General features: G+C 45.6%; 4 protein-coding genes across 8 annotated transcripts in view; 2 read left to right on the top strand and 2 right to left on the bottom strand.

Annotated features, from left to right (window-relative positions):
* Positions 1 to 29,661, bottom strand: part of LOC144612400 (G protein-coupled receptor kinase 6-like) — a 151,413-nt gene extending 121,752 nt beyond the window's left edge. For all 3 annotated transcript variants that reach the window (XM_078432014.1, XM_078432021.1, XM_078432004.1), the window contains exons 1-2: positions 29,514 to 29,661; positions 1,698 to 1,793 (exon numbers count right to left, since the gene is read on the bottom strand). In XM_078432014.1, coding sequence (XP_078288140.1) covers positions 1,698 to 1,793; positions 29,514 to 29,565 — 148 coding nt within the window. In that variant the 5' untranslated portion in view covers positions 29,566 to 29,661. The remainder of the gene's footprint in view (positions 1 to 1,697; positions 1,794 to 29,513) is intronic.
* A 14,278-nt stretch (positions 29,662 to 43,939) lies between these two features.
* On the top strand, positions 43,940 to 53,547 carry vimr1 (vimentin-related 1). Of its 2 annotated transcripts, none has more exons than XM_078396855.1 (3): positions 43,940 to 44,558; positions 50,070 to 50,738; positions 53,187 to 53,547. In XM_078396855.1, the coding sequence occupies exons 1-3, from the start codon at positions 44,108 to 44,110 to the stop codon at positions 53,270 to 53,272; spliced, it is 1,206 nt and encodes a 401-aa protein (XP_078252981.1). In that variant the 5' UTR covers positions 43,940 to 44,107; the 3' UTR covers positions 53,273 to 53,547. The 2 variants fall into 2 exon arrangements, with proteins under 2 accessions (XP_078252981.1, XP_078252980.1); XM_078396854.1 differs by having other exon boundaries at positions 53,184 to 53,547.
* Positions 53,548 to 57,654: 4,107 nt separating this feature from the next.
* nop14 (NOP14 nucleolar protein homolog (yeast)) lies at positions 57,655 to 111,534 on the bottom strand. Of its 2 annotated transcripts, none has more exons than XM_078431985.1 (19): positions 111,426 to 111,534; positions 108,545 to 108,735; positions 105,457 to 105,591; positions 100,959 to 101,100; positions 99,993 to 100,138; positions 95,380 to 95,508; positions 93,203 to 93,325; positions 91,771 to 91,902; positions 89,784 to 90,105; positions 85,384 to 85,514; positions 78,267 to 78,352; positions 76,526 to 76,661; positions 72,605 to 72,706; positions 69,573 to 69,726; positions 66,672 to 66,831; positions 64,201 to 64,348; positions 63,050 to 63,168; positions 61,665 to 61,820; positions 57,655 to 59,382 (listed from the first exon to the last, which is right to left on the bottom strand). In XM_078431985.1, the coding sequence occupies exons 2-19, from the start codon at positions 108,722 to 108,724 to the stop codon at positions 59,283 to 59,285; spliced, it is 2,601 nt and encodes an 866-aa protein (XP_078288111.1). In that variant the 5' UTR covers positions 108,725 to 108,735; positions 111,426 to 111,534; the 3' UTR covers positions 57,655 to 59,282. The 2 variants fall into 2 exon arrangements, with proteins under 2 accessions (XP_078288111.1, XP_078288119.1); XM_078431993.1 differs by lacking the exon at positions 111,426 to 111,534 and adding an exon at positions 111,213 to 111,332.
* Positions 111,535 to 115,572: 4,038 nt separating this feature from the next.
* slc75a1 (solute carrier family 75 member 1) lies at positions 115,573 to 143,974 on the top strand. The gene is made up of 13 exons (XM_078396853.1): positions 115,573 to 115,869; positions 118,063 to 118,270; positions 122,242 to 122,338; positions 123,872 to 123,975; positions 127,237 to 127,395; positions 129,151 to 129,339; positions 133,259 to 133,367; positions 134,898 to 135,009; positions 136,362 to 136,470; positions 137,423 to 137,513; positions 139,498 to 139,545; positions 140,773 to 140,862; positions 141,941 to 143,974. Exons 2-13 carry the CDS (start codon positions 118,079 to 118,081, stop codon positions 142,042 to 142,044), a joined length of 1,404 nt encoding a protein of 467 aa, XP_078252979.1. The 5' UTR covers positions 115,573 to 115,869; positions 118,063 to 118,078; the 3' UTR covers positions 142,045 to 143,974.
* The last annotated feature ends 205 nt before the right edge of the window (positions 143,975 to 144,179 follow it).

Raw genomic sequence — 144,179 nt, 5'->3', positions numbered from 1 at the left:
ATGGCCTTTATTAAAATCTGACAATGTGCACTTTAACCACATGTGATTTTTTTCTATTACAAATCTCAAATTGTGGAGTACAGAGGCAAATAAATAAATGATGGGTCTTTGCCCCAAACATTATGGAGGGCACTGATCAACTCTCTTCAACAGCTTCTGAAAATAACCTCTCACACCCAACCTGAAATGTCACCTATTCCTTTTCCCCATTGATGCTGCCTAACCCACTGAGTTACTCCAGCATTTTGTGTCTATCTTCACCCAAAAACATAGCTGCCCTCCAACCTGCTCATTGCCCATCCTACCCCTGGAAAGCCAACCGCCCCACTGTTGGCAGCCCAAGTTCATCCAAACATCGTGCTTCACAACTGGCAGCTATTATTAGCAATGGGACTTACTGTAACTGCCCCCCCTTCCCACCCACCCACACAATTCTCATAGCGAAAGCAAGAAAACGTGAAGACACCACAAAAATAGGAAGGAAATGTAACTAGTTGGAAGGCGAGAGTCAAATTGTACAAAGGGAACTGAAACAGGTCTTCCACCACTGGCAGGCACAAGGGTTAGACATCGAGAAACTGCGCAAAGGTTCGAAATCAAAGGTCCTTCATGTCTAGATAGGCACAAAATGCTGGAGTAACTCAGCGGTTCAGGCAGCATGTCTGGATAGAAGGAATGGGTGACGCTTCGGGTCGAGACCCTTCTTCAGTCAATCATTGTTTCTTTGTTGGGTTTTAAATGCCTTGAAATTAGCATCTTATGTTAGCAATCTTTTGCTGAAGTTATGAGTTATGGACTCTGTCGGCAAAGGAAGTGAAATATCAGCATTTAATCCATCTTTACGTTTAATCCTTTCCTTACCTAAAGATTTTCACTCCTTCCCCGGTATAAAGTTGTCTGAAGAAGGGTCCTGACCCAAAACACCACCTACGATCTCCTGAGATGCTGCCTGACCCACTGAGCTGCTCTCTCACTTGGGAGTCTTTTGAGGGCAAATGGGGCTGGACCAGGTGGGTAACATGGTCAGCATGGACAGGTTAGGCTGTCGGGCCTGTTTCAGTGCTCTGTCTCTATCGTGCCCCGTTGCAAAAAGGGGAGCACAAACCTGACCTGTCTATCCACCAATTGTAGAATATATGTCAAAGGGGAAGGAACGAAAATCTTTTGCCAGTGCATGAGCCGCTGTGAAAGTCCAGCACTGTTATCGTTTTTGTAAATCAGCACCTGCAGTTCCTTGTTTCTGCACATTTGCCTGCATTTGGCCATCTTCTATATACTAAAACTCTCGTTTGTTTGTTTGTTCCTGAACTACAGCCAAAACGGAACACGATAGCGCGAGTTGTGTAAAATTATTTAATTTCTAGAACTAAGTAGGAACATAAGGTATTGAATATAGTCATATGACTTTTAAGGAGGGTTCGTATTGCATCCTGACAATCTCAAACCAAATTAAATTTCATCTCATTTCTGAACTTCTTAAACTTAATTTATAGAATCCAATTATATGGAAAATTGCAATAAAATTCCTCTCAGCAAACAGAAGGAAGGCTTTTATTTCACCATGTCGAAAGAGAGATAGAGAGAGAGAAAGAGAGAGAGAGAGAGAGAGAGGATGCAAGGGTTACTGGAAGTTAAAGAAATCCATATTCCATGACTGATGCTGGGCATTACATGTTCCAAAGACGATAACTGCTTACCAACGGTGCGTCGCAGTTCCTCACACTGACTGATGTGGGGCAATCGTAACATTTCCTTCCATTTTTTACTCCGGCCCTTCCTCTTTCCTCCGCCACCTGTAAAGAAACAAAAAGTATTTGGAGCGATCACTTCCAGTCTTACACCCTTTTGTCTCCTTTCATCCGTAACCTTCGCCCACCCATCTGCCAGTCAAACCTCCCCTCACCTGTATCCACCCATCACTTGCCAGCTTTTGACCACCTCCTTTCCAGCTTTCTACCTCTGTCTAAGGAGGGTCCCGACCCGAATCGTCACCTCTCTATGTCTTGAGCAGATGAAGACAAAAAACGTGCTGGAGTAACACAGCAGTTCAGGCAGCATCTCTGGAGAACCTGGCTAGGTGAATTTTCGGATAGGGACCCTTCAGAATTTGTAGAAGTTCGTCTCTCTCCAACAGGTTATGTGAGACTTCATTGTTCCTCTTCCACAGAAGCTGTCTAACTCACTGAATTCCTCCAGCACTTAGTGCGTGCTTTTTAATGTAAACCAGCAAAACTAGTACGTCGACTAGGGAGGAGGAGGGATAGAGAGAGAGAGGGAATGCAAAGGTTACTTGAAGTTAGAGCCGGTTCCTTGCTTCTCCATTTTAAAGAGATCGTCAATTCACTTCAAAGCAACAGAACTGCAAAATCTCTTCAAAGAATGGTTACTTTGTTCTTCTCTCTCCATTAGTTTTTCTGCAACCCTATCTCACTGCTTTGTGATCCCTGCTGCCCTTTGACCATATTATCCCCCTATCACTCGCCAGGCTTTGTCATGCGCCCACCTCCATTCCAGCTTGCTCACTGTCTGCACCACAAGCATCAGTGGGCAGCACGGTGGCACAGCGGTAGAGTTGCTGCCTTACAGCGCCAGAGACCCGGGTACAATCCTGATTACAAGGGCCGTCTGTAAGGAGTTGCACGTTCTCCCCATGACCTGCATGAGTATTCGCCGGGCGCTCCGGTTCCCTCTCACACTCCAAAGATGCACAGGTTTGCAGGTTAATTGGCCAGTGAAATTGTAAATTGTGCTCAGTGTGTATCGGATAGTGTTCGTGTGCGGGGATCGCAGGTCGGCGCAGACTGGGTGGGCCAGTGGGCCTGTTTCTGCGCTATATCTCTAAGTCATTAGTCTGAAGAAGGGTCCAGACTCGAAACGTCATCTGACAATTCTCTCCATGAATGCTGCCTGACCGCAAGAGTTCCTCCAGCATTGTGCTTTGCACAACATGGCAGCTTTGAGGTTAAACGATTGAACTTGTATTCGGAATGCTGCTTCATAAGTTCAAGTTTCATGCCGGCATTTGAGTCAATGAAATTCTAGAAACTGGATAAAATCTGGAATAAAAGTCACGCAATCAGTATTGTTAATCTAAACTTGTTTCATGATCGTTGCTACAGGGCCATCTGCTTAAGTAATGTTCTTCGAGGAAGGAAATCAACCGTGCTAACAGGGTCTGGCCTTACATGCGAGCTAAGACGCGCCAACAAGGCCAATTCTTAACAGCCCTCTGAAGTGGAAAGATGATCAATTAGGGTGGGGCAGTCAAACCTGCCCTCGGCAACAACATCTGTACCCAATTAATGTATGTTTAAATTTAAAAAAAGATTCACAATGCTTTTAAATTACCAAACATTTGTTTTTAATTTGAAATATTTCATGCACAGTCTTAGGAGCAATTGGAAACCCAAAAATCTGGAAGGAGGACAAAATTAACTGGTCCAGCACTGCTTGAATTAAAATTTATATTTTCCATGGTTCAATGGTACTTTATTGTCATGTGTTTCCAGGTGTAGTGAAATTAATTTGCTGCATACAGTTCACTTACAATCCTACTATACATTAGGCACAATCATGCTAAGCCTCTTCTCCAGAAACATCACAGCATCGTTTGGGAACAGCTCCATCCAAGGCTGCAAGAAGTTGCAGGGAATTGTGGACACAGCCCAGACCATCACTGCATTCAAGAGAGAGCTAAATAGAGCTCTTAAGGATAGCGGAGTCAGTTCTCCCTTAAAGCAGCACCTTGAATATTGCAGACCGTGTTATTTCTTAGTTTTGGTTTTACAAGAGACTGTACCAGTGAAACAAGACGATAAAAAGTTTACTGTCGACTGAAATTTCATAAAGTTCAATGGCCCACAAGTCAATTGGTAAACGCTGGAAGGAGCGGAGTTTTATTAAGGAAGGAAGTGGAGTGTGGAGATCTCCAGTGTGGCTCTATCAGCTGATCTCAGGCACCAGCAACAGTCGGAGAGTTTCCATTCTAATTCTACACCGTTCAAAGAGGTTCACACTACGTTCCACACACTCCTCACCACCCAACTGCACCCCATCCCCTCCCATCTCCTGAAGCTAGAAAGATGCATTACAGGAGACTTTGGTCTCCAATAACTGAGCAAAAAGTAAGAAGCATATCAGCAGAGCGTCACACGGTCTGATACTTCCAGGAGAGCTCGGTAACACACAACACCAGACTCAGGAACAACTTCTTCCCTTCCATTATCTGACTGGATAGACCTTCCATATGTCTGATGTCTGATTCAACTGTAGATTTTATTTGTACTTTTGTATAACTAACATTTACAAGACATTTGGACAGCAAGGGAAAGGTTTAGAGGGATATGGCCAAAATGTGGGCAAATGGGACCAGCTTAGATGGGGTATCTTAGTCGGCATGGACAATTGGGCTGAAGGGCCACTTTCTATGATGAATGACTCTATGAACTCCACCCCATTGTGGACATTGGACTTTGTCTCCAGAACTGATGCGCTACAATTCTGAGAACTCTATCCTACACTCAGAATCTTCCTCTTTGCTCTATCTATAGTACTTGAGTTTAACTTGATTTGTGTATGGTATATCGGATCTGTTTGGACACTTTGGAAAATAAAGCTTGTCACTGTACTTGGGCACGTAACAGCAATAAATCTAAACCTAAAGAGAAGTCAGCAAGTCACGGCAGATGTGGAGAATGACCAATCCTCGGAATGCCAGCCATCGATGCCCCAGGATATGAGGGTGCCTTTGCTTTCAAAGTGCACCTGGGTGCACCATTTCATGCAAATGGCCGAACTGATAAGGTCGGCGATGTGGGTGGCAGAGAAGAGAGAGGATCGATAGCAATCTCTCAGATTCTTGCACATCTACTGATAAACACCTTTCCCGTAACACGCCTCCTTCACACTCAATTGGAACCTGATTGATAACAACTTTCACAGGAGAAATGAATAAGCATCAAGAATGGACAAAAAATGCTAGGCTAGAAAGAAAGTCCAGAAAGTGGGACAAATTGGAAACCTCCCCCCTGAATGTTTAGGTTTATTATTGCCATGTGTACAGAGAAACAGTCAAAAATGTTTGTTTGTGTACTATCAAATCAATTGTAGTTCAGTTGTACTAGTTTAGTCTATGTTTACTTTAGAGATAGTGTGGAAAGAGGCCCTTCGGCCCATCAAGTCCAAACTGACCAACAACACTAGTTCTGTCTACACTCTATTTACTAGTTACAGAAGATAATTAGCCCCACAAAACTGCACATCTTTGGAATGTGGGAGGAAATCGGAGCAATCAAAGAAAAAAACCACGCAGTCACACGGAGAATGTATAAACTCCATACAGACGGCACCCATAATCAAGATTGGACCCGGGTCTCTGGCACTCAGAGTAGGGGGTAGGCAATTGATGCTCACCCCGCGAGCAATGCCCATATCCTGAAAGAAAGGCATGCAAGTGGCATCCCCTCAGGGAAATAATGTGCGATCTACATCAAACAAACAGAATCACTTTCCACCTGGTTTTCTCTTGCTTGGCTCAGAGGCTCAAGTACATTACCGTCCAGGAAGGGAGGCCAATTCTAATGGGTTTTCGGAAGCCTCTCCCTGTGGACTTATAACATTACAGAAGTGATCACGCTGCCTCGTCATTTCATTGGCTGCAAAACACTTTAGGACATCCTGAGGCACCACTAAAATGCTAGTTTTTTAATATATATCTGAATTACATCTGCACTAAAAGCAATTACCCTTTCACTAATCTTCCAGTTTCAGTCCTCCTGCAAGGATTTATAGAGGTTTCACACGCCCAACGTCAGTTATGTGCTTCCTACTCCGCTCCCTGCAAATCATGACCTAAACGGGACAACGTTTTACAGTATTCTTTTTAATAGAATATAGCAATTAAACCAACAGCTGAAATTGATCATTAAGTTAATAAGGTTACAAGGATAACTCTGTAGATTGCAGCTTTGAAAAGCGGGAAAGCTGCAATGAACTTGATCAAACCGCACTTTGAATACTATGCTCAAATTGTCTACATATTATCAATTTCAGATTTAACATTAACAATTGACCAAAAGACAACTTTATCCCAGAAATATGTTCTCCAAACTTGCCCGGCAATTTTTACGCGAAGAACGAATCCCGAAAACAACTTTCCAGGTTTATGGCACCGTTGACAGCAAGGTAAAATTTTTGTAAGGATGACAAACAGTTATAGGGTAATTTATTTATTCACAAAATGCTGGAGTAACTCAGCAGGTCAGGCAGCATCTCGGGAGAGAAGGAATGGGTGACGTTTCGGGTCGAGACCCTTCTTCAGAAGAAGGGTCTCGACCCGAAACGTCACCCATTCCTTCTCTCCCGAGATGCTGCCTGACCTGCTGAGTTACTCCAGCATTTTGTGAATAAATCGATTTGTACCAGCATCTGCAGTTATTTTCTTATACTAATAGTTATAGGGTAATCGTTGGTCGGCATGGACGATGGGCCATAGGGCCTGCTTCCTCACTGACTGTATCTCTAAACTCTTAAAGTCTAATAGCTAATGAATATTTGGACTTATCTGGCTAAATCAAGCTTGCTAATTGTGCAGACTCCCTTGCCTTCACTTTTGCACTGGTTGTATAAGTTCAACTTAATGCCCCCATGATTGCTTTTAATCTGTGGAGGCATGTGGGGGAAGGCTCTGTCTCGCAAGAAAGATGAAGGTCAGAGAAAGGTGAAGAAACATGTCTGGATATCAAGGAATGATAATGTCTCAGGAATGTCATAGTTCTTTAGTAACCCTCCCTTGTTCATTCTTACAGCTCTGTTGGTTAGATTGCCCTCGGTTTGAAATAATATTAAGTTAATATTTACTGACTGAGCCAGTTTGTGTTATTAACACACAGCGTGTGGAGCGTGCACAGGGCTGCAAATCATGAGAAAAGCCCGTCCTAGATATTGCTTTACATGCTCATTGCCATTTAGTACAGAATTTGCATTTGCAGCCAACATGTGAAAAACCTATAGTATAAGAAAATAACTGCAAATCGATTTATTCACAAAATGCTGGAGTAACTCAGCAGGTCAGGCAGCATCTCGGGAGAGAAGGAATGGGTGACGTTTCGGGTCGAGACCCTTCTACAGAAGGGTCTTCAGAAGGGTCTCGACCCGAAACGTCACCCATTCCTTCTCTCCCGAGATGCTGCCTGACCTGCTGAGTTACTCCAGCATTTTGTGAATAAAGTAATGTGAAAAACCTATTCCCTGAATCCATTTGGTGCTGCCGTATTTTCTGACACTGACTGAAACATCTGACCTTGAGGGTCTTGTTATACAGTCTGTTTTATTTTTCACTCGACCTCTACAGTTGCAGTGGTCGTCACTAGGAGTTCGGGGGCAGCAAGATCCCTGCCTGACGATTCGTCTAACCAAAGATAGATACGAAAAGCTGAAGAAACTCAGCGGGACAGGTGTGACGTTTCGATATTCACAGGCGAGACCCTTCTTCAGACATTTAACCCCTCATCTTTCTCTTCCCATCTATTGTGCAAAGGTTTGTTACAATGCTATCACTGCGTTGGGCCAGTGGCTAATTTGGTACAATTAACGATGAAACTTTGAACCTTTGCAGTCGATATGGTATCATGCCTTTCTTTGGAGTGTTGGGCGATTTCATAAGGTTTCTTTTCACTTGACAATCTTGAGCAAGAATACTCTATGCATTTATATAGAACATAGAACAGTACATAAGACAGGCGCATTTGATCTCTCAGGTGGCACAGCTGTCGAGTTGCTGCCTTACAGCGCCAGATTCTCAGGTTAGACCCTGATAATGTACTGAGTTTGTATGTTGTCCCTGTGACCGTGTGAATTTTCCCTGGGTGCATCAGTTTCCTCCCATACTCGAAAGACATACAGATACATAGGTCCATTGGCTTTCGTAAAAATTGCAAATTGTCCTTGTGATAGTGCGAGTGGATCGCTGGTCGGCCTGGACTCAGTGGGACAAAGGGCCTACTCCGCACAGTATCTCTAAACTAAACAAAATGTTTCACCTCACACTTGCCCAAACTAAACTCCATGTGCCATTTCTCTGCCCATACATCCTGCGGTATCCCTTGACAGCCTTTCTTGCTGTTCCTAACACCACAATTCTTGTGTCATCTGCTCCATGGCCAAGCTAATTTTGGATGCATTTTACCGATGCTCAGTAGAACCCAAGTGACCTAATCTTCTGGACTTGCCTAAAATCAGTTCTCTTGGCAAATGGTTTACTGACGCCTATGTAGAAAATACCTACTGCCCCACCATCATCTTTATTACTCTTCAAAAAGCTTCATCAAATTTGAGAGAGTCACAGGATCTCCCACTGCCTCAGCGCCAGAGATGTGGGTTCAATCCTGACCTCGGGTATTGTCCGTGCGGAGTTTGTGTGGTATTCCTGTGACCTGTGGGTTTTCTCTGCGTGCTCCAGTTTCCTCCCACACTCCAAAGATGTGCAGGTCTGTAGGTTGTCCTGAGTGCGTAGGATAGAATGTGTGTGTATAGGCGGTAGCTGGACAGCACGGACTTGCTTCGATGCTGTCTGTATCTCTATACTAAACTAAGATTGTGAATACACTTGAATTGCATGGCATTCAGAGCTATGTTGGTAAAATGAGTACAATTGCAGCAATTAAAATACGGTTAAATAGATATATGGAGAGGACAGGAATTGGTTAGTAGTTATTACAGTAGAAGGGCCCCACCCAAAATGTCACCCATCCAAGTTCTCCAGAGATGCTGCTTGAGTGGCTGAGTTACTCCAGCATTTTGTCTCTGTTTTTGAATAGTATTTGCTTATTGTTGACGTGTTTACTGAGATACAGTGAAAAGCTTGTTTCTGCGCTTTCCAGTCAAATCAGATAATACTACACATGAATACAATCAAGCCACACACCACTACAACAGGGAGAGTGAAGCGAAAAATACCAAAGGGCAGAATATAGTTTTCCAGCATTGTCGTGCAAGAGTTCCAGAGAAAAGAAAGTCCATGAATAACGGCGAGCCAAAGGCAGATGGGACCAGCTCGGTTGGGCAACTTGATCGGCGTAAACGAGTTGGCCTACGTCTTGCTTCTGTGCTGTTTAACTCTATTGCTCTAAATGGGATTAGTGTGGGCGGATACAAATGGTGGTAGGGAGTTGGTGGGCGGAAGGGTCCGTTTCCGGGTTGAACAACACTGAAATAGTCTGAAGAAAGGTTCCAACCTGAAACGTCACCATATTCTTTTTCTCCAGAGATGTTGCCTGCCCCACTGAGTTACACCAGCATTTTGTGTCCATCTTTGACACTGAAACAAAGTTGTGTTTGCCCACACAGATGGAAATGAAATTTGCAGAAGGGCAGCTGGGGAGTTCTCTGTGGTGTCCTGTGTAATATTTATTCCTCAGCCAACATCATTTAAAAGGATTAATAGGTCATAATCATGTGGCTGTCAAATTGGCTGCTGATACAAAAACATGTGGCCAGGTTGTGCAGGGTCAATCTTCTGGCCTGTGTCACAATTAAACACACCCTTCATCTTCAATTTGCCAGTTGTTACAAATAAAAGTGATCTTTAGCATGGATTTTTTTTTTGCCCACACACCTTTCCCGTGAGGCATTACACAGCAGCTTCATTTGCCCCCACAGTTGGTTTTCAACCTGCTCTGGCTGATATTTATCCTCTGAAGAACCTTGCATAACTGGTTGTTTAGTTATGTTTCTGTTTGTGGCCACATATTGGTCGTGTTTCTCTCATTAACAAATGAACTTAATTTAACATAAAGCCCGCAGGACAGCCTGAGGTTGTACAGATATCTTACTCAACCTGTTGGCCACGGACATCAGTCGTTGGAGATAATTGAGGCTGGCAAACTGGCATTCACACCTCCGTAGTTGCCTGGCCCTTGCAGTGAAAGAGGTGCCAATGTACAAACCAGAAAAACCACACGCACATTTGTCTTGCATAAAAGCCATTGTGTGCAGCTTTTCATGATCTTGTGTTGGCCGGAGGTCCTTTACCCAAATCAAGTGTTATATGGGAGATGCTGTGTAATTTCATCATGAATTTTATAAGATACGGTGTAATTTTATCAGGGCAGCATGCTGTGCAATTTTATCTAAACTAGTCCCATTTGCCCACGTTTGGCCCAGTTTCTCTTAAACCCTTTCCTATCCATGTACCTGTCCAAGTGTCTTTTAACTGCTGTTATAGTACCCGCCTCAACAACCTGACACATCTCCACCACTCTGAGTGAAAAAGTTACCTCTCGGGTTCCTATTAAATCTTTCCCCTCTCACCGTTTAAACCTACGACCTCTGATTCTTGATTTCCTTGCCCAGGGCAAAAGACTCCGTGCATTCGCCCCATCTATCCCCGTCATAATTTTATACACCTCTCTCAAATCACCCCTCAGCCTCCTGCAATCCAAGGAATAAAGTCCTCGCCTGCCCAACCTCTCCCTGCTACTCAGGCCCTCAAGTCTTGCAGAATTCAGGAAGAACGTTAACTGATGTGTGCTCAGAATGTTGCCATAACTATCACAGGGTTGAAGCAAAGAGAAATGATGCATTCAATAATTGAGAGTTTGAATTCAAAGATTATTATTTTTGTGCGATTAGAAGTATTAAAGTGGGAGGAGATTCATGTTGGAGTTTACCCTGTCATGGACTGGTTGGGCCAAGTGCCTTGTATCTGTACTTCAAATGCTTTGTGGGTAGTTCAATTAAATTCTCAGCTTAGCAAGTTAATGGTTGCTAGTGAGTAGTGAGATAAATTAAAGATTTGGATATGAATATAGTAGGTATGATTGGAAAGTTTGCAAATGTCAATATTGGTGTTGATTTTGAGGAGGATAGTTGTAGGCTGTATAATGTTGATCAATTGGGCAGAGTCACGGCGGTGATTCACTTTGGTGTGACTAATAAGGGTACAACGTACACAATGAATGGCAAGTCACTGGAGAATATTGAAGAACAAGTTCATGGTGGCTGTGCAAGGTGGTGTAGATATATGGGATAGTTGTCTTCATGAGCCGGGCATAGAATATATGAGCACAGAGAGGTTTTGATACATTTAGACAGGTACATGGATAGGACAGGCTTAGAGGGATATTGGCCAAACGCAGACAGGATTAGGACTAGTGTAGATGGGGCATGTTGGTCAGTTTGTGCAAGTTGGGCCAAAGGGCCTGTTTCCACACTATGACTCTATGACTAAGCTAGAGCCATTTGGCCATGTTTGCCCACATCCCTTGAAACCTTGCAGATATAAGGAACTCTCGTAGTTCGGATTCCGAGCACAACACAAATGGACTAGATCTACTATGGACTTTGTTTTGGTTGCACTACCAACTTCGGTCTTGCACTATTACGGTCTGGTTTGCTTACATTACTCTTTATTACTGATTACTGTACATTTGTCTGTGTGTTGTTGCAGTAAGGGGCCTGCAAAGCTGCAGGAAGCAAGAATTTCATTGTTCGGTTGCCGGTACGCAAGGCAATTAAACACTCTACTCTCTTGACTGCCAAAGACACAAATATACGAGAGGGCAGAACTGTGGATCCTCCCTGTTCCTTTACATTGTGAAGGCACAAGTTTCTCAAGTTTCCATGACATCTCTCAATAAACCAGAAAAAAGAGGAAGTGGCCTACAAAGACAATTTTTTGCAGTGGCAGCAGGTGGTATAAGGACGCTAACCCGAATTACTCATCTGGATAAACAAATTACATTTTTCAAGCAAGTCAGTTTCCTCCAACGAACCAGGACTGGTTAACAATGTTGGAGGGGAAGAAAAATCTTGTCCGTCCCACCCTAGACCACGCAGTGTGCAGCTCACAAGTCTCCAGGATAAGCCTGAACAGTGCTGGAGAATGGGTGGCAGCTCGCCAATCCGCCCTACACAAAACCTAAACAAACTGAAAGTTTGAGGAACTACTGTTCTCCAAGATGAGGAAGTGGAAACGTGCCAAAGTAAAATAAAAACCTTCTGTTCCACTGCACAGAGACGCACACCCAACCCTGACTACGAAATGAAATCCTAATGGTTTCCAGTTCACAATTCAATAATCACACCAGAAGAGGTTTTACAAAGGACACCAAACCTTTTAGTAACCGCAACAAGGAGGAAAGCAATTTCCCCAAAGGCACAATACATATAATACGAACAATCGCAACCTATGCTGAATTCTTGATTGCACATTCTTCTGTGCAAGTTGTAGAGTACAGAATCGGGGCATTTAGCCCAGCTGTTACAAGAATTTCAACAGAAATGAAGAATTCTAGTTATGCAGATAACTAGAAAGAAAGAAACTTTCGTTGTTCTTTCTTGTATAGAGGCACTTGACATCTGTTCTGATAGAAGTCTTTTAAGATTACGTAGCTTCCTGATAGAATTGACAGAGAGAAACTCTGTCATATTAATATAGTCACGTTTATTGTACAACTGTCCAAGGATCAATGGTCTGTGGGCTGAAGGGCCTGTTTCCATGTTGCATGGAACATGGCGCAGCGGTAGAGTTGCTGCCTTACAGCGAATGCAGCGCCGGAGACTCGGGTTCGATCCTGACTACGGCGCCGTCTGTACGGAATTTGTATGTTCTCCCCGTGACCTGCATGGGTTTTCTCCGAGATCTTCGGTTTCCTCCCACACTCCAAAGACGTACAGGTATGTAGGTTAATTGGCTGGGCAAATGTAAAAATTGTCCCTAGTGGGTGTAGGATAGTGTTAGTGTGCGGGGATCGTTGGCGGCGCGGACCCGGTGGGCCGAAGGGCCTGTTTCTGCGCTGTATCTCTAAATCTAAAAAAAAATCTTTGCAACCTCTTGCACTCCTGTACATTGAAATTGCCACTCCAAGCCACATTGCAATTAGCTACGATACTTTCTACAATGTTTCTCGCTATTTGGTTTTGAGCCAAAGGATCAAGAACCCAAGGATACGGAATGAAGGCAATGAACAAACGTGACATACTGTAAGTGGTTTGGAACAGGAATGTTCCGCCAACATAAATAATGGATGGAGATTCAATCATGGAATTCACAAGGAAATTGGTTAAACACGTAATATATGCGCACGGCTGTGGAGAGGGATCATTCTAGCACACAGCAAATAACGACTCAATGGGCCAAATGGCTTCCTTTCAGCGATTCTCCTTTATGCTGGTGTTTATAGCTCCACGTGAGCCAGTCCCACCTCTTCCTCGAACCCTATCAGCACTTTGTTCATTCCTTTCAACTTTGAGTATGTCGCTAGTTTCCCCTTGAATGCATCAATCCAAGCTCATCTTTATGCTGGTCATCTGTATAAAGGACAAGACCAAGTGGACCCGTTGGGCCCATTCCTCGTAGAGGGGTGTCAGGGAAGGGGAGAGGGTGGCACTCACCTCAGTCCCGCGGCACCAGCGCTGCAGCCAGAGCGAGCCATGGACCCAAAGCCTCTCCTGTATTGGTCCAGCACCCTCCCCCCCCCCCCACCTCACCCACTCCATCCCCCCTACCTCTCACCCACTCCATCCCCCCTCCCCCACCCTCCCCTCCCCCCACCCTCCCCTCCCCCCACCCTCCCCCCCACCCCAACCACCTCCCCTCACCTCCCCTCACCTCCCCCCAGCCCTACTTCCCCCTCCCCCGCTGCCAGAGACCCGGGTTCGATCCTGACTACGGGACATGTCTGTACAGGATTTGTACGTTCTCCCGTGACTGCGTGGGTTTTCTCCCAGTGATCTAGTTTCCTCCCACTCCAAAGACGAACAGGTTTGAAAGTTAGTTGGCTTCTGCAAAATGTCCCTAGTGTATAGGATAGTGCTAGTGAATGGGGTGATCTCTGTTCGGCATGGACTTGGTAGGCCGAAGGTTCTGTTTCCACGCTGCATCTCTAATCTATACTAAAAGATCTTAAGTTTCTTATTATATTTTGAGCCACCTTTCCCTTAATTCATTGAAAACGCATCAATGAATGCATTTTCAAAGAATTAGCAAGATTCATTGAAAATCTTGAAACCTAGTCCCACATTCTTGCTATTTCAGAATTTCCGTGTAGCAAATGCTGATTTGCATCCTGAGATGACGGACTCCACTCACACATAAGTGACAACACTACCCTTACCCAATCAAAACAAAAAAAATAATTTAAAGACTTTGATTAGGGTCATCCTTAACCTTGTCTTTCAAGAGAGGAGAAACAGAATGTTCACTCTTCCCCAACAAAGAATTTCACAGTTGTGGATCAAATTCCTTTGTGCACTCCACATCCTTAACAAAATGTCAACCAGAACTGTATACACATTCCATTGTAATTGAGTTAAGCTAGTTTAGTTTAGTTTGTCACGTGTACTGAGGTAGAGTGAAAAGCTTTTATTGCACGCTAACCAATCAGTGGAAAGACAATAGAGGTGCCTACCAGAGAAGGGGCAGTGTTGGACCTCCTGTTAGGAAATGAGATGGGTCAGGTGACGGAGGTATGTGTTGAGGAGCACTTTGGGTCTAGTGATCATAATGCCATTAGTTTCAATATCATTATGGAGAAGGTCAAATCTGGACCAAGGGTTGAGATTTTGGATTGGAGAAAGGCTAATTTTGAGGAGATGAGAAAGGATTTAAAAGGAGTGAAATGGAAATTGTTGTTTTATGAAAAGGATATAATAGAGAAATGGAGGATATTTAAAGGTGAAATTTTGAGAGTACAGAGTCTTTATGTCCCTGTTCGGTGGAAAGGAAAGAATAATAATTTGAAAGAGCCGTGGTTTTCCAGGGAAATTGGACACTTGGTTCGGAAAAAGAGGGAGATATACAATAAATATAAGCGGCAGGGAGTAAATGAGGTTCTTGAGGAATATAAAGAATGTAAAAGGAATCTTAAAAAGGAAATTAGAAAAGCGAAAAAAAGATATGAGGCTGCTTTGGCAAGTAATGTAAAAGTAAACCCCAAGGGGTTCTACAGATATGTCAATAGCAAAAGGATAGTGAGGGATAAAATTGGTCCATTAGAGAGTCAGAGTGGACAGCTATGTGTTGAGCCGGAAGAAATGGGGGAGATATTAAACAATTTCTTTTCTTCGGTATTTACCGAGGAGAAGGATATTGAATTATGTGAGGTAAGCGAAACAAGTAGAGTAGTGATGGAAATGAGGAGGATTAAAGAAGAGGAGGTACGGACACTTTTGAAGAATATAAAAGTGGATAAGTCTCCAGGTCCTGATAGGATATTCCCTAGGACATTGAGGGAAGTTAGTGCAGAAATAGTAGGGGCTATGACGGAAATATTTCAAACGTCATTAGAAACAGGGATGGTGCTGGAAGATTGGCGCATTGCGCATGTTGTGCCTTTGTTTAAAAAAGGTTCTAAAAGTAAACCTAGCAATTATAGACCTATTAGTTTGACGTCTGTGGTGGGAAAATTAATGGAAAAGATACTTAGGGACAATATATATAATTATTTGGATAATCAAGGCCTGATTAGAAACAGTCAACATGGATTTGTGCCTGGAAGGTCATGTTTGACTAATCTTCTTGAATTTTTTGAAGAGGTTACCAGGGAAATTGATAAGGGCAAGGCTGTGGATGTTGTCTATATGGACTTCAGTAAGGCATTTGACAAGGTTCCACATGGAAGGTTGATTAAGAAGGTTAAATCGTTGGGTATTAATAGTGAGGTTGCAAGATGGATTCAACAATGGCTGAATGGGAGATACCAGAGGGTAACGGTTGACAATTGTATGTCAGGTTGGAGGCCAGTGTCTAGTGGAGTGCCCCAAGGATCTGTGTTGGGTCCACTGTTGTTTGTCATTTACATTAATGATCTGGATGATGGTGTGGCAAATTGGATTAGTAAATATGCAGATGATACTAAGATAGGTGGAGTAGTTGATAGTGAGGTAGATTTTCAAAGTCTACAGAGAGACTTGGGCCTTTTGGAAGGGTGGGCTGAAAGATGGCAGATGGAGTTTAATGCTGATAAGTGTGAGGTGCTGCATTTTGGTAGGACAAATCAAAATAGGACGTACAGGGTAAATGGTAGGGAATTGAGGAATGCAGTGGAACAGAGGGATCTGGGAATAACTGTGCATTGTTCCCTGAAGGTGGAATCTCATGTGGATAGGGTGGTGAAGAAGGCGTTTGGTATGCTTGCCTTTATAAATCAGAGCATCGAGTATAGAAGTTGGGATGTAATGTTGAAATTGTACAGGGCATTGGTGAGGCCGAATCTGGAGTATGGTGTGCAGTTCTGGTCGCCAAATTATAGGAAGGATGTCGACAAAATGGAGAGGGTACAGAGGAGATTTACTAGAATGTTGCCTGGGTTTCAGCACTTAGGCTACAGAGAGAGGTTGAACAGGTTGGGTCTTTATTCTTTGGAGCGTAGAAGGTTGAGGGGGGACTTGATAGAGGTTTTTAAAATTTTGAGAGGGACGGACAGAGTTGACGTGGGTAGGCTTTTCCCTTTGAGAGTGGGGAAGATTCCAACAAGGGGACATAGCTTCAGAATTGAGGGACAAAGGTTTAGGGGTAACATGAGGGGGAACTTCTTTACTCAGAGGGTTGTGGCTGTATGGAATGGGCTTCCGGTGGAAGTGGTGGAGGCTGGCTCGATTTTATTATTTAAGAGTAAATTGGATAGGTATATGGATAGGAGGGGATTGGAGGGTTATGGTCTGAGTGCAGGTAGATGAGACTAGGTCAGGGAGAATGGTCGGCGTGGACTGGTAGGGCCGGACAGGCCTGTTTCCATGCTGTAGTTGTTATATGTTATATGTTATAATACATGATTCCTATCGAGTCGTCCAGTGTGCTGAAAGGGAATAAGTTTAGTGTAAAATAAAGTCCAGTAAAATCCGATTAAAGATAATCCGAGGGTCTCAAATGAGGTAGTTAGTAGCTCAGGACTGCTCTCTAGTTGTCGGTAGGATGGTTCATTTGCCATATAACAGCTGGGAAGAAACTGGCCCTCAATCTGGAGGTGTGCGTTTTCACACATCTCTCCCATCAGGCAAGAGATGTAGGGGAGAAGAGGGAGTGACCGGGGGTGAGACTTATCCTTGATTATGCTGGTGGCCTTGCCGAGGCAACGTGAAGTGTAAATGGAGTCAATGGAAGAGTGGTTCAGCAATATCAAGGACAAGCAAAGTGGAACTGAAACTGAATGGAGGTTGGTTTGTGTGATGGTCTGGGCTGTGTCTGCAATTTCTTGTGGTCTTGGATGGAGCCATTTGTCCACAGTTCCACAACTTTTTAAACATGATTTCACCTTTGCATTTCTCTTCATACAAAACCCAGTGATTAATTTCATTTATTTAAACAATTTGGTCCACGAGTTGAAGCTGCCACATTGGCTAAAAATGCAGAGTCAAGAGATGCTACATGGAACACTAATCTGGCACCTTCGAGCTGTGCAGCATGGAAATAGGCCCTTTGACCCATCTCATCCATGTTGACCAAGTTCCCTAACCGAGCCAGTCCCATTTGCCTGGCCCGTACCCCGGCAAACCTTTCCTAACCACATAACCATCCACATATCTTTTAAATGTGAAAGACAGACATATCGTATGTTGAAAGACTCGAGCGGCTAGGGTTGTATACACTGGAATTTAGACGGATGAGAGGGGATCTTATTGAAACATATAAGATTATTAAGGGGTTGGACATGTTAGAGGCAGGAAACATGTTCCCAATGTTGGGGGAGTCCAGAACCAGGGGCCACAGTTTAAGAATAAGAGGTAGGCCATTTAGAACGGAGATGAGGAAAAACTTTTTCAGTCAGAGAGTTGTAAATCTGTGGAATTCACTGCCTCAGAAGGCAGTGGAGGCCAAGTCTCTGAATGCATTTAAGAGAGAGCTAGATAAGAGCTCTTAAGGATAGCGGAGTCAGGGGGTATGGGGAGAAGGCAGGAGCGGGGCACTGATTGAGAATAATCACCCATGATCACATTGAATGGTGGTGCTGGCTCGAAGGGCCGAATGGCCTCCTCCTGCACCTATTGTCTATAAATGTGGTAATTGTACCCGCCTCTACCGTTTCCTCTTGCAGTTTGTTCCATGTACGGACAGCCCTCTGTGTGGAAAAACTTGCCCCTCAGATTCAATTTAAATCTTTCCCCTCTCACCTTAAACCTGTACCCTTTAGTTTTAGATTGCCCTACCCAGAGTAAAAGATTGTAGCTATTCACCTTATCTATTCCTCTCATGATTTTATCCACCTTGATAAGGTCACCTCACAGCGTCCTATGCTCCAAGGAAAATAGACCCAGCCCATCCAGGTATCCCTCTTGGGATCACATCGTCCCGAGCCAAGAGAAAGACACAAAATGCTGGAGTAACTCAGCAGGACAGGCAGCATCTCTGGATAGAAGGAATGGGTGATGTTTCGGGACAAGCCCCTTCCTACACAGTCCCTGGCCAAAAATTAGCCTCTCAGAAAACCACGCTGCCTGAGGATATCTGTTGCCGGCCCTGATTTGTCTTGACCTTTTCCCGTTCTCCCCTCCCTACCCTCAGTCTGAAGAAGGGTCCAGAACCAAAACGTCACCGATCCATTTTCTCCGGAGATGTTGCCTGACCTGCTGAGTTACTCTAGCACTTCGTGTCTATCTTTGGTATAAACCCGACAAAGAAGTTGGTTACTTTTCTGCAGTGCCTTGTTATTACCCAGCCTCTCCTTGTAACTCAAACCCTCCAGATCTGGTAACATCCTCGTAAATCCTTTACCTTGATTTCCAAGTGGAAAGGCTTCATGACCAATGGTGCTTCAAACCATTGGACCCAATACACAAGACATTATTCCAGAGTTCATTTCGGTTTTCAGTCATGCAAGCCACAGATGTCACAACTGCAAGTATGGAAGTACGTCAAAGTCTAATGAGCTTCAATCCTCTTGGGGACACCACTGCCCCAACTTCGACCCTCAAGTGCCACCTCCCGAGACCCAGAGCAATACCGGTAGCCCAGTCTGAAATACGACTGCTTAAGACAAGCAGGGAGAAAAAGAGCACAGGCCCATTAATAGTCTGAAGCTTTAAAAACACCAATGCACAGGGGAGGGGAGGAGGCATCAGAGTAGTCAAGTCAAGTCAATTTTATTTGTATAGCACATTTAAAAACAACCCACGTTGACCAAAGTGCTGTACATCTGATTAGGTACTAAGGGAAAAAATGAAACATACAGTAGCACGCAAACAGTTCACAGCGCCTCCTCAATGAGCCTCAAACGCTAGGGAGTAGAAATAGGTTTTGAGCCTGGACTTAAAGGAGTCGATGGAGGGGGCAGTTCTGATGGGGAGAGGGATGCTGTTCCACAGTCTAGGAGCTGCAACCGCAAAAGCGCGGTCACCCCTGAGCTTAAGCCTAGACCGCGGGATAGTGAGTAGCCCCAAGTCGGCCGACCTGAGGGACCTGGAGTTAGAGAGGGGGGTTAGAAGATTTTTGATGTAGGGGGGGGAAATGTCCATTTAGGGCTTTATACGTGAATAGGAGGAGCTTGAAGTTGATTCTGTACCGTACAGGGAGCCAGTGGAGAGAGGCCAGAATCGGGGTGATGTGGTCCCTTTTACGGGTACCCGTAGATTACATATGGTGAGCAGAACACTGACTATAGATAGAATTATCTGTCCATCGCCATGGTGTACTCTGGGGTCAATCTACGGTCACTGCAAGCACAGATAGAGTGGACTCGCTCCAACCTCTGACCACTATTAATCCCACAAATCAACGTCACCCAAGACGTGTCCTGAACAAAAGATAGCACAGGTCCCCAGAGTGCTTCCCAGCAGGTTGGTTGCAGTCACATTATGCACTGCAAGGTCCCATAGGGGACAACGCAAGATCATCGGCATTTTAAGATCGAGTGCTGGCTGAAAGCCAAATACAATGACCCTTGCATTTGCCTTCAGGTCCGAAGAAGGGTTCCGACCCGAAACGTCACCCATCTTTTTTCTCCAGAGAAGCTGCCTGACCCGCTGACTTACTCCAGCACTTTGATTCCACGTTTGATATAAACCAGCATCTGCAGTTCCTTTCTATGCAATGACAACGAAGGTTGACAATGGGCCAGGCAAGGAGAGTGACGACAGTTCCCAGGATGAACGGATGGAGATGCCGGCTGTGACAAGCCTTGATGGCCAGCTGAAGCTGGGACTGTGAAATGCCGCCAAAATCTGGCACCCATTGCATTAGACCGAGTGGGCCGTTTCTATGCATTATGCTAACCGGGTATTGTACTTAAGCATGCATGGCAATAATCTCACTAATCTACATGCAAAAAAATAAATAATTTCAATGTAACTTGGTACAAGTGATAATAAAGAAACCATTGAAATCGTCAAGAACACATCCAACTAGCATTGGCAACCACTTTAAATAGTGCGAGATGGCATACGAGTGTTAGGGTGGCAGAATTCTCCTCTGAACATAGAACAGTACAGTACATGAACAGCCCCTTCAGCCCACAATGTTTATGCTGAACACAAGACCAAGTCGATCTAATCACGTCTGCCTGCAGATGAGCCGTATCTCTCCATATACATGTGCCTATCTAAAAGCCTCTTCAATGCCACAATTATACCTGCCTCCACTACCATCCCTGGCAGCCCGTTCCAGACACTCTCCACGCACTGGAACTATTAGGGTTTAGTATTAGGCTAGCATTTTAAGTGTGTAGGAAGGAACTACAGATGCTGGTTTACACCAAAGGTAGACTCACAATGCTGGAGTAACTCAGTGGGTAAGGCAACTTCTCTGCCGAAAAGGAGTAGGTGATGTTTCAGTTCCAAGACGTCACATTCCTTTTCTCCACAGATGCTGTCTGACCTGCTCAGTTACTCCAACATTTTAAGTGGCCAAGACTAACGACGTGAATCAAAATTGAAATTCCATACAGCCAGACGATTTGAATATGCCCGGACAAAAGTTTAGTATGTGTAGGACGGAACTGCAGTCGCTGGGTTAAATGGTGGAGTCTGAAGAAGGAACCCGAAACATCACCCATTCCTTCTCTCCTGAGATGTTGCCTCTCCCGCTGAGTTACTCCAGCATTTTGTGTCCATCTCTGACAAAGGTTCACCCGCCCGACAAAGAAGTCGGTTACTTTAAAAATAAAAAAAATACTGTGTCAAAATGCTGTGTGTCAGCATAATCACACAGAACAGGGTCAATGCTGATGGAAACAATCCCTGCAGCCTGGCAGCAAGCAGCACAAGGCCATGCTAACAGCGATCGGGCAAGAGGTCAAAGCTGAAGAGCCAGCAAGTCCTCAGAGAGGTTGCAGTACAAGGTGGGGTCAACTCTACAGAGATTTGGCACTGTCAATGAAAAGCCACATAATTTGTTAATAAAATGTTTGATCGCTGGACTCGATTGTCAGATCTCGGGGGCAGCAATTGGAGGAACATTGCCTCCAGTGTGACACGGCCAGTTTAATTTATTACTAGTGTGCGTTGGGTAGTGTTAGCGTGTGGGGATCGCTGGTCAGTACAGACTCAGTGGGCCGAAGGGCCCGTTTCCACGCTGCATCTCTAAACTAAACTAGTTCTATGTTTCGCATCCACTTTCTGCACCTCAGGGGCAATCAACTGCCAAATCTGCATGACATTGGGATGTGGGAGGAAACCAGAGCACCTGGAGGAAACCCACAGTCACACGAGGAGGACATTTTGATTTTCATTATTCTCCCCACCTACTGTGTCCCCCCCCCCCAGAGTTTAGTTTAGAGATACAGCATGGAACTGCTGTAAAAGAGTATCTTGGTCAGAATGGACAAATTGGGCCGAACAGCCTGTTTCTGCACTGTACGACTCCATAAAACATTTCTTTTTCCACAGATGCTGCCTGACCGGTTGAGATTTCCAAGCATTTATGGGGAGAGTGAGTGTGTCAAGACAGCACAATGAAAACATTACCGATTAAATGAAGATAGAAAACCGATTGACCGAAATCAGCAGGTCAGGCAGCATCTCTGGTGAAAAGGAATAGGTGATGTTTCGGGTCGAGACCTTTCTTCAGTCTGAAGAGTCCTCCTTCACACTGTCTGAAGAAGGGTCTCGACCCAAAACGTCACCTATTCCCTTTCCTCCAGAGATGCTGCCTGTCCCACTGAGTTACTCCAGCATTTTGAGTCTATTGTCAGTGTAAACCAGCATCTGCAGTTCTTTTATACACATTGTAAACTGACAAACAGACTAATGGCCAGTAGATTTTTTTCTTTTTTACTGCTACTGTGAACGCCGTTGGAACTTACAACACTAGAAATCGGATTCCAGTTATCAAAGAGTGGGTAGAGGGTTTGGTAATAAGTCGAACGCCCAATAAGTAATTTGAAGCTTTAGAAAGGAGCTGGGGAGCTTGCCAAGTTGGAGTCAGTCCTTGTCTGTAAACTTTTATTGCTATGTAATCAAGAGCAGACCACCCTTGAGGTATCATATTTCCAAAGCCGACAGGAAGAGAATCTCCAAGAACATCCAATGTGGGAGGGTGAAGAGAGTTAGAGAAAAGGATAAGAAATCAAACAAAAAAAGATTACAATTGCGACGAAAATTTCAAAAGTACTTCATTCGATGCAAGGCATATTCCGAAGAATATTTGGCATTGCTGTGGCTTTTGCTGCAAACTCAGGAAGTACTTTTGAAATGCAATAGCTACCGGTCAAAAAGAAATACTGCAGCCAGTTCCACAAACACTGATAATGACCATAAACCCTGTTACTGCATTGTTACAATGAACATATTTATTGGTCGGAATATTTTTGAATTCCACGTAAGAGTTAAAATATGAATGAACGCCTTTTTTAAATCTGTTCCTGGGCCTGTACTCAGTGGAATTTAGAAGAATGAGGAAAGATCTCATTGAAGCCAAATAATTAAAGGCCTCTAATAGAGTGGATATGCAAAGGATGGTTCCAGTAATGGGAGGCTCGAAACAGGGGGCACAGCTTCAGAATAAAAGGGTGTTCATTCGAAATGGAGATGAGGAGGAATCTGTGGAATTAATTGGCACAGACGGCTATGGAAGCCAACTCATTGAGTATTTTTGAAGCGGAAATTGATAACTCGATTGGTAAGAGCATCAAAGGCTACGGAGAGAAGGCAGGAGAATGGGGAAAAACTAGATCAGCCGTGATTGAATGGAGTAGATTTGATGGGCTGAATGGCCTAATTCTGCTCCTTTGCCTTTTGGTCATATGTTTATATAAAAACCACAAGCCAACAATAGTGCTTTAAATTACATAACGAGAATGGATCATTATTCAAAAGAGGTGGCACAGTGGTGCAGCAGTAGAGTTGCTGCATTACAGCGCTAGAAACCCGGGTTGGCCCTGACTACGGGTGCTGTCTGCACAGTTTGTACGTTCTCCCTGTGACCACGTGGGTTGTCTACGGATTCCTCCCACATTCTAAAGGATTGTAGGTTAATTGGCTTCTGTAAATTGGCCCTGGTGTGTGGGATATGGCTAGTGTACGGATGATGTAGCCTGGGCTCAGCACACTGATGCAATCACAACGAAAGCTCATCAGGTCTCAAGGAAGTTGGCATTTCACCGAATACTCTCCCAAATGACTCTCCAGGTGCACAGTGGAGAGCACACTGACTGGTTGCATCATAGCTGCAGAAAGTGGCGGACATTTCCCGGTCCATCATGGATACCAACCTCCCAAGCAGCCGAGTAATTTACAGCTTCAAAGGACCCACACCAGCCTGGCCATGCTCATCCCACGGCAACCAACAGAAACGTCAACTGGTTCATTTATATCTTTTGCTGATTGGAAGATACAGCATGAAAACAGACCTTCAGTCCATCGAGTCCACAAGTACCATATCATCATATCATATGTATACAGCCGGAAACAGGCCTTTTCGGCCCACCAAGTCCGTGCCGCCCAGCGATCCCCGTACATTAACACTATCCTACACCCACTAGGGACAATTTTTACATTTACCCAGCCAATTAACCTACATACCTGTACGTCTTTGGAGTGTGGGAGGAAACCGAAGATCTCGGAGAAAACCCACGCAGATCACGGGGAGAACGTACAAACTCCTTACAGTGCAGCACCCGTAGTCAGGATCGAACCTGAGTCTCCGGCGCTGCATTCGCTGTAAAGCAGCAACTCTACCGCTGCGCTACCGTACCATCAATCACCATTCACACGGATTCTATGTTGTCCCACTTTCGCATCCATTTCCCGCACACGAGGGACAATTTACAGAGAGCAATTAACCAACAGACGCGCACGTCTTCGGGATGGGGCGGAAACCAGAGCACCAAGAGGAAACCCACACGATCATCGGAAGAACACGCAAACTCCGCACAGACCAGAGGTCAGGATCAAACCAGGGCCCCTGCCGCTGAGAGGCAGCAGCTCTATCAGTTGCACAACTGAGCCTCTCTGGCAGTAAATTGGCTGCCATTCTCCACTTTGCAAATATATGTTGGACTTATTAAGAGATTTGCCCACAGAAACAAGATTGCCTTGTGATAATTATACAAGACCTTGGTGTGACCACATTTGGACCAGTGCATGCAGTTTTGAACTCTTTATCCCAAAAAAGAAATAAAGTTGCCACAGAGAGAATGCGACAAAGGTTCACTTGACTGAACCCTGGAGGTCTGACCATTATACAAACAGTGATTAAGCAACAAAAAAAAAAGAGACAAAGTACTGGAGTAACCCAGTGGGTGAGGCAGCATCTCCGGAGAACATGGATAGGTGACGTTTCGGGTCGGGATCCTTCTTCAGATTCATTGTAAATAGGGGGGTGAGGGGGGGGGGAAGAACACTGGGAGAGTTTAAAGTGAACTAGCTTTTAATTCACTAGAATGTGGAATGAGCTGCCAAAGTGGCAAAGTGGGTAAATAACAATGGTTAAGAGACATTGGAACTGGTGCATGCTCAGAAAAGGTTTAATCGCATATAGGTCAAGTGCAGTAACGTGAGACTAGCTCAGGAAGCAACTGGGTTAGCAGTGGCACATTGGGCCGAAGGGCCTGCTAACCAGCAGAAAAACTCACTGAATGCTTCTAGCATTTTCTTTTTTATCTCAAACAATACAAGTTACATTTTGTTTGAATTAATTGCTTGCATCTTCAATTTTCTTTAAAGTTTATAAAAATTAACCTTTCCATTAACCTAATGCGTCTTCAATGTATTTGACAGCAAACAGCATCAGCAAGAAAGCACAAAGGAAGTGCAACCGCACAGGCAGCAAACAAACAACTAGAAAATGTAGTCGGCGTGTCTCCTGATGCACATGATTAAAATTATTCATGCTTTCTGATTGTGTCGGAAGGAACTGCAGATGCTGGTTTACACCAAAGATAGACACAAAAAGCTGGAGAAACTCAGCGGGCCAGGCAGCATCTCTGGTAAAAAGGAATAGGCAGTGTTTTGGGATGAAACCCTTCTTCAGACAAAGACGGGAGAGGGAAACTAGAGATATGAAAAGGTACATAGAACAAATGAATGAATGATATGCAAAAGGACACATCAAAGCCGGCAAGGATGATCAAGGAAATGTGGAGGGCGACAGTGAAACTAGTACGATGACTAGGTTGGGGGAGGGACGGAGAGAGAGGGGATGCAAGGGTTTCCTTGAAGTTAGAAATACCAATACTACTGGGTTGTCAGCTGGCCAAGTGAAATACGAGGTGCTGTTCCTCCAATTTACGTTTGGCGTCACTCTGACAATGGAGAAGGCCCAGGACAGAAATATTTCTATTTGTCTGGCGCACTCAGTTGTGCTAGAACTCCGAGCAATGGTTCAGTTAGAGCCACTGGAAATACTACCGACCTGGCAGTGGGAGTGAGCAACAGGTCAGCCCATCTCGAGCCACCCATGACCCTGACAATGGACATCTCATTAGATAACCAGTATAGGAAGGATGACACAAAAAGCTGGAGTAACTCAGCGGGGCAGGCAGCATCTCTGGAGAGAAGGTATGGGTGAAGTTTCGGGTCCTAATTCTAGTCTGAAGAAGGGTCTCGACCCGAAACGTCACCCATTTCTTGTCAGTTTGTCATCCCGAATGTCCATGGGAAGACGACGGATGGAGGCCCACAGCAGCCTGGGGGTCGCCTGGAGCGTGGACTGGACTCCGAAAATGGCACCAAAACATGGCGTCTCTTGCACGCGGGATCAGTAGACTGTTTCTGTACAATTTGATAATCGGGGATGTGCTTAGGTATGACAATACTCTACAGGACTGTCTGTGAGAAAAGAATGTCACACTGCGTTTGCACTTCGCACAAGTAACAATAAAAACACCATTAACCCTTCTCTGCACCCTCTCAAGCTTCATCACAACCGTCCTACCACGCTGTCACCAGCACAACACTCCAAGTGCGGCCACACCAACACGGTGTACAATTGTAACACGATGTCGCAACTCCTGCACTCAATGCCTCGGCCAATGAAGGCAAGCGAGCCAAACGCCTTCTTCACACACTTGCAGGAATCTATGTACTTGCACCATCAGGTCTCTCTGCTCTACAACACTCCCCGGGCTTCCCAAATTCACTGTGATATTCGGCCTGGCCTAACTGCCCAAAAAGCATTGCTCCACATTTGTGCCAGTTAGATTCTGTCAGCCCTTCCTTGGCTCACTTTCCCAGTTGATCAAGATCCCATTAGAACCTATGCACCCCCCTGCACTGCTGTAAGTTCATGAGACAAAAGAACAGTATTAGATCATCAGTCTGCTCCGCCATTCGATTATGGCTGATCTATTGTTCCCTCTCAACCCCATTCTCCCACTTTCTACCTGTAAGCTTTGACACCCATACTAATCAAGAACCTAACAATCTCCGCTTTAAAAATACCCAGTGACTTGGCCTCCACAGCTGTCTGTGGCAATGAATTCCAGATTCCCCACCCCTGGCTAAAGAAATTCCCCCTCAGGTCCATTCTAAAGGTACTTCCTTTTATTCGGAGGTTGTGTTCTCTGGGCCGAGACACCATCAAGGACGGACATTATTCTGTCCACTGCACCACCACCTTCGTGTCATCGGCAAACTCACTAATCACACCACATTCTCATCCAAATCATTAATATATATGACAAGCTAGAGTCAGTAAGGAACAGGCCCCTTGGTCCAACTTGCCCACATCGACCAACATGCCCCATCTGCACGAGTCCCACCTGCCTGCATTTGGTCCATATCTCTCCAAACCGGTCCCATCCATGTACCCGTCCAAATGTTTCTTCAACATTGCAACTGCCTCCTCCAGCAGTTCGTTCCACACACCCACCACCCTTTGTGTAAAAAGGTTACCCCTCAGGTTCCTACTAAATCTTTCACCCCTCACTTTAATCCTACACCCTCTCGTTCTTGATTCCCCTCGTCTAGACAAGAGTCTGCGTTTACGCGATCTATTTCCCCCATATCCACAACCACAGGGGATAAAACACCGATCCCCGAGGTAAACCACTGGTCACAGACCTCCAGACTGAAAAACAACTCTACACTCCCAAACCTTGATTAAAATGTACTGATCTTCAATGGTCTGTTTCCGTGCAAGCACAAAATGCTGGAGTAACTCAGTGGGTCAGGCAGCATCTCTGGAGAACATGGATGGGGCCCTCCAGACTGATTACAGTGGGGAGGGGGAAAGAGAGAAAGCTGGAAGAGAAAAGGGGAAGGACAGAGCATGGCCTGTAATATACAAACGCAGGAGAGGGGGTTTGATAGGCAGATTGTTGGTCAAAGGTCAGGGGGCGATTGGACAGGTGTAAGCCCAAAGAGGATAGAGTTGCAAATTAAGCTTGGTGATAGTAAAATTGTGAGGTTATTGGAAACAGTGCAAGTGGTGGGGAAGAGCGCAAGTGGGGAAGAGCAGTGCAAAGTCAGCAAGAGTTCAAGGGGGTGAGAAAGAGTGGGGATGGGGGGGGGGGGCTCCTGGAAGAGGAAGGACAGGAGGGTGTTTGTGGGTTAGTTACCTAAAATCAGATATTTTCTTTATCTCCAAATTTGTGTCTTTCTTTGTTATTCAGCATCTGCAGTGTCTTGTTATTCATGTTTCTGTACAGTGTGGCTATGACTTTCACATGCTTCAGTGAAGGTGTCAAAAACATCTTGGCGCTCAAATTCTCAGTACACCCTTCATTGGTGCGCACCAATATGTGTACTGTATAGAACTTGCAAAAGCGTAACCGTTTCCTCTTTGTCATTGGGTCTAAATGCTGGAAAAGCAAACAGCAAAGTGGAAATACCATTACGACGTAGCAACACAAAGCAGCAACCGGTCGCCATCCGAAGAACAGGCCACAACATCCGCACCCCAGAAGCAATCAACAACAAAAGTTCAACACACCAGCTATTCCTTGTGCCAACCCCTGTCACAACTTCAGGGCAGAGAACCCTCTCCTGAAATATATATATTTTTTAATGGGATTTTTAAAAAATTGACTCCTCCACATTTGCAAATACTGTCTTTACGCCTGCCTCTTGTCGCTTTGAGCCTCCACTGTACACACAAATACTAGACTGTCCTCTCGCCAGAGTCGCTGACTGCCATATTTATTATCATCACTGAATGTTGAAATTACAGTGCATTTGCCCTATGGCTGATCCTATGTACACAAATATAATCACTAAGATAAGCAAATAGATCACACTGCAAGTAAAATCCACAGCATTTCACAAACTGTAGCACAGGACGAGAGTCCCAGCCACATCAGGATAAGTAGGGTGGGAAAGGGAAGGGAATATGGAGGATGCAGGACGCAGGTTTAAAGTATTATAAACCAGGCATAGTTGGAGAGGGGAGTGAAGTGGGGGGGAGGAAATGACAAAAAAAAGAGATGGGAGCTTTGGAGGGCAAAAGAGATGGAGGGAGCTGGGGAGAGGAAGAGGGAGCCGGGGTGGGGCAAGGATACTGGTGGGCTGGGGGGGGAGAGGAGAGGGCTGGGGGGGGGGGGGGAGAGGGCTGAGAGGGCTGGGGGGGGGGGAGGAGAGAGGGCTGGGGGGGGGGGGAGAGAGGGCTGGGGGGGGGAGAGGGCTGGGGGGGGGGGAGAGGGCTGGGGGGGGGAGAGGGCTGGGGGGGGGGGAGAGGGCTGGGGGGGGGGGAGAGGGCTGGGGGGGGGGGGAGAGGGCGGGGGGGGCGGGGAGAGGGCGGGGGGGGGGGGGAGAGGGCGGGGGGGGGGGGAGAGGGCGGGGGGGGGGGAGAGGGCGGGGGGGGGGGGGAGAGGGCGGGGGGGGGGGGAGAGAGGGCGGGGGGGGGGGGGGGGAGGGAGTAGGGCGGGGGGGGGGGAGAGAGAGGGCGGGGGGGGGAGAGAGGGCGGGGGGGAGGGAGAGAGGGCGGGGGGGGGGGGGAGAGAGGGCGGGGGGTGGGGGGGGGGAGAGAGGGCGGGGGGGGGGGTTGACCTCGGTGCGGCCAGGCCATGGACCCGAGTGCAGCGGGGGAGGGGAGACTCGGAATCCGTTTTAGTTCAGCCGGCGCGGGCCTCGACTTGCCGGCGGCCGCAGTCCCCGCGACCCGCACACCCGGCAGGCAGCAGCGGCGGCGGGCACGAGGCGTCGGCTACCTTCTCTGGCCTTGAGCAGCACCGTATTGGCCACGATGTTTTCCAGCTCCATCGGCTCCCGCTGTGGCTACACCGCTGGCTCTGCCTCGCCCGCTTCCGCTTGGGCTTCGGCTATAGGCTGGGCCCGGCCCGCCCAGCGTCATCGCCCTCTCCACCGCCCCTCGCGTCACCGCCCTCCACCCGCTTCATTGCCCGACCCCGCCCTCTGCACCGCCCCCGCCCCGCCCCCCCCGCGTCATCGCCAGGGCACCGCCCTCACTCCCCCACCCCCACCGCGTCATGAACTTGGCCCCGCCTCGCCGTACAATTGCCCCGGGTCCGTCCCATCGCGTCATCGCTCCAACCCTGACCCCCGACCCCGCTCCACGGCGCGGCCTCACCCCGTGGCCCTTCCTCCCCTCCCACATGCCCCGCCCCTTCCCTCCCATCGCTGTCATCGCGGCCCCCACCCCGTGGCCCCTCCTCCCCCCACATGCCCCGCCCCTCCCATCCCATCGCTGTCATCGCGGCCGCCCACCTGTTGCCGGGGCAACGCCCCTCCAACTCCAACCCCTACATCCCAAGGCCTGACCCATTTGCTGACCCCGTGTCCCATCTGAACCTTTCCTACCCATGCATCTGTTCAAATGTCTTTTAGCTGTTGTTATTGTGTCTGCCTTCTGACGGCTCGTCCTATGGACAGATATCCTGTGGCAGACATGGAGGATGTTGCAGGCGGCGGCACTTGTATCTCTCCAGTATTTTGAAGGTAGACCATGACTTAGAAGCAAGGTTCACTGCTGCCACAACATCCACATCCATGCACACACGGACTTCAAGTAAATAATTACTTTATTATAATGAATATATATATACATGTTTGTCAATAATCTACAAAAATAGGTTGAAATATTTGAAACTAGATAGCATTGGGGAACAGATATATTTGAATCTGCTCTACTGATCTCAGCGGTTTGTTGTTTGGCTCTGCAGTCCCTTGTGTCTCTTTGACCTTTGTCCAGCTTTACAATGTGGCTTTGCACAGCCAAGATAACCTTTAACTGATGTTTTATATTAACATTGTGCTTTTTATGTAAATATATATCGCATAACACATTTCAAAAGCATTTAGTTATTGTATTTACAATAACAAACCTGGCAATGTATATAAAATTGAGGGATTCACAATGAATGGTTCACTATGAATGGTTGGACTGCAGCCCAAGTGTTGGATATCTACTATACCCAAACACACATCAATATTTATATTCATGCATAAAACCCTTGTGCATAAGATGAGATATATCTTTTTCTGCAATTTTGCTGCTATTTATAGTGCATCACTAATTTTTCAGATCTGTGGAGACACTGAAGGAACATCTCGTCGGTTTGGAGTCACGTATTGATAGACTCACCTGACGTGTTTGATTTATGCGTTTTCAGAATAATGCACCTGTTAGTACCAAATCCTAATTTACACGCTCATATTTTTGAAATAACGTGCTCAAATTTACGCCTGACAGTGAAGTCGCGTATATGTTTAATTTACACGTTCTTGAATTGCATGTGTACGAAGGAACTGCAGATGCTGGTTTAAACCGAAGACAGACTCAAAAAGCTGGAGTAACTCAGCGGGACAGGCAGCATCTCTGGAGAGAAGGAATGGTGACGTTTTGGGTCGAGACTGAGACGTTTCAGGTCTGAAGAAAGGTCTCGTTCCGATATGTCAACCATTCCTTCTCTCCAGAGATGATGCCTGTCCCGCTGAGTTACTCCAGCTTTTTGTGTCTGTCTTCTTGAATTATATGCTGCTTTTCAAGAACGTAAACCCCGTGTAAAACGCCTGCATTGGTATGTTTATTTTTCAAAGATGTTCCGAGACACAGGGAAATATCTTTGAGTGGAATCCAGTCAAAGTGTACAGTCAAATCATCCCATACATGAGAACAATCAAGCCGTCCACAAGGACAACAGATAGTACAAAGAGAAAAATAACCAGAGTGCAGAATACAGTGCTACAGCTACAGAGAAAGTGCAAATATAAAAATCATAAAAGGCCACTAGGAGGTAGGTTGGGAGATCAGGGCTAAATTTAATTCGTTTGTTTATTTTATTGTCACATGTACCGAGGTACAGTGAAAAGCTTTTGTTGCATGCTAACCAGTCAATGGAAAGACAATACATGATTACAATCGAGCTATTCAAGTCAAGTCAAGTCAAGTCATGTCAAGTCAAATTTATTTGTCACATACACATACACGATGTGCAGTGAAATGAAAGTGGCAATGCCTGCGGATTGTGCACAAAAAAGAATTACAGTTACAGCATATAAATAAAGTTAATAAGTTACTATAGTGTAGACAAAAATTTAGTCTCTGGGGTTATAAAAGTTGACAGTCCTGATGGCCTGTGGGAAGAAACTCCGTCTCATCCTCTCCGTTTTTACAGCGTGACAGCGGAGGCGTTTGTCTGATCGTAGCATCTGGAACAGTCCGTTACTGGGGTGGTAGGGGTCCCTCATGATCTTGCTTGCTCTGGATCTGCACCTCCTGATGTATAGGTCCTGCAGGGGGACGAGTGTAGTTCCCATGGTGCGTTCTGCCGAACGCACTACTCTCTGCAGGGCCATCCTGTCCTGGGCAGAGCTGTTCCCAAACCAGACTGTAATGTTGCCGGACAGGATGCTCTCTACAGCCCCAGGGTAGAAGCAATGAAGGATCCTCAGAGACACTCTGAATTTCCTCAGTTGTCTAAGGTGGTAAAGGCGCTGCTTTGCCTTACCCACCAGTGCGGCGATGTGCGTTGCCCACGTCAGATCCTCTGTGATGCGGACTCCCAAGTATTTAAAACTGCTCACCCTATCCACAGTAGACCCATTTATCTCCAGTGGCGTGTACGTCCTTGGATGTTTAGCCCTTCTGAAGTCCACAATCAGCTCCTTCGTTTTAGTGACATTCAAGAGGAGGCTATTGTCCTGACACCAGAGTGCCAGATCAGCCACCTCCTCCCGGTAGGCCTTCTCATCGTTGTTGGAGATCCGGCCCACCACCACAGTGTCATCAGCAAACTTGATGATGGAGTTTGAGCTGAACCTGGCCCCACAGTCATGTGTGTACAGGGAGTACAGTAGGGGGCTAAGGACGCAGCCCTGGGGGGATCCTATGTTCAGGGTGAGGGAACTGGATGTGTGTTCCCCCATCCTGACCACTTGGGGCCTGGCGGTGAGAAAGTCCAGGACCCAGGCACACAGAGGGGTGTTAAGCCCCAGTTCCAGCAGCTTCTCAACCAGTCTGCTGGGGACTATTGTGTTGAATGCTGAACTAAAGTCGATGAACAGCATCCTCACATAGCCCCCTGGTTGTCCAGATGAGAGAGACCGCATCATCCGTGGACCTGTTCGGACGGTATGCGAACTGTTGTGGGTCCATGTTGCGAGGAAGGAGGGCACAGATATGCTTCTTGACTAGCCTCTCAAAGCATTTCATGACAACCGAGGTGAGGGCCACCGGTCGGTAGTCATTTAAACACGCTGGAGAGGCATTCTTTGGCACCGGTACAATGATGGATCTTTTGAAGCATGCAGGGACCATAGACTTGGCCAAGGAGAGGTTGAATATTGTGGTGAGCACTGGAGCAAGTTGAGTAGCACAAGACTTTAGCACTCGCCCAGATATACCATCTGGGCCTCCAGCTTTCCTCGTGTTCACACGCGTCAGAGCCCACCTCACCTCATGCTCGGACACCGAGAATGTGTGCACATCCCCGGCGGTGGATCCCCCTCCAGCCTCGCTAGCCAGGCTACATGATACATGATAAAGTGTACAGTGTACAGATACATGATAAAGGGAATAACGTCAATAATAATGCAAAATAAAGCCAGTGAAGACTGATCAAAGATTGTCTCCAATGAGGTCGATATTAGTTCAAGACTAATTGTCACCTACTGTATTCGCTGTTCTAGGTGTGAACTATATATCGGCGAGACCAATCGCAGGCTCGACGATCGTTTTTTGCTGAACACCTCCGCTCAGTCCGCATGAGCCTATGTGATCTCCTGGTTACCAAACACTTTTGTGGTAGGATGTTTCCAGATGTCCTCATTCTTTAGGTGATGTGTTCCATACCAGGACATCCGAGATGTCCTCTTTCTTTATGGAACGGGGGTTCCCCTTCCATTATAGATGAGCCCCTTACATGGGTCTCCTCTGTATCCCACAGCTCCACTCTTGCTCCCCCTCTCCCCAATCGCAACAGGGGCACAGTCCCCCTAGTCCTCACCTTTCACCCCATCAGCCATCGCATACAGCACATAATCCTCTGACATTTTCACCACCTCCAATGGGATCCCACATCTTCCCAGTTCCTTCCTACACATCTCCACCCCGTACTGCCTTCTGCAGAGATCGTTCCATCCACAACTCCCTGGTTAACTCGTCCATTCCCACCCAAACCACCCCCTCGCCAGGTACTTTTCCCTGCAACACCTGTCCCTAAACCTCCTCTCTTGACTCCGTCCAAGGATCCCACAGTCCTTTCAGGTGAGGAAGAGGTTCACTTGCACCTCCTTCAATCTCACCTACTATATTCGCTGTTCCAGGTGTGAACTCCTATATAATCGCAGGCTCGACGATCGTTTTGCTGAACACCTCCTCTCTGTCCGCTTGAGCCTATGTGATCTCCCGGTTGCCAAACACATTAAACCCCACGCCCCCCCTTTCCCATTCCCATACTGGCCTTTCTGTCCTGGGCCTCTTCCGTTGTCAGAATGAGCCCTAATGCAAATTGAAGGAAGTACACCTCATATTTCACTTGGGCAGCTTCCAACCCAGCGGTTCTCTAACTTTAAGTAACCTTTGCTTTCCCTCTCTCTCTGTCCCTCCCCCAGCCTGGTTCTCTAACTAGTTTCACTGTCCTGATTAATTTTGCTGATTGTATCACCTTCCCCTCAGCTAACAATGATCCATTCTCCATTTGCTTGATCATCGTCTGCTTTGATCTGTCATTTTAACACCTTACCCTTCCACATATCTCTAGTCTCCCTCTCCCCTGACTCTGAGTCAGAAGAAGGACAAGATGCTGGTGATATTCACTGCTAGGAACATGAAGCTTTCCACCAGTTTGTAGGGAATGAGATGATGTTGAACTAGTTTGAACTAGTGATGTCACCCATTCCTTCTCTCCAGAGATGCTGTCTTACCCACTGAGTTACTCCAGCATTTTGTGTCTATCTTCGGTGTAAACCAGCATCTGCAGTTCCTTCCTACAATTTAACTGCTATGCTCCCATGCCATGTACATATATTTATAGATAGGTGATTATATATGCACTATGTGGCTATCTCTGTCAATAGGAGGCTGATTGCAAATATTTGCACAAGAGCACTGCATCTTCTGAAGCCTGTACTGGTGTCTTCACGAGTCTTATCCACTCAATTGATTTGTCATAGTGACAAATAGACAAATGATTGAGATTCTGGTGGTGGTCCCTGATCAGGTTCCATCAATGTGAATACCTGTCTTTTATCTCTGTTCTTTGTTTTCTCTGGCCTAATCAATCACCGGAGTTAGTCAATCATCTGTCTTTAGCTTTCCACAAGTTTTTATTCTAGTCGACAGTCGCTGATTTGAAGCCTTGTTGATTGTCTTCTGGAAGTGCAGATAAATGGCAGCTCCGGAAATATTCTGCCCACACCTATAATTATTGCCTCAAAATCAACTGTTAGATATGATCTACCTTTTATTAATACGTGCTAACTTCTTAGTTTAGCTTAGAGATACAGCATGGAAATAGTCCCTTTAGCCCACCGAGTCCACACTGACCATCAATCACTAGTTCAGACTAGTTATACATCATCTCATTCCCTACAAACTGGTGGAAAGCTTCATGTTCCTAGCAGTGAGTATAACCAGCCTAGCCATATCAAAGCAATGACCAAGAAAGCACACCAAAGCCTTGACTTCCTTAGAAGGCTGAGAAAGTTTGCATGTGCCCAACAACCCTCACCAACGTCTACATTCAGGAGCAGCTCCTTTCCAGCTGTTAACAGGCAACTGAACTGCCCTCTCACCAACTAGAGAGCGGTCCTGAAGGTCTACCGCATTGGAGACCTTCAAACTATCCTAAATTGGACTTCACTGGACCTGATTTTGCACTGTATCCTTTATCCTGTATCTGTACACTGTGGACAGCTTGATTGTAATCATGTATAGTCTTTTCTTTGACCAAATAGCATGCAACAAAAAGCTTTTCACTGTACCTCGGTATATGTGACAATAAGAAACTAAACTAAAAAGGCTTTATTATCATTAATTCTGTTATAAGTATTGAAGGTTAATGAAAATAACATCTCATGTTTTAATGACCCATCCCTATAGTTTTATCTCCTCCCGTAGGATTGCCTGTGTGTTGTTTTGGAGATTAGCCTTTAATTCCTAGGGAGCGCAGGAGATTGCTGGAGGATTGACAGCCCTCTGATACATGCATTTCAGCTGCTGTCAAAGGGATCTCACTTGGGGCGCTTTGTTTGCGAGAGCGTGTTTCCAATGAGAAGTGCTGGCTCGCAGGGAGCAGCCATTTGGAAAATCGTGCACGGGACCACGCTCGAGTTGAGAGCTCAGAGTTGGACAATTAGTCCCAGGTGTGATTGGGGGGGATAATAACTGCAGGGTTGAAGAAGGTGCTCAAATATTTATCAACAAGACGAGTGGGTCTCAATGTTTACCTGAATGGAAACAGGTGAATCCAAGCCTTTACCAAGGACAGCAATCGCAAACTTCTGCAGATGCACCAGAGAAGGCATCCTATCAGATGCATCATAGTTTATTTTGTTGAGTTTAGGGATACAGCGCAGAAACAGTCCCTTCGGCCCACCGAGTCCACGCCGACCAGCGATCACCGTACACAGGGCGGCATGGTGATGCAGCGGTAGAGTTGCTGCCTTACAGCACCAGAGACCCGAGTTTGATCATGACTACGGCTACTGTTTGTACGGAGTTTCTACATTCGCCCTATGACCTGTGTGGGTCTTCTCCGGGAGCTCCGGCTTCCTCCCACACTCCAAAGGCATGGAGGTTTATAGGTTAATTGGCTTGGTAAATTGTAAATTGTTCCTAGTCTGTGTAGGATAATGTTAATGTGCAAGGATCACTGGTTGGCGTGGACTCGGTGGGCAAAAGGGCCTGTTTCCGAGTATCTCTGAGCTAAACTAAACTAGCACTATCCCACACACCAGGGACAATTTACAATTCTTACCCAAGCCAATTAACCTACAAACCTCTACATCTTTGGGGTGTGGGAGGAAACTGGAGCTCCCGGAGAAAACCCATGTGGTCATGAAGAAAACATACAAACTCCATCCAGAAAGTACCCATAGTCAGCTTCTAATCCGGGTCTCTGGCGCTGTAAGGCAGCAAATCTACCGCTGTGCCACCTTAAATTTAGTTTTTACAACAGCCCAAGACTGCAAGAAATTGTAGAGGGTGGTTGATGCAGCCCAGTCTATTACACAGGCCAGACTCTCCCCCATCACACTGTCTCAAGAAAGCAGCCAACAAAATCAAGGACCTCATCCCCTCTTCTTCCATCTCCTGTCAGGCAGAAGATACAAAAGCTTGAAAGTTCATACCGCCAGATAAATGAAAAGGTTTCTCCACACTGTTATTAGACTGACAAACGGTCCTCTCATACGTTAAGTGTGTAGTCCCGACCTTTCAACCTACCTCATTGCAGCCATTGCCATTTTTTATTCACCTGCACTTTCTCTTTTGCTGTCACACTACATTCTGCACTCTGGCTATTTTTCACTTTACGTCCTGTTGTACGGTTTGATTGTGCTCATGTCATAGAGTCATAGAGTGATACAGCGTGGATCAGGCCCTTCGGCCCAATTTTCCCACGCCGGCCAACGTGTCCCAGCTACACTAGTCTCACCTGCCCGCATTTGGTCCATGTCCCTCCAAACCTGTCCTATCCATGTATAGTATGATTTAACTGGATGGCATGCAAAACAAAGTTTTTCCATTGCATCTTGGTACACATGACAACAATAAACCAATACCGATGTCTAACAATTGTCTCTATTTTGTAGCTGTTTAAGGGATCTTGCTGTGTACAAATTATCTATGGGATTTTGCTCAATGTAACAGCGACTGCATTTCATTAACTGTCGAGTGCCCTGGAGTGTTCTGACTGTGATATACAGCTTCTTCCTCATGGCAACCACTCCATAGAGGAGTTTGAAGTTGGGCAATACAGTTTTTTTTAAAAAGGGTATTTAAAAAAAAATGGTTTTGGTAAAAACGTTTTATTAACCAGCAGCGTGCATGCTATTAGTAGTTTAGTTTATTGTCACGTGTACCAAGGTGCAGTGAAAAGCTTTTTGTTATGTGCTATCCAGTTAGTGGAAAGACTATACCCAAAACCTGACCTGAAACATCACCTATCCAGGTTCACCAGGGATGCTATCTGCCCTGCTGAGTTACTCCAGCACTTTGTGTCCTTCTCTGCCTATCTAAAATCCTCTTAAACAGCACAATTGTATCGGCCTCCACCACCACTGGCATCACGGTCCAGGCACTCACCACCTTCAATGTAAAGAACTTGCCCCGCAAATCCACTGCAATATAGCTCCTCTTACCTTAAAGGTACAGTATGCCCTCTGGCCTTTTTGACAGTTCCATTCTGGGAAAAAGGTTCTGACTGTCTCCCCTATCTATGCCTCTCATAGATTTCTATACAGTAAACCATTGTTTTAACTGACCTCATTAACAGATTTCAGTTATAGTGGACGGATCTACCGATGGCTGCCCATGCCAGCCTTGGCTCACACCACCGCCCCTGCCATTTACTGCCCCACCTCTCCGTGCCACCCCTGGCTGCCCATGCCTCCCCCGGCTCACACAGTCTCCCCAGCCACTTACAGCCCGGCTGCCATCGCCAACCCTTACCTGTGCTCCGGCTGCCTGCGGGCCGCGACCATTGACTCCGTCGATCCTTGCCTCTCCCCCGGCCCCCAGCAGGCCGGGGCCATCAACTCACCTGGATTCCAGGTCCAGTTCCAGACAGAGAGTCTGAAGAAGGGTCTCAACCCGAAACTTCACCTATACATTTCCTCCAGAGATGCTGCCTGACCTGCTGAGTTACTCCAGCACATAGTGTCCGAATGTGCTTCAGCCATGGTAATTTGTTTTTACTACTCACACAGTGTTAATCCCTTACTCGGATATCGTGGACAATTGGCAATAACGGACACCATCCTCCCCCCTCTACGGTCCATTATAACGAGGGTTTACTGTACTTCTGTCAGGGTCTCCCCTCATCTTTGGAACCTTCAACCCTGAAGGGTGCAGGGAGATAATGCTACACCCAGATCAGCCATGATATTATTGAATGAAGGAACAAACTCAGGAACAAGTAGTCTGTTCCTGCTCACTACATACACATTAAGTTCCATCTGCTCCAGTTTTGCACTCTTAGATAATCCATCGAAGTTGCTTCATAACCTCTGCCAATTCCAATGAGTGGTCAACAGCATGAAAACTTAAATCCATTCCTTTCTCCACCCAGTATTGTTAGGGCCTGTTGTAAAACATTGACTGGGTTAAAGAGTCAAAAGGAGATCTTTCTTTACAAACCTTCACTCCACGTATACACTGTACAATGCCAAGTGAATTAAAAAAAAAATGAGATCCAAATTACCAAATGACTTATCCTGTATGGCGTGTTTTCTGTTTCCTCCAGCTAAGTTCCTGCAGGACTGTTTTTTGCACAAAATTCCAGCATCTGCAGCATCTTGTGCCTCCATATTTTACGAGATGAAATCACAAAAGTGCTGGAGGAACTCAGAGGGTCAGGTAGCATCTCTGTATAGGTGACATTTCACATCGGGATCCTTATTCAGACAGATTGAGATCCTTCAATCATTTATTTCCTATCCATTTCCTTCACAGATGCTACCTGATCCAATGAATTCCTTCAGCACCTTGTATTTTGCTCAAGATTCCACCACTTGCAGATCCTCGAGTCTATCTTTCCTGAGATGCAGGACACATGGGCAAACAAAGTGAACAGCATCGCCACCTGCTGTCACAGAACAGCACTGCCACACCAGGCTGGGAAATTATTGTAGATAGACACAAAAATCTGGAGTAACTCAGCAGGTCAGGCAGTATCTCAAGAAAAAAGGAATAGGTGATGTTTTGGATCGAGACCCTTCTTCAGACAGAGAGTTAGGGGAGAGGGAACCGAGAGATATGAAAAGGATACATGGAACAAATTAATGAAAGATATGCAAAAAGACATCAAAGCCTGCAACAATGATCAAGCAAAGGTGGAGCCCATTGTTGGCTGTGGAGAAGGTGATGACGAGTAATACAAAAATTCAAGGATGTGCTCGAGATCTTCATGGAAAAATACAATATCTGCACTTACGCCTGTGAATCATTGGCCATGACTGCTCAAAATGGAGAAGAAATGTCTGTACGAATGGGCTTAGGTGGAAATAGTCGAGACCTTCAAGTTCCTGGACATAAATATCACCATCAATTTGTCCTAGTCCAAACACGTTGACATTGTGGCCAAGAAAGTTCATAAGTCATGGGAGCAGAATTAGGCAATTCAGCCCATCAAGTCTACTCCGCCATTCAATCTTGGCTGATCAATCTTTCTCTCTCAACTCCATTCTCCTGCCTTCTCCCCATAACCTTTGACACCCTTGCTATTCAAGAATCTGTCAATCTCCGCTTTAAAAGCTCACCTTCGCCTCTACTTCCTCAGAAGACTAAGGAAATTGGGCATGTCTTCAATGACGTTTACTGATTTCTTCAGATACACCGTAGAAAACATCCTATCAGGATGCATCACGGCTTAGTTTGGCAACTGTTCTGCCCAATATTGCAAGAAATAGCAGAGTTGTGAACGCAGCCCAGTCCATCACACAGAGCAGATTCTCCCTCCCCATTGACAGGACAATGGACTTTTATGGCCAAGTTAAGACTCTAACATTTTTAACGACTCTGTACCTGAAGGGTACGAGATGACACCTTGTACGATCATGAAAATGTGGAGCCTCTTGTTTACTGCCTCAGTGTCATCAACCATCTTACACTCTTGAACTTAATATGATAGTGACTATGTATAGTACATTTTTTACTGAACTGTACGCAAAAAATGAATTTCATTGTACCTACATATATGTGAAAATAAAATACCATTGAACCATTGTGTAGGAAGGAACAATACTGGATTACACTGTAGACAGAAAATGTTGGAGTAACTCAGTGGGACAGGCAGCACCTCTGAAGAGAAGGTATGGGTGACTTTTTGGGTCAAGACCCTTCTTCAGAGTCTGAGTTACTCCAGCATTTTGTGGCCACCATTGATTCTCAGCTTGAAAGTAGGTACTATGAGGTTCAAGAACAGCTTCTCCCCTATTATCATCAAACACTTGAATGGACCTCCAATATGCTAGGGACAAATTACTTGATCTTCCAATGTACCCCCCTTGCACTTTTTCCTACCTGCACTTTCTTTGTGGCTGTATCACAATTCTCTGCACTCTGTTTATTTTCTCTTTCGTACTACCTGATGTACTCAGGTATAGTATGCTCTGCCTGGATAGCTTGTTAAATAAAGTCTTTTACTGTATCTCAGTACACGTGACAATGATAAAACAGCACCAATAAATATTTGGGATGGTACTGAGAACCTTGGTTGTAATTCATGGAGAGCTCACACAGAGTTACTGTGTAAGCGATGGACATATGACTGTCTCACGACCGACCCACCTGCCTTCCCCTTCCATGGTAGAGTCTTTGGTTCCCGAATTAGCCATCTTCCCAATCTGGAGGGAAATCACGTTATCCTTTATCCCTATGGTCCGGCTAGCAGAACAGTAGATAAAAGTACATGAGTAATTTAAACAATCGTTACAGCCCCAGCATTTGCAATTATTTCTTGCTCTTCATTACCTTTTTCATCTTTTCCATGGTCAATAATTTTCCGCACCCAACATAGTTAAGAATCAGGGACGCCCTGAGGTAATGAAGATGTAGATTTCCATATTTGTCTTTTCCTTTTAGGTTCGACAAGCAGCTGCATTGACAGCGGTGAGGGAGACAGGAAGGATGAGTTTAGTTTAGTTTATTGTCACGTTTACTGAGGTACAGTGAAAAGCTTTTGGTGCGATCTAACCAGTCAGCGGAAAGGCAATACATAATTGCAATCGAGCCATCCACAGTGTACAGATAAATGGAACCTTTTAGTGCAAGATAATGTCCAGCGAAGTCTGATTAAAGGTTAGATCGCATGGGATCCAAGGAGAGATAGCTGAATGGATAGCAAATTGGCTCCATGGAAGGAAGCAGAGGGTGATGGTGGAAGATTGCTTCTCAGACTGCATGCCAGTGACTCATGGTGTGCCTCAGGGTTCGGTGCTGGGGCCGTTACTGTTTGTCATCTACATCAATGATTTGGATGAGAACATATAGGGCAAGATTAGCAAGTTTGCTGATGATACAAAAGTTAGTGGTTTTGCATAGTGAAGATAGTTGTGAATGATTGCAGCAGGATCTAGATCGATTGGCCAGGTGGGCTGAGGAATGGTTGATGGAATTTAATACAGAGAAGTGTGAGGATGTCGAACAAGGGCAGGACCTACACAGTAAATGGTAGGTCTCTGGGTGGTATTGTAGAGCAGAGGGATCTAGGAGTACAGGTGCATGGCTCCTTGAAGGTCGAGTCAGGTAGAAAAGGCTTTTGGCACTTTGGCCTTCATCAGTCAGAGTATTGAGTATAGAAGTTGGGAGGTCATGTTGCAGTTGTATAAGACGTTGGTGAGACCGCATTTAGAATATTGTTTTCAGTTCTGGGCACCATGTTATAGGAAAGATATTGTCAAGCTTGAAAGGGTTCAGAAAAGATTGACAAGGATGTTGCCAGGACTAGATGGTGTGAGCTATAGGGAGAGGTTGAGCAGGCTGGGTCTCTATTCCATGGAGCGCAGGAGGATACGGGGTGATCTTATAGAGGTGTATAATCTCTCTGAATGCATTCAAGAGAGAGCTAGATAGAGCTCTTAAGGATAGCGGAGTCAGGGGGTATGGGGAGAAGGCAGGAACGGGGTACTGATTGAGAATGATCAGCCATGATCACATTGAATGGCGGTGCTGGCTCGAAGGGCCGAATGGCCTCCTCCTGCACCTATTGTCTATTGTCTATAAGATCGTGAGAGGAATAGATCGGGTAGATGCACAGTCTTTTGCCCAGAGTAGGGAAATCAAGGACCAGAGGACATAGGTTCAAGGTGAAGGGGAAAAGATTTAATAGGAATCCGAGGGGTAACTCTTTCACACAAAGTATGGAACAAGCAGCCAGAAGAGGTAGTTGAGGCCAGGACTATCCCATCCTTTAAGAAACAGTTAGACAGGTACATGGATAGGACAGGTTTGGAGGGATATGGACCAAGTGCAGGCAAGTGGGACTAGTGTAGCTGGGACATTGTTGGCCAGTGTAGGCGAGTTGGGCCGAAGGGCCTGTTTCTACACTGTGACTCTATAAAGATAATCCGAGGGTCTCCAATGTGGTAGGTAGTATTGGGACTGCTCTCTAGTTGTTGGTAGAATGGTTCCATTGCCTGATAACAGCTGGGAAGAAACTCCCTGAATCTGGAGATGTCCGTTTACACACTTCTGCACTTCTTGCCCGATGGGAGAGGGGAGTGGCCAGGGTGCAACTCTTTCTTGATTATGCTGGTGGCCTTGTCGAGGCAGCGTAAGGTGTAAATAGAGTCAACAGAAAGGAGGTTGGTTTGTGTGATGGTCTGGGCTGCATCCACAATTCTCTGCAACTTCTTGCGGTCTTGGCAAGGAATGGTTGATGGAGTTTAATACAGAGAAGTGTGAGGTGTTGCATTTTGGGATGTCGAACAAGGGCAGGACCAACACAGTAAATGGTAGGCCTCTGGGTAGTGTTGTAGAGCAGAGGGATCTAGGAGTACAGGTGCATGGATCCTTGAAGGTCGAGTCAGGTAGAAAAGGCTTTTGGCACTTTGGCCTTCATCAGTCAGAGTATTGAGTAAATAAGCTGTTCCCAAACGATGCTGTGATGCATTCCAATAAAATGCTTTCTACGGCACATCTGTAGAAGTTGGTGAGAGTTGTTGGGGGACATGCCGAACTTCCTAAGCCTTCTAAGGAAGTAGAGGCATTGGCGTGTGTTGGAGTGGAGGGGAATCTCTTACAGGAGGTAAAAGGAATCTTTTGACATGTCCTGGGGAAATTCACAAATAGAGCAAAGGCAAATGTGTCATCAGCTCAGAAGTTCATTTAACAACCTAACACCTTTAAGGCGAGGGGATTAGAAAATGTGGATCTGGGGCGGGGTTGAGAGGGGGAGAGAGGGAGGGTGAAGGACGTGACAGGCCTGAGTAATGTAGCAGTGGGGTGTGACTTTGCCTGTCGGACGGTGAGTGCAGGCATCACAGGCTTCGCGAGCAATCACACAAAAATGTTGTGAGAGTTACAGGGTGGTCGTAACATTCCCACAGATCCCTATAAAACACCGGCCGGAGCAGGGGAGGGGGGAAGCAGTCAAGGAGAAAGCTGGCAGAGGAGGCGAGGATGAGGAGCTCTTCCTACAGCACGAAGACCACCTCCATGAGCAGATGCAACAAGAGCGGGCTGAGGGTCCCGAGCCCTTCCCCGTCCCGCCACCGGTCCCACTCCAACGAGTCCCGGGCGGGGGGACGTGGCCGCTCCAGGGGGCCAGCGGTGGAGAGGAACGAGAAGGAAGAGATGCAGCAACTGAACGGCATCTTCGAGGGTTACATCGACAAGGTGAGGAGCCTGGAGCAGCGCAAAGGGCAGCTGCAGCAGGAGGCGGTGGCGCTGAGGGAGCGCCTCAGAGAGCCCGGGGGGCCGGGGGCAGAGTACCAGCAGCAGCTGAAGGAGCTGAGGGAGCTGGTGGAGGAGCTGGCACACCAGAAGGGGCTGGCTAAGATCGAGACCGGCAACGTCCAGGAACACGTCAACTGCTGGAGGCTGAAGTGTCAGGAGGAGCTGGATCGACAGGGTGAGTCAACACATTGCCCGAGGGGGTGTGGTGGAGTTATTCAGCACTGAAACAGGCACTTCAGCCCAACGCATCCATGCCGACCAATATGCCCCATCTATGCTAGCCCCCTTTAGACTTTAGAGATTCAGAGTGGAAAAAGACCCTTTGGCCCACCGAGCTTGCACCTACCAGCAATCACCCATGTACATTAACACTATCACCCATGTACATTAACACTATCACCCATGTACATTAACACTATCACCCATGTACATTAACACTATCACCCATGTACATTAACACTATCGCCCATGTACATTAACACTATCACCCATGTGCATTAACACCAGGAACAATTTACAATTTTTACCGAAGCCAATTAACCTGCAACCCTGGACGTCGTTGGAAAGTGGGAGGAAACCAGACACCCAGAGAAAACACGGGGAAAACGTGTAAACTCGGTACAGACAGCACCCTAGTCAGGATGTAACCTGGGGCTCTGGCGCTGTCAGAGAAAACAATGGCACAGAAACAATCCCTTCAGCCCAATGCATCCACGCCGACCAAGGTGGCCCATTGCCGCTCCTATCCATTTTCTCCAGAGATGCTGCCTGACCCGCTGAGTTACTCCAGCACTTTGTGACTACCATTTGTCCGCATTTGGCCCTCTACTTCTTTCCTTTCTATGTGCCTGCTCTAGTGGAGGCAGGGGCTCAGCCAGGTCACCAGAGCGACATAAGCAAAAGCCGTAACTCAGTGGGTCAGGGTCTGGAGAATATGGAAAGGTGATGTTTCAGGTCGGGATCCTTCATCAGACTGATTGTAGAAGGGGCAGAAAGCTGGAAGAGAGGAAGGGGAAGGGACAGAGTTTAACAAGCGATAGGTGGATAGATTAGGGTTAGGAGTTGGAGATTTATAAAGGATTTGAAAAATATATACTTTTTACCCAGAGGGTCGTAGAGTCATATAGTGTGGAAACAGGCCCTTTGGCCCAAATTGCCCAACATGTCCCATTTACGCTAGTTCTACCTGCCTGCATTTGGCCCATATCCCTCTAAACCAGTCCTATCCATGTGCCTGTCTAAATGTTTCTTAAACGTTGCGATAATCCCTGCCTCAACTAACTCCTCCGACAGCTCGTTCCATACACCCACCATCCTTTGTGTGAAAAAAAGTTACCCCATAGGTTCCTATTAAATCTTTTCCCCTCACCTTAAACCTATGTCCTCTTGTTTTCAATCCCCCTACTCTGGGCAAAAGACTGTATTACCTGATCAATTCCTCGCATAATCTTGTACACCTCTATAAGATCACCCCTCATCCTCCTGCGCACCAAGGAATAGAGTCCTAGCCTGCTCAACCTCTCCCTGTAGCTCAGGCCCTCGAGTACCGGCAACACCCTCATAAATCTTCTCTGCACCCTTTCCAGCTTGACAACATCTGAATATTAGAATCTGGAATGCACTGCCTGAGGGAGTGGGGAAGTTGGGGACTCTTCTTCCCTCTCCCATCAGGCAAGAGGCACAGAAATGTGAAAACATACAGCTCCAGATTCAGAGACAGTTTCTTCCCAGCTTTTACAAACAGAGAGTGGTGGGGGCCTGGATCGATCTGCCAGGGGTGGTGATGGAGGCAGATACAATAGCGGTGTTTTCGATAGGCACATGGGTATGCAGAGAATGGATCACGTGCAGGCAATGGAGATTAGTTTAACTCGGCATCATGTTCGGCACAGACATTGTGGGCTGAAGGGCCTGTTCCTGTGCTGTACTGTTCTATGTTTTATGAAGAAGTTCAGAACCTGGACTTCAGGAGAAAGAGTCAGACATTTAACAAAGGGATTAGGCAGAATCTGTTTATTCACAGAATTGTGAAGATTTGGAATTCTCTATCCCAGAACGTAATATTGGTCCAAGTATATTCAAGGCTCGGTTTTTTGGAAAGATTTAGCAAGAAAGTGGAATTAGGTCGATTTTAGTGACAACCTGTTGGGGTTGTAGGTGGTTAGTTTGTTAATTCAGTCTGCCATTGGAGACTAAAACTAGGGACCATGAATATATTTTCCCCACCCCCCTAACCCAGGGCCAGATTAAGGTAGTACGGGGCCCATAGCATATGTTATAAAGGGGCCTTAAATACAGGACAAGATGATGTCACCGCCCGCGCCCCACGTTCTCCCGCTCCACCAATGATGGCAGCCCAGCAAATGCTACTTTTGCTACTATGTTAATCCTGCACTGACCCAACCTCACCCCACACATCCCCTCCTCCCAACCCCACTTTCCACATTTCTCCACCTCTTCCCTTTATCTAAACACTTTTGTCTCCTTTTCACCTCAGCCTTCGTCACTTACTCCACCCACCTGCCAATCACCCCCCCCCCCCACCATCAGTATCCCCTATCACTTGCCAGGCTTTGTCCCATCCCACCCCTTTCTCCCCCCTTTACAATCAGTCTGAAGGGTCCTGACCTGAAATGTCACCTATCCATTCCCTCCACAGATGTTGCCTGACCCTCTGAGATCCTCCAGCACTTTGTGTCTTGCTCAAGATTCCAGCAACTGCAGCCTCTTGTGTGGCCATAAATATCAGACAGTCACTGAATCCAGTTAAACAATTATTTCGCTGGCATGTTGATGGCTTGTGACTTGCTTAAACAGGATTGAGTGAGCTAATGAAACTGAGGGGAGGCTGGATTAACACATGAGAGTGGGTATTTTAATGTAGACACAAGGAACTGCAGATGCTGGTTTACCATAAAGGACACAAAGTGCTGGAGTAACTCAACAGGTCAGGCAGCATCTCTGGAGAACATGACCAGGTGACATTGCAGGTCGAGACCCTTCTTCAGTCTCTGAAGGCAGCTCTGAGTCAAAGTCTGAAGAAGGGTCCAGACCCGAAACATCACAGCGCCAAAACCTGGTAACTCTTGTATATGGTCTCAGTGGGCCAATTCTATTTACTGTGTATTTAATCTGCGATTGTGTTTATTTAGTTTAGTTTAGAGATGGAGCGTGGAAACAGGCCCTTTGGCCCACCGAGTCCGCGCCGACCATACTAATTCTATTCTACACATTAGGGACATTTTACAGAAGCCAATTAACTTACAAACCTGTACATCTTTGGAGTGTGGGAGGAAACCGGAGCACCCGGAGAAAACCCATCCGATCACAGGAAGAATGTACAAACTCTGTACAGACAGCACCTGACGTCAGGATCGATCCCGGGTCTCTGGCGCTGTCAGGCAGCAACTCTACCGCTGAGCCACTGTGTCGCCCACGTACAGTAATAAGTTACTGAACTGCATTTAAAAACAAAATAATTTCACTGTACCTCAGTGCATGTGATAATAAAGAACTATTGAACCATCCATGTTCTCCAGAGATGCTGCCTGACCCACTGAGTTATTCCAGCACTTTGTATATTTAGTGAGTGTTTTAAACCTGAATGTTTTCTAGACTGCGTGCCATTGCGGGTTATTGAGAATGGAAATGAAGGAGGAAAAATCTTCAGTGCAAGTTTAGTACCCATGAGCAAACTCGGAACTTAGGACCAAGGCAGCTGAAGACACTGCTGCCAATTAACAACCCAGTCACACAAAGTGCATGAATGTGCAGCTTTGTTGAGTGACTTCACTCGTGAGTCATTAACTGTAATGCAAAACAGATATTGTTCTGCTTTTCATAAAGGGCAGATTAACCATTGGGTGTGGAGATCACCAGAACAATGGCATCACGACTAAATCCCAAATTACAAGCTTTTGATTTTTGCAAAGCAACGAGGGTAAAATTCCTCTTGGAGGTAAATACTTAGCCTGGGCCTCTCCCCACCCCATCATATCCCCCATCGCTGGCTCAGATCAGCAAAACCACAGCACAAGGTCACATCTACGTCTTGCTCGAGAAACAGGGCAATGCACCAAACACTTCCCAAATGTTCACACTAGCCGCTCGGCTTGGCTCTGACCCCACGTAACTAGGTAACAGTGTACATAATCACTCACAGTCAGAGGTTAGTAGCTGTGCTGAAATAGGAAACAATTTAAATATTCCTGGCCCTAGGTTTGAAGACACCAAGAAAAATAAATGTACCTGCCATTTTAAATTTACCTTCTTTTATGTTAGAGTTGTCGAGTCATGCAGCATAGAAATATGCCCTTAAGCATTCCATCTCTGTGCAATAAAAATCATGTGCCTATTGTTTACCAGAATCTGGCCCATGTATTCTATGCCTTCAGCTGCTTGTCCAGATGTTTCTTGAATGTCGTGACAGAACCTTCCTCCGCAGGCAGTGCATTTCAGATTCCAACCAGCCACTGGGTGAATATTTCACAAAATGCTGGAGTAACTCAGCAGGTCAGGCAGCATCTCAGGAGAGAAGGAATGGGTGACGTTTCGGGTCGAGACCCTTCTTCAGACTGATGTCAGGGGAGCGGGACAAAGGAAGGATATAGGTGGAGACAGGAAGATAGAGGGAGATCTGGGAAGGAGGAGGGGACGGGAAGGACAGAGGAACTATCTAAAGTTGGAGAAGTCGATGTTCATACCACTGGGCTGCAAACTGCCCAGGCGAAATATGAGGTGCTGTTCCTCCAATTTCCGGTGGGTGAAAGTATCTTTTCTCCAGATCCCTGCTAAGCCGCTTCTCACCTTAAACCTGTACCACTCGCTCCACTAAGGCCTACTAGATCTCCCAGTCGCTAACCATTCCAATTACCCTTCCCACTCCCACACTGACCTTTCTCTCCTGGGCCTCCTCCATTGCCGGAGTGAGGCCACATGCAAATTGGAGGAACAGCACTTCATGGTCCGTTTGGGTGGCTTACAACCTGACGGTTTGAGCATTGAATTCTCCAGTTTTAGGCAAATAACCTAACCCCCCCACCACTACTTCTCATCCCTGTGCCCTACCTGGCTGAACATCCCTTCCTCCCCTTCCCCCTATATTCCTTTCTTGTACTTCTTCGATCTTTCTCTCACACCTTTTGTCTTTTTCATCTCTGTCCAACCATCTGCCTTTCAACCCCCACCCCCCCACATGTATCAACCCCCACCCCCCACATGTATCAACCCCCACCCCCCACATGTATCAACCCCCACCCCCCACATGTATCAACCCCCACCCCCCACATGTATCAACCCCCACCCCCCACATGTATCAACGACCACTCGCCAGATTTTGTCCTGCACCTCCTCTCTTTCAGCTTTCCCGTCCCCACCAGTCTGAAGAAGGGTATTAACCTAAACTTCGCCTATTCGTGTTCTCCAGAGATGCTGCCTCACCCGCTGAGTTACTCCAGCGCTTTGTGTCTTTTTGTGTAAACCAGCATCTGCAGTTTGTTGTTTCTCCATGTCTGCATCATGCATGTGCCTAAGTGTAAGTGTGTGATGTTGTGAACATTTAGTACATTAGAATGCATGTGTCAGCACATACACGTGTTTTTTTGTGGGTGCCTGCCGGTGTGGAATTTGCACGTGTTTACTGGTCAGAGGCTGCCGTTGATTCATCTGTTTGCTTCCCCCTTCCAAGATGAAGCCGAGAGGGTCCTGCGGGAATTCCAGAAGGACGTGGCTGATGCCACCCTGCGGAAAGCTGAGCTGGAGGGGAAGATGGAGGAGGCGGCGGCCGAGATGGGCTTCCTGAAGATGCTGCATGAGGAAGAGGTGACCGACCTGACCCGTCAGATCGAGGAGTCCAAGGTGTCGGACGAACTCGAGTCGGCCCACCCGGATCTGGGAGCAGCCTTGAGGTCCATCCGGGTGGAGATGGAAGAGATTTCCGCCAGGAATCTGAGAGATACCGAGGCCTGGTACAAGAACAAGCTGAACAGCCTCCATCAGCGCGCCAGCAGGTTCGACGGGCAGATCCAGACCACCAAGGAGGAGATCGGCATCCTGCAGCAGGAGACAGATGAGCTGGAGAGCGAGATCAACTCCCTCCGAAGCATCAACCAGTGTCTGGAGGGCCAGCTGGAAGACATGGAGACCGGGCACCTGGAGAAAGCAGCCAACCTCCAACAAGCCATCTCCCAGTTGGAGTTCCACCTACAGGAGACCCAGTCCCAGATGTCCAAGTACCTGCAGGAGTACCAGGACCTGCTACACGTCAAGGTGAAGCTGGACGCTGAGATTGCGACCTACAGGAAATTATTGGAAGCTGAAGAGGACAGACTGGGGCTGATTCACAACAAGTCTGAAGGTCAGTCAACACGGGACATTTTGGTACGTTTTGTTTTGGTGTCTGTCACATCCCATTCTTTTCACAATCTTGGTGGCACAGTGGTGCAGCAGTAGGGATGCTACCTCACAGCGCCAGAGACCCGGGTTCAATCCTGACAACAGGCGCTATCTGTAAGGAGTTTGTGCGTTCTTCCGGTGACCGCGTGGGTTTTCTCCGGGTGCTCCGGTTTCCTCCCCTACCAAAGACGCACAGGCTTATAGGTTAATTGGCTTCTGTAAATTGTCCCGAGTGTTAATGGGAATTGCTGATTAATGGGAAGCTAACAAGAGATGAGGCCTGGGGCAGATCAGCCATGATCAAATTGAATGGTGGGGCAGGCTTGAGGGGCCGAGTGGCCTGCTCCTGCTCTTATTTTCTTGTGCTGTAAGATTCTTGCAAATAGTTGACACTGCACTTTTCCAGGTGAGTATTCCATCACACTTTTTTCTGGTGTCCAGGAGATGGTCAAAAGGCTTTTGGGGAATTGTGAGAGTGAGATGCGAGATCCCAGGCCACTGACATGTGGTCATGGTAGTTATGCGGCTGGTCCACGTGCGTCTCCGGCCAGCGCTGGCCACCTGTATTCACTCGTATCTTTCTCCGACTCCAGATGCATAGGAATGTGGCGGCTCAAGACTAACGTCCAACATGACCCAACAAGTTGCTTGAAGAACTCCCAGATGTTTCAGAGAATCAAAACGAAATAAAAATATATTTAGTAGGACATGAACAGAGAGTGGCACAGTGGTAGAGAGTTGATGCCTTACAGCACCAGAGACCCTTGTTCGATCCTGAGTGTGTAGGATGGTGCTAGTGTACCGGGTGATCGATGGCGACGGGGACTCGGTGGGCTGAAGGGCCTGTTTCTTGTTGCCTAGAAGCTCTCCAAGACCATCTTGTGATCCAGTACCTGCTCCCAAGGGCCGGATCAAGCCTTCTTACTCGATCTTTCTAAAGTTTCACAGAGTTCTGTGATCATGAGTCATGTGGAAGAGCAGGGTTGAGCAACATCCTTACAGCTGACAGACCCAAAATGCTGGAGTAACTCAGCGGGTCAGGCAGCATCTCTGGAGGAAAGGAATAGGTGACGCTTCGGGTTGAGACCCTTCTTTATACAGTGTGCATTCGGACTATCTTTGATCAGACTTTACTGGACTTTATCTTGCACTAAACGTTATTCACATTATTCCCTTTACCATGTATCTGTACACTGTGGATGGCTCGATTACATAATCATGTTTGTCTTTCCACTGACTGGTTAGCACGCGACAAAAGCTTTTCACTGTATCTTGGTACACGTGATAATAAACTCAACTCAAACTACAGCGGGTACCGGGCTAAATCTAAGGGCAATGTCACCTCCCACAACTGTAGGCAAAGGGTGATCAGAAAGATGTCCACTCACCTCATCACTTGATGCACATTTTACATTGTCCAAGATCATTACCGGTTGAATCAAGCCTGCTCTTTGGCTGGTGAATCACGTTGATTAGATCAGAGCCACACTCAGTAGGTAGACCTTTGATAACATGTGGAAAGGATGCTAGTTTATACCAAAGATGGACACAAAGTGCTGGAGTTACTCAGCGGGTCAGGCAGCATCCCTGGAGAAAAAGGATAGGTGGCATTTTGGGTCGGGACCTTTCTTCAGACTGAAAATAGCGGGGAGAGGAGTGGAGGGAAAGGTTGGCCTTTTCTTACTTCCAGTTCCCTCCCCTCTATCGTCAGTCTGAAGAAGGGTCCCGATCCAATTGAATTGAATTGAATTTATTTGTCATTCAAAAAAGTTTGAACGAAATGTCGTTACCATACGGTCATAACAATAAAAAGCAAACAAAACACACAATCACACTCATACACACTAGTTCTACGTTCTCCCACTTTCTCATCCACTTCCTACACACTGGGGCCACTTTTACAAAGGCCAATTAACCTACAAACCAGTATATCTTTGGGATGTGAGGGTTAACTTTTTCACACAAAGTGGAGAGGAGGTAGTTGAGGTGGGTACTATTGCAATGTTTAAGAAACATTTAGACAGGTACATGGATAGGACAGGTTTAGAGGGATATGGGCCAAACGCAGGCAGGTGGGACTAGTGTAGATGGGGCATGTTGGCCAATGTGGGCAAGTTGGGCCAAAGGGCCTGTTTCCACGTTGAATGACTCTTTGAAATCGGAGCACACAGTGGAAACCCACGGGGTCACAGGGAGAATGTGCAAACTGCGTACAGACAGCACTCAAAGTCAGGATCGAACCCGGGTCTCTGGCACGGTGAGCCAATGGCTCTAGCAGATGTGTGGCATTAGGTTGGACAGTGCTTTCATTTCTCCCTGTGGGACGAGTAAGGGTGAAAGAGGAAAGGTTTGGATCTGTGGGTCTTGCTACTATTGCCTCGTTGACATGCCTCTCATTATTTTGCAGCAGGTGCTTCCTCTGTTATGCGAGAGAAGAGAACAGAATCCATCACTCGTAATGTGGAGAAGCACATGACGTTCAAAGTGACCGCCTAAGGCGAGAAAGAGGACCCACGACTTTACCATCACACATACAATTATGATTGGAATCCACCCAGTATTAATATCTCAGTTCGTCATTACAATTTTAAAATGTCAGGTGTTCACACAATGACATTGAGGTTTATCTGTAACTGTGCTTCACCAAATGAAGTAGACCCGTGATTAATGCGTGGTCATTCCACATTGTGTAGCCTTGAAGTGTGAATCTAGGGTTTCTTGATGTAAAGTGAAGGCGATGGCAGTTAGCAGGTCAGCCAGTAACTGTGTCAATAAAGTACAACTGTTGTGCACTGGCTCTCTCTTCTTCCAAGCCCTGAGAAACAGATAGTTATTATCTCGGGAACCAAGAGGGTTTTTGGGTCAAAACCTTTTCATGCTTTGCGGCAATTCCTTGTGGGATTGGGAAGCTTGAGGGATAGTCATTTGGCCATTGGAATGGGGGGATGGGATTAGCCTGGCAGCTTGCTGAATGAATTGTTGTTGGATCTGTGACTGAACTCCAGGCCACTTTATCACTAAATCTACAACCCAGAGAATTCAGATTTATGGTCTCAGGACTCCACTGCTCAACCTGAAAGGCCAGAGTTTAGTAGGTTGGTAACCTTGGTCTGAAGGAACAGTAGCTTTTTAACTCCTCCGGTCTTGTTATAGAGTCATACGGTATGGAAAGAGGCCCTTTGGCCCAACTTGCCCACACTGACCATGATGCCCCCTCTAGACTAATCCCACCTGCCCGTGTTGGGCCCACATCTCTCTAAACCTTTCCTATCCATGTACCTGTCCAAATGTCTTTTAAATGTTGTTTTCATTTCTGCCTCAACTACCTCCTCCAACAGCTCATTCCATCTTCCCACCACCCAAAACGTTGCCCCTCAGATTTCAATTAAATCTTTCCCTTCTCACTTTAAACATTTCCTCTGGCTCTTGATTCACCTATTCTAGGTAAAACACACTATGCATCTACCCTACCTATCCCCCTCTATAATATACACCTTTATAATATCCCCTCATTCTCCTATGCTCCAAGGAATAACGTCCGAGCCTGCACAACCTCTCCCTGTAGCTCAAGCCCTCAAGTCTTGGCAACATCCTCTTAAATCATCTCTGCACTCTTTCCAGCTGAGCAATATATTTCCTAAAGCAGGGTGACCAAAACCGAACGCAATACAACTGTGGCCTCACCAGCGCCTTGTACAGCTGTAACAAAACTGCCAATCAGTTAGATCATGGTATTCATTAACACATGCAATGTCACTGCCAACGTCAACAGTATTGCCATCAGGAAGGTGTTGTTGTTGGAGAACTGCCTTAGAGTCACACAGAGCTATAGCATGGAAACAGGACCTTCGGGTCTGCACTATCAATCATCCATTTACCATAATTCTCCCTTTCTTTTATTCACCCCACACTCGTGTCAACTCTACCATGACCCAAACATCTGAGACAATTAAAAGGAGCCAATTATCCCACCAGCCGTGTCTTTGGGATGTAGGTGGAAACTAGAAAACCTGAAGAAAGCCCAAGAGAGACCACGCAAACTCCACACCAACAGCCCCTGAGGTCAGGACTGAACCGGGTCTCTGGCACTGTGAGGTGGTGGTTCTCCTGGTCACACCACTGTGCCTCTTGAACCACTGCAGCCTTCTGATGGGTGCATTCACAGGGCACTGTGGAACAGGGATGCCAGGACAGGCTCGGTGCCAAGAATATCTGTTTACAGGTCAGAATGTGGCATGACCTGGAGGGAACTTGCAAGAGGTGGCTGTGTAACATCGCCTGTCCCTGCTGCCCTTGTCCTTTGTGGTAGCTGAGGTCACCGGCTTGGAACATGGAACATCTTGATGCAAAATGAAGAATGTAATTAGCAGAGACACAAAATTCTGGAGCAACTCAGCAGGTCAGGCAACATCTCTGGATGCATCAATAAAGCACGGCAGATGTATACGGGCATTAGACACACTTGTTCAATCATAGTACATAGAACAGTAGAGCACAAGACAAGGCACAATGCTGGAGTAACTCAGTAGGTCAGGCAGCATCTCTGGAGAACACGGATGGGTGATGTTTCTGGTCAGGACCTTCTCCAGACTCAGGAACAGCACAAGACCAAGCCCTTCGGCCCACTGAACATCCTCATAGCAATACAGCAGGGAAACACATCCTTCGACCCATCGTGTTTCATTCCTCCCATATTCTCTTTAACGCCTCCCATCCCTAGATTCTACCACTCACCAACACACAATGGCTAATTATTGGGATTGGTTTATAATTATCATGTGCACTGAGATACGGTGAAAAATGTTTGCATGCTATCCAGTCCATTCACACAAGACAGGAGTACAATAAAGCACTGCACAAATAGAATGTGCAATGCACAGCTCCCGAAGACCAGAGAGCCAAGGAGGGAGCCGCTGGCGACAATGGACACCAGGAGGGGGCCGGTAGGAGAGGGACTGGGATATTGCCTCCAGCACCTTTAAGGTGGACTGCAAGAGGCGCTCCTGGGACACATAGGCAGTCGGGCGAGGAGGGGGATGTCGGGTCATGGGCATGCAGCAAGCTGAGACTTACCTGGATCAGGGGCGCTACAGCAGCTCCAACACATGGAACGGACTTTGGACTTTTTCTTTTTCTTTGTACAGTGCCAAAATATGGCAACTGTGCATTTGTGGGTTTGATAAGCTCACCAATGGTTTATAGACCATAGACAATAGGTGCAGGAGTAGGCCATTCGGCCCTTCGAGCCAGCACCGCCATTCAATGTGATCATGGCTGATCATTCTCAATCAGTACCCCGTTCCTGCCTTCTCCCCATACCCCCTGACTCCGCTATCCTTAAGAGCTCTATCCAGCTCTCTCTTGAATGTATTCAGAGAATTGGCCTCCACTGCCTTCTGAGGCAGAGAATTCCACAGATTCACAACTCTCTGACTAAAAAAGTTTTTCCTCATCTCTGTTCTAAATGGCCTACCCCTTATTCTTAAACTGTGGCCCCTGGTTCTGGACTCCCCCAACATTGGGAACATGTTTCCTGCCTCTAACATGTCCAACCCCTTAATAATCTTATACGTTTCGATAAGATCCCCTCTCATCCTTCTAAATTCCAGTGTATACAAACCTAGTCGCTCGAGTCTTTCAACATATGACAGTCCCGCCATTCCGGGAATTAACCTAGTAAACCTACGCTGCACGCCCTCAATAGCAAGAATATCCTTCCTCAAATTTGGTTTGATAAGCTCTCTCATTGACTAAGATTGTGTGCAAACTTGGAGTTGCCTTTCCCTACATCTCAAAGACTAGACTTTTGCAGAGACTTCATCGGCCATTAAATGTTGGGTTTAGACTTTAGATCACAAGTTTATGTTCTAGCAGCTGAATTGGGTCATTCGGCCCATCAAATCTACTCTGCCATTCAATCCTGGCTGATCTAACCTTTCCTCTCAACTCTATTCTCCTGCCTTCTCCCCCATAGCCCCTGACACCCTTACTAATCAAGAATCTATCAATCTCCACTGTAAAAATATCCATTGACGGCCTCCACAGCCTTCTGTGGCAAAGAAATCCAGATTCACCACCCTCTGACTACAGAAATTCTTCCTCATCTCCTTTCATATCATTATCATATCATATATATACAGCCGGAAACAGGCCTTTTCGGCCCTCCAAGTCCGTGCCGCCCAGCGATCCCCGCACATTAACACTATCCTACACCCACTAGGGACAATTTTTACATTTACCCAGCCAATTAACCTACATACCTGTACGTCTTTGGCGTGTGGGAGGAAACCGAAGATCTCGGAGAAAACCCACGCAGGTCACGGGGAGAACGTACAAACTCCTTACAGTGCAGCACCCGTAGTCAGGATCGAACCTGAGTCTCCGGCGCTGCATTCGCTGTAAAGCAGTAACTCTACCGCCTCTTCTGAGGCTATGACCTCTGGTCCTTGACTCTCTCACTAGTGGAAACATCCTCTCCACATCCACTCTATCCAGGCCTTTCACTATTCGTTAAGTTTCAATGTGGTCCCCGTTATCCTTCTCACATGCAGGAAGTAGAGATAAAGGTGCAGCACAGAAACAGGCCCTTCGACCCACCGAGTCTGCACAGACCAGCCGTCACCGAATGATCGATTTTACCAAAGACAATTAACCAACAAACCTGCACGTCTTCGGACTGTGGGAGGAAACTGGAGCACCCGGAGAAAACCCACAATGTCACAGGAAGAACGTACAAACTCTGTAGACAGCATCCATAGTCAGGATTGAACCCGGGTCTCTGGCGCTGTAAGGCAGCAACTCTACTGCTGCGCCACTGTGTCGCCCCAGATTAGGCATAAAAGAATGTTCCAATGAGAGGTTAAACCATTTCATCAGTCATCTCCACGTTTATTCATATATTTCTACAAAAATGTTAACATTTGCTGTTTGAGTTCTATGTCACACAGTGTGACCACTGCAAGAGTTGACTGTCAGCAATGAATCACAGTAATTAATGGAATAAATGATCTGTGCTGAACTTGCCTCAACGTATCATCAGCTCCCGCAATGCCCCATGGAGCTGAATGAAGTGGGATCTGGTGTCCGCCTCAAACAACCTAGCGGGCCGCCGAGAACAATGCCGGAGCCGGCGGGTTGCAGGCCTGGTGGCTGGCCTGGTTCACCGCCGTGAAGAAGGACCCGGCGGGCTGCAGGGGAGAAGCTCGGAAGCAGCTGAGCTCGGCACCGAAGACCAGAGAGTTGAGGAAGAGGGAGCTGCTGGTGAGAATGGGCGCGAGGAGTGGGCTGGTAGGAAACGGAGCAGGGTATTGCCTCCAGCGCTTCAGCTGCAGGAGGCACCCTCGGGACACAACGGCAGCGAGGCGAGGAGAGGGACGTCGGGTCATGGGCCGATCCGGTCGAGGGCAATGGGGGAGGCCCTGCAACAGCCTGGGGCTTACCCAAATTGGGAGCTGCTCCAGTACACACAGACTGTGGAGTTTGGACTTTTTCTTTTTGTAAATGACGTCCAAATATAGCAACTCTGCCGGTGTGAGCTATGCAAAAGGATTTCACTGTGCAGTGCACACGTGACAATAAAGCACCATTGAACCATCATCAACCAAGATTATCAGTACGAAATGAGTGTCTATTTGAAGAGGTTCTCACAGGCTCGATTAGACTGAGATTTGTTGTAATCCTCAAAATGGACTCCAAACCTAAGCAGATACGTTTACCTTGAGAATTTGTGTGGCATGGATTCATTTTTTTGCAGCCTTTGATGAGGGAGAAGTTTGAAAGGAATGAAGAAGATTGATGCAGACTGATTGTAGTTTAGAAGGATGGGGGATAATCTGATTGAGACATGCAGGTTCTCAGGGGGCAGTTACAGTAGATGGTCAAGAGGTTGATTCCTCAGGTTGGATCATCTAGAACTATAGAAACAAGGAACTGCAGATGCTGACTCACAAAAAAAAGACACAAAGTGCTGGTGTAACTAAGCATCTCTGAAGAACACGGATTGGTGATGTTTCAGGTCGGGACCCTTCTTCAGGTCTTACAGTCTGAAGAAGGGTCCCAACTTAAAAAGTCACCTATCCATGTTCTCCAGAGACGCTGCCTGACCCGCTGAGTGACTTCAGCACTTTGTGTCCTTATTATGTTGCAGCAAGGGGCTGCACGGTGGCACAGTGGTAGAGTTGCTGCCTTACAGCGCCAGAGACCCAGGTTCCATCCATACAGGATCAAACTCCACAGAGACAGCACCCGTAATTAGAATCAGACTCGGGTCTCTGGCGCTGTAAGGAAAGAATTCTACCTTTGCGCCACTGTGTCACCCCGAAGATTTACCTATTAACTTTGCATTATTTAACTCACATGGTGGAACACTTGCACAAAGTGCCTGCTGACATTTGCTGTGTTAAATAAATATTGGCTGATATGGGACGTTTTAACATCTGATCTGGGGGATCCCACCAGGAGCAAGTGGTCCTCGTACTGTGGCCTGCCCGGCAGTCAGAGGATGCGTTCAGAATTTCTTCTTCTTCCTCCTCATGGCTTTCCATTCACCCTCCTGGGTGGCCAGACTGCTCATCAGCATCTTGACTTTCCGCTTCCTGTCCGAATCTCTGCAAAATACAATAGATAGGGTGGTCAAGAAAGTTTTTGCTACAGTGGCCTTCATCAGTCAGGGAATTGAGTACAGAGGTTGGGATGTTATGTTACAGCTGTACAAGACGTTGGTGAGGCCACATTATGTTCAATTTTGGTCATCCTGCTGTAGGAAGAAAATCATTAATGAGTGCAAAGAAGATTTACGAGGATGTTGCCAGGATTTGAGTGCCTGAGCTATGGGGAGAGGTTAGGAAGGCTAGGACTGTATTCCTTGGAGCACAATAGGCTGAGGGATTATCTCAGAGGTGTATAAAATCATCATTGGAATAGATAGGGTGAATGCACCATCTTTTACCCAGCGTACAGGGTAACAAGAACCAGAGGACATAGGTTTAAGGTGTGAGGGGAAATATAAAATAGGAACCTGGGAGGCAATCTTTGCACTCAGAGGATGATTGGTACAAGGAACGAGCTGCCAGAGGAGGTAGAGGCAGTTTCTATAACAATATTTAAAAGATATTTGGGTAGATACATGGATAGGGCAGGTTTAGAAGGATATGGGCCAAAGGCAAGCAGGTGGGACTGGTGTAGATGGGGCACCTTGGTAGGTGCTTAGATGGCATATCTAGGTTGGCATGGGCAAGTTGCGCCGAAGGGCCTGTTTCTGTGCAGTATGGCTCTATGACTATGAGAAAATCACAGTAAGCAAGGACCACCAAATAGGACAAAGCTCTCCAATGAAAGCAAAATCCCATAGACGCTGGAACTCTAAGTAAAACGAGAGGAATTGGGAACGCTCATGGGAACTCGGCATGGACATGTTGGGCTGAAGGGCCTGCTTCCATGTTGTGTGATACTATGACTCAGGCAGGCAACTTCAGTTAAGACGTTGGTGGATCAAGGACTTTATCCAAAGGCTCAGATAATTCAGGCAACATCAAAGAAGTCACAAGGAAATGCAGATGCTGGAATCTTGAGTAAAACACAAAGTACTGGAGTAACTTAACGGGTCAGCAACATTTTGAAGAGAACGAATAAGGGTCCCAATCCAAAATGACGCAGATGATGCCAAACCCGCTGAGTTATTCCAATACTTTCTGTTTTATGTCAATGAAGTGCCAGGTTCAGTCAAGGTTCAATAAGCTGCATTCTCACCTCTGACGGCCATACGTTCATGTCATGGGAGCTGAAATAGGCCATTCAGCCTATCAGGTTTACTCCGCCATCTATCTTTCCCTCTCAACCCCATTCTCCTGTCTTCTCCCCATAACCATCGACACCCATACGAACTAAGAATCTGTCAATCTCCACCTTAAAAATACCCAATGACTTGGCCTCCACAGTCGCCTGTGGCAATGAATTCCACAGGTTCACCACTCTCTGACTAAACAAATTCCTCTTCGACTCCTTTCTAAAGATGCGTCCCTTCCATAGGTCTGAGCTCCAGACACGGACACAATTCTGAGCTGACAGGGAGTGCTGCATGGTCCGCGATACGCCTCTCGGGTGAGAACTCAAATCCAGGCCTTGCCTGCTCTACTAAGTGCATACAGAAGACGCCATGCACAAAGTTGAAGAGCCGGCTTCCCTGGCCAACACTTCCCCCTCAGTTAATGTGTGCTCACTTGTTCGCATTCTTTGGTCATTCTCTCGGGGAACTCACTGTAGATAAACTGGCAGCTCTGTTGCAGGGACCACAGAAGTGACTACACATCAAATTGCACTTAGACAGACACAAAGTGCTGGAGTAACTCAGGGGGTCATGCAGCATGTCTGGAGGGAAAGGATGGAATGACGTTTCGGGTCGGAACCCTTCTTCAGACTTCAGAGTCAAGAGTTTGAGAAGAGTTCCGACTTGAAACATCACCCATCATTTTTCTCCAGAGATGTCGCCTGACCCGCTCAGTTACTCCTGCACTTTGCGTCTCTCTTCGGTATAAAACAGCATCTGCAGGTCCTTTCTACTCAAAATGCACTTTCTTGGCTGCAGGACATTGTGGCAGCAGGTGGTGTGAAAAATTCCATCAAAAAATTATAGAAGTTCAGAAGTTTGAAAACACACCCCTCCAGATTCAGGAACAGTTTCTTCCCAGTTGTTATCAGGCAACTGAACCATCCTATCAACAACTAGAGAGCGGCCCCGACCTCCCTTCTACCTCATTGGAGATCCTCGGACTATCTTTAATCGGACTCTACAAGACTTTATCTTGCACTAAACCTTATTCTGTTTTTGCGCTGTATCTCTGATGTCTCTAGTAAAGTCTAAAGAGTTAACATTGTGCCGGAGACTCCTTACCTTTCCATGATATCCGAAAACTTATGCCTGGCCAGAAACTGTGCGTCCTTGCGGATTTCCCGGATGGCTCCTTTAAATTCCCGCTTGTGCTTGTGGACGAGTCTCATCCGCTCCATCTCCTGCTGGCTGCTGCCACGCTTTCTCCCGTAGTCCGTGCTGGAATCACAGGGTACACTCCGTTATGATCCCTGCTGTTCGAGTTCCTCCTCCCCCAACCCACCAAGGCCACCTGCTACTCGCTGGGCTGGGGGATCTCAAGGCAGATAATGCCCTCAAGGACCCTCGCCCCCCTTGCCACGCGCCCACCATGCTGTTACCACTTGAGATCCATGACCTCCAGGTTTTCCAGATCGGCTTCTTCCCATCAACATCCGGCTCTTGAACCACCTTGCACAACACGAACCACAATCCTACCTCCGCAATGGTCTACCATGGTCTCCGCATAAGGTTGCCCCAAGTACAGGTCCACCACTGATTTTCCATCAACTGGTGGTCCAGTACCTTTAATTACGAAGGTGCACTTGAAATCCCCCCCGGAAGCCTCCCCCTCCCGGAAAATGTGGCGGCCAGCCTCTACCTCGTCTGGACATCCGCGCCGATCAGTGGGTTGGATTTTCCGCTGAGGCCTGGGGTCCAGAACTCCGGCCCGGCTGGAGCCGTTCCCATAGCCGACTACCATGGCTCACCTTGCGGGCCGAAATCTCGGCCGCCCCTACGCAGAGGCAGTGCCTTCTACTGGTCCGGCAAAATGGATAATACGGCAAGGCCCTGGAACCAAGGTTGCCAGAAAATCAGTGGAGGACCTGTACTTCAGCTTCAGCTTACACTCAAGATCTCTTGGTCTCAAGATCAAGCAATCTACGTCTGCCTTGGACTGTTATGGTCTGGGTATCCAGCATAACTGATAATTCATTGTATTATTATTTATTGTATATGTACTGTTGTGTTGCGTGAACGTTCCTGCAACAGCTGCAGCAAGTAATCATTCCACTGTTCCGTTCCTGGTGCATTTGACAATCACACTCTCGCGATCTGCCAGATGAAGGTCTCTTGGATGGAGACGTGGATGGGGAGGGGACTGGTGGGGGGTGAATACCTGGGGAAGGGAGGAGAATGGGGGAGGCTCAACCCTTTAAGAAAGTGCCTGATAATTACTTGAAACACTACAAATTGCACAGTTGCAAACCGAAGAACTGTAAAATAGGATTAAAGTAAAGTCTATTTTTGGCTGACATGGAAACAATGGAGTAATTCTGTGTTGAATATTTTTATAATTCTATGAATAGTACAGTTTAACCCGCGAGTTGAACTGTGTGAACCTCCCCTGTATAACTACAATTCAGCTGTTGCTCTTTGCCACGTGACATCTGACCCCGCATACTTACACTTCGACTATTTTGGGTGTGAAGAATTTCAAGGGGACGGGTTTCTTCTTCTCGAACGTAAGAGTCTGGTAGCACGATGGCCTGTCTTTTATCTCCTTTAGGACCTCCTGGTACAGCTCCTGCCCATTAGGGAATGAGATGGTCTCAACAACGTGCATTAATACAGCAACCCTTAACTACGTAAAACATCCCGAGGTATTTTACACGGTCAACTCAACAGATCGCACACAACATACGAGAACACATGCATAAATGAGCAAATCCCTGGCCAGTTAGGTTTCAATGCACGTATCAAAAAATTCACAAGTTCGTAAGTCATAGGAGCAGAATTAGGCCATTCGACCCATTGAGTCCATGCCGCCAATCGTGGCTGATCAATCTTTCACTCTCAACCCCATTCTCCTGCCTTCTCCCCGTAACCTTTGAAAGGAGGAAAAATGGAGGTGTGGAAGAAATTCCAGAGTTTCAGACTCGGACTATTTCCCAAAAGGCCAGGTGATAGAAAGAGAGAATGTGAAAAGAGGTTAGAAATTAGAAATGGAGATGACTCAGTAGCTTGTAGACTGAAGCTGATTACAGAGATAGGGGAATGACAGTAAGAGGTCGAATATATTTGATCTCATTTGTACCGATATATTATATTCTATCCCACTTGCCTTGTCTGCCCATTTCAACAACAGGGGTGAACTATTTTACACCAATGCGAGAAAGGAGGAACTAATCTTCTGCCACAATTCAGTCAGAATTCCTCAGGTATTCATTAGAAGAATGGAGCAGGGATGGGGCCCCTTCCTAAATGTTTCGTGAAATACATGCCATTATACCTTGCATGCTATTCTGAAAGTAATGAAGACAGTAATTATCCTGAGCTTTATTCTAAAAGGTGACATGATAATAGTCTTTTCGGGTCTTGGTCAAATGGAACTGGAAATGATTTTTGCACTTTGACAATTAGGGCAGCACAATGGCGCAGTGGTAGAGTTGCTGCTTTACAGCACCAGAGACCCCGGTTTGATCCGGACTGTGGGTGCTGGCTGTGCGGAGTTTGTACCTTCTTCCTGTGACCCGTGTGGGTTTTCTCCGGTTTCCTCCCACATCCCAAAAACACGCCGGCAGTAAGCATCCGGACAGCACTGGAAACAGGTCCTTACCTGGAGCTTTGGTGGATAATCATTCATGGGTAGGTGCGTGGTTAGGAGGACTTCCAGGGGACGGATGATTTCTGGGAACGCCGGCAGCTCCCGGTACAACTGGCAGCACTTCTTGCACAGGTTGAAGCACATCGCCAGGCTGGTGAGCCTTTAGCAGGAAGAACAGACGAGTAAATCCAGGAAGAGCAACAAATGATGCAGAACCTTATAGCACCACTTCTTTTAACCCTCTGAAGAAGGCCCCCTGCCTGAAATGTCACCATCCATGTCCTCCAGAGAGCTTGCCTGACCCTCCAGCACTTTGTGTATCCAGCACTCCAGCAGTTACTCCAGCACTTTGTGCATCTTTCGATAAACCAGCATCTGCAGTTCTGTTTCTACATCCTTATCACTTGCCAGGTTTTGTCCTATCCCCACCTGTCTTCCTGCTTTCTCCACTCCTCCTACAATCAGTCTGAAGAAGAGTCCCGACCCAAAATGTCACCTATCCATGTCCTCCAGAGATGCTGCCTGACCCGCTCAGTTTCTTCCCAGCTGTTATCAAGCAACTGAACCATCTGACCAACAACCAGAGAGCAGTCCTGAGCTACTATCAACCTCATTAGAGAGCCTTGGACTATCTTTGATCGGATTTTACTGCACTTTATCTTGCACATTTATTCGTTATTCCCGTTATCATGTATTTGTACACTGCGGTTGGCTCGCAAGTAATCATGTATTGTCTTTCCGCTGGCTGGTTAGCACACAGCAAAAGTTTTTCACTGCATCACGGTACACGTGACAATAAACTAAACTCAAACCGAATACTCCAGGACTTCGTGTTTTCAGCATTTGCAGTTCCTTGTGCCTCCACTTCTTTTAATCTCATTCATTTGCTCCCCTGTATCAAGACGGATTTTGTTTTTGTTTTCATGCCAAGTTTAGTTTAGTGTAGAGATACAATATGGGGACAGGCCCTTCCTTCGGCCCACTACGTCTGCACTGACCAGCGATCACCCGTTCACAGTAGTTCCAGGGACCCCTACACCCGAGGGACAACTTACAGAAGCCAATTAACCTACAGAGTTTTGGAATATGGGAGAAAACTGGAGCACCCGGAGAAAACCCACGTGGTCACGGGGAGAACTTATTAAACGCACCGACAGCACCTGTAGTCAGGATCGAACCCGGGTCCCTGGCGCTTTAAGGCAGCAGCCCTACTGCTGAGCTACTGTGCATTCCTCTACTTTCCTAGAAGGACTATTGGATGGTTGTGTGGGCTCAGAAAGTCACAAGTAATTTGCTGTACTGACCTCCATAGTGTAAGTTTGCTAATCCAGACTATCAAAGCTGGCACAGCATCAATAACTTTTCAGGCAGTGTCCCCTTTAGCAACCAATGCCCACAGAATGGGACTCAGGAGGGACAGTGGGAAGCATGCAAACCAAGAGAAGTTCAATGGTCAGCCAGTCATAGAATTTGGGGATGGCACAGTGATGCAAACAATGCCTCACAGATCCAGTGACACGTGTTCAATCCTGATCTCGGCACCCACAGTGTGGAGTTTGAACATTCTTCCTGTATGCATGTGGGTTTCCCCATGTCTCTCTCTCGAGTCTCAAAGATGAGCAGGTTGGTGAGTTAATTGTCCGCTGTAAGTTATCCTTATTGTGTGGGTGAGTGTTACAATCTGGGGGAGATTGGTGGGAATGTGGGAAGAATACAATGGAATAATGTACAAATGGGTACTTGATAGTCAGTCACAGTCATACAGCATGGAAACAGGTCCTTCAGCCCAACTCATCCATGCTGCCCAAGATGCCCATCTTAGCTAGTATCATCCACCCATATTTGGGCCTGTATCCCTCTAAATCTTCCCAATCAATGTACCTGTCTAAGTGTTGTTTAAATGTTGTTGTAATACCTGCCTCAACAACCTCCTCAGGCAGCTCGTTCCATACCCACTTCACCATCCGAATGAAAAAGCTGCCCCTCAGCTGGTTCTTGATTCCCCTACTGGGTAAAAGACTCTGTGCAGCTACTCAATCAATTCCCATCACAATTTTATACACCTCTATAAGATCACCTCTCAGCTTCCGGTGCCCCAAGGAATAAAGTCCTAGCTTGTCCATCCTCTTCCAATAATTCAGGCTCAGTTTGCTTCAAGGTTAGAATCGACTAACGATGGATTAACATCTTACCGAACGATGCATGATGCCAATTACACAGCATCGGCCCATAGTATCCTCTGCAGAAAAGGTACAATACGGCCCAATGCCTGCCCTTCTCCCTTGAGCCCTGCAATATGTTCCCATTCACGCATATTCATTCCATTCTCTGTTGAAAGTTACAACTGAGTCTGCCTCGCCCACGCTCAGAGCATCTCACATTGCAGCAGCTTTCAGTGTTTGCAAACAAAGAATTCCCCAGGCTCTATGACTCTTCCTGCTAAACCATCTCGCCAGTCAGTCGGCTTACGGGCTGCCACTCACTTGAAGTGCGCTGCTTCCAACTCATCGCGCTGCTTCACCCCATGCATCCAGCTCATCGGCAAAGGCTTCATTTCCCAGGAATCGGCAGCCTTCTTATCCTGCAGTACCAGCAGGCTGGAGCATTTTCCAACTGCTTTGAAAGGTGGAATCACAGTGTACCCTGCAATGGACATCCAAAATAGTTTGGTTTATTATTGTCACGTGTACCGAGGTACAGTGAAAAGCTGTGTAGGAAGTAACTGCAGATGCTGATTTACACCGAAGATGGACACAAAATGCTGGAGTAACCCAGTGGGTCAGACAGCATCAAGTCTGAAGAAGGGTCTCAACACGAAATGTCACCTATTCCTTTTCTCCAGAAATGCCACCCGACCCGCTCAGTTTCTCCAGCATTTTGTGTCTATAGTGAAAAGCATTTGGTTGCATGCTATCTAGCCAAAGAAAAGACGATACATGATTACAATCAAGCCATCCACAGTGCACAGATATTCATTTTCTTATTGAATTGTATTGAACAAAAATTAATAGGTACCTAATAACCCATCTCCCATCAGGTAGAAGATACAAAAGCTTGAAAGTACATATCTCTAGATTCAGGAACAGTTTCTTCCCCACTATCATCAGACTATGGAACGCTCTTTCTATAAACTAGGGTGTGGCCCCGATCTCCCAATCTACCACATTGCACACCTTGCATTTTTTTAAATCTGCACTTTCTCTGTAACAGTAACGCTATAACACTGCAATACTGTAGTCTGCATTCTGGTATTTTTCTCTGCACTACCTGTTGTGTATGGCTTAGTAATATTCACAGACTGCATGCAAATAAAGCTTATCACTGTTTCTTGATACATGTGAGAATAATTCTAAACCAATACCATATTTTAGACTATGATTTTCCTCTCCATTCTCGACACTTTGAGCAGGGAAATATTATCTATCAAGACTTCATGTTGTACATCCTTCTGACATTTCAAAACATGTGCAAGTTTGTACATTAATTGGCCTCTGTAAATTGTCACTACTGTGTAGGGAGTGGATGTAAAGGTGGAATAACATTGGAACTAGTGTGAACAGATCTGAAGAAGGGTCCTGACCCGAAACGTCACCTATCCATTTTCTCCAGAGCCTGACCCACTGAGTTACTCTTGCATTTTGTGTCTATCGTTGGTATAAACCAGCAACTACAGTTCATTTTTATTACACAGTGTGAACAGGTGATCGATGGACATTGTGGACTCAGTAGGCCGAAGTGCCTGTTTCAATGCTGCATCTTTCAATCAATCAATGAATCAAAACTTTTTCACTCTACAGTGCCCTACATAATGTTTGGGACAAAGATCCATCATTTATTTATTTGCCACTGTAATCCACAATTTGAGATTTGTAGTAGAAACAAAAAAATCACATGTGGTTAAAGTGCACATTGTCAGATTTTATTAAAGGATATTTTTATATATTTTGGTTTCACCGTGTAGAAATTACAGCTAATAATAATAATAATAATATATTCCTTTATTCGTCCCGCACCGGGGAAATTTACAAACTGCTGCAACGGCTGCCATCTTGGCGTGTTTATACATAGTCCCTCCATTTCAGGGCACCATAATGTTTGGGACACATGGCTTCACATACGCTTTTAATTGCTCATGTGTGTTAATTGCCTCCTTAATGCAGGTATAAGAGAGCTCTCAGCACCGAGTCTTTCCTCCAGTCTTTCCATCACCTTGGGACATTTTTATTGCTGTTTATCAACATGAGGACCAAAGTTGTGCCAAAGAAAGTCAAATAAGCTATTATGAGACTGAGAAACAAGAATAAAACTAGTAGAGACATCAGCCAAACCTTGGGCTTACCAAAATCAACTGTTTGGAACATCATTAAGAAGAGAGAGCACTGGTGAGCTTACTAATCGCAAAGGGTCTGGCAGGCCAAGGAAGTCCTCCACAGCTGATGACAGAAGAATTCTCTCTATAGTAAAGAAAAATCCCCAAACACCTGTCCGACAGATCAGAAACACTCTTCAGGAGTCAAGTGTGGATTTGTCAATGACAACTGTCCGCAGAAGACTTCATGAAGAGAAATACAGAGGCTTCACGGCAAGATACAAACCACCGGTTAACCGCAAAAATAGGATGGCCAGGTTACAGTTTACCAAGAAGTACTTAAAAGAGTAACCCAGTTCTGGAAAAAGGTCTTGTGGACGGATGAGACGAAGATTAACTTATATCAGAGTGATGGCAAGAGCAAAGTATGGAGGAGAGAAGGAACTGCCCAAGATCCAAAGCATACCACCTCATCTGTGAAACACGGTGGTGGGGGTGTTATGGCCTGGGTATGTATAGCTGCTGAAGGTACTGGCTCTTATCTTCATTGATGATGGTAGTAGCATAATGAATTCCGAAGTGTAGAGACACATCCTAACTGCTCAAGTTCAAACAAATGCCTCAAAACTCATTGGTATGGATGTGTACAGTATATCAGTACACCTGACAATAATAAACTAATAAGAATCCCAAAAGATGCCTACATAAGCTCCAGCACCTAAAGGGAAGCTTAGAACTGCCTTTCGACAGCAGCAAATAGTACAATTAGCAAATAATAATACAATCAATTGAAGCTGGAGGAAGAACTCAGTTCTCTGACACAGTAGGTGCACATTTTCTTTGTAGACTCTGACTGCTGCTACACTTCTGCTTAAAATCCCCCAACCTTTAGTTCTGGTTTGTGTCTAAGGTATAAATGTAAAGCATAAACGTGGAATGGTGAGATACATGCCGAGGGTTTTCAGATGAAGGGTCTTTGACCCGAAACGTTAACTGTCTTTCTTTCTGCACCGATGCTGCTTGACCTGTTGAGTGTTGAGCATTTTCTCATTTTGATTTAAAAAAATTATCTCACCCAGGGCATCTTTGCTTGGGACGGCCAGGTGAAGAATTCCCAGCAGGAAGCTGATCACCTCGGGAATAAACCTCTTGGAAAAGGAAACGAAGTCCAGGAAAAGGCAGCACGTGAAGAGACCAGCGGCGACTTCGCGCAACGATGTGACGGAGCACTGGATCATGGGGAAAAACAAAGTAGAACCTCAGGGGAGACAACAGATGCTGGAATCTTGAGCAAAACATAGAGTGCTGCAAGAACTGGAAGGAGGACGGCACAGTGGCGCAGCGGAAGAGTTTTGCCTTACAGTGCCAGATACCCAGGATCGACACGACTACGGGTGCTGTCTGTACGGAGTTTGCACGTTCTTTCCGCGACTGAGTGGGTTTCCTCCGGGTGCTCCCGTTTCCTCCCACATTCCAAAGGAGTGCAGGTTTGTAGGTTAATTGGCTTCTATAAATTCCCTAGTGGGTAGAATACAACTTGTGTATGGGTGATCGCTGGTTGGCGGAGGCCATGTGGGTCGAAGGGCCTGTTTCCATGCTGTATCTATAAACTAAACTAAACTCAGTGGGTCAGCGCTTTGATGGAAACTCTTTTGTGTGTCTTGTATAAAAAAAACAAAAAATTGCACTGCATCTAGCTAGGTGCAAGTGACAATAAAGTATCATCATCATCATCTGTGCAGGGAATGGACAAACAATGTTTTGGGTCGGGACCCTTCTTCAGACCGATTCTCCCCATTAGCAGCATCTGCAGTTATTTTCTTATACTCCCTGACTGACTTTCCGGGTTTCTCCAGCAATTTCTGTTTTGCTGATGAGTGCAGGCCAGCTTTGGAGTTGTAGATGTAAGATTTACGTAGCCCACAAACAAAAGTTTAAGTGAGGCTAAAAAGTGGACAATGAGCTTGGAAATTGGGAAATCCTGGGCAGAAGGAATGAAGTGGGAAAGACTCTCCCTGCTAACTACCCAGAGTGGTGGTGGTGGAGGGAATAGGGGGAGATATAGCATGAAGCAATTAACACAGGGGAGATGTTTCCGCTAGTGGAGGAATCTCGAATGAGGGGACATCATTTCAAGGTGGCTCGGCATTTAAAGCCAAGGTGCGGAGAAATCTGTTCTTGCAGAGGGTAGCGAATCTTTGGAGTTCTCTGCCTCTGAAAGCTGTGGAGGCCGGGTCACTACAAGTGTTTAAAGTGTAGGTGGATACATTTATTAACACCGTGGGCTTGAGGAACATGAAGATCTGGCATAGAGAAGTTTTAGTTTAGTTTAGAGATACATTACAGAAACAGGCCCCTCGGCCCACCGAGTCCATTATACACACCAGGGACAATTTACATTTTTATACCAAGCCAATTAATCTACAAACCTGTACGTCTTTGGAGTGTGAGAGGAACCTGAAGATCTCGGAGAAAACCCACGCCGGTGACGGGGAGAGCATACAAACTCCATACAGACAGCACTCGTAGTCAGGATCGAACCCGGGTCTCTGGTGCTCTAAGGCAGTAGTTCTACCGCTGCTGCTCTTGGATAGATCAGTCATGAGCAAAATGAACAGCGGGCAGGCGTGGGCCTATGTGGCCTGCTCCAATTTTCCAGTGTTTCTTGTCTTAATCCACGTGCATACACTTTTAAACGACCTTGAACATTTGTATCTTCAACCTCTCATGCGAGAGCTATGATTGAACCTGCTTCCACTTGCCTTCCAGACAGCGCACTCCCTGCCCATCATGGATACTGACTTCCCCACCATCAAAAGGATCTACAAGAGGCCTCAAAAAGGCAGCCAGAATCATCAGAGACCTACAACACCCTGGCCATGCTCCCATTTCGCTCTTGATATCAGGAAGAAAGTATAGGAGCCAGAAAACTGTATTTATCTTTGAAAATTAAAATTTAATCTTTTAAATGCGAAGCTTGTGTTCTTTCTCTGGTTCTTTCCCAAGCTACCCACATTCTTGCCAATAGAAAATCTTGGTGGATTGCAAGGCAAGGAAGATAGGGGGGGCTAGCAGCATGGTTTTTTTTGAACAAATGTTTAAGAGGCTTTTAGACAGGTGCATGAATATGCAGTGAATGGAGGGGTATGGATCACGTGCAGGCAGAGGAGATTAATTTATATTGGCATTATGTTCTGCACAGACATTGTGGGCCGAAGGGCCTGTTCCTGTGCTGTACTTGTTCTAAATGTGCTTAACACATTTTTTTCTGATTAAACCTTTGCTTCATTCAGAGAGATTGCAAAAGAAATTAGCTGTAAGGTCTGCACTGAAATTCTATTAACCAGGCCAACTGTTATTGTTTATATAACAGACTAATAAAGCCATTTAACAGCATAATTAAGGCAATGGGGTTCATTTGTGTACTCATGTTAAGTCTATATAATTTCCTGTTACACCATAGAGTTTTCCACAGAGTTTCAGTTACTACACAAGTTTTGGTCAATTTACAAAGGATACTGAAAAAGGGCAGCACAGTTGCACAGCAGTAGAGTTGCTGCCGTACAGCGCCAGAGACCTGGGATCCATCCCGACTAAGGGTGCAGTCTGTACGGAATTTGTACATTCTTCCTGTCACCGCTTGGGATTCTCCGGTTTCCTCCCACATTCGAAAAACGTACAGGTTTGAAGGTTAATTGGCTTTGTTAAAATTGTAAACTGTCCCTAGAGCGCAGGATAGTGTTCGTGTACGACATGGTCGTCGTGGACTCGGTGGGCCAAAGGGCCCGTTTCCATGCTGTATCTCTAATGGCTAAAGAGGCAATGATTTCCATAGATACTGTTTACAACCGAGCAAAGAGTAAATAGTTGCAGCTTTTTATTTAGATAAGGTATGGTTGAGAAGTAATCTGACAGTGGGATATGATATGAAAGATCTGATGTGAGGGTGTAAAATTCACACCTTCTCTACGTTCATCCTATGAGACACTTTTATTCACTAGATACTAGCAGGTCCAACAATTCATTTGGGCTTTTGATATTTAAGGAAAGCTTATTATGGCGGCATCAATTCTCGAGAACAGGGAGCAGTATAAAGCTTCTACCCACCTTAGTGATTATTTGACTCAAGTGCACCAGTGCAGGTGTCACCACAGCGTGTCGGAAGTCAGAGGTAGGAAAGAGAGCCCCCGTAATTTTTATGTAAAGCAGCTGAAAGAGAACACAAACACACATCAGTGATAGAAAATAACAATAGAGTGCTTGCTCGAAAAGGGATAATGAATTAATAGAGAGGAAAGGTTCAGAGGAACAAGGACCAAAGCTGGGTAAATGGGACTAGCTTTTTAAACTATAGAGAAACAGCGTAAAAACAGGTCCTTCGGCCAACCCTGTCCTTGCTGACCAGTGATCGCCCCGTATACCAAGATTTTCCTACGCTCCAGAGACAATTTTACAACTTACTGAAGCCAATTAAACCACAAACCTGTATGTCTTTGGAATGTGGGAGGAAACTGGAGCACCCGGAGAAAACCCACGCGGCCACAGGGAGAACATACAAACTCCATACAGACATCACCCGTAGTCGGGATCAACCCGGGTCTCTCGCACTGTAAGGCAGCAATTTTACTTCTGCGCTGCTGTGCCGCCCTAGATGGTGCATCTTGATCGACATGGACAGGTTGGGCTGAGGGCCTGTTTCTGTGCAGTATGCCTCAAACTATCATAATGTCAACTTGATCACGGTCAGTGACAATGAGCCATTCGGTGATTTTGCACCTTCTTTTTAATGCCTGTTTGCTCCGTTGCAGAAGCCAGGTTGCTCTGTACCTCCTGAAACCAGTTCCTTGCTGGTGGGACACAGTTAATAAAGATGATGATCTATTCTTTACCGCACCACCCTGGCCAAGCTCTCATTTCACTCTTGCCACCGGGAAGAAGATAAAGGAGCTTGAAAACCGTAACCTCCATGTTCAGGAGCAGCTTCTTCACTACAATTATCAGGCCATGAAACAAAACAACCTCCAAATAGGCTCCAAACTATATGGACTTGGGGACATTATTTTTGACTTTGTACTATTGCCTAGCTTTTAAAATAATATATAAACGGATTTTTTAATTGTTTATTATGGAATTTGGAGTACTATGTTTACATATATCTGTTGTTCTACTGTAAGAATTTCATTGTTCCGTTTTGGGACATATGACAATAAAACATTCTCGACTCTTGCTTGCAAGCGTCATCTGGACTGCAGGGGTATGTCCACACAGGATGCACGATAACCACCTGCCGATAAAGGCATGGTGGGTGTCCACCTTCTCTCTTAACAAGGGCTGTGAGACCACACACAATTCCCCTTCTGAAGACCACAGTAAGATGTGCTGGCTTCGACCATCTGAGGGGAGCAAAGTGGCGCAGCGGTAGAGACCCAGGTTCGATCCTGACGACGGGCGCTGTCTGTACGGAGTTTGTATGTTCTTCCTGTGGCCATATGGGTTTTTTCTCCAGGTGCTCTGGTTTCCTCCCACACTCCAAAGACATGCAGGTTTGTAGGTTAATTAGCTTTGGTGAAAAAATTGTAAATTGTTCCTAGAGTGCAGGATAGTGCTAGTGCAAGGGGTGTTTGCTGGTTGACGTGGTCTCGGTGGGCCAAAAGGTCTAAAGGTATATAATAGCTCAGATACTTCAGGGATAAGCCACTGAAGCCTGAATTAAGCTGACATTATACTTCGACATTGGGAACGCAATATCTGCAAGGTTTTGTGGACACAAATCTATTCCATTCTACTCTACACAGCAATGGTGCTCTGCATCACTGTCCTTCAGTCTGAATTTGGAAAGGACGGTGAGCTCCCCCTGGTGGTTCAACTGATTTTCTGAGGAAAGGACGTACTGTAAAATGCAAGAGAGAGAAATATTTATATAGCACCTGTCACAAACTCTAAATATCACAAGGTAGACACAAAATAATGGAGTAACTCAGTGGGTCAGCCAGCATCTCGGGAGAGAAGGAATGGGTGGCGTTTCGGGTCAAGACCCTTCTTCAGACTTCAGACTGTCTGAAGAAGGGTCTCGACCCGAAACGTCACCCATTCCTTCTCACCCGAGATGCTGCCTGACCCACTGAGTTACTCCAGCATTTTGTGTCTACCTTCGATTTAAATCAGCAACTGCAGTTTTTTTCCTACTCCTCTAAATATCACAAAACACTTTAAAGTAAATTTTCGAAAAGTAGTTAATTAATTGTGTGGTATTTATGCGGGTTCTAACAAACACCTTGTGATATTAACTGATCTTTTTAAGTGATGTTGATTGAAGGTTATTTATGATTGATATCTGATTCTTGCTCTCTTGACGCCATCCAGTGGCAATCCCAAAAAGCTTACCTATTTGGTGAATACAGGTACTCGACAGGTTGCAACGTCTCAGTCCATCCATAGCAAACCTAAAGGTACAAGTACCACAAAAAAGACACAAAGTGCTGGAGTAACTCAGCGAGTCAGGCAGCATCTCTGGAAAACATGGACAGGTGATGTTTTGGGTTGAGACTTTTCTTCAGTTAACTGGAAAGCATGGATAAGTAACTTTTATGGTCGGAAATGTCACCTCCCTATGTTCTCCAGAGCTATTGCCTGACCTGTTGAGTTACTCCAGCATTTTCTCACGAATCTAATTTTTTGTCATCTATATCAATCATTTGGATGAGAACGTACATGGCAAGATAAGCAAGTTTGCAGATTATACAAAATTGGATAGTATTGCAATAATGAAGATGGATGTCAATTGCAGCAGGATCTTGATCAGTTGTCCTGGTGGGCTGAGGAATGGTTGATGGAATTTAATACAGTGAAATGTGAGGTGTTGCATTTTGGAAAGTCTAACATCGGCAGGACCTACACAGTGAATGGCACGGCTCTGGGGAGTGTGGTAGAGCAGAGGGATCTAGGAGTGCAGGTACATAGTTCCTTGAAGGTGGCGTCACAGGTAGATAGAGTGATCAAAAAGGCTTTTGGCACATTGGTTTTCATCAGTCAGAGTATTGAGGATACAAGTTGCAAGGTCATGTTGCAGTTACATAAGACATTGGTGGGACAGCATTTAAAGTATTGTGTTCTGGACACCATGTTACAGGAAAGATGTTGTCAAGTTGGAAAGGGTATAAAGAAGTTTTATGAGGATGTTGCCAGGACTTGAGGTTCTCAACGATAGGGAGAGGTTGATCATACTGGGACTCTGTTCCTTGGAGCGCAGGAGGATGAAGGGTGATCTTATAGAGGTGGCTAAAATCAAGAGAGGAATATATCGGGTAGACGCATAAAGTCTCTTGTCCAGAGTAGGAATCGAGAACCAGAGGACATAGGTTTAAGGTGAAAGGGGAAAGATTTAATAGGAATCTGATGGGTAACTTTTTCACACAAAGGGTAGTGGGTGTATCGAACAAGCTGCCAGAGGAGGTAGTTGAGGCAAGGACTATCCCCACGCTTAAGAAACAGTTAGACAGGTAAATGGTTAAGACAGGTTTGGAGGGATATGGACCAAACGTAGGCAGGTGGGACTAGTGTAGCTGGGTCATGTTGATCGGTGTGAGCAAGTTGACATCCTCGCAAATCTTCTCTGCACCCTTTCCAGCTTGACAACATCTTTCCAATAACATGGTGCCCAGAACTGAACACAAAACTCTAAACGTGGCCTCACCGACGTCTTATATGACTGCAACATGACCACTCAACTCAATACTCTGACTGATGAAGGCCAATGTGCCAAAAGCCTTTTCGACCATCCTATCTACCTGCGACTCCACCTTCAAGGAACTATGCACCTGCCCTCCTAGATCCCTCTGCTTTACAACACTCCACAGAGTCCTTGCATTCACAGTGTAGGTCCTGTCCATGTTCGACTTAGCAAAATGCAACGCCTCACATTTTTCTGTATTAAATTCCAATACTCTTCTATCTGGTACATGGCTATTGAAGACTCTACATGTACAACATCCAGGATGTGCTTTCAAGCAGATATCCAGCCAGGCTTACCTTGTCTAGTTTCGGAAAAGCGGCCCGGCCTTTAGTCTGCAGCTGGTTCTCCAGTTCCTGCACACTTTGCCTCAGGGTAGACTGAGCGAAACTCAGGGCTGCTTCAGGGAATATCTGGGAGAGATCGTACAACTGCCTGCAAAAATACAAAGTGGAAGGAATTAAACTGACCTGAACACAATAAGATGTAGAAACAAGGAACTGCAGATGTTGGTTTACAAAAAATATACACTAGGTGCAGGAGTAACTCAGCGGGCTAGGCAGCATCAGGAGAGGTGAAGTTTTGGGTCAGGACCCTTCTTCAGTTTCCTCAGAACTGCAGATGCTGGTTTTTAAAAAAAAGACGCAAAATGCTGGAGTAACTCAGCGGGTCAGGCAGCAACACTGGAGACCACGGACAGGTGAGTGTCCCGGTCAGGACTCTTCTTCAGACAGTTGGAGAACATGGATAAGTGACTTTCCCGGTCGGAAACGATGTCTAGCTGCCTTACTAGCTGAGTTACTCGAGCACTTTGAGTTCTTTTAAAAAATATAAACCAGCATCTGCAGTTCTTTGTGTCAAAGTACTATACCCTGTCAATGACCAGACACAACAACTGGCCTTTGGAGCATACACCCAGAACATCAGTGTTTGAGTTACTCCAGCATTTTGTGTCTATCTTTGGTGTACACCAGCATCTGCAATTCATTCTTGCACAGGCTACGTACTAATGTTGCGACATGCCACTTGTCACATTTTAGATCGGGATTCTTCTTCAGACTCTTTTCCAGTCTGAAGTGTAGATGGAGTCGTTGGAACGTGGGGGTGAGAGGGAGGAGGCTAGTTTGTGTGTTGGAGCAGGTAAGATCGACAACTCTCTGCAATTTTTTGCAGATTTGGACAGCACTGTTGCCACACAACACTGTGATGCATCCCAAGCAGATTACACGTATCTATGTTGTCCAGAGATGCTGCATGAGAGTTACTCCAGCACTTTGTGTTCCAGTGCATGGTAGAAGTTGGTGAAAGTCATTGGAGAGAGGACTTAGTCTTCTGAAGATTCTGGTCTTATTTATAAGACCATAATGCATTGGAGCAAAATTAGGTTATTTGGCCCATCGAGTTTGCTCTGCCATTTGATCATAACTGATCTATTTTTCCCTCTCAACCCCATTCTCCTGCCTTCTGTCCGTGACCTTTGGCACTCTTACAAATCAAGAACTTTCGATCTCCGCTTTAAAAATACCCAATGACTTGGCCTCCACAAAGAATCCCATATATTCACTCGCCTCTGGTTCAAGGAATTTCTCCTCATCTCCATTTTAAAGGTACGTCCTTTCATTCTGAGGCTGTGCCCTCTGGTCCTATATTCTCCCACTAGTGCAAGCAACCTTTCAAAGTCAAATTTATCCAGGCCTTTCATTATTCAGTAGGTTTCAATGAGATCCCCTCCCGTTCTAAATTCCAATGAGTACAGGCCCAGAGCCATCAAACCCTCCTCATACGTTAACCCAATCATCCCAGGATCTTTATAAATGTTAATTTCCTAAAGTTTTGTTTATGGACATCCATCTTTTCATTTGTTATTGGTTGTGGGACTACAGTACAAGTTAAAAAATATAAAAGTTTAAAATTTCACACGAATGCAATGCATCCTAGACAACGAAAGGATGTCTGTAAGATTTCTGTCAAAATTAAGTGATGGCAGCCAGGCACCATTTAAAAACCACTAAAATGTTCTTAAGATTATCTTGTACTTACGGCACCATCCTGTCAATTGTTTTCAGTTCAGCTGGCTGCCTGGTTGCCAGCTCCCCAATGTAAGTCCACAGGAATCCCAAAAAGTTCTGTAAAACATTAGAGTTTAGAATTTAGACTTTATGGAGATACAGTGTGGAAACAGGACCTTTGGCCCATCGAGACCGCGCCGACCAGCGATCACCTCATATACTAACACTATCCTACACACGAGGGACAATTTACAATTTGACCTACAAACCTTTACACCTTTGGAGTGTGCGAGGAAACCGGAGCACCCAGAGAAAACCCACACGGTCACAGGGAGAGAGTATAAACTCCATTCGGACAGCATCCTTAGTCAGGATCGAACTCGGGTCTCTGGCGCAACCTTACCGCATCATGAAGGATGGAGCAAAACAAAACCTAGAACGAAGATCATTATTTGACTCATTGCTCCTCTGCCAGCTCTTTGCTGAGTCCCACTCTTCCGCATTGCATTGCCAATCAATTGTTCAAACGTTTATCCAATGTTCCTTTCCAGAACACACAGTTTCCATGTCATTGCTTCCTGCAGTACGGGATTTCCAGCTTCCTGTTACCCCTTAAAGAGTTTCCTCCTAAACTTTGGCCCAGGGTGGCAATGTCAAAGGTGCAGCTTTAAGATGAGAGGGTGAAAGTTTAAAGGAGATGTGCATGGCAAGTTATTTGTTTCTTTACACAGAGGGTAGTGAGTGCCTGGAACGCAGCGTCAAGGGTGGTGGTGGCGGCGGATACGATAGTGGTATTTAAGAGTCTTTTAGATAGGCACTTGGATATTCAAGGAATGTAGGGATATGGATCACGCAGGCAGAGAAGATTAGTTTAACTTGGCATCATGCTTTGCATGGACATTGTGGGCCGTAGGGCCTGTTCCTTTGCTGTACTGTTCCATCCTGTTGCGATGTTTTGATTAATTAATAATTAATTTATTATAATAATTTCTAATAATAAATAATGCAATAATTAATTTATTGCATCGTATGGAAGGCGCGTTCCCAATCTCGTTGTACCCTTGTACAATGACAATAAAGATATATTGTATTGTATTTTAAGCTGATGATAATTCATAATAGTGACAGTAAAATACTTTAATCCTTCAGAAAATTCTTCATAATGCAAAGGATCTTGATCAAATCCTCTCTCAGCAATTTCTATTCTGGTGGAAATAGCCTTGACACTTGCTGACTAGAATGTAGAATAGTACATCTCTCTACTCTTATCCATCCCTGGTATTGGCCTGAAGCTTCTATGCTATACACTTCATAATTTAATGTTCTTTCCAGAATAGACATCCAAACATACAAATACAAGTCAAACTCTAGCCAGATTAATGTTTTCTACAAGTTATTACTTGCATTCAATGCGTCTGTATATTACAGGTTAAAATGAAGATGGTTTCTTATACTGATGTGTGGATGGGTGTACTTTTTGTGTATCTTTATTTTAGGAACTTGCAACCATGTCTTCTGCCAAAATGTATCAGAATCATACTTTGCCACATTAAAATTGCAAGGACTGAAGTCTGCCGTGTGTTCCTGGAACCTCGCTAGTCTTCCCACAACTTGCTCTCTTTGATGTCAATAACATTTTTCAGGCTTGCTTTTGCAACTCATCAAATTTCACAGATTCAGAGGTATACGGCACAGACAGGCACTTCTGCCCAACTGACCCATGCCAACTAAGATGTCTATCTAAGCCAATGCCATTTGCCTGCTTTTAGTCATATTCCTTGAACCCTGTCATATCCATAAACCTGCACAAATGTCTTCCAAACATGGTAATTGTACCCACTTCTACCATTTCCTCTGGCAGCTCATTTCATACACTCACCATCCACTGTGGAAAAAACACACTCCTCAGATGCTTTTTAAATCTTGCCGTCGTCACCTCAAACCCTCTAGTTTTAGACTCCCCCACTCTCCAAAAGACTGATCCTCTTTATGCCCATCATAATCATAAATTTCTTTAAGGCCACCACTTTGCCTCCTTCACTCCAGGGAAAACTGTCCCAGCTTTTCCAACGTCTCCTCATAGTCTCCTGAGTGTTATCTCCAGACCAGCCAACATTCCTATGAAGACACAAAATGCTGTAGTAACTCAGTGGGTCAGGCAGCATCTCTGGAGAACATGGAGAGGTGACATTTCGGGCCGGAATGTATCCGACTTGAAATGTCACTTATCCATGTTCTCCAGGGATGCTGGCTGACCCACTGAGTTACTACAGCATTTTGTGTCTTTTTTTATAAACTATCTGCAGTTCCTTGTTTCAACATACCTGGGAATCATTTCTCCATCCTCTCTAGCTTAATCACATCATTTACCCACTCTCATGCACTTGCCGAAAATGGAAGGAATACTTTATTGTCACATGTGACCAGGCACAGTGAAATTCTTTGCTGTATACCCAATGTATACAAAATGGAAGATAGACACAAAATGCTGGAGTAACTCAGCGGGACAGGCAGCATCTCTGGAGAGAAGAAATGGGTGACGTTTCGGATCGAGACCCTTCTTCAGACCGTGTACAAAATGGAGTTTGCACTGGGACACGAGGCTCCCAACTGCAGGCAAATAACCTTTACTGCTTGGTTCTTGTGGTAAATGTTTCTTTCAAGGATAGACACAAAATGCTGGAGTGCACTGTGTCATTTTCTCATAGGGATGTTGCCTGGACTGGAGAGATGCTGCCTGACCCACTGAGCTACTCCAGCACTTTGTGTTCATCTTTGGTATAAACCAGCATCTGCATTTCTTTTTATTGCTTTATTGAAGGTTCCTGCGATGTAGATTAATAGTCACTCCAGAAGCGTAAAACGCATTTTAGATTTTGCTGAGAAATGTGACAAGAGTGTATAAATGTGGAGAACTTTCTGAACTATACAGGAAGCTGAACAGGAAGCTACACTTTTACAACATGCAAAGCACTTTTCACAAACTGCTTCCTACAATTAATCACAGGTTTAACTCAGTCATACGTTTAGATGACAATAAAGTCTAGAATGATGACCAAATGAGTGTTTAATAAGGCTATACAGTATTATTGCCTTTAATAGAGCACTGACTGTTTATTTTCACAAACCTTGCTCAAACAATAATTTACTATGAAGGCGCATTACATAAGTCTGTGGTAGTGAATGCATCTTTGTGAATATAAAATAATACAATTATTTTTTATGCATTCATTTTACAGATTGTGAGAACTAATGACAAGGCCAATATTTGGAGTCATGGAGTCATAAAAACAGAAATAGACCTTTGGCCCACTATGTCTTTGTTCACTGTTGTACCAAGCACTCAGTCCCCTTTATTTGCTTTTATGTCTTGGCTATGCAAGTGTTCAGAATCCTCTGCAATGTTGGGATTGGATCTGCCTCCAGCGCCTCTTCTGGCTGCTTCCTCCAGATATCAACAACACTCCCGGTCGACAATCCTTTCCTCTTAAACCCCTCTGAATCTCTTTCCTCTTTTATTGCCCACCCCAAAATGGACCACAGAGATTGTGACGAATGGCTTTCATGAACTACTGAGGACCTTGCGAAGGTACTCTGATACTGGGGAGCAGGGAAGGGGTAGGATCTAGGAACGAGAGTTGGTGAACATAAATATCTCTAAGTCCAGATGTTGGGCAGCACGAAGGGGGCATGCAGATGTTGGGATGTTCAGCTGCCTGTTTGCTATTACATAGAAACATAGAAAATAGGTGCAGGAGGAGGCCATTCGGTCCTTCGAACCAGTACCGCCATTCATTGCGATCATGGCTGATCATCCACAATCAGTAACCTGTGCCCAACTTCTCCCCATATCCCTTGATTCCAGTAGCCCCCTCTAATTTTGTTCACCAATCTCCCGTGTGGGACCTTTCGGAATGGCAGGCAGTGACCAGTGGGGTACCGCAAGGTTCGGTGCTGGGACCCCAGCTATTTACGATATATATTAATGACTTAGATGAAGGGATTAAAAGTACCATTAGCAAATTTGCAGATGATACTAAGCTGGGGGATAGTGTGAATTGTGAGGAAGATGCAATAAGGCTGCAGGGTGACTTGGACAGGTTGTGTGAGTGGGCGGATACATGGCAGATGCAGTTTAATGTAGATAAGTGTGAGGTTATTCACTTTGGAAGTAAGAATAGAAAGGCAGATTATTATCTGAATGGTGTCAAGTTAGGAAGAGGGGATGTTCAACGAGATCTGGGTGTCCTAGTGCATCAGTCACTGAAAGGAAGCATGCAGGTACAGCAGGCAGTGAAGAAAGCCAATGGAATGTTGGCCTTCATAACAAGAGGAGTCGAGTATAGGAGCAAAGAGGTCCTTCTACAGTTGTACCGGGCCCTGGTGAGACCGCACCTGGAGTACTGTGTGCAGTTTTGGTCTCCAAATTTGAGGAAGGATATTCTTGCTATTGAGGGCGTGCAGCATAGGTTCACTAGGTTAATTCCCGGAATGGCGGGACTGTCGTATGTTGAAAGGCTGGAGCAATTAGGCTTGTATACACTGGAATTTAGAAGGATGAGGGAGGATCTTATTGAAGCATATAAGATAATTAGGGGATTGGACACAGTAGAGGCAGGAAACATGTTCCCAATATTGGGGGAGTCCAGAACAAGGGGCCACAGTTTAAGAATAAGGGGTAGGCCATTTAGAACGGAGATGAGGAAGAACTTTTTCAGTCAGAGAGTGGTGAAGGTGTGGAATTCTCTGCCTCAGAAGGCAGTGGAGGCCAGTTCGTTGGATGCTTTCAAGAGAGAGCTGGATAGAGCTCTTAAGGATAGCGGAGTGAGGGGGTATGGGGAGAAGGCAGGAACGGGGTACTGATTGAGAGTGATCAGCCATGATCGCATTGAATGGCGGTGCTGGCTCGAAGGGCTGAATGGCCTACTCCTGCACCTATTGTCTATTGTCCTTATCAAAGGCTTTCTGAAAGTCCAGATACACTACATCCACTGGCTCCCCTTCATCCATTTTACTTGTCACATCCTCAAAAAATTCCAGATGATTAGTCAAGCATAACTTCCCCTTCATAAATCCATGCTGACTTACACTTATCCTTTTACTGCTATCCAAATGCACCGTTATTACATCTTTAATAATTGACTCCAACATCTTCCCCAGCCGTTGTGTTTGGCTGCCTGCCACTGTATGTTTCTTTTTTTTTTCCTAATCAGATGTGCATCACTTTGGTCAACGTGGGTTGTTTTTAAATGTGCTATACAAATAAAATTGACTTGACTTGACCACCAACGTCAGGCTAACTGGTCTGTAATTCCCCGTTTTCTTTCTCGCTCCTTTCTTAAAAAGTGGGATAACATTAGCTATCCTCCAATCCACAGGAACTGATCCTGAATGTATTGAACATTGGAAAATGATCACCAATGCGTCCACTATTTCTAGAGCCACCTCCCTGAGTACCCTGGGATGTAGATCATCAGGCCCTTGGGATTTATCAACCTTCAGTCCCATCAGTCTACCCAATACTATTTCTCACCTAATGCAAATTTCTTTCAGTTCCTCTATCCTCCTAGATATTGACCTGCTAACCTTAAGCTTGCCGTCAAATGTACTTTGAGCTTCTCCCCATGCTTCTCAACCTGTGGAGAGTATTCCCTCGCACTCTTGACTTGTGCATAGCAAGTGGCGGAAAGTTCTCGAGGAGTCACCTGCCATAGGATATTTAGCCTCTGTCCTTTTCTTGTAGTTACCGTACTTGTGTGGATTGTCTGCTCATGTTTTTGGTCAATGATGATCTCCAAATGTGGAGAACTCAGTGTTGTTAAACGCCAATAAATGTTAAGGACGGATGGTTAGTCCAACACTGAAACTGGGAGCAACAAACAATCTGACGGACAAACCGAGTCTGAAGAAGGGTCTTGACCTGAAACGTCACCTATTCACGTTCTCCAGAGATGCTGCCTGATCTGCTGTGTTGCTCCAACACTGTGTTATTTTGTGTAAACCAGCATCTTCAGCTCCTTGATTCTACATTATGACTGCTCCACTACAAAATCTCCTCAAGGTATGCTAATTGGAAGAAGTTCTCCTCCTCTCTCCGAAGGGAGGAGTCTGAAGAAGGATCCCGACTCAAAACGACACTATTCATGTTCTCCAGAGGTGCTGCCTGACCTGCTGAGTTGCTCCAGCACCTGGTGTCCTTTTGTGCAAACCAGCATCCTCAGTTCCTTGTCTCTACCTGATGCACAAACTCACAGGGTCAAGCAGCACCTGTGGGGAGGGGGGGTAAGGAATTCCTTTGGGTCTACACTGTGCGTCCTGACAGAGTGCAGAGGGAACGTTGGCAGGAAAAAGAGAAGGGGAACAAATGAGACAGGAGCCAGTAGGGAATTGGTGAATTGAGGTTGATGACGAGATTGAGCCAGGTAGGAGTCTGAATAGGGTTCAGCAAAGGTTCATCTGACAAGGAGCCAAAAGGGGAGGGTTGGAGTTGGGAGACAGTGGTAAATGGATGACAGATGGAAGCAGGCCAAACACAGGTGGAGCCAGATTTGTTTTGTTTAGTTTCGAGATACAGCACGGAAACAGGCCCTTCGGCCCACCAAGTCCGCACCGATCAGTGATCCCCGCACGTTAACACTATCCTACACACACTAGGGACAATTTACACATACACCAAGCCAATTAACCTGCATACCTGTACGTCTTTGGAGTGTGGGACGAAACCGAAGATCTCGGAGAAAACCCACGTGGTCACGGGGAGAAGGTACAAACTCCATACAGTTAGCATCTGCAGTCGGTATTGAACCCGGGTCTGCGGCACTGCAGGCGCTGTGAGGCAGTAACTCTACCTCTGCGCCACCATGGCCGCCCAAATGGAGCGAGGGAATGGTGAAGGTGTCAACAGATAGGGCAGTGACAAACTAGAACACAAAGGCTACCAATACTGGAATCTTACTTATCAGGTTGTAACATGTAAAAGGGAAATGGACAGGTACATGGACAGTAAAGGTTTAGAGGGATATGGGCCAAATGCAGACAAATGGGATGAGCTCAAGCATACAACTTGGTCAGCATAGACGAGCTGGGCTGAAGGATCCCTCTCAGTGCTGTATAAATCTATTACACCATCATGCAAGAAGGAAACTCACCTCTAACTTGGGTTTATTTCCTGCTGAAAGACTTGGGTGGTTGCATTTCTGAATGCGCTCCACTATTAGGCACTGCTGCTCTGTTACTTGCCCCACGAGCAGGGATTGCAGCTCCTCGTACGATTCGGGGACTGTTAAAGTAAAAAGAGGAGAAGGGGATCAGGAAGGAAATCTGCCATTTGTGCTCTGTTCAGGTGTCTGGACAGGATGCAGCAAAGGTTCATTTGACAAGGAACATCCTAAGAGGAGAATGGGCCAATATTCAGAGTTTAGAAAAATGAGAGATGATGCTTGAGTCAGAGGAATACATCAGGGAAACAGGCCCTCTAGACCAGGGGCCTCCAAACTTTTCAGCATGAGGGCCACATTATATATTTGGCACATTTTTGCGGGCCATAGGAAAAAATAAAGAAGTGTTAGTTTTATAAATTTAATGGACTCAAAAGAGTTTAGACTAGGTTACGTTAGATTAGATTAGGAAAGGTTAAACTAGGTTAGGTTAGATTAGGTTAGTTTACATTAGGTTTATATGGCAACAAATTAAAAAAATTCCATTGTTAAAAAGTGCTTGAAATATTGGAATATATATAAACATAGCACAAAAAGTAAGGAAATTTGTGTTTGGTAGATTATTTCTTTGTTGTAACAATGCTTCTTGGCAATAAATCTTATACCGTTGGAAAGCCTGTTTATTCCCCTTTTAAATGGTGCCACATTTGTAAGGAACATGCATTTGTGGGATGAGCAGCAGAGCTGAGTATGTGGGTTGCGCCCATGAAAAATCTGCCAAATCTTCTCTGCCAATGCCAAACAACGTATTCTGCCATTGACTCTTGTTCGGTGTTGTTTGGTGGATTGGATGATTGAAGTCTGAAGAAACAAGACATATTGGCAATTTAACAATTTATTCATTTAATAAACAGGAGCCTCAGTAGCGTGTGGAAGAACCATACACAACCACAACAGCCTGGCACCTCCTCCTCATGCTGGTCACCAGCCTGGTCACACACTGTTGTGGGATGGCATCCCATTCTTCAACCAGCATTTGTCGCAAGTTAGCCAACGTGGTTGTGTTGGTCACTCTGGCACGAACAGCACGCCCAAGCTGATCCCACAAGTGTTCAATGGGGTTGAGGTCAGGACTGCTGGCAGGCCATTCCATCCTCTCCACTCCCAAATTCTGGAGGTAGTCTCTGAGAAACCCTGCTCTGTGGGGCGAGCATTGTCATCTTGGAGGATAGAGTTCGGTCCCAGACTGTGGAGATATGGGATTGCCACTGGTTGCAGAATCTCATCTCGATATCTCTCTGCATTGAGATTGCCTCCAATGATGACAAGCCTCGTTTTTCCAGTGAGGGAGATGCCGCCCCACACCATCACACTGCCTCCACCAAAAGATGTTACTCTATCGGTGCAGCAATCAGCATAGCGTTCTCCGCGTCTTCTCCACACTTTGACCCTATGATCCAACTGCCGTAGGCAGAATCTGGACTCATCGCTGAACATAACGTCCCTCCACATGTTCAGGTGCCAGTGCACGTGTTGCCGACACCAGCGCAAACGGGCCTGACGGTGAAGGGCAGTCACGGCAGGCCTCCTGGCAGCCCTATGAGACCGGAGATCGGCTGCGAGCAGTCTGTTCCGAATTGTCTGGGCAGAGAGCCGTCGGCCATATCGTCCTGCAAACCTTGACTGCAAATCTGTAGAAGACAGCCTACGGTTCCTAAGTGCTGACAGGGTGAGGAAACGGTCTTCTTCGGGTGTCGTCTTCTTGGGACGCCCACTTCGCGGCCTGTCTCTGACATCCCCCGTTATATGGAACTTGGCCTTCACTTTGGAGATGGTACTAGGGCTCACTCCAAATAATGCCGCAACTTGGTTTTGCAGAACACCAGCTTGAAGTTGCCCTATCGCACGGGCCCTATCCAGATCAGTCAAACGTGGCATGCCGATTCTTGGAGCAGACACCTACTGACCACTGTAGCAGGGCCCATGCTCACAGATGCTGCCAATCAGGTGCCAATCAGGCACCTGATTGTCAGCACCTGGGGGTACCAGAAGCTCAAAACAAGAGTCAATAGCAACAGCAGAATAAGCTGTTTGGCATTGGCAGTGAAGATTTGGCAGATTTTTCATGGGCGCAACCCATATACTCAGCTCTGCTGCTCATCCCACAAATGCATGTTCCTTACAAATGTGGCACCATTTAAAAGGGAAATAAACAGGCTTTCCAACGGTATAAGATTTATTGCCAAGAAGCATTGTTACAACAAAGAAATAATCTACCAAACACAAATTTCCTTACTTTTTGTGCTATGTTTATATACAAAATTATTTATAAATCAGAAAAAATACAGTGACCACCACTGGGGGAGAGAGAGAGGAGAGAGAAAGAGAGGGATAGAGAGAGTGTGGGGGGGGGGAAGAGTCGGGGTAGAGGGAGCAGCGGGTGAGAGCGGGAACGCAGGGAGGGGGAGGGTGTCAGAGGGTCTGGTGAAGGAGCGCCATCACTTGCGGGTGCTGCTCCCTCCCTCTCGCTCTCTCTCCACTCTCCCCCTCTCCAAGAGCCACCAAGATCTGCACCGCTGCTCCACTCTTCCCCGGCCCCATCTCCCTCTAACGCAGTGAAATAAGAACAAACACAAGTGTGGTTGTTCTTCAGAGGCCCCGCATCCCCGGGGTGAGCGGAGGCGGCGAGGAGGGAAGTTTCACGTGTTTGTTCTTATTTCGCTGCGTTGGAGGGAGACGGGGCCGGGGAAGAGAGTGGAGCAGCGGCGCAGATCTTGCTGGCGCTGGGAGAGAGGGACGGAGGGAGAAGCACCCGCAGGTAGTGGCGCTCCTTCACCGGACCCTCTGACACCCTCCCCCTCCCCGCGCTCCCGCTCTTACCTGCTGCTCCCTCTTTCCCGATTCTCTCTCCCTGGGGTGAGCGGCGGCGGTGAGGAGTTTCCTTGGGTTTGTTGTTTGCGAGGGGGCGCTGCGATCTCTCGCCTTGTCCCGGCTCTGGGTCGGTGGCGATTCACTCTCCGGTGAGCCTTCACCGGCAGCTTCTGCCACCAGTCCCTGCCGCCTAAGAGCTTGCTGCGGGCTGGATAAAATCTCGTGGCAGGCCGGATGTGGCCCGCAGGTCACAGTTTGGAGATCCCTGCTCTAGACCGTCAATTCAGCACTGACCACCAACCACTAATCCTACATTAATCCCATAGTTTACTCTCTCCATATTCTCATCAAGCCCTCCCCCCCAGACCCTACCACTCCCCCAATACTTTAGTGGCTAAATGACCTACAATAAACATATCTTCAGGATCGGCAAACAATGGACCTAGAGGAAGCACATGTGGTCACAGGAAGAATGCACAAACTGCACACAGATAGCACCCTGGGTCAGGATTGAACAGAGGTCACTGTGAGGCTGTGGTTCTACCAGCTGTGCTTCTGCGCTGCCATATAATTTTATTGCGACGTATTAAATTCTGCCAAAGCTCCACGAGAGACTGACTTCCCTGAATGGGGAGAATCTGAGCCCTTGTACTCATCTTTGCGGAGTAAACTCAATGGGCTGAATGGCCTAATTCTGCTCCTATGACTTATGAACTCTACACAAAATCATGAGAGGCATACATAAGGTGAATGGGTGCGATCTTTGTCCCAGGGGAGAACAGTCCAGAACCCCAGTACCCAGGTTTAAAGTAAGAGGGTTAAGACTTAAAGGAGACAGGAGGGGCAAATTCTTCACAAAGGAGGTGGTGCAGAAATGGATTGAGCTGCCATCTGAAGCTATAGAGGCCGGTGCAATGGCGACGTTTAAAAGACACTTCGATAAGTACATGGAGAGGAAATGTTTAGAGGGGTATGGGCCAAAAGCAGGCAAGACTTGCTCAGTTATAAAACCTGGTCAGCATGGACAAGTTGGGCTGAAGGGCCTGAATCCATGCTGTGTGACTCTTTGACTTATCAAAGAGATGAGTAAATTTGATTCAGTGTTTATTTCCAAAAAATCCTGAGAACACTCCAATATTGAGAGTAAAGAACAGTGCCATGTATGCTGGAAATCTGTAAGAAAGAGAAATACAAAAAGAAACACTGTGCTGAAAACCACATCTAACTAGAAGGAACTGCAGATGCTGATTTATATCAAAGATTGACACAAAATGCTGGAGTAACTCAGCGGGTCAGACAGCATCTCTGGAGAAATTGGACAAGTGACAGTTTGGGTCGGGACTCTTCTCAGATATTCATCCATCCACATCTCCTACTAACATTATCCCAAATGCCCCAACTGGTTATGGTTGCATTTTTTTTGGGGGGGAGTAGGAGGGGGTAATGTCGTAAAGGCTGTTGGGCAGGATCATCGTCTGAGGTTTAGATTTAAATAGCAGCAACAAAAATCCTTCACTTACCAGAGAAAGTAAAGGGGAGTTGTGTCTTGGCTTCTACCATCATGGCATGCCTTGCCTCTTCATTTGGTGACTCTTCTTTCTTCTGGGTGGATTCGACGGCTTTCTTCTCTCCTGCACCCTCGTTATGTTCAGCTTCAGACTCAGAGTCTTGATCCAAATGACTATCATCCCCGAGGTCAGAATGATCATCTTCATCACTCTCTTCGCTCTGGTTCTCTTCCTCGTCTTCATCCTCATCACTGTCTTCAACCTCTCTACTTTCCTCTTCATGTTCATCACCCAGCTCCTCCGCTTCACCATCCTCCTGTTCCAACTTCCCATCCTGTTAATAAAATAAGACTCAAGGATCAAACTCCAGTTACCCGCTTAACCTTATATGCTGAAAAAACATATACGAACAATGGAACTCAAAGTACTGAATGTTATTAAGGTAAGTGATATCTTCTACATCCAGAATAGTTCAGTCATCCAGTCTGGGTGATTTTATAGGGGAAATCAATGATGATAAAAGCCTAGCAGACTGATCAGTGTCACTATTCACTGGTGGTCCAATTAATAGTCAAAAGAGGAAACAAGGGACCACAGATGCTGATTTACATCGAAGGACATAAAGTTACACAAAAAGCTGGAGTAACTCAGCGGGTCCGACAACATCTCTGGTGAAAAGGAATAGGTGACGTTTGGGTCGAGACCCTTTTTAATTCTGAAGGGCAGCATCCACCATTCTGTACGGCAGGCAATGAAGAAAGCTAATGGCATGTTGGCCTTCATAGGGCGAGGATTTGAGTACAAGAGCAAGGAGGTCCTACTGCAGTAGGAGGGTCCTACTGGGCCCTGGTGAGGCCACACCTGGAATATTGTGTGCCGTTTTGGTCTCCTAATTTGAGGAAGGACATTCTTGCTATTGAGGTAGTGCAGCGTAGGTTCACCAGGTTAATTCCCGGGATGGCGGGAAAGACACGGTGAAAGAATTAATCGACTGGGCTTGTATTCATTGGAATTTAGAAGGATGAGAGGGGATCTTATAGAAACATATAAAATTATTAAGGGATTGGACAGGCTAGATGCAGGAAAAATGTTCCCGATGTTGGGGGAGTTCAGAACTAGGACTACTTAAGAATAAGGTGTAGGATATTTAGGACTGAGACGAGGAAAAACTTTATCAGCCAGAGCATTGTGAATCTGTGGAATTCTCTGCCACAGAAGGCAGTGGACGCCAATTCACTGGATATATTCAAAAGAGAGTTAGATATATCTCTTAGGGCTAACGGAATCCAGGGATATGGGGAGAAAGCAGGAACGGGGTACTGATTTTAGATGAACAGCCATGATCATATTGAATGGCAGTGCTGGCTTGAAGGACTCCTGCACCTATTTTCTATGTTTCTATATTTCTGTAGCCTCCTTCGTTCCTGGGCATTCGAGTTACCGAAGCAGGCTATGATTGACCTAGTAAGTATGCTCACTACTGTACACCTGTATAAGTTTGATAGAGAATTATGTGACTAGCGAATCTCCTCAATTTCATTTAACAAATTGCATTTAATAAGTGGGGTCTTGACTTGTGGATGTGTGTGGGATAATCTGGAGCTATGTCATTGTTTAAAAATAAGATGTCTCCCTTTTAAGACAGAGATCAGGTAAACCTTTTTCTCCCAGAGGTTCACAGGTCTCGGAACTCTCTTCTGCAAAGGGCAGTGGAAGTCGATCCTCACCTCGGGTGCTATCTGTATGGAGTTTGAATGTTCTCCCTGTGGCTTTCCTGCGGGTGCTCGGGTTCTCATCCCAAATTCATGCAGGTTTGTAGTTTAATTGACTTCAGTAAATTGCCCTAAATGTGTAGGGGGGTGGAGGCAAAAGTGGGATGACATGGAACTAGTCTGAACAAGTGATCGATGGTCGTTGGTGGGCTGAAGGGCCTATTTCCATGCTGCATTGCTAAACTCAACTAAACTGGCCAAGAGCAGACCTAAAACTTGAGCCTCACCTTGTAAACAAGACAAGGCTTATCAATCTTTTCCAGGAAAAAGCCATCATTCAAGTCATCTGCGGACATGTGTTTTGGTGTCTTTTTGCTTTTATCTTCAAAGTCTCCACGCATCCGACGCAATCGCTCCATCTGAAATTCAGAGATGGAAGGCATTATTAGCGTCCAGTGTTAACTTACGGTGTACTGAGGGAAGCCATGCTTCCAGAAATACAATTCAAATAGCATGACTTTTCACCTCATATCTTCAATATCTAGGTGATTAATTACCTATTTTGCCCTAGATACGAGATCCCCAGTCCTGATGTCAATTGGATTATCAGAGGGAATACGCTAATACTTTAAGCGGGGAAGTACAAAAAAAAAGCTTTTCACTGTACCTCGCTCGGTACATGTGACAATAAACTAAACTAAGGGAAAAAAAAACGCCAGCATTCCAGAGTGTAGTGTAAGGATTAAATAGACAATTTCAGCTAAAATGGAGTTATCGGCTAAATTAGCAACACTGCATTTCATACCTTTCGAAAACAAGATTCAATCATACTATCTCCCAGAGATGACCTGGGAACATCTGAGTGCTTTCATACAATGCCTGGGAGCGTAGCTTTCCTCAGGCCATTCTATGCGAAAGCGTAGCATTGGTGAACAAAACACAACAGCAATAGTTGGGTAGATCACCTCGTCCCCTGCCGCAAGTAGTGCCGAAACATTGCAGACAAGGGGGGGCTTATGATTAGGTCAGGAAGGGGGCAGTGGCACGGTTTGCCATAAAGGATGGTGTCGGGTGCCCTTTCGGGGAGCGAGCCCTAGCTTTGGACCGTGTCGTAAGCGGTGCCAGGTGATCAAGCACAGGAACATCCTGCGGCTTGCTCTGCCGTGTACTTGGGGTTTGCGCCCGGGGATAAGTGTGTGTATGTGTCTTATTTGGTAGTGTAATAAAATACCTAGTGAATCAAATTCGGTTGTCTGAATCTGGTAATTTATCAAACACCACACCGAGTAGGAAAAACAACTGCTGGAGGAATGTCGCAGGGTCAGGCAGCATCTTTGGAGGGAAAGAGAGTGTCAACGTTTCAGGTCAGGACCCTTCTCATGAACCAAAACGTCATCTGTTCCTTTCCCTCCACAGATGCTGCCTGACCCAATGAGTTCCTCTTCCTTCAGCAGTTTGTTTTTTGCTCAAGGTTCAAGCATCTGCAGTCTGATGCGTCTCCAGAGTTTCTCACCCCACTTGCTGAGTTAATACTCTGATAGAACCCCATCGGTATTGATGTCAGACTAGACTCATTGCCCGCTGATGTCAATCACTACAATATGTGCGTGAAGGATAACAGGCTTGGATGTGGGAGAATATCAGTGCAGAAGGATAAGATTGATTGGCGAGGAGACAGAGGAGGGAATGCCCTATCGGAAGAGATTAGTAAGTGCATACCTCAAGTTTCTGCAGACGTTCCTGTTCCTCTTTTGCCAGCTCGTCCTTGGTCTTCAGTCGGTCAGAGGGCTGTGCCTTCACATCGAAGAACAACTCTCGAACAATTATATCATAATCTCCTGCCTAAGAGAAAGACAAAAAATTAAAATTAGAAAAAATACGATGAAGATATTATACTTTTTCAAAGCATTAAGTTCACTCCACGTTCTGCTCAACTATTACATGTTGGCCAAAACACAAAATGCTGGAGGACTCATTAGATCAGACAACATCTGAGGAAGGAATAGACTGTTGATGTTTTGGGTTGGGTCCCTTCTTCAGACTGATGGAGGAATGGTACCAACCCCAAATATCACCTATCCATGTTCTTCAAAGACCCGCTGAGTTCCTCCAACACTTAGTGTTTTGCTCTATTTCCCACATCTGCAGTTCCTTGTGTCTATTAGATGCTGCCTTTTATTAGACTTTAGAGATACAGCACGGAAACAGGCTCTTCGGCCCACCGAGTCCGTGCCGACCAGTGATCACTCCCTACACTAGCACTATCCTACACACACTAAGGACAATTTATAATTTTACCAAACCCATTTAACCTACAAACCTGTGTGTTTTTGGAGTGTGGGAGGAAACCAGAGCATCCGGAGGAAACCCACGTGGTTACAGGGAGAATGTAAAAACTTTGTACAGACAGCATCTGTAGTCAGGATTGAACCCGGGTCTCTGGCACAGTAAGGCAGCACCACTGTGCCGCCCATTGTATTCTCCATGTAAGTGGCCTCTCAACTTCATCTCGCCATCCCAAAAAGAAACTTCACTGATTTTACTTCTCCCGCAACAGTGGACATCTCAATCACTATCACAGAATTTAATTTTAGTCAGCAGAAAATCTGTAAAGTAGCTGCAATAAAAACAAAATTCAATGGGAATTCTCAGCAAGTCAGGCTGCATCCGCACAGGAAGAATCAGGTTGATATTCCATCATCAATAAACAAAGGACCGTGCGAAATTGACAAGAAACAGACGAATGGGAGAATAAACTGAGATGCCCTTGCTTTCCTCTCCGCCTAAATACTTAGTTTAAGTACTTAGGCAGAAACTACCCTTCTTCGGTCTGAAGAAGAGTCCCTACCTGAAATGTCACCCGTCAATGTTCTCTAGAGATGCTACCTGACCCGCTGAGTTACTCCTAGGCTTTGTATCTTTTTTTGTAAACCAGCACCTGCAGTTCCTTGTATCTACCCTCTCATTTTATATATCACTGCTGAGGGGAAAAGATTCTTGCTATCTACCTCTTCACATAGAAACATAGAAACATAGAAAATAGGTGCAGGAGTAGGCCATTCGGCCCTTCGAGCCTGCACCGCCATTCAATATGATCATGGCTGATCATTCAGCTCAGTAGCCTGTACCTGCCTTCTCTCCATACCCCCTGATCCCTTTAGCAAAAAGGGCCACATCTAACTCCCTCTTAAATATAGCCAATGAACTGGCCTCAACTATCTTCTGTGGCAGAGAATTCCACAGACTCACCACTCTCTGTGTGAAGAAATGTTTTCTCATCTCGGTCCTAAAAGACTTCCCCCTTATCCTTAAGCTGTGACCCCTGGTTCTGGACATCCCCAACATCGGGAACAATCTTCCCGCATCTAGCCTCTCCAACCCTTTAAGAATTTTATGTTTCTATAAGATCCCCCCTCAGTCTTCTAAATTCCAGCGAGTACAAGCCCAGTCTATCTAGTCTTTCCTCATATGTAAGTCCCGCCATCCCAGGGATCAATCTGGTGAACCTTCTCTGTACTCCCTCTAAGGCAAGAACGTCTTTCCTCAGGTTAGGAGACCAAAACTGCACACAATACTCCAGGTGCGGTCTCACCAAGGCCCTGTACAACTGCAGCAGAACCTCCCTGCTCCTAAACTCAAATCCTCTTGCTATGAATGCCAACATACCATTCGCTTTCTTCACTGCCTGCTGCACCTGCATGCTTGCTTTCATACTTTTCCTCTTTCTCATTCTCCCCCCCCCTTTCTCCACTGCTGCTTAATGTGGGGGGTAGATGGCTTCTTCTTACAGACACAAGGAAATGCAGATGCTGGTTTACAAGTCTACAGTTCCTTGCATCAACTCAGTTTAGATGGTAGAAATGGCGGAGAAGTCAAAGGTTGTTGGAATCACTCACCTTGGGCTTTTTCTCCACCTGCTCAGTCTTGGGGCCTTGATGAGCCAACAGGGAATGGATCTCCTTCCAGTCTTTGTCCAGTTTCTCCGTCAGCTCCTGGGCCTTGTCCCGCTGAACCTGCCGCTCATGCTACACAAAGCACAACAAGCCGTCGTTACCAAAGATTGTTTATAGCAAGGGGAATGGAGTGTAAAAACTACACATAAATTAGCACTCATCAAAGGTTCACGTTAGTAGTTCGAGAACAAGATATAACGAGCAATAGTCACCACTCCAATGGTGCCACGGATGAATTGGAGCGAGAAGGAAATATCTCTTCATATTCATAGAATATAGAACAGTACAGCACAGGAACAGGCCCATCGGCCCAAAATGTTTTTGCCGAACATGTTGTCTAGCTGAACTGACCTCATCTGCCGACAAGTGATCCATATTCCTCCATTCCCTGCAAATCCATGTGCCTATCTAAAAGCTTCCTAAACACCACTATTGTATCTGCCTCCACCACCACCCCTGTCAAGAAAATATATTCTTACAGAACCAGAGGACATGTGTATGGTGAGAGGGGAAAGATTCAATAGGAACCAATGGGAACCTTTTTCACTCTGAGGATGGTGGGTATATGGAACAAGCTGCCAGAGGAGGTAGTTGAGGCAGGTACTATAACAGATCAATAGGACACTTGGACAGGTAGATTGGGTAGGAAAGGCGAGGGATATGGGGTAAATTCGGGTAAATGGGACTATCTTAGATGGGACATCTTAGTCAGCATGGATGAATTGGGCCATAGGAACCTTTCCTGCATTGTATGACTGCACCGGGTGGCGCCGCGATGCCAGCCTCGCCAACAGTCTGTCTTTTCGTCTATTTTTGTTATTTTTAGTGAGTTTTAAAAGTTTGTGTTAATGTTGTCTGGTTTGTTTTATGTGGTAGTGGGCGGCGGGGGTCGGGGGAAACTTTTTTCAATCTCTCACCTTGTCGGAGATGCGATTGTTTTCTGGATCATATCTCTGGTCGCTCTGCGGCCTAACATCATGGAACTGGCGGCCTTGCTCAAGACTGACTTTGAGCCCCACCCGGGGGCTGTGGACCTACCATCAGAGCGTGCGGTCCCTTGCCTTGGATTGACCCTCCAACCGCGCCCTGCGGATTTTACCATCGAGGAGCTAGCAGTATCGGGTAGAGACCGATGTTGGGAAGCTCCAAAGAACGCAGAAAGGTTCGACCAGCCCCGACCCAGGGTCAGATCGCCCGGCGCGGGGAGCTGAGATACCCCCCGATGCAGGAGCTTGATCGCCCCAAACGCCGCTGGCTAAGGGAGTCAAGATCGTCCCGTCAACGGAAGGCTCAAGGCCCCCGACCGCGGGAGAACAAAGAAGGGAAGAAATTGAACATTTTTCACCTTCCATCACAATGAGGAATGTGAATAGTCACTGTGGTGGATGTTCATGTAAAAATGTATTTTGTGTGTTCTGTTGCTTTTTATTGGTATGACTGCATGACAAATGAAATTCCTCATGTGTTGCAAAACATACTTGGCGAATAAAGTATGATTATGATTATAATAACACTATGACTGTGCAATAGAGGCTGCTCAGAGAGGATTCACAAGACTAATTTCCGGGAAGAAATGGCTATCTTCGGATGAAAGCTTGAGTAGATTGTACCTATGCTCATTACAGTTTAGAAGAATGAGAAATTGGAACATGCAAAATTCAGAGAATTGGTACAGAGTTGCTGAGTTGAAGCTTCTCTCATGAGGAATTCTTGAACTCGGGGATACTTCTGGAGAGAAATATATAAAACTTTAGAAGTATATAAAATTATGAGAGGCATGGGTAGGAGAGACAGTCAGAAACTTTTTCTCAGGGTGGAAACGTTCTACACTATAGATATAAGGTGAGAGTGGGAAAGTTTAATGGAGATGTGTGGGTCAAGTTTTTTTTTTACACAATGATTGCTGGGGGCCTGAAACGCACTGCCGGGGCTGCGGTGGACGCAAATACAATAGTGGCTTTTAAGAGGCTTTTAGATAGGCACATGGAAGTGCACAAAACAGAGGGAAATAGATCATGTACAGGCAGATGAGATCAGTTTAACCTGGCATCATGTTGGAACAAACATTGGGGGCCGAAGAGCCCGTTCTTGTGTTGTATTGTTCTATGTTCCATGTTAAAGTCCCAGAATTTGTGCAGCACGGTGGCGCAGCAGTAGAATTACTGCCTTACATTGCCTGGGACCTGGGTTTGATTCTGACTAAAAGTGCTGTCTATACGGAGTTTGCATGTTCTCCCTATGACTACGTGGGTTTCCACCGGGTGCTCCGGTTTCTTCCCACATTCCGAAGACATGCAGGTTTGTAGGTTAATTGGCTTCTGTAAATTGTCCCTCTTGTGTGTAGGATAGAACTAATGTACGGGTGATCGTTGGTCAGTGCAGACCCAGTGGTCCGAAGGGCCTATTTCCACGCTGTATCTCTAAACTAAATACGTTTTAGCTGAGACGAGGGAGGAATTTTGTTTTTCAAAGTAACAAGAATCTTCTGAATACTCCACTGCCGAGGACTGTGCTCATGGCTTAGACTGACATATATTAAGATGAGAGTGGAATCAAGGGTACAAGGGGCTGGTAGGAAAGTGGAGTTGGAGCCAATATCCATGATCAAATTGAATGGTTATGCAGACTCAAGGAGCCTTTTGCCCTATTCCTGCTCTGACATGTTTCTTAAAAAAAGGCAGCCAAGTCCCTCAATCAATTTTGAACAGAGCATTGCCTCAGTGTGGAATTTAATTCAGATAATGAACGTGCCAAACACAACAAACTGAAATAACCAGCTGCATGAGAAATTTTATTTTTTCTGGCCTATTTTATAATGAAGGTTTTCACTTATCAAAGGGTCACCCTGACTGTCAGGGAACAAGATAGGAATGCCGAGATGAGCAATAATCAACACTCTAATGATGCAAGGAATGAATTGGAGGGAGAACAAAATTTATACAAATTGAACTTCTGAACAGAAATATTTAGAAACAAAATGTTCATAAAATTCAGGTATGAACATAAAATTCAGGTATAAATATCAATATTCAAAGGGGATTAAATGCACATATTCTTAGAGGTTCTTAGAGGTTATTCTTGAGGTCTCAATCTTTACTTCAGAGATACATTTTGAAACAGGCTCTTCGACCCACAGAGTCGATGTCGACCAGCGATCACCCTGTACACTAGCACTATCCTACACACCAGGGACAAGTTACAATTTACAGAAGCCAATTAACCTACAAACCTGCACGTCTTTGCAGTGTGGGATGAAACTAGAACACCCGGAGAAAACTCACGTCGTCACCGAGAGAACGTACAAACTCCGTGCAGACAGCACCCATGGTCAGGATTGAGCCACGGTCTCTGGTGCTGTAATGCAGCAACTCTACCGCAGCGCCACTGTGCCGCACTGGGTGGATTGTTTGTGAGAGGCAAGCTTTTTGTTGGCAAAACATTACCTGAATACTGGAAAATACCAGGCTCCAAACTCTGTACACAATCTCAGGGAGTTGCAGAAGATATACAATCTTAGAGTGGTGTAAACTGATGAGATTTGTCTTTGTTTCCAGAGTTAAATCACAATCAATAACAATCACCTGGAAATTGAGCATTGCAGTGGTGTACCTTTGCTATCAACATTATTGTTAAAGGTGTGGGGCACGAAAAGCATAATTCCAAATAGCTGAAATGACACACGAAAGCTGTACTCGGCTACAGGTAATGCATTCACGCCTTCATTCCTTCTCCACCCATGTTTGTTTCTGAAGATGTTGACTCTTGAAGCCAATAACTCCCCTCCCCTCCAAACAATTACCCAACCCTGTACAAAACACACTGCATTCCAAGAGTTTTATTGCCTCTCCTCCTGCTCCACTGCTAAAACCCAGGCTTATTAATGCAAAACACCCCCACATTCACAGACAGTTTCTTCCCAGCTGTTATCAGGTAACTGAATGGTCCTGGGTCTATGTTATCGCACTTTCACATCCACTCCATACACATTAGGAGCAATTTACAGCGGCCAGTTAACCTGCAAATCCGCACGTGTTTGGGATGTGGGGGGAGAGCGAAGCACCAGCAGGAAACACACACGGTCACAGGCAGAACTGGCAAACGCCTCACAGACAGCACCAGAGGTCGGGATCGAACCCAGGTGTCTGACGCTGTGTGGCAGCGGCTCTGCCAGCTGCTCAACTGTGCACCGTTCCCAATACTTGGAGCCACTATTCCCATTGCTTGGAGCCATCAGTGCTTCTGCATCTCCTGGAGACTGCATTCTTTGTTCAAGCTTTAATCTCGCACACCCACATCCTGCTGGGTTCACAGCCATTAGATCTCCAATGTCCCATCAACGTTGCTATCCCTAGCTACCTTTTCGTGTAAAATCAATGAGCGTGGAATGAGAGTTTATATTGTTTAATTCCTTGAGTGGTTAAAAATTAAACGTCACTAATGTCAACAACCCACAGCCATGTGGCTCGGAGCACAAGGTGTGGCATGTTTGACTAATACATTACCATTTCCCACCGGCACCGTATGCTGTAATACTTCCAGCAGTCTGCAAAGCGTACCTTCTCCTTTTTGGATTTAACAATAAGTTCTTCAATGAGTTCTCTCCGTGATTTGGGTTTCTGTGCCTCTTCCTCTTCACCAGGCTTAGATGCTTTCTTCTGCAGCAATCCACCACCTCCAAAGTGTGCAACAGCTGTAAACTCAGCTGTGGGCATTAAAGCAACATGTTACTTAAGTATCTCGTACAATAAAAAACCCAGACATTTACTCAATGCATTTTTGAGAGAGAATAATGCTTTGCTGCCAAGTCGTTATTAGCCATTGGTAAGGGCACAGTGTTCACCCTTTTATATCCATCAGAAAGTCTTCTTAGGGTGTTAACACTACACGTCAGTACCGAGGGATTGCTGGACTCTTTTGGATGAGTTGATAAAGTAGGTTCGGGTTCAATGTGGAACTAATAGCCCAGAATTGGTATCCTGTCCAATATTCTCTTCAATATTCTCCATTCAGATTTCCTTGTCACTGTCTCAACCTTGTGCACAAATTGGCTGCTGAATTTCCTACATTACTGCAATAACCACATTCCAAAATAAAGCATATTGCTAAACGCTAGACATGGATATGCAGGGATAAGGTGGGATATGGATAATGTGCAGGCAGATGAGATTCGTTTATGTGGACATCATGTTCAGCATAAACATTGTGGGCAGAGGGGGCTGTTCCTGTGCTGTACTTTTCTACGTTCTATGCTCTAGACATTGAGGTCTGGACAGATCAATCATGAATGGCAGGCAACCATGAGAGCCGAGGCGGCCTCCTACTGCTCCTAATTTCTTTCTGTCGGTCCTGCCTGTCCGGTTTCTCTTCTAACTGCTTTGGACAGCTGGATGAACCAGTTGAGTGACGAAAAAACGCAAGGATGTCCCAACACCCTCGAGATTTATTTATATTGAGCCGAGAGCTCTCTACATTGCTGCACAAAGTAGTTCAAATGACTAAGTTCTCATTTCCCCCACACTCACCGGAAAGCTTGCCCTTCTCTTCTGTCTCACTGTCGCTGTCTGGCCTGTCGTTGAAGTTCTCAACGTCCGCCAGAGACTGCCCATAATGGGTGAGCTCTTCCTCCTCGTTCAGGTTGTACATGCTCTTCTTAGTGTGGAGGCGCTGAAACAACACGAGCAACATTTTTACAAGGGTGTCGCCACGACTCAAAGGCCTGAGCTTTAGGGGAAAGGGTGGTTTGGGCTCAGACTTTATTTCTTGGGAGAGCGGGAAGAAGAGGGGTGATCTTATAGAGGAGACATCGAGTACTGCTGGAAGGTCATCAACTCGGTGAAAGACGCTCTTTGGTCTGCCCGAGCTTTGTTGACCTCCCAGCGGAGCGAGCTGTCCGTCAAGGAATGTTGCCGACTGGCCCGCTGCAGACTGCAGGAGTACTTGCTGAGGGACGCACTGAAGCTTGGTGCAGCCAACGCCAAGGCCCTTTGGGGGAGGACCACAGTCTAGGGTCCTTCCGTTGCTGGACATGGGGGGCAGGGTGTGGTAGAGATGCCCCTCCAAATAAGGGATACTGTGTAAATTTGGAAATGAATACCTGTATTGAACGTGTAACCTCCAGAAATGTCGGATGGGGTTGTTAAAATGATGTTTTGTAAATATTTATTACTTGAATAAAGTATTTTTTGATTAAAAAAAGAGGTGTATAAAATCATGAGGGAAATAGAAAGGGTGAATGCACTGTCTTTTACCCAGAGTAGGGAAATCAAGGACCAGAGGACACGTTTAAGATGAGAGGGGCAAGATTTATTACGATTCAGAGGGGCACTCAGAGGACGGTGGGTTTATGGAATGAGCTGCCAGAGGAGGTAGTTGAGGCAGGTACAACAACAGCATTTAAAAGACACTTGGACAGGTTCATGAATAGGAAAGGTTTAGGGGGACATGGGCCAAACATGGGCAGATGGGACTAGCTTGGATGGGGCACCTTCGTCGGCATGGACGAGTTCGGCCAAAGGGCCGATTTCCATGCTGTATGACTATTACAATAAAGAATCTAAATGGGTCTGAGTTACAAGGAGATTGGGGATTACAGATTCACGAATCACTAAAAGCAGCAAGGCAAGTTACCAAAGCGACAAAGTGCGGAGCAGGAAGCTGGGGTGGCCCCCACAGAACGAGCAGAGGTATCCTGCAAATCAATTACCCAATCTTCATTTGGTTTCTCCAATTTTGAGAAAACTAATGTGAGCATTGAATGTATGACACTAGAACGGTAGGAGAGCAAGCGAACCACAGCTTCACTTGGAAAGATTGTCTGGGTCCAAAGATGGTAAGAAGGGAAGATGTGAAAGGACCAGTATTGCATCACCTGTGATTACAAGTGAACGTCAAGTCATATATTGCAATCAACAGTGAACAGTACACAAAAAAACAGGCCTTTCAGCTCACAATGTCACATCTGCCAGCATGTGATCCATATTTCTCCATTTCCTGCACATCAACTTGTCTACTTAAAAGTCTCTTAACAGCCACTATCGTATCTGCTTCCACCACTAATCCTGGCATCATGTTCCAGGTACCCACCACTATCTGGGTAAAATAATTACCCCATATGTCACCTTTAAACTTTGCTGCTCACACCTTAAAGCTAAACCCTCTAGTCTTTGACATTTCCGCTCTGAGAAAAAGATTCTGTCTATCCTAGCCATATCTCTCATAATTTTATATACTTCCAACACGTCACCCCGTATCGCTCCAATGTTCCAAAGAAAACAACCTAAGTTTGTCCAACCTTGCAGCTCCCTGATCCAGGCAACATTTTGGTCAATCTCTTCTGCACCCCCTCCAAAGCCTCCAAATCCTTCCAAGAATGGGGCAATCAAAACTGCACATAATACTCCAAATGCAGACTCACCAAAGTCAGCATCAGAACAATTCCACCATATCACCATACAAAAGAGAAAACAGACATTTAACAAAAGCTGCAATGTGCCACGATCTGATACATTCTAAGTTGTTATTTTCATAAAAACCTAAAGTTTATTCTGCATGCTCTCACTTTTAATTGACTTCTGATGAACTAGAAAGCTGGCTGTAGAATAATCACGATTTATCATAGACAATAGATAATAGGTGCAGGAGTAGGCCATTCGGCCCTTCGAGCCAGCACCGCCATTCAATGTGATCATGGCTGATCATTCTCAATCAGTACCCCGTTCCTGCCTTCTCCCCATACCCCCTGACTCCGCTATCCTTCAGAGCTCTATCTAGCTCTCTCTTGAATGCATTCAGAGAATTGGCCTCCACTGCCTTCTGAGGCAGAGAATTCCACAGATTCACAACTCTCTGACTGAAAAAGGTTTTTCCTCATCTCCGATCTAAATGGCCTACCCCTTATTCTTGAACTGTGGCCCCTGGTTCTGGACTCCCCCAACATTGGAAAGATGTTTCCTGCCTCTAATGTGTCCAACCCCTTAATAATCTTATACGTTTCGATAAGATCCCCTTTCATCCTTCTAAATTCCAGTGTATACAAGCCGAGTCGCTCCAGTCTTTCAACATATGACAGTCCCGCCATTCCGGGAATTAACCTAGTAAACCTACGCTGCATGGCCTCAATAGCAAGAATATCCTTCCTCAAATTTGGAGACCAAAACTGCACACAGTACTCCAGGTGTGGTCTCACTAGGGCCCTGTACAACTGCAGAAGGACCTCTTTCCTCCTATACTCAACTCCTCTTGTTATGAAGGCCAACATTCCATTGGCTTTCTTCACTGCCTGCTGTATCTGCATGCTTACTTTCAGTGACTGATGCACTAGGACACCCAGATCTCGTTGTACGTCCTCTTTTCCTAACTTGACACCATTCAGATAATAATGTGCCTTCCTATTGTTACCACCAAAGTGGATAACCTCACTTATCCACTTTAAACTGCATCTGCCATGCATCCGCCCACACACGCAACCTGTCCAAGTCATCATGATTTAGAAACATAGAAAATAGGTGAAGGAGACCATTCAGCCCTTCGAGCCAGCACCGCCATTCATTGTGATCATCCACAATCAGTAACTTGTGCCCGACTTCTCCCCATATCCCTTGATTCCACTAACCCCCAGAGCTCTATGTATCTCTCTCTTTAATTCATCCAGTGATTTGGCTTCCACTGCCCTCCGTGGCAGAGAATTCCATAAATTCACAAATCTCTGGGTGAAAAAGCTCCTTCTCACCTCAGTTTTAAATGGCCTCCCCTTTATTCTAAGACTGTGGCCCCTGGTTCTGGACTCCCCCAACATTGGGAACATTTTTCCTGCATCTAGCTTGTCTAGTCCTTTTATAATTTTATATGTCTCTATACGATCCCCTCTCATCCTTCTAAATTCCAGTGAATACAAGCCTAGTCTTTTCAATGTTTCCTCATATGACAGTCCTGCCATCCCAGGGATCAATCTCGTGAACCTACACTGCACTGCCTCAATTAGAAGGATGTCCTTCCTCAAATTAGGAGACCAAAACTGTACACAATACTCCAGATGTGGTCTTCCCAGGGCCCTATACAACTGCAGAAGAACCTCTTTACTCCTATACTGAAATCCTCTCGTTATGAAGGCCAACATGCCATTAGCTTTCTTCACTGCCTGCTGTACCTGCACGCCAACTTTCAATGACTGATGTACAAGGACACCCAGGTCTCGCTGCACTTTCACCTTGCCTAACACCAGTGAGATAATAATCTGCCTCCTTGTTTTTGCCGCCAAAATGGATAATCTCACATTTATCTACATAATACTGCATCTGCCATGCATCTTCCCACTCACTCAACCTGTCCAGGTCACCCTGCAACCTCCTAACATCCTCTTTGCAGTTCACACTGCCACCCAGCTTCGTGTCATCTGCAAACTTGCTTGTGTTACTTCTAATTCCTTCGTCTAAATCATTAATACATATTGTAAATAGTTGCGGCCCCAATGCATCATGACTTCCTGACTCTTATATTCAATATGACAATAAGTATTGAGAAACCTATAGTCATATGCACAGGTTCGGTGTGGTGTAGGTATAATGAAAATCTTGCATGTAGCAAAACAAGCACATAGATAATCATTCAATAAAACGATACTCTGCACTGTTTCCTTTCTCGTTTTGCACCACCTTCCTGATTGTACTTATGTGTGGTAAATGTTACTTATTTTATATATCATGATTTTTTCACTGTATCTTTCTACACGTGACAACATTTACCCATTACCAAAAATCTGTTCATTTCGACCTTGAATATATTCTGTGACTCCACCTGCCCAGTTTGCGGGGATAGAGAATGCCATAGACTCACGGAGTACTGCAGGGAGCACATACTCAAAGCTCACCTTTGGCACTCAGACTCACAGCTCAGAGGCCTGCCTGCCTTCAACTACAAGTATCATGTCTTCCAAGCTGTGAATCAAGCCTGTAAGTGCAGAGTACCGTGTGAAGATAGAAGATCAAGATCATTTTCCCCAAACTGTTGAAAGGAGTGTATTACCTGCCGCTCCAGCGAGAATCTCTTTGCCATCTTCTCATCCTCGGTTAACTCTGCATTATATTCACCGAACCTTTTGTCAATAAACGTGTTGGACTTCCCCTGGTTCTTGTATTCTTTCAGCAAAGTCTCTGTACGCTGGATAACATGAACAATAAATGTAACATAAGTTTTGCCTGCAGAAGCATGACACCCAGGTATTTACTAACAATTGATTTTTTTTTTTTAAACAAATCTTCAAAGAGTTTTTAAAAACAAATATTGCTAATCAACCAACCTCCCTTCCATTGACCCCATTCACCCTTCACGCTGCCTTAACAAGGCCACCAGCATAATCAAGGACCAGTCACTCCCTCTTCTCCCATCAGGCAAGAGGCACAGAAGTTTGAAAACGCACACCTCCAGATTCACGTTCAAACACGGTGGTGGGGGTGTTATGGCCTGGGCATGTATAACTGCTGAAGGAACTGGCTCACTTATCTTCATTATAACTGTTGATGGTAGTAGCATAATGAATTCTGAAGTGTATAGACACATCCTATCTGCTCAAGTTCAAACAAATGCCTCAAAACTCATTGGTCGGTGGTTCATTCGACAGCAAGACAATGATCCCAAACATACTGCTAAAGCAACAAAGGAGTTTTTCAAAGCTAAAAAATGGTCAATTCTTGAGTGGCCAAGTCAATCACCCGATCTCAACCCAATTGAGCATGACTTTTATATGCTGAAGAGAAAACTGAAGGGGACTAGCCCCCAAAGCAAGCATAAGCTAAAGATGGCTGCAATACAGGACTGGCAGAGCATCACCAGAGAAGACACACAGCTACTGGTGATGTCAATGAATCGCAGACTTCAAGCAGTCATTGCATGCAAAGGATATGCAACAAAATACTAAACATTCACATGACATTGCTGTGTCCCAAACATTATGGTGCCCTGAAATTGGGGGATTTTATATAAATACTGCTGTGATTTCTACATGGCGAAACCAAAATGTATAAAAATGGCCTTTATTAAAATCTGAGAATGTGCACTTTAACCACATGTGATTTTTTTATTTTACAAATTGGCTAATAAATAAATGATGGGTCTTTGTCCCAAACATTATGGAGGGCACTGTAGATTCAAATTAGACATAGAAAGAGAAATAATCAAATGAAAATTGAATTAAGAGAAAGTATAAAGATGCATGAAATAAAGAAAAGTTAGATACAAATTTAAAAGTCACAAAAACAAAACAGCACACTTTCAAGGGTTTTTGGATCAAATATATTGTTGGCATTACAGTGATCAATTGTCAGCGTGGACTTGTGAGGCTAAAGGGCCTGTGTCCATGCTGTATCTCTAAAACTAAAACAGTCCATAGCACAGACCAGACTCCCCACCGTCGACTCCATCTACACTTCACACTACCTTGGGAAAGCAGCCAACATAATCAAAGACTTGTCCCACCCTGGTCATTCCTTCTTCTCCCAGTTCCCGTCCAGCAGAAGATACAGAAGCTTGAAAGCATGAACCACCAGACTCAGAAACAGCTTCTTCCCTGTTATTATCAGGCTTCTGAACCGTCCTTCTATAAGTTAGAGTGCCGTTTATCCTATATTCATCTCTATCCTATTGAGGATATTGTCTATGGAATTGGTGCACTACATTGCTGAGAACTATATCCTGCACTTTGTATCTTGCCCTTTACTGTATATGTGTATCATATCATCATATCATATATATACAGCCGGAAACAGGCCTTTTCGGCCCTCCAAGTCCGTGCCGCCCAGTGATCCCCGTACATTAACGCTATCCTACACCCACTAGGGACAATTTTTTTTACATTTACCCAGCCAATTAACCTACATACCTGTACGTCTTTGGAATGTGGGAGGAAACCGAAGATCTCGGAGTAAACCCACGCAGGTCACGGGGAGAACGTACAAACTCCTTACAGTGCAGCACCCGTAGTCAGGATCAAACCCGAGTCTCCGGCGCTGCATTCGCTGTAAAGCAGCAACTCTACCGCTGCGCTACCATACCGTGGTACTTGAGTTTGTACTGATTGTATCTGTGTGCTATTTCTGATCTGTTTGGATAGTATGCAGAACAAAACTTTTCACTCTACCTCAGCACAGGTGATAATAATAAACTTAAAGCTAAACGTATTTAGCAATTTGTAAGGCTGCAGGAAAAGAGCCGAGCCAGAGGACTAATCGGACTGCTGTTATAAAGTCTGTACAAGCACAATGCGTCAGGCACTCTACCCCCAACCACCCTGGCTCCATAATCAGTATTAAATTATGGGCCGTACTGCTTATGTACAAAATACTCTTAAGGTAGTGCAAACACTCTAATTTACTAATATTAATTCAGAAGGAACTGCAGATGCTGGTTCAAACCAAAGATAGACACAAAAAGCTGGAGTAACTCAGCAGGACAGACAGCATCTCTGAAGAGAAGGGGTGACGTTTCGGATCGAGACCCTTCTTCAGACTGCTGATTCAAATGGTGCTGGAAACGTGGCGACTGTTTGTGTAATGCATCGGTGAAATCTTCTATTCTTACACAACAATCGTTGCACATCGTATATATCATTGTGCTTATGTATAGTATGATTTTACTGAATTGTATGCAAAACAGAATTTCACTGTGTCTAGGCATATGTGACAATAAAGTACCATTGAACCATTTTACAAAACCACCAACGATTTTCCGGCGACCTTGGTTCCAGAGTCTTGTTGAATTATGCGTTTTGCCAGGCCAACATAGGCTACAGCCTTGGGGAAGCCATGATACCGGCCCACAAAGTCAGCTGCAGACGTTGGCTATGGGAACGGATCTGCTGGCTCCAGCCGGGCCGGAGTTCTAGAGCCCTGACACAGGGGGGTAAATCCGACTCGCCGATCAGCCGCAGAAGTCCCGATGAGATTGATACCAGCCGCGTCACCCGATCTAAGTGCCACATTTTTAGGAGGAACTTCCAAGGGGATTTCAAGTGCTCTCTCGTGATTAAAGGAGGTGAGCAGACTACCAGTTGCCAAAAAATAGGTGGTGGACCAATACTCTAAATTAGTATAAATACTTGAAATTAGAACACTCTTACTTTTTTAATAGATTTGGATCGAGATACTCCAGGCAGACCTCGGTCATGTTTTGTCTTTCGGCCAAGGATATCGAACTTCTGCTTGTTTATTTTCACCTCAAATGGATTTGACTTCATATCTCGTGCGGGTTTCTTCTTCCGTATTTTATTGGAGGCGGTTTTCTTCTGAACTTTCCCCATCTTTTACAGTTCTGAATGAATGCAAAGTGAAAGAATCCTTTACAACATATACGTTTGTCTTTGATGCCTGTCATTTAGAGGAATGTCAGTACCAGGACACAAGAAGATTGCTACTTGGAAGTTATGCTTTTAAATATTGTGCCACCATACATTATCCAGCTTGGACAAGTAATCATTACTACTTTGGGTTTCCAAATCTCGCTCAGTGTGTTTCTATGTTTCAGCACTTAAGTAGCAAGTTACCTGATTCCATCACACATTAGGGAGTCATAGAACAGCACAAAAAAAGGCACTTCAGTCCAAGAATGCATGGTTTAACCCAGGAATGAGTGGGTTAACATATGAGCGTTTGACAGCACTGGGCCTCAACATGCCCGAGTTTAGAAGGATAAAGGGGGGACCTCATTGAAACTTACCGAATAGTGAAAGGCCTGTATCGCGTGCATGCGGAGAGGATGTTTCCACAAGTGGGAAAGTTTAGGACCAGAGGTCATAGCCTCGGAATTCAAAGACCTTCCTTTAGAAAGATGAGGAGGAATTTCTTTAGTCAGAGGGTGGTGAATCTGTGGAATTCATTGCCACAGAAGGCCGTGGAGGCAGTCAATTGATATTTTTAAGGCAGATATAGATAGCTTCTTGATTAGTACAGGTGTCAGGGGTTATGGGGAGAAGTCAGGAGAATGGGGTTAAGAGGGAAAAATAGATCAGCCACGATTGAATGGCAGACTAGACTTGATGGGCCGAATGGCCTAATTGTGCTCCTATCACATGAACTTATAATGTCTGAGCCAAACATGATGCCAATGCCATCTCTATCTATCCATACAGAACATCAATGCATAAGAGTCATCCTTACTGCATACTTCCTTTCCAGCCAATTGAAAAGCAAGCACACTACACTGCATAGACACAAAATACTGGAGTATCTCAGTGGGACAAGCAGCATCTCTGGAGAGAAGGAATGGGTGACGTTTCATGTCAAGACCCTTCTTCGACACGAAATGTCACCCATTTATTCTCTCCAGAGAGGCTAGGCTGCTTGTCCTGCCAAGTTACTCCAGCATTTTGTGTCTATCTTCGGTGTAAACCAACATCTGCAGTTCCTTCCTAAACTACACTGTATAATCAATGATCCTTGAGTTCCATCAAGCAATTACTTTTCCTCTTAGGTTTTAATAATAAATTGAAGGTCAGAGTTGTAGAAAAATGCCCGTCAACCCAATGAGTCGACACTGACCACCAAACACCTATTTACACTCCTCTAATACTAACCCCAATTGTTTTATTACCGACACATTCCCATCAGTTCCTCTTCTCCCCTCTTTCATTGGGCAGAAGGTGCGAACGCTCGAAAACACATACCATCAAATTGAGAAGCTGCTTAATTCCCACTGTTATTCGACCATTGACTGGACCTCACACAAGCTAAGGATGTAGTCCCCATCTTCCAATCTACCTCGTTGTAGCCCTTGCACTTTTTAAGATTTGCATTTTATCTGTAACGCTGCAACACCGTAATACTATATTCTGCACTCTGTTTTTCTATTTGCACTACTTGTTGCACTTGAGTACAGTTTGAAGTACTCATACGTGGAATGATTATGGATAGGAAAGGGTTAGATGGCTATGGGCCCAAACGCAGGCAGGTGGGACTATTGCAGATGGGGCATCTTGATCAGTATGGGCAAGTTTGGCCGAAAGATCTGTTACCATGCTGTGTGACCCCCCCCCCCCAATCTACACAATGGTCAATTTACAGTGGCCAACAGAGAATTCAATGTCCATGCTGTTGGGTTGTAGACTACCTGGGAATAATGTTTCCCATGGAAGCTGTTCCTCCAGTGTGTATTAGACCCCACCCTGGCAGCAGTCAGGTCAGTGCAGGAATAGGGAGGGCGGTTGTGCTCAGGAAGAAGTCCTAATCATCTCACCTACCTCATTGCCACCGTTGCACTATTCTTTGAGCTGCACTTTCACTGCAGCTATAACATTATAAGCTGCACTGTTTATTTTCTCTTTTTGCACTCAGTGATGGTGTGATTGCATTTGTAAATGGCACAAACTGTACTAGTGCATGGTCTGACTGCGCTTGTCAGTGGTATGATTTGACCGAGTACATTTAGGTTTATTATTATCATCAAGTGTACCGATGTACAGTGATCCATAGAGAGATACAGCACAGAAACAGACCCCTTTGACCCACGCTGACCATTGATCACCCGCCTTAATCCTACACTAATCTATCTTAGATCTGCTAGTCTGAAGAAGGGTCTCGACCTGAAATGTCACCCATTCCTTTCCTGTCCCGCTGAGTTACTCCAGTGTTTTGTGTCTATCTTCGGTTTAAACTAGCATCTGCACTAATCTATCCCACATCATTATTCTCTCCATATTGGCATCAATTCCCCCCAGATTCTGCCCCTCACCCACACAGAAGGGACAATTTACAGCAACCAAATAACCCAGCAGCGCGGCACTAACAACAAACCTGCACCTGACCGAGATGGCAGGCAGGGAGGCAGGGTGCTGGGGGTTGCCTCCACCACGGGGACAGTTTGATTGAGGCTGCGGGGACAGCAGAGGCTCGAACGGCCGACAAATTGCTGGCGTGAGCCCACACGGGGTCTGTCCCCAAAGCCCAGCCAGGCTCCGGGCTCTGGTCCTCCCACACCAGGCCCAGGTCCTGCGGCACCAGACTCACCGGTCGCTGTGGAGACCGCTCCCGCCGCCACGTGAGGCTCAGCACCGGCGAGTGTTGTTGGCACGCCTGCCCCAGCCAGGCCTTCCGCTTCCGGCTTCCGCCATGTTTGTTGGGGGCAAGTGAAGCTTCCTGGGAGAAGCTGTGAGGGGCAAGTGGAGTCGAGAGTGTTTTATTGTCTGAAGAAGGGTCTCGACTGGGAACGTCACCCGTTTCTTTTCTCCAGAGATGCTGCCTGTCCCGCTAAGTCACTCCAGCCTTTTGTGCCTAACTTGTTTCATTGTCACACAGTGCCCTCCATAATGTTTGGGACAAAGACCCATCATTTATTTATTTGCCTCTGTACTCCATAATTTGAGATTTGTAATAGAAAAAAAACACATGTGGTTAAAGTGCACATTGTCAGATTTTAATAAAGACCACTTTTGTACATTTTAGTTTCACCATGTAGAAATTACAGCTGTGTCTATACATAGTCCCCCCATTTCAGGGCAGCATAATGTTTGGGACACAGCAATGTCATGTAAATGAAAATAGTCATGTTTAATATTTTGTTGCATATCCTTAGCATGCAATGACTGCTTGAAGTCTGTGATTCATGGACATCACCAGTTGCTGGGTGTCTACTCTGGTGATGCTCTGCCAGGCCTGTATTGCAGCCATCTTTAGCTTATGCTTGTTTTGTGGGCTAGTCCCCTTCAGTTTTCTCTTCAGCATATAAAAGGCATGTTCAATTGGGTTCCAATCGGGTGATTGACTTGGCCATTCAAGAATTGACCAATTTTTAACTTTGAAAAACTCCTTTGTTGTTTTAGCAGTATGTTTGGGATCATTGTCTTGCTGTAGAATGAATCGCTGGCCAATGAGTTTTGAGGCATTTGTTTGAGCTTGAGCAGATAGGATGTGTCTATACACTTCAGAATTCATTATGCTATTACCATCGGCAGTTGTATCATCAATGAAGATAAGTGAGTCAGTACCTTCAGCAGCCATACATGCCCAGGCCATAACACCCCCACCACCGTGTTTCACAGATGAAGTGCTAAGCTTTGGATCTTGAGCAGTTCCTTCTTTCCTCCAAACTTTGTTCTTGTCATCACTCTGATATAAGTTAATCTTTGTCTCATCTGCTCACAAGACCTTTTTCCAGAACTGTGGTTGCTCTTTTAAATACTTCCAGGCAAACTGTAACCCGGCCATCCTATTTTTGCAGCTAACCAGTGGTTTGCATCTTGCATATGTAGCCTCTGTATTTCTGTCATTAAGTCTTCTGCGGACAGTGGTCATTGACAAATCCACACCTGACTCCTGAAGAGTGTTTCTGATCTGTCCGACAGGTGTTTGGAGATTTTTTTTGTATGGAGGAAATTCTTCTGTCATCAGCTGTGGAGGTCTTCCTTGACCTGCTAGTCCCTTTGCAATTAGTAAGCTCACCAGTGCTCTCTTTCTTCTTAATGATGTTTCAAACAGTTGATTTTGGTAAGCATAAGGTTTGGCTTATGTCTCTAACAGTTTTATTCTTGTTTCTCAGTCTCATAATGGCTTCTTTGACTTTCATTGGCACAACTTTGGTCCTCATGTTGTTAAACAGCAATAAAAGTTTCCAAAGGTGATGGAAAGACTGGAGGAAAGACCAGTTGCTGAGAGCTCTCTTATACCTGCATGAAGAAGACATTTAAACACACCTGAGCAATTACAAACACTTGTGAAGCCATGTATCCCAAACATTATGGTGCCCTGAAATGGTGGGTCTATGTATAAACACAGCTGCAATTTCTACATGATGAAACCAAAATGTATAAAAATATCCTTTAATAAAATCTGACAACGTGCACTTTAACCACATGTGATTTTTTCTATTACAACTCTCAAATTGTGGAGTACAGAGGCAAATAAATAAATGATGGATCTTTGTCCCAAACATTATGGAAAGCACTGTATGTCCCAGATAGAAAAATAACATTCACACTTGCAGCAGCACAACAGAATATAGGATACTGTAAATGAGAAAAAATAGCTCATTTTGTGGATACTACATACATACACATGTACATATGAGGAAGGGTCTCGACCCGAAACATCACCCATTCCTTCTCTCCAGAGATGCTGCCTGTCCCACTGAGTTACTCCAGCATTTTGTGTCTATCTTTGGTTTAAACCAGCATCTGCAGTTCCTTCTACATGTATGTGTGTGACCTAAATAGTCATCTAATGTGCTGGAGAGTCTTACCATAAAAAACCATGCTGCAGCTTGACAACCAGGATATTGCAAGCAATGCATTTTATTTTCAAAATAAAAATCATTCCTTAAAATATATGCAAGAAGTACAAAAAAAACTGGAAGAGTAGAAACAAAGAACTGCAGATGCCGGTTAATACACAAAAGGACACAAAGTGCTGGAGTAACCAGCAGGTCAGACAGCATCTTTGGAGAACACGAATAGGTGATGTTTCGGGTCGAGACCTTTCTCTGGACTTGCATTTCAGGTCGAGACATGGTTCAATGGTACTTTATTGTATAGTTTAGTTTAGAGATAAAGCAGGGAAACAGGTCCTTTGGGGCATCGAGTCCACACTGCCTATCGATCAAACATTCACACAACTGTCGTTCTAAGTCATCCCACTTTCGCATCCACTCCCTACAAACTAGCACAATTTACAGAGGGCAATTCATCTATTAACCCGCACATCTTTGGGACATAGGAGGAAACTAGAGCACCCAGAGGAAACCAACATGTGGAAGAATGTGCAAACTCTGCACAGACAGCACCCTAGGTCAGGATCAAACCCGCGTCTGGCGCTGTGGGCAGCAGCTCTACCAGCTGCGCCACTGTACGGTTTATTGTCAGTCACCCGAGTAGAATTAAAGTTGTTTTTTTGCATAAGTATAAGAGTGTAAGACAGTAGACTACATTGAGTCTGTGCACAATAGTCGCCACGTTTTTTGCGCCAACTTTTGTGTGGTTCATTGCTGTGGGGTACAGTCACACAGTGGCAGAGCTGCAGAGTCGCAGTTTCCTCCGGGTGCTCCGGTTCTCTGCCATGTCCCAAGAACATCTCCCACAAAATGGCCTCCGTCTCCTTCTATTTGTGAAATTAGAGAGGTGAGGGCCAGGACTTCTGGAGAAAGGGCGAGTTGGTGTTTGCTGAGGCAAGAAGCCAAATTGGCATGGATCTCGGGCTAGCGAGAGAACTCCAAGTGGAGAAATATTGAATACTTTCAAGACATATGTAACTGTGGGTGGATCCCAAATGTGTCAGATGGAATTGTAAATGGAAACCATGTGGAATGTTGGAACTGGTGGCAACAGTCGAAGACTGTTGAAGTGAGTTTTTCATACAGCATCTCAGGAGTGTCAGTGACTGAGAGGAGAACACGTAGAAGCATATAAAATTATGATAAGGTAGACAGAATATTTTGCTCAGGGTGGAAATGTAAAAGAATAGAGGGCAGGAGAAGGGGGGGGGGGTGTTTAAAGGAGAAGTGTGAAGTTTGTTTTCCTCACAAAAAAGTTATTTTTTCGCACAAATGGTGGTGGAAAGGGCGCCTTGCTTATGGACTCAGCATATGAACTCACTGGGCTGTTTCTTTGCATTCTGTACTTAATCTGGGATTTATTTACATATGGCAATAATTTTACTGAAGATAAGACACAAAACGCTGGGGCAACTCAACAGGACAGGCAGCATCTCTGGAAAGAAGGAATGGGTGACGTTTCGGGTCGAGACCTTCTATCCAGAGATGCTGCCTGTCTCGCTGAGTTGCTCCAGCTTTTTGTGTCTATCTTTGGTTTAAACCAGCATCTGCAGTTCCTTCCCACACTAATAATTTCACTGAACTGTGTGCAAAAAAAGGAATTTCACTGTACTTTGGTACATGTGATAATAAAGAACCATTGAAAATGTTATTTGTTTCTCTGTCTCTCCACAGATGTTGCCTAACCTGCTGAGTGTTTCCAGCATTGCCTGGTTTGAGTTTCACATACTAAGACATTTTTTTCCCTGCCGCACACCCATTGTCATTTCACAGTCCAGACCTGGTCCATCCCTGCAATAAATGATTGGTTATTGTTGTAAAGTTGGCTCCAATCCAAATCACGCCCTCCGCGTATGTGCGTGCTCACACACATATACACCAACACCAAAAATGCAGACCTCTCTTCAATGTGAACAGAAATGCTCGCAATGCCTTTCAGTTCAGGGCTCATACGCACGCCTTGAAAGGTTTTTTTTGTGTGTGTCTGATTTCATAAGAGGAGTGAAATTCGACACTGCTTCCTGATTATCTCTTTCCTCCCCGGATTCCAGTGCAGAGAAAGAATCGAAGAGGAAACAAGTTTGGCTGGGAAACACAAGAGCGGTGGAGCCAAGAATTTCAGCTGCGGGAGAGTGGGAGAGATCGGCCTCTCCCCGGGGATCTGCAAGGAACAACCGGCTTCAGGAAGAGGTAACGCGCATCCTACGGTTGGGGGTCAAAGGCAGCATCTTTGTGCACAGCTTCTAATCACAATGGGGCTTTCACTGAACACTTACTGCATCCACCAGGATTCCGAAGTATTGCATGAAATAAAGACAGTTTGAAGCTTCTCGGACTGTAGAAATATGAAACTTTCTTTAATAACCCTCCCCCCACCCCCTTTTTCTTTGCAGCGGCGGTCCGAAGTAGTGAGTTCAACCCCCCGCTGTAATAACAAAATCCAGTCTGCACACATTGAAGCAAGCCCTGATATATCCACAACGTTGAACCTGTGATCAACATTACAGTGTGGTGTATAAAATCGTGAGGGGAATAGGTAGGGTGAATGCACGGAGTCCTTTGCTCAGTGTAGGGGAATCAAGAAAGAAGGGGATAGATAGGTTTAAGGCGAGTAGGGCCCCGAGGAACATCTTTTCACACAGATGGTGGTGGAGGAGGTAGTTGAGGCAGTTGTATTGCAACATTTAAAAGACAGGTACATGGATGGGAAAGTTTCAGAGGGATGTGGGCCAAACACGGACAGGTGGGACTAGCGTAGGCGGGGAATCTTAGTTTGCATGGATGATTTGGGCCGATTGGCCTGTTTCAGTGCTGTATGACTCTGGAACTCTGCCTGTTCTGTCTACCAAGTGGGAGCTAGTTCTGCTCAGTTTGACTGCTTTGGTTCCATTATTAAACCAGTGACTGCATTTTATTCATAGCCAAGTATGTTGGGATGCAATTGAATTGCAAGTTTCCTTGTTTTTCCACCTTTTGATTTAGAATTCTTCCTGGCGGCAATTAAATACAATGACTCAGTGAAATTTCCCTCCCTGTCTTGACAGTGTGTGCAGACACAAGGTTTGCCAAAAAAAGACGCAAAGTGCTGGAGTAACTCAGCAGGTCAGGCAGCACCTCTGGAGATAATGGATATGGTAAATGCACAGTCTTTTTCCCAGGGTAGAAGAATCAATAACTAATTTAAGAACCCAAAGGTTTCTGACCCGAAACATCTCATATCCACGTTCTCCCAAGATGCTGCCTGACCCGCTGAGCTACTTCAGCACTTTTGTATCTTTTTTGACAGTGTATGAAATGGGGAAGCTAAGCAGAGGGTTTAAAGATTGTTTATTCTTTTTGTCCAGCCTCAGTGTAATCTATTCCTACACTTTTGAACAAGTGTGTTTGTGCTTATGTATAAAACGATTTTCACTGAATTGTATGCAGAAATGGAATTCCATTGCACCTAGGTACATGCACAGAGTTTTTTTTATAAATGCACAGTCTTTTACCCAAAGTAGGGGAATCATGACCTAGGACAGAAGTTTATGTTGAGAGGGGAAAGATTTTTATAGGAACCTGAGGGGCAATATTTTCACTTGTGGGTAAATGGAACGAGTTGCCAGAGGAGGTAGTTGAGACAGGGAGGTGTTAATTTTAAGTGAGAGAAGTTGTAGAGGGTGCGGACAAATTCAGCCAGGCAGAGGGAGTGTCAGTGGAAGGAAATCTGAAGAAGGTTCCCGACCCGAAATATCACCTGTACATGTTCTCTGTGGATGCTGCCTGACCCACTGAGTTGCTCCAGCATTTTGTGTCTTTCCTTACATGAGACTGGCACTATAAAAACATTTAAAATACATTTAGACAGTTACATGGATGGAAAAGGTTCAGAGGGATATGGGCCAAAGGCGAACAGGTGGGACTAGTGTAGACAGGACATCTTGGTTGGCATGGGTGAGTTGAGCTGTTGGGCCTGTTTCAGTGCTGCATGACTCTAGGACTCTGCCTGTTCTGTCTTCTAAGTGGGAGCTAGTTCTGCTCAGTTTGAATGCCTTGTTTCCATTATTAAATCAGTGACTACATTTTGTTCATAGCCAAATATGTTGGGATGACCCAAAATGGCATGCAACAGAATTGCAAGTTTCCTTGTTATTTCACCTTTAATTTTGAATTCTTCCTGGTTGCAATTAAACACGATGACTCAGTGAAATTTCCCTCCCTGTCTTGACAGGGTGCAGACACATGGAACTACAGTTACTGGTTTGCCCAAAAAGGGTGGGACTAGTGTAGATAGAGCATGTTGGCCGGCATGGGTAAGTTGGGCTGAAGGGCCACATTTGTGCTGTATGACTATGTGATAATACTGTATCATTGTTCCTTTGAACTATTTTGCCTTCCCCTTAGAACCTGGTTGTGAAACATGGAGAGGAGAGAGCAAAGTGGAGAACGCATGGATGCCCAGAGCAGGTCTGGAGGTCATGATGGAGGTCCTGATGGTTCCTCGCGGGTCATCAGCATCGTTTTCCTGATGCTCCTCATCGATTTGCTTGGGTTTACCCTGATCCTGCCACTCCTGCCTTCCATTTTGGACTACTATGGAAAGACTGACCAGGTGAGTACAAGCAGCTATGTGGGAGGTGTTAAAGTGGGTCCCTCCCGCATTCCAACTCAATTGTCCCGAAGCAACTCAGGTAAAAGTTTCCAGCTCAAGTTTAAAGTCATCTGCACAAGTACGGTGAGGTAGAGGAACAATGAAGATTTTGCTTGCACTGCATCACTGGTGCAAGGACTCAGACAAACACACCGATATGAAGTCTGAAGAATGCTTCGTCACCCACCTGAAACGTCACCCAACCTTTTTCTCCAGAGACCCTCCAGTTACCCCAGCACTTTGTGTCCATTCACAGAAACAAATTGTACATAAATTTTGCACAAAATTCTAACAGAAAGAAGATTGTGCAGAAAAAAACCCATTAGTTAAAAATCTAGTCATAGTAGTGCAAGAAGTGGTCACTTCTCAGCCTCCTAAGCTCCAGGGAAATCAGTCCCAACCTATCCAGTCTCTCCTTATAACACGGGCCCTCCAGTCATGTGAATCTTTTCTGCACTCACCATGTCACCAATTAACTTTCACCCCTGCGTTCTTGTTCGATAGGACACTGAAAGGGAAAAAACTCTTGTGAAAAACCATGATAAAAGGAAAAAGAATCTGATGTTTGTAAATACAAAGAACCTGCAACAGCTATGTGCTTTCCCACAGCGTCGGGTCAAGGACCATCACTACTTTCCTTCAGACCCATCAGAGGTCAGGGTCGAACCTGGATCTCCAGCGCTGAGGCAGCAGCTCAACCAGCTGTCCCACTGTGCCGCCAACAAAAACCTGTCTGAGGCCTTTAAGTTTTGTGTTTGTTTTCCCCAGTCGTTAAGACCATTAGACCATAAGATATAGGAGCAGGAATTAATCTATTCAGTCCATCGAGCCTATTCCGCCATTGGCTGATCTATTTTTACCATGATTCCGCCATGGCTGATCCATTTTCCCTCTCAACCCCATTCTCCTGCCTTCTCCCCATAACCTTTGACACCCTTCCTAATCAAGAACCAATCTTGATACTCAAATACATAGGGTATTTTTTTCTCTGTTTTAAACATACCTCATGTCTTGGCCTCCATCACCATCTGCGGCAATGAATTCTACAGATTCACCATCTGGCTAAAGAAATTCCTCCTCTCTATTCTGAAGGTACGTCGTTTTATTTTGACTATGCCCTCTGGTCCTAGACTATCCCACTACTGGAAACTTCCTTTCCACGTCCATTCTATCTAGGCTTTTCATTATCCAGTACCTTTCAATGAGATCCCCTCCTCATTCTTCTAAACTCCAGCGAGTACAGGCCCAATGCTGTCAAATGCTCCTCATACATTAACCCAATTATCCCCAGGATCATTCATGTAAACCTCCTCAGGACCCTCTCCAACGCCAGCACATCCTTCCGCAGATATGGGGCCCCAAACTGCTCACAATATTCCGAGTGTGGCCTCACTTTCAGCATTGCCACCTGAATTCAATTTCTCTGCCATCTCTTTTGACCTCTCTGCGACCTGGGAGTGTTGAAAGAGTTTGGCCAGGAAACAGAAGAGTCAAACTTGCACTGTTAAACCCTGAGGAGGTCTATGTGTATCTTGCCAAAGTTATAAAGGATGGGTGTGTGTATATAACTAATGAATAGCAGAAGGGTTCTCTGTGTTTTCTGCACTGTTGTGCTTTGCTCGTGGTATAGGTTTATTATTGTCTGGCGAATTACAGTGAAAAACTTTGCGTGCTATCCAGTCAAATTATATTACAGTGAACCCCCATGATAACGGACAGGGGGGGGGGGGGGGTTGGTGTCTGTTATTGCCGATTGTCTGCTGTAACTGAGTGAGTGGGGGGGGCAAGTTTAACCCAAGGCTGAGTGGGAAGAAACGCTGCATTGTAGGTGTGGGGGGGGGGGGTTTAAACAAGTGGGAATTCATAGGCTGGGGAGCTGCAGAGCCACCGGCCCCACATGCAGTGTGCCAGAAACTGGCCCAGCACTCACACCGCCTTCATGTTGCTTGCTCTCTCCGCTCCCACAAAAAAAAGTGCAAGGGGCAGCAATAACAGAGGTTGGAAGATTGGGACTATACCCGTAGCTTAAGAGAGGTCCATTCAGTAGTCTAATAACAGCGGGGAAGAAGCTGTGCACTGAGTTTGGTGTACGTGCTTTCAAGCTTTCTGCCTGATAGGAGAGAAGATGTAATGACCTGGGTGTGAGTGATCCTTGATATGTTAGCTACATGTGAGGTGTTGTAATGAGTTGGTGGGAAAAGTAGAACTTTAAGCAGCATTCCTGGAGCAGGGATATAATAAGGCCATGTATTGAAAGAAGCTGCTTAAGCCAGTAACCCTTGGATCAGAATTAAACTGTACATCCACCTATCCTTGAATGGGTTGTACATCAACCCATCCTTGAATGCTGCCCCTCCAACTGTTGGTGTCATAAGCCCCCCTCCCCACCCTCCATCCACGGACTTCTGGTTGGTGAACAATGAATTCTTTGCCCACAAAGTCCATGCCAAATGCAATGCCAAGTTAAACTAATCTCCACTGTGTGCACATGATCCATATGCCTCTATTACCTGCATATCCATGTGCCTATCTAAAAGTCTCCTCCTCCACCACCACCCGTTGCAGTGTGTTCCAGACACCCACACTCTATGTAAAATAAAAGTTACCCACACATCTTTGAACTTTGGATCTCTCACCTTATTGACATTTCCTCATGAGACAACTTGGTCGTTCCACGGTGACTGCTGATGATGTGCATTCCCTGGTCAAATCGTGTTGATCATCCCTTTTTCAACTGAAGCAGGATTTGAGAATTTTTCGAAGCCAAACACCCAGATATAACTTAGTTGGTTTTTTAAAATAAATCCAGACAACGTGAGATGGAGTCTTGCAGCATGGAAACAGGTCCTTCAACACAACTTGTCTATGCCGACCAACATGCCCATCTAGAATTGTCCCATTTGGCCCTTTGACCGAATGTCAGTCTAAACCTTTCTAACCGATGCACCTGTCCAAATGTCCGTTCAATGTTGTTATTGTACCTGCCTCAACCATTTCCTCTAGCAGCTCAATCCATATATGTACTACTCTCTGTGTGAAAAAGTTGACCTTCAAGTTCTTATGAGGCTTTCCCCTTCTCATCTTAAACCTATGCCCTGTAGTTTTTGATTCAGAAAAACCCTGGGAAAAATACATTTGAAATTCACTCGATCTGTGCCAGTTCCCTCGTCTTTGAGTCAGATTCTAAGATTTGATACTAGTTTAGTTCAGTTTATTGTCATGTGTACCGAGGTACAGTGAAAAGCTTTTGTTGCATGCTAACCAGTCAGCAGAAAGACACGATTCCCATCAAGTCGTCCAGTATACAGATACAGGATAAGGGAGTAGCATATAGTGCAAGATAAAGCCTGTAAAGTCCAATTGAAGATAGACCAAGGGTTTCTAATGAGGTAGATGGTAGGCAGGACCGTTTTCTACTTGTTGATAGGATGGTTCAGTTGCTTGATAACAGCTGGAAAGAAACTGTCCCTGAATCAACAGGTATGCGTTTTCACACTTCTGTACCTCTTGCTCAATGGGAGAGGGGAGAAGAGGGAGTGACCGGGGTGAGACTCGTCCTTGATTATGCCGGTGGCCTATCCGAGACAGCATGTGGTGTAAATAGAGTCAATGGAAGGGAGGTTGGTTTGTGTGATGCTCTGGGCTGTGACCACAACCCTGCAAATTCTTGCGGTCTTGGATTGATTGTGAATTTTCAATGCATGGACATTTTCTTTGCACCACGCAGTATCGATGGGGTGCAAGTGCAAAAGCCCCAGATGGTGGGAAGATGCAAGTACATTGTGAAAAGTTTACATAGGCAGCTTCCATAAGAAAATGAAGGCATTGGGAATAGATGGTAATAACATTGCTTAATTTAAAAAATGGAACATCGATGTACGATTATTTCTTCTCTTGTTTTGAGCTAACTTCTCTCTGCCTGTTATTGACAGGATGGTGTTTATCGATGGCTGCAACACTCCGTGGAATGGTTTGCTCATGTGATTGGAGTCCCCAGTGTAAGAAAATATAACACCGTCCTCTTTGGGGGTGAGAACGATAAGTTGTTTGGAGGAGGCTGAACTGTATAATGTTCTGCTTTTTAAAATGACACAAGAACACAACAGTATAGAGATGGTGCTTTGTTGTATAATTGTAACTAATCTTATTTATGTGGCTCAAGCTAAAGTACAAAGTGCTGACATAGCTCCGCGGGTCAGGCAGCATCTTTGATCTCTATATCTAAAATCATAAAGGGAATTGATAGGGTAACTGCACAGAGTTATTTACTCGGACTAGTGGAATCAAGAACCAGGAGTAGGTTTAGGGTGAGGGGGAAAGATGTAATAAGAACCTGAGGGGCAACTTTTTCACACAGAGGATGGTGCATGTATGGAATGAGCTGCCAGAGGAGGTAGTTGAGGCAGGTACTCTTAACAACATTTAAAATACCTCGAACAGTACATGGATAAGAAAGGTTTGGAGGGATATGGACCAAATATAGGCAAATAGAACTAGCTTAGATGGGGCATCTTGGTTGGCATGGACGGATTGGGCCAAAGGGCTAGTTTCCAAGTAGTATGACTCCATGACATGGATATGCAATGTTTTAAGTCAGGACCCTTCTTCAGAAGATGTGTTCCAATCTGAAATGTCGCCTATGCAAGTCCTCCAGAGATGTTGCCTGACCCCCTGAGTTACTCCAGCACTTTGTGTTTAGCCCAAGGTTCCTTGTTTATCTTCTTTATTTATATGACGATTTAAGCTCTGAAGCCCAACGTGGTCTGAGAGTGATGTGAAAGTGTAATGGGGTTGGGAGGAATTTGTTGAACACCAGGAAATGGATGCAGGGAGCAGACGAGGCCACTCAAGCCTGACTTCTCCTCACTATTGAGTCATACGGCATTGAAACAGGCCCTTCAGCCTAGCACGTCCATGCTGACCAAACCATGGTCATGGCTGATTTACCCTGAGCCTCACCTCTTTTTCTGTATCAGTCCCCTGTGCCCTCACTTCCCTGATCTTTCCACCTCCATGTACTTCTAGTGACAGCCTCTACACCCTAGGAGGGGTAAGGGAATTCCAGAAGACTGCAAACTTCTGTGAGGTGTCTTGCTTCCAACATTTCTGCTATTCTTCCAGAGACATACAGATCCATTGGCCATTGTAAACTGTCCATGGTATGTAGGAGAATTTTAGATCTGGTGGAAGTACATGGGAACAAAATGGAATGAGTGTAATATGGTATCTTGCCGACACCGTGGCAAGTGTAAGTTGCTACCTTACAGCGCCAGTGACCCGGGTTCAATCCTGACTATGGGTACTGTTTGTACAGTGTTTGTATGTTTTCCCTATGACCACGTGGGTTTTCTCTGGTGCTCCAGTTTCCTCCCACATCCCAAAGACGTACAGGTTTGTTGGTTAATTGGCTTCTGTAAATTGTCCCTTGTGTGTAGGATAGAACGTGTACGGTGATCATGGTTGGCGTTAACTGGGTGGGCTGAAGGACCTGTTTTCACGCTGTATCTGTAACCTACCTTAACGTATGTGATGGTCACACGTGCTCAATTCCTCTCCATCCAGGGCTCATTGGATCCATCTTCTCATTGCTGCAGTTCCTCACGGCTCCAGTTACTGGTGCAGCCTCTGACTACTTTGGCCGCAGACGGCTGATGATGGTAACCACAGTAAGTATTCAAGAGAGAGTTAGATTTAGCTCCAAGGGCTAACGGAATCAAGAGATTTGGGGAGAAAGCAGGAACAGGGTACTGATTCTGGATGATCAGCCATGATCATATTGCTGGCTCGAAGGGCCGACTGGCCTACTCCTGCACCTACTTTCTCTGTTTCAATGTTTTTTTAAAGTCAGTCCGCATTGCCTGACTCCCCGGTTCTGTCTGCGCAAAGTTTGCCTCTCCTCTCTGTGACCACGTTTGGGCAGCTACATGGAGAGGAAAGTTTAGAAGATAGGGTGGCACAGTGGTACAGTTGCTGCTTTACTGCGCCAGAGACCTGGCGGCACAGTGGCGCAGCGGTAGAGTTGCTGCCTTACAGCGAATGCAGCACTGGAGACCCGGGTTCGATCCCGACTATGGGTGCTGTCTGTACAGAGTTTGTACGTTCTCCCCTTGACCTGTGTGGGTTTTCTCCGAGATCTTCGGTTTCCTCCCACACTCCAAAGACGTACAGGTATGTAGATTACTTGGCTTAGTAAATGTAAAAATTGTCTCTAGTGTTAATGTGCGGGGATTGCTGGTCGGTGCGGACCCGGTGGGCCAAAGGGCCTGTTTCCGCGCTGTATCTCTAAAACTAAAAAATTAAAAACTAAAACCTGGGTTCAATCCAGACGATGGAGAAAAGGGAAGGGTGACCTGAAACATCACCTATCCATTTTTCTCCAAAGATGCTGCCTGACCCGCTGAGTTACTCCAGAATTTTGTGTCTATCTCCTGATTATGGATGCTGTCTCTATGGAGTTTGCGTGTTTTCCCTGTGACCACATGGGTTTACTCCAGGTGCACCGGTTTCCTCCCACATCCCAAGCAGGTTTGTAGGTTAATTGGCTTCTGTAAATTGTCCCTTATGTGTAGGATAGGACTCGAGTATGGGTGGATGGCACAGACTCACTGGGCTGAAGGGCCTGTTTCTGCACTGTTCTCCAAAATAAAATATTTCTCTGACCAGAGCGCATAGCCTCAGAATAAAGGAATGTAGCTTTAGTAAGGAGATGAGGAATTTCTTTAGTCAGAGGGTGGTGAATCTGTGGAATTCATTGCCACAGATGGCCATGGAGGCCGTTATTGAGTGATTCTTGATTAGTATGGGTTTTTAAGGTTATGGTGACAAGGCAGGAGAATGGGGTTGAGAGGGAAAGGTGATCAGCCATGATTGAATGGCGGAGTAGACTCAATGGGCTGAATGGCCTAAAGCTGCTCCTGTGATTTATGAACGTATGCACATATCCAAACGCCTCTTAAACACTGCTATCATATCTACTTCCACCAGCACCCTGGCAGTGTGTTCCTGACACCCACTAATCTACCTAAAAAAAAACTTGCCCCTCACATCTCCTTTAAACTTTCTCTGTATCACCTATAACCTTTCCTCTCTAGTATTTGACATCAGTCGGTGAGCAAATTGTACCATATTATGAGGGACACAGTTAAGAGTGATTGGCATTTGGACAGACTGGGGGAATGGAGAGATGTGGATGATGCATAGGCAGAAGAGATTAGTTTAACTTGCCTTCATGTTCAGCACAGACATAGTCCAGAGTCATACGCACAGAAGCAGGCCCTTGGGCCCAACTTGCCCATGCTGACTAAGATGCCCCATCTAAGCTAGTCCTAATGCCCACATTTGGCCCATACCTTTCCAGTTTAATGCAGTTTAATGAGGATAAATGTGAGGTTATCCACTTTGGTGGTAAGAACAGGAAGGCAGATTATTATCTGAATGGTGTCAAGTTAGGAAAAGGGGAAGTACAAAGAGATCTGGGTGTCCTTGTTCATCAGTCACTGAAAGTAAGCATGCAGGTTTAGCAGGCAGTGAAGAAAGCTAATGGCATGTTGGCCTTCATGACAAGAGGAGTTGAGCATAGAAGCAAAGAGGTCCTTCTGCAGTTGTACAGGACCCTAGTGAGACCACACCTGGAGTGCTGTGTGCAGTTTTGGTCTCCAAATTTGAGGAAGGACATTCTTGTTATTGAGGGAGTGCAGCGTAGGTTCACTAGGTTAATTCCCGGAATGGCGGGATTGTCATATGTTGAAAGACTGGAGCGACGGCTTGTATACATTGGAATTTAGAAGGATGAGAGGGGATCTTATTGAAACGTATAAGATTATTAAGGGATTGGACACGCTAGATGCAGGAAATATGTTCCCAATGTTGGGGGAGTCCAGAACCAGGGGCCACAGTTTAAGAATAAGGGGTAGGCCATTTAGAACGGAGATGACGAAAAACGTTTTCACTCAGAGAGTTGTAAATCTGTGGAATTCTCTGCCTCAGAATGCTTTCAAGAGTTAGATAGAGCTTTTAATGATAGAGGAGTCAGGGGGGATGGGGAGAGGGCAGGAACGGGGTACTGATTGTGGATGATCAGCCATGATCACATTGAATGGCGGTGCTGGCTCGAAGGGCCAAATGGCCTACTCCTGCACCTATTGTCTATCCATGTGCCTGTCCAAGTGTATTTTAAATGCTGTTATAGTGCCTGCCTCAACTACCTCCTATATGCAGCTCGTTCCATATACCAACCACCCTCGCAATGTTGCCCCTCATGTTCCTATTAAATCTTGCCAAAGGGCCTGATCCTGTGTTTTACTGTTCTGTGTTCTATGTGTATATGTCTCAGAGACAGGATGACACTGCTGAAGGAACGCAAGAAGACACAAAGTGCTGGAGTAACTCAGTGAGTTAGCATCGTCTCTGGAGAACATTAAGTGGTGACATTTCGGGCCAGGACTGATGATGGGTGCCGACCTGAAACGTCACCTATCCATGTTTTAGTTTTTTGTTTTACTTTTGGAGATAGAGCATGAAACAGGCCCTTCTGCCCACCGAGTCCACGCTGACCAGCGATCCCCATACACCAGCATTATCGTACACACTAGGGACAATATACAATATTTACCGAAGCCAATTAACCTACAAACCTGTATGTCTTTGGAGTGTGGGAGGCAACTGGAGAAAACCCACATGGTCACAGGGACAACGTAAAAACTCCGTAGACAGCTCCCGATGTCAGGATCGAACCCAGGTCTCAGCAACCCCACTGTGCCGCCCTCTAAAGATGCTGCCTGACCCGCTGAGTTACACCAGCCCTTTGAGTCTTCTTCTGTAAACCAGCATCTACAGCTCCTTGTGTGTCCATTTAACTGCTGAAGGAACCTTGTGAATTAACTGCTTTGTCCTTTGTTCACCACGTTTTTCTCTCTCCCACATCCCAGGTCGGGCTCATTGTTTCTTACATGCTGTGGGCACTGTCCAGGAATTTCGGGATTTTCCTTCTGTCTCGGGTGGTGGGAGGGATCAGCAAAGGGAACGTCAGCTTGTCGACAGCCATCATCGCAGACCTGCCGTCTCCCCAGGCACGCAGCAAGGGCATGGTAAGAACTGCTTTGGAAGCAATGTTTTTTAGTTTAGATTTTAGTTCAATTTATTATTGTCGCATGTTTCAAGGTACAGCAAAAAGCTTTCGTTTTGTTCTGTGCTATCCAGTCAGTGGAAAGACTATACATGATTTCAATCGCACCGTCCACAGTGCACAGATACAGGATAAAGGGAATATTGCTGAGTGCAAGATAAAGTCCAGTAAAGTCTGATTAAAGAAAGTCCGAGGATCTCCAATGAGATATAGTCGGTCAGGATCGCTCTCAAGTTGGTGAAAGGACTGTTCAGTTGCCTGATAACAGCTGGGAAGGAACTGTCCCTGAATTTGGAAGTATGTGTTTTCAAACTGTCTCAAAGGGTAATGGTGGAGTTGGCACTGAGTAATGTTGGGTTTCAAGTTAGATTGGGTTGGCAGTGAGTAATATGTTTAGGGTTTGGTTGAGTTGACACTGAGTAATGTTAGGTTTAGGGTTAGGTTTATCATTGTCACGTGTACCAGGGTGCAGTGAATAGCTCCCTGCTATCCTGACAGATTAGATATACATACATAGATGCATTCAAGTCAGAGTACAATAGATAGAGTCATGGGGAAGATACAGAGTGCAGAATATAGTTCTCAGCATTGTAGCGCACAAGTTCTATAGACAAAATCCAATGTCTGTAATGGGGTAGAGGTGAATACGAGGTGAATACGCTAGCTTGTAGAAGGTCCATTTAGAAGTCTAATAACAGAGTGGAAGAAGCTGTTCCTGAGTCTGGTGGCGTGTGCTTTCAAGCTTCTGTGCTTTTTGCTGGATGGGAAGTGGGATAAGTCTTTGATTGCGTTGGCTGCGTTGGTATTGGTTTAATAAGGACAGTACTGAGGGTGCCTACAACAGATCGAACCTTTGGAGTTGAGGGAATCAGCTAAGCAGCAAACCATTTGCTTCAAGGTGATGCACCTACTTAATTTTTTGGATAGAAGGATTCAGAGGGCTGTGGGCTAAATGCAGGCAAATGGGATTAAGCCAGTACACCATCTTTGTCAGTGTAGTAGGGCCTGTTTCCATGTGGTCGATCTCTATGACTAAATGAACAGTGTCGAGACTTTCCTCTACACCGAAAGTGTGGAGGGGAAGTAACCAGTAATTAGGAGTGGGTGCTAAGTGTTTGTTTTTTAGGCTGGAGGTCTGTAATGAGTGGTATACCACAGGCGTCGGTGTTGGATCCACTGTTGTCCACTACTTATATGAACGATTTTAATGTGAATGCAAGTGGCATAGTTAGTATGTTTTCAGATGACACCAAAATTAATGGTATGGTGGTTATCTATAATTGTATCAATGTTTACAACAGGATTGATCTATGATTACAACAGTATCATGATTAACTTGATTAAATGGGACCAGCCCAATATGCCTTCTTGGTCGACATGAACAAGGTGGCCAAAGTGCCTGTGTCCATGCTGTTTAGCTCCATGACTTTATAATTGGGTGAATGGACCAAGGAATGGCAGATGGAGTTTAATTCCGCTTAACTCTATATTGCTTTATTACTATAACTGCCAATGGGCAGAGGAATGGCAGATGAAGTTTAATTCTAATAAATGCTGTGTAGCTCTATGACTATAACTGGGCCAAGGAATGGCAGATGGAGTTTAATTCTGCTCAACGCTGTATAGTTCAATGACTTTATCAAACATGAAACCCGCTTCTCTCCTCTCCCATCATTTACCGTTTCTCCTTTACCTCACGGGCCTCTCTTCCCCTCAGGCGATGATCGGCGTTGCTTTTTCTCTGGGCTTCACCATCGGGCCCATGATCGGGGCCTTCCTTGGATCGCGGGCCGGCGAGGACGAAGCCTTCTATGTCCAACCTGCGCTGCTGGCAATGGCGTTTGTGGTATCCGACCTCCTCTTCATCTTCTTCTTCCTCCCAGAGACCCTCCCGCCAGAGAACCGGGTAAGAGGCCATGAGCTGGGGTGAGGGGGTTGGTGGGTTAGGGTGTGGGTACGGGAAGGGGAGGACAGGGCAAGGGTGTTAAATACAACAATAAATACGACATCAAGTGCAAAGCAGCAACATGGTGGTGCATTGTGGCTAAATCTGAAGTAGTGCAAATCATTATTAGAGTACAGTAACGGGATGAGGTCGCATTTAGTTCAGTTTAGGTCAAGTTTTAGTATAGTTTAGAGATGCAGTGTGGAAACAGGTCCTTCAGCCCACCGAGTCCGTGCCGACCACGAACACCCCCGTACACGAGTTCTATCCTACACACATTAGGGACAATTTACAGAGGGCCAATTAACCTACAAACCTGCATGTCATTCGAATGTGGGAAGAAACCGGGTAACAGGGAAACGGAGAATGTACAGACAGCACCGAATCCGGATCTCTGACGCTGAGGCAGCAACTCTACTGTGCCGCCTGTTGAGTGAGAATATGTGGCAACGCCTCCTGGAATGGGGTGTGAAAGAGGTGATTGGTTCAGGGATCTGATAGGAGTGGGGAAGATGTTGTTATTCAATCTGAATGTCCGGGCTTTCAAGCTCCTCTATCTTCTCTCCAGTAGGGAGAAGAGAGAAAAGCAGTAGCCTTGGCCTACACGATCTCCTGGTTGCTAAACACTTTAACTCCTCCTCCCATACTGACCTTTCTGTCCTGGGCCTCCTCCACTGTCAGAGTGGGACCAAACGCAAATTGGAGGAACAACACCTCATATTTTGCTTGGGCAGTATGAATATTGACTTCAAATATCCCTTGCTTTCATTCTCTCTCCCTACCTCCCCCACCGACTTGTTTCAATCTCCTCCTGATTAATTTTACTGTTTGTATTCCTCATTGTCACCTTCCCCTCAGCCAACAATGAACTATTCTACATTTTACATCCCTCATCACCATCTGCTTTGATGTGTTGTTTTCACACCTTACCCTTCCATATCACTAGCTTCCCTCTCCCCTTACTCTCAGTCTGAAGAAGGGTCTTGACCCGAAATGTCACCCAGTCCTTCTCTCCAGAGATGCTGTCTGTCCCGCTGAGTTACTCCAGTATTTTGTGACTGTGTTCGTTGTTAACCAGCATCTGCAGTTCCTTCCCACACAGAGAGAAAAGCATGGCAGACATCCTAAATTTCACCATACACATTTTTCCCTGGGTGTATTAACTTGGAACATTTCTATGACCATACCTACAAAAGGCATTTGATGCTTCTGAAATGGAAACAGCTCCAATTGTAGATTCTCACTCCTGTGGGAAAAACTTTTCCAAACCATTCGAGATAAGCTGTATGCTGCTGGTTAAAGTTCCAGTGGGTCAGGAACGTTCCTGCCCAACCTCTGAAGGGCAAAAGGGGGTCGTGCGATGAGGACCAACACCTGTCAGTGACATTCACGTCTCAAGATAAAGAATATGTCTTAATAAAACTTGGAATTGACCGTCCAGCAACACAGTGGGTGGTGCAACAAGTAGAGCCATTGCCTCAGTGTTCCAGAGAACTAGGTTTTATTCTGACCCTTCGTGCTATCTGTGTAGAGTTTGCACATTCTCCCTGTGTCGGATTGGGCCTCCCCCAAGTGATCTGGTTTCCATCCACATTGCAAAGACATGCAGGTTTGGTGTGGTAATTGCCCACTGTAAATTATTCCTAGTGTGTGGGTATGTGGTAGAATCTGGGGGAGTTGATGGGAATGTGGGAACGGTTAACATGTAAAACCCCTGTCCCACTTAGGCGATTTTTTTAGGCGACTGCAGGCGACTAGGCTGTCGCCACAAGGTTGCCGAGGTGTTGCCTGTATGGTCGTCAGTAGTCTCCTCAGTTGCCCAAAGAGTCGTAGCGTCTTTCTGGTCGCCGCTGGATTTTCAGAATGTTGAAAAAATTTCGGCAACAGTGGGTTTGACGCCAATAAGCGTAGCTTGACGTTACCTGATGGTGTCGTAGGTTGTCGCCGGTGCTGACTTCGGTGAATTTCATTGGCGACTATCTAGGTCAACTGACGACAGGTACCGGCGTCAAAACCGGAGGCCAAAATGACGCGAATTGTCTTCAGCTGTCACCGACAGGGTTGTAACTTGACGCGGGTGGACGTAGGGTGACTTCGGTTGTTGCCTGTGTGGTCATAGATTGTCGTAGGTGTCGTCGTAGGTGCGGTCGTAGGTGGACATCCTACCCGCGACGATTGGGTCGCCGGTTGTCGGTAGCTTGCCGTAGCTTTACGTCGACTACGTGGTAGGTTGTTGTAGCTTGTCGCAGTACATTGTCACAGGCGGGGTCCAGTCGCCAGTTTTTCGGCGACTTGCTACGACTATGACAGTCGCCAGCAGTTGCCTAAAAAATCGCCTAAGTTGGACAGGCCCTTAAAACAGGGTTGCTTTGAGCCTAGACTTGATGGGCCAAGATAATCAGCTTTGCTGCCATGAGGAAATATAGTTAGGAAACTGTTGCAGGTAGAAGGTTAGCACCAGTACACAGTAGCAATGAAAATGACAAAGTCCAGGAGGGTATTAAGATCAACAAATATTTGTTTTCCCTGCACCTATCACACTTTCCTAAAAAAAAAAAAAAAATGCTGGAGGAACGCAACGGGTCAGGCAGCACCTATGGAGGGAAATGGACAGCTAACGTTTCGGGTTGGGACCCCTCTCCTTGAGACTGAAGAAGGATCCCGACTCAACATCATTTGCTGTTTCCCTTCCAAAGACACCGCCCGACCCATTAGATAAGTGATAGGAGCAGAATTAGGCCATTTGACCCATCAAGTCTACTCCGCCGTTCAATCATGGCTGATCTATCTCTCCTTCCTAACCCCATTTTCCTGCCTTCCCCCCACAGCCTGCTGAGTTCCTCCAGTTCTTTGCGTTTTGCCTAAAATTCCAACATCTCTGGTTTCTTGTTTCTAACACACTTGTCAGCTCAAGTGATCTTTGAGGAGTTCTTGACGTATTTGTTTCACTCTGGCTATTTCTCACGATGCTCAGCAGTTAGAACAAGGAACACTGCCTCTGCCAACTATTTTCCTTCTTTTAAATCTCAATGGATCCTCAAAGCAAACTGAGAATCCTTATGTCTGTCAAAATATATGCATCCTGTTCCTTGTTAGCAGAATAATGGTGAGCAAAGTGTTCATTCTCTTTGTTTTGTGATTATTTGACAAAACCTTCCAGATATCCAGTGCCTCTATTTCCTTAGACGTTTAAATAAATTTGGCATGTTACCAAATACTCCATGTCATAAGTCATAGGAGAATTGGGCCCATCGAGTCTACTCTGCTAATACTCTTAACAAATTTCTACATGTACACTGTAGAAAGTATCCTGACTGAATGCATCATGTCCTGGTATTGTAATTTCAACACAGAGGAATGCAAAAGGCTACAGAGTGGTGGACACAGCCTAGTCGATCCAGCCATAGCTCTCCACATCACTGAAACCATCTACATGAGGTGCTGTCTCAAGAAGGCGGCATCTATCATGAAGAATCCTCACCTTCCGGGCCTTGCCTTCCTGTCGCTGCTACCGTCGGGCAGGAGGTGCAGAATCCTAAAGTCCGACATCACCAGTTCAGGAACAGCTACTTTGTTACAACTATCAGATTCTTGAACAACTTACACGACCATAATCCTACCTTGACAACGGAAAACTATAGACCACTTCTTGCACTATCATGAACTTGTGTTATAATTGTTTTGCACGTCTTGCTTTTTCCAGTCTTTTTCTTTTCATTGTCTTTATGTGTGATTTATGGACCAAACGCAGGCAGGTGGGACTAGTGCAGATGGGACATGTTGGCCGGTGTGGACAAGTTGGGCCGAAGAGCCCGTATCCATGCTGCACGACTTTATGACTATTAGAGGCACATACACTGGACTCTGATTCTCACCCCAGGTCACCTCGATCGGCAACACCTTCCAGAGTGCTGTGCACCTCCTCAGCCCAGTGGCGCTGTTTCAGTTCTCTGCTATCCAACAGAGGAGAGATTCTCCCTCTCCAGAAGGTGAGTGAATGATAAAGTTTCAGTTTATTATTATCACATAACATGGTACATTGAAAAGCACTGTTTTGCAGGCTATCCAAAAATATCAGATATACTATACATAAATGCAATCAAGTCAAACTTAAGTACAAAAGAATGTGAAGAGGACGATACAGAATGCAGAATGTAGTTCTTAGCATTGTAGTGCATCAGTTCCAGAGACAGTCTAATGTCCACAATGGGGTAGAGGCGAATCGAACAGCTTAAGATCGTTAGGAAGCCTGATAACAAGGGGGAAGAAGCTGTTCCTGAATATGGTGGTGCACGCTTTCAAGCTTCTGTACCTTCTGCCGAATGAGAGCAAAGACAAGGAGGAATGACTGGACAAGTCTTTGAATGTATTGAATGAATGATACTTTATTGTCACATGTGACATTTCACGGTAAAATTCTTTGTTTTGCATACCATACACAAAGTATACAGCAAAGCGTGCCGTGTATAGGGCGCTAACAAAGTAGTCCTCAATGGTCCCTCTTTCTTCTCGGTGGCTCCCCATACCAGGCCTCTCTTTATTCTCTTGGTGCAGGCACGTCCTCGTTCGACCTCTGACACTCACCACGGGCCCGTCCGCCCCCCACGCCGGGTCCTTCTTTGTTCTCGGCGACATGGCCCGTCCAACTCTTCCCGACCTCCAGAGATTTCGACCTTGGCTCAGACCGCCAGGACTCTGACCTCTCTCTGCACCAGGTTCCCTGTAAGCCGCGGCACCCAGTGAATGCCTTCAGCCGCAATCGGCACCCTGCTGTGTTTTGGCTGCTTTTCCAAGGCAGCGAGAAGTGTAGATGGAGTCGGGTGGGAAGTCTATTCTGTATGATAGACTGGGCTATATGTACAACTCCCTGCCATTTCTTACGGTCTTGAGCAGAGTTGTTCCCAAGGCAATTTGTGATGCCATCTGACCATATGCTTTCTGAAGCTGAGTGTCGATCTTATAGAGGTGTACAAAGTTATGAGGTCATAGCTAGGGTGAATGCACAGAATCTTTTTACCAGGATTGGTGAATCATGAACTAGAGGGGCATTGGTTGAAGGTGAGAGGGGCAAGATTTAAAAGGAATCCGAGGGGCAACCTTTTCCACACAGAGGGAGGTGGGTATATGGAACGAGCCGCCAGATGGAGTAGGCAAGGCAGGCACTATAAACAACATTTAAGTAACATTTGGTCAGGTACTTGGTTAGGAAAGGTTTAGAGGGATATGGGCCTCTTCCCCTGCCTTAGAGACCGGGTTCCATCCTGACTACAGGTGCTGTCTGTGCAGGGTTTGTGCATTCTCCCTGTGACCACATGGATTTCCTCCCACTCTCCAAAGACCCACAGTAAACTTGTAAATTATCCCTAGTGTGTAGGACAGTGTTAGTGTGCAAGGTGATCGCTGATCAGCATAGACTCGGTGGACTGAAGGGCCTGTTTCGGCAATGTATCTCAAAAGTCTAAACTGTGAACCTGTATGTGTTCAGGGTAATTACCCTGTTGTTTTCTATAACACTCCAGGAATGCGGGTTCTGAAAGTTCTTGGGCTGGTGTACTTCCTCTACCTCTTCCTGTTCTCCGGCCTGGAATACACCCTGAGCTTCCTCACCCATCAACGCTTCCACTTTGACAGGTACGTGGCTTCTACTTGGCCAATTCTGATCTTTGTGAAGATCTAAACTAAAACCCTGCAGACACTGAAAATCTGAAATAAAAACAGCAGCCACACGCAACAGGCCAGGGTGCATCAGTGGGGAGAGAAACTGATTGTCAGAACCAGAATAGCAATAAAGCAAGTTATTTATATGTTGCGCAGAGGCGGGTGGGGTGGGGTGAGGGAACAGGGAATATCAGCGCTAGGGTGAGGTCAAGGTTGCAGAGACTATGCTAATATTTTTATTCTAATACAGTAAACCCTTGCAATAAGAGACCTCTATAAAACAAATTTTGGTTGTAGCGGACTGAAGCTCCCGTTGCACCGCCTCCCTCCCAACCCACCCCCACGTCCACCAGTTCCCCAAAGAGCTGGTGCCACGTGACGTGCTTCTGGTTGTGGGAGTGGAGAGAGCGAGCAGCATGAAGGCAGTGCAAGTGCCGGGCCCATCCCTGTGTGTGGAGCCGGGGGCTCTGTGTCCTCCCAGCCTGTGGATTTCCCACTTGTTTAACCTTCCCCCCCCCCCCATGCACAATGCCACGCTTCTTCCCTCCCGCGTTAAACTTTGCCCTCCCCCACTCGGTTATAGTGGGCCATCGGCAATAACGGACAACATCCTCCACGTGGTCCGTTATTGCGGGGGTTTACCGTACTTCGATTGCAATATCTTAAGACTGAAGAAGGGTCCTTTATTCCTTTGAGCGCGGGAGGCTGAGGTGTGATCTCATAGTGGTGTATAAAATCATGAGGTGAATAGATAGGATGAATGTACGGTCTTTTTCTCAAGGTATGGGATGGGAATCAAGAACGAGAGGGCATAGGTTTAAGGCGAGAGGGGCAAGATTTACTCAGAATCTCACGGGCAATTTTTACTCACAGAGGGTGATGGATATATGGAACGGGCTGCTGGAGGAGGTAGTTGAGGTGGGTACTATTACAACATTCAAAAGACATTTGAACAGGTACATGGAGAGGAAGGGTTTCAAAGGATATGGGACAATTACTGGCAAATGTGAATAGCTTGGATGGGGTGTCTTGGTTGGCATGAACGAGTTGGGCCGAAGGGCCTGTTTGCATGCTGTGTGACTATGACCCAGGCTTCTTGTTGAAGTAACTGCTCCTTAAACTGGCTACAATCAGTAACTTCAAACATCTCAGGACAATCCCAATGTCAACGCAGTACAAAGCATAAATGGAGGCCCTCACCCCATGCCTAAATCTTCACTGTCTCTCTAAAACTACCGCGCCTGTGCTGTTGAGTACTTAAAAGAAAATGTTGGCCGCTGGTGTGATATTTTTCTTATTCTTATTCCCATGACACCTACTTCCAGTATGCAACAAGGGAAGATGTTCTTCTTTGTGGGAATCACAATGGCATTGGTCCAGGGAGGATATGCTCGGAGGATCCGACCTGGAGATGAGGTCAAGGCAGTGAGGAGGGTAAGTGACGGAGAGGAATAACCACACACATGGGCGCATCGGTACGGACACAGAGCTAGCAATATAATTAATAGTAAATAAATGTAATAGCGTGGATTAGAGTGCAGTAAACCCTGGTTATTACAGATCTCTTCATAACGGATTTTGGTTACGACACCTACCGATGCAACCGCCGGCCCGCACCGCCTCTCTGGCCGCTTCCAGACCGGACCTACAGCCCCCACCGCCGGCTCACACAGCTTCCTCGGCCATTTCGAGGCTGTGCCTGATGCAGCCGACCATTACATGTACTTCGGCTGCCCGCGGGCCATGATCATTGACTCCGCCGATCCTAGCGTCTCCCTTGGCCACCAGCAACTCACCTTGATTCCAGGCCCAATTCCAGACCAAGAAGAAGGGTCTTAATCCAAAATGTCACCTCTCCATATTGCTTTTTTCCAGAGATACTGCCTGACTCGTTGAGTTACTCCCAACATTTTGTGTCCATTTTCAATAGAAGTAAGGTGCCAACGTTGTTTCTTTCAAAGAAGCTTTAAGAGATTCGGCATGTTGTGGTCTAAACTAAACTACCTCCAGATCCTATCACTCATTTACACACTTAAGCAAGTTACCCACGTCCTTGGCTTATGTCCATGTAATTGCATATCCTTGAAACACCAGAGGAAACCGAAGTACTCAACAGCCACACAAAGAACATACATGGACAACAATCTTGACATAGACAGCACCCGAGACCGGGATCGAACCAGGGTCTGTGAAGCTCAGAGGCACTGGCTCTACTCACTGCGTTACTGTGCTGCCCAGTTTACCCAGGGTGGACTGAGTTAAATCTATCGCCTTCTCACTCTCAATTTTGTATATGACTTTTCGTTTACTTGCCTTTAAATAGTGAGACAGGAGAAACTCTAAATAGTGAGACAGACATATTTTACCTGATACCTTTTCTATACAGGCCATCTGTCTTCTGATCCCAGGATTTCTCATCATTGGCTGGGCCAGTTCAGTGGTGTTCCTGTACATCGGGCTCCTCTTTTACTCATGTGGTAAGTAAGCAAAGGTGCTTCTCATCGAATTTCTTTTATACAGGCTTTGTGACATTGTTAAACACAGATCACATTCACTACTCTTGATTAACTCCTGCCCCAAGTCTAGATTAATCTGGTTACGTAATTGTTCCCCACTATCTTGGTCTATTGGTTTATTATTGTCACTTTCAATGGTTCATTGGTACTTTATTTGTCACATATGCAACTGCATAGTGAAATTCTTTTTGCATATATGGCGCCGCCATTATTCAAAATCTAAATTCCGGTGGGCCCGCACACTTGATATACTGGAGCAGTTCCCATGAACTGATGTCCCTCTCCTCTCTTTGCTCGGCCATCTTTGTGTCCCAGGGGTGCCTCCTGCAGCCGACTTTGAAGGTGCTAGAGGCATTACCCCGGTTTACCCTCCTACCAGTCCTTGCTCCTCATGTCCGGCTTCTTTTACACAAAGGGTGGTGGGTGTATGGAACAAGCTGCTGGAGGAGGTAGTTGACGCAGGTACTATCGCAATGTTTTTGAAGCATTTAGACAGGTACATGGATAGGATAAGAGGGATGTGGGCTAAACACGGGCAGGTAGGACTAGTGTAGATGGAGCATGTTGGTTGGCCTGGGCAAGTTGGGTTGAAGGGCCTGTTTCCACACTGTATGACTATGACTCTAACAATTGCCAAATTAAGCTGTAATGCATCCTGAGAGGATATATTATATGGTACATCTGTATAAGTTGGTAGGAGTCATTTGAGACATGCTGGATTTCCTAAGCATTCTGACGCCAAGATGGTGTCAGAGTGTGGCGAGCCTTCACGTGCTGGTCCCAGCAAATCTACTTCATCGATTACAACTGTTCTACTCTTTTAAGTTTCAATTCTAAGACTCTCCAAATGATTAGCACCATCTTCTCTGACATAAGACACCAACTAAAAAATGTAATCTTAAGGACTAGTTATCAAAAGTTGTGGGATTTAAGGAGAATAATAATTAGACTGAATAAGAGTACCGATCCAAAATGTCACCGATCCGTGTTCTCCTGAGATGCTGCCTGGCCCACTGAGTTACTCCACCATTGTATGTCTTTTTTTGTAAACTAGCATCTGCAGTACTTTGTTTCTACAAAATAAGTAGAGGTTTGGGATGAAATTCCACAGCTTAGGGTCATGATAGCTGAACTCCCAAAGTTTAGCTGCCAAGGCATGGGATGTTATTCCAAGGACCTACAATTGTTTTCCATCCTTGGAGACGCAAGGGTCTACAGATCCTGGAATCTTGAGCAAAATGCAAACTGCAGGACCTGTATATGTAGAAAGAAATGGACGGATGCCATTTCGGGTTGGGACCCTTTACCAGACATCAAATGTCCATTTCCCTTCACTGATGCTGCCTGACCCACTAAGTTTCTCCAGTAATTTGTTTCTTACATCCTCATTTCCTCCATGAAACCTACATTTTGACGTTCCCCACGATAAGACAGCGACCTCCCCTCAACAAAAAAAACCTTGGTTTGATTTTGTACATTTTATCATGATGCACCACAGCACAGTTTGGGAACAGCTCCATCCAAAACTGCAGATAATTGTGCTTGTAGCTCAGTCCATCACATAAACCAACCTCCCTTCCATTGGCCTTGGCAAGACCACCAGCATAATCAAGGATAAATCTCACCCCGGTCACTCTCTCTTTTCCCCTCTCCCACCAGGCAAGAGGTACTGAAGTGTGCAAACGCACACCTCCAGATTCAGGGACAGTCTCTTCCCATCTGTCGGGCAATGAACAATCCTATCAACAACTAGAGAGCACTCCTGATCTTGCACTAAATATTATTCTGTTTATCCTGTATCTGAACACTGTGGACAGCTTGATTGTAATCATGTATAGTCTTTCCGCTGTCTGGATAGTACGCAACAAAAACCTTTTCGCTGTATCTCGGCACATGTGACAATAAAGTAAGTTAAAACTTAAAACTAAAACGGTTTCTCTTCCAGCTGCTGCTGTCGTCATCCCCTGCCTCTCCACTCTGGTCGCTGGATACGGTAAGTATCTAGAACATCTACATGCATCAGACCCAATCACAGCATTAGCAAAACACCGGCGTGAAGAAAGGTCCTGACCCGAAACATCGCCTGTCTGTTCCCTCTCCAGATGCTGTCTGACCCATTGAGTTGCTCCAGCACTTTGTGTTTGGACCTGCTTGTTTTGTTGCTTTCAACATGGGCTAAAGAGGATCAGAAGGACAATGTTACTTCCCTGGAATGTCACCAAGTACTCAGGGTTTTGATAGCATTTCCCAAACCCACCACCTCTACCTCTGCTGAAGACGAGGGCAGCAGGTGCATAAAAATGCTGCACCGCCTTCATGTTCCCATTCAGGACACAATCTTCCTACCTTCCTTAACTTGCAAATGCATCTTTCATTGCTGCATATGGAATTCCTTATCTATCAATGCTGTGTGAATGTATGCTTCAATCACCTCCCCAATATGAGGCACTTCTCTCATTGACTAATTCAGCCTTGAGCCTCAAGAATGAGGTGCACAGCTTCAGGAAGTTGGGGCAAGTAGGTGGGGTAGAGGGGAGATGGACCAGTCATTTAGTCTTGGTTGAAGAGGTTTTCTAAGGACAGAACCTCAGAGATTCTTTATCCGAGAGAACTGTTTAGTTCAGAGATACAGCATGGAAACAGGCCCTTCGGCCCACCGAATGTACTCCATCGATTCCCGTTCACTTCACACTAGTTCTATGTTACCCCACTTTCACATTAACTCCCTACACACAGGGAGCATTTTACAGAGGCCAATTAACCGCACGTCTTTCGGATGAGGAAGGAAACCAGAGTACCTGGAGGAAACCCACACGGTCACTGGAAGAATGTGTAAACTCCACACAGTCAGCACCCGAGGTCAGGATCAAACCCTGGTCTCTGGCGCTGTGAGGCAGCCGCTCTACCAGCTGCGCCACTGCTACCCTGGTGACTGCATATGAGAAGCTAACAAATGCATGTGAAGGGTATGATTGATTGCTTTAATATCCAAGCATTCATCAAACGATGTAGCAGGAATATGGATTCGATGGTGGATCAGATGTTACATTGAATGGTGGGATTAATTTGAGGCTGTAAGGACATTTATGCTCCTGTTATTTATTCATGTGAATTAGAGAGGGTTTAAACTTATTCTATGTCAATGCCAGCAGTGGGAACATTGGCAGGGAAGAGAGAGGTATGAAAATTAAACGGTTTAATAACACTTTTTAATTTAAAGGTGCAGCTAATCAAAAAGGAACCCTGATGGGAATACTTCGCAGTTTGGGGGCTTTGGCCAGAGCTCTGGGACCTACGTTGGCAGCTACAGGTGAGGAGTTACACAGGTTCATTTGTACGATTGATGGGTTTTATCATTCAAACACTGGAGTGAAATGCCTGATAACTATTGGTTAATGGTAGCCTGAATCAACATGTATTTCATTTTTATCATATGGGAGCACATGGAAGTTGTAGCTCCAGTAATGAAGATCGCACGGAGACCAAATTGAAGAATGTGGAGGGATTATTAAGTATAGTTTATTGTCACGTGTACCAAGGTACAGTGAAAGCTTTTTTTGTTGCGTGAAAACCAGTCAGCGGAAAGACAATACATGATTACAAGCAAGCCGCCCACAGTGTACAGATACATGGTAAAGGGAATTACGTTTAGTGCAAGATAAAGTCCGATTAATGATAGTCCGAGGGTCATCAATGAGGTAGATGGGAGTCTGGACCGCTCTCTAATTGTCTAGTTGACAACTAGTTGCAAGCTGCCCCCACCCCTCCACAGATGCTGTCTGACCTGCTGAGTTCCTCCAGATGTTAGCTGCAGATTCCAGCATCTGCAGATTCTTGTGGCTCCCGAGCAGCGTGATGCCTGTTTGAGTGTTGCAGCCATTGGGCAGCTGAAGACACTGAATGTTAGTCACAGCGTCGCACAGCATGGAAACAGGCCCTTCAGCCTAACCTGCCCAGACTAACAGAAGTCCCACCTGCCTGCATTTGGCCTATATCCCTCTAAACTTATCCATGTACCTCCCTAAATGTTTCTTAAACGTTGTGATAGTACCTGCCACAACTACCACCCTTTGTGTTAAAAAGGTGACCCCCTCGGTTCCTATTAAATCTTTTCCCCCCTCACCTTAAACCTATGTCCTTTTGTTCTCAACTCCCCGACTCTAGGCAAGAGACTATGTATTTACCCGATCTATTCCTCTCATGATTTTATACACCTCTATAAGATCACCGCTCATCTTCCTGCGCTCCAAGGAATAGAGTCCTAGCCTGCTCAACCTCTCCCTACGGCTCAGGCCCTTGAGTCCTGGCAACATCCTTGTAAATCTTCTCTGCACTATTTCCAGCTTTCCTATAACGGTGTCCAAACCTATGTTGTGCTCTTCTTGCAGTGTACTGGCTTGGAGGTGCAGAGGTGTGCTTCACTGTAGCAGCAGCAGCCTTCCTCCTTCCTATCGCCATCATCTCAATCCCCAAGGCACAGAAAGCTGAGTGACGCCCGGGAAACTGAGGAGAAGCAGAGGGAGAAGAGTTTGGCCCATGCAAACTTCACCAGGACATCATGGATTCCCTTCAAGCAACTGCAAGCTGCATTGAAAGCAAAATCTAACAGTGGCTGGTTGCTTTTTATACAACTGAAAAGAACACAGCCAATGAAGATCAGGGAAACCGTCTGTCGAACGTAGAAATGTGATGTTTATTGGGTAGAGTACAAAGAACTTCTATAAAGTAACTTGTTACGGAGCTCTTAAAAATTATTATTTTCCTTCCTGTTGGATAACTTTTCGGGTCTTGTCTGTTCTCTGTTCTTGGGTGGGAATGTGCCTCATCGGAAGCTTGTAATAACCCTCCTGGAGGTCCAGGGCATGTGATTTGGAGGATTAAGCAAGCCAATGGGTTATTAAGTGATTCCTCCCTTCTGCGCCCTGTTGGCTATATCCTGCTGCCCAAGTTGGGTTATTCCTGAGTTTGGTTGGAAGACTTGGTCCAGGAGCTAATTAAGCACAGAGCAGCAGATGCACTCGATAGCTAACTATTGCTACAGTGATCCCGAGCAGTCACGAGGAAAGCCATTGTAATTCGGAAGAGAAAATTTAAATTCTTGCAGGATTTGCCATCTCTCCCATTGCTACCAACACTACTCTTCAGAATGTGGGTTCAAACGTCTCTAAAGACAAGTTCAAAATCCACTGTGGAAGATGGGAAATTTAAATCAGGGTACATCAGGAGTGGTGTCCATGGCACTAGAAGATAAAACACCCATCTAGTTTACTAACATACCTCAGACTGCTTTTGGTCATCATGACCAAGATGACATCGGCTTTTAATTGGTTTCAAATATCCCAGTATATTATTCGATTCTGGCCTTTATAGCAAATCCAAACGTAAGTAAAAATGAGATGGTCACACAACCTTGGGGCGGCACGGTGGCAGAGTTGCTGCCTTATAGCACTAGAGAACCGGGTTCGATCTCAACTACGGGTGCTGTCTGTACAGAGTTTGTACATTCTCCCCGTGGCCTGCGTGGGTTTTTCACTGGGATCTCCGGTTTCTTCCCACACTCCAAAGACCTACAGGTTTGTCGATTAATTAGCTTGGTAAAATTGTGAATTGTCCCTAGTGTGTGTAGGATAGTGTAAGTGTGCGGGGATTGTTGGTCAGCACGGACTCTGGGCTGACGGGCCTGTTTCTGTGCTGCATCTGTAAACTAAACCAAACCGAGATTAGCGCTCCAATCTGTGTCCTTAACTGGCATCTTGCAACTTGTATTCTCAGTGTGTCTTTGTTCGACTCAGACTGTCACCTTTGCACATTCCCATTGTCACCAGGTGGTGGCTGTGCCTTCAAGCTGCCTGAAACGTTGTTATATCAATACAAATTGTTGGTTCCAAATTCCATTAGTTAACGGTGAAATCAATATCAAAACAGTAAAAGTCACAAAGTGCTGGAGTAACTCAGCATCTCTGGAGAACATGGATAAGCGACATTTCGAGTCTGGACCTATCGTCAGACTGATCGATCTTGAGAAGGGACCTGACCTGAAACGTCACCTATCCATGTTCTTCAGAGAGGCTGTCTGACTTGCTGAATTACTCCAGCACCTTGTGACTTTTTTTGTTAACCAGCATCTACAGTTCCTTGTGGCTTCAGTAAACAGTAAGTGGTTTAACAGGAGTTAACACGGACAATCAATCTGATGAATTTCAGAGTTCTATAATCTTACAAAAAAGCAGAAATAGGGTTCGAAGTGAACAGAATACTAGCCTTCTTTCCTGGCCATTTAACCTTAACTCAGCAGGACATCCTGCTAACATATCCATATTAATTGAACGGTTTACTGAAAATCGTTAATGTGTTAAGCTACTCTTTATTGTTGCTTTGTGCTGCCATCGTCTGTTTGTTTTGTACCGAATTTCAAATAAACATATCCACTTTATACACAAGAGAGCAAGAGGGTGAATATCCTACCTCTGCCAAAGAGCTTTTGGTCCTTCCTCCCCTCGCCACCATTTGTAGCATTTTCCTTCACAGAAGACTATTTCATTTAAAAAAGTACAAAGCCACAGATTGCAGATGCGGACAATCTGAATAAAAACAGAACAATGCTGGAGATAGTTAACATCAGTGGAG

This window comes from Rhinoraja longicauda, chromosome 3, assembly GCF_053455715.1.
Source record: "Rhinoraja longicauda isolate Sanriku21f chromosome 3, sRhiLon1.1, whole genome shotgun sequence".
In the NCBI taxonomy this organism is placed as follows: domain Eukaryota; kingdom Metazoa; phylum Chordata; class Chondrichthyes; order Rajiformes; family Arhynchobatidae; genus Rhinoraja; species Rhinoraja longicauda.
This window is presented reverse-complemented; position numbering and strand designations above follow the sequence as displayed.

What these genes read in the sequence shown, in the direction of transcription:
- nop14 (XM_078431985.1), bottom strand. Translation starts at nt 108,724, where the DNA reads ATGGGGAAAGTTCAGAAGAAAACCGCCTCCAATAAAATACGGAAGAAG. An exon ending in CTTTTCCGAAACTAGACAAG is followed by an intron (nt 72,707 to 76,525) that starts GTAAGCCTGGCT and finishes GTTCTCTTTCAG; the next exon opens with CTGCTTTACATAAAAATTAC. An exon ending in ACACCCAAAATAGTCGAAGT is followed by an intron (nt 61,821 to 63,049) that starts GTAAGTATGCGG and finishes CTGTGATTCCAG; the next exon opens with CACGGACTACGGGAGAAAGC.
- slc75a1 (XM_078396853.1), top strand. Translation starts at nt 118,079, where the DNA reads ATGGAGAGGAGAGAGCAAAGTGGAGAACGCATGGATGCCCAGAGCAGG. An exon ending in ACTATGGAAAGACTGACCAG is followed by an intron (nt 118,271 to 122,241) that starts GTGAGTACAAGC and finishes TGTTATTGACAG; the next exon opens with GATGGTGTTTATCGATGGCT. An exon ending in ACCTACGTTGGCAGCTACAG is followed by an intron (nt 140,863 to 141,940) that starts GTGAGGAGTTAC and finishes CTCTTCTTGCAG; the next exon opens with TGTACTGGCTTGGAGGTGCA.
- vimr1 (XM_078396854.1), top strand. Translation starts at nt 44,108, where the DNA reads ATGAGGAGCTCTTCCTACAGCACGAAGACCACCTCCATGAGCAGATGC. An exon ending in GGAGGAGCTGGATCGACAGG is followed by an intron (nt 44,559 to 50,069) that starts GTGAGTCAACAC and finishes CCCCCTTCCAAG; the next exon opens with ATGAAGCCGAGAGGGTCCTG. An exon ending in GATTCACAACAAGTCTGAAG is followed by an intron (nt 50,739 to 53,183) that starts GTCAGTCAACAC and finishes ATTATTTTGCAG; the next exon opens with CAGGTGCTTCCTCTGTTATG.